At 38.5% G+C, this 133,965-nt stretch overlaps 11 protein-coding genes, 2 long non-coding RNA genes and 1 pseudogene across 17 annotated transcripts; 10 read left to right on the top strand and 4 right to left on the bottom strand.

Annotated features, from left to right (window-relative positions):
- Nucleotides 1–913: 913 nt before the first annotated feature.
- On the bottom strand, nucleotides 914–2,566 carry LOC146451396 (uncharacterized; annotated as a pseudogene).
- Nucleotides 2,567–10,866: 8,300 nt separating this feature from the next.
- Nucleotides 10,867–29,706, top strand: LOC146451394 (uncharacterized). Its single transcript, XM_085099226.1, has 6 exons — nucleotides 10,867–10,918; nucleotides 18,393–18,512; nucleotides 19,428–19,535; nucleotides 27,169–27,282; nucleotides 28,032–28,145; nucleotides 29,699–29,706. Exons 1-6 carry the CDS (start codon nucleotides 10,867–10,869, stop codon nucleotides 29,704–29,706), a joined length of 516 nt encoding a protein of 171 aa, XP_084955352.1.
- LOC146451395 (uncharacterized protein KIAA1958-like) lies at nucleotides 20,726–22,591 on the bottom strand. Its single transcript, XM_085099180.1, has 2 exons — nucleotides 22,339–22,591; nucleotides 20,726–22,201 (listed from the first exon to the last, which is right to left on the bottom strand). Exons 1-2 carry the CDS (start codon nucleotides 22,457–22,459, stop codon nucleotides 21,012–21,014), a joined length of 1,311 nt encoding a protein of 436 aa, XP_084955306.1. The 5' UTR covers nucleotides 22,460–22,591; the 3' UTR covers nucleotides 20,726–21,011.
- A 4,417-nt stretch (nucleotides 29,707–34,123) lies between the features above and the next one.
- Nucleotides 34,124–48,053, top strand: LOC146451392 (uncharacterized). Its single transcript, XM_085099225.1, has 6 exons — nucleotides 34,124–34,169; nucleotides 35,356–35,491; nucleotides 37,256–37,349; nucleotides 39,055–39,142; nucleotides 41,157–41,552; nucleotides 47,848–48,053. The coding sequence occupies exons 1-6, from the start codon at nucleotides 34,124–34,126 to the stop codon at nucleotides 48,051–48,053; spliced, it is 966 nt and encodes a 321-aa protein (XP_084955351.1).
- On the top strand, nucleotides 39,589–40,414 carry LOC146451393 (uncharacterized). The gene has a single exon (XM_085099217.1). It carries the CDS (start codon nucleotides 39,589–39,591, stop codon nucleotides 40,243–40,245), a length of 657 nt encoding a protein of 218 aa, XP_084955343.1. The 3' UTR covers nucleotides 40,246–40,414.
- Nucleotides 48,054–55,338: 7,285 nt separating the features above from the next.
- LOC146451391 (uncharacterized) lies at nucleotides 55,339–65,414 on the top strand. Its single transcript, XM_085099169.1, has 8 exons — nucleotides 55,339–56,611; nucleotides 58,083–58,324; nucleotides 58,784–58,916; nucleotides 59,364–59,605; nucleotides 60,537–60,691; nucleotides 61,473–61,527; nucleotides 62,705–62,792; nucleotides 63,478–65,414. Exons 1-8 carry the CDS (start codon nucleotides 56,269–56,271, stop codon nucleotides 64,032–64,034), a joined length of 1,815 nt encoding a protein of 604 aa, XP_084955295.1. The 5' UTR covers nucleotides 55,339–56,268; the 3' UTR covers nucleotides 64,035–65,414.
- LOC146451386 (uncharacterized) lies at nucleotides 65,016–106,586 on the bottom strand. 2 transcript variants are annotated; one of them, XR_014860045.1, is made up of 3 exons: nucleotides 106,077–106,586; nucleotides 92,197–92,374; nucleotides 65,016–65,158 (listed from the first exon to the last, which is right to left on the bottom strand). It is a non-coding gene; the product is annotated as an uncharacterized LOC146451386 (long non-coding RNA). The 2 variants fall into 2 exon arrangements; XR_014860044.1 differs by having other exon boundaries at nucleotides 106,073–106,585.
- Nucleotides 66,569–77,041, top strand: LOC146451390 (uncharacterized). 3 transcript variants are annotated; one of them, XM_085099172.1, is made up of 7 exons: nucleotides 66,569–67,029; nucleotides 68,114–68,346; nucleotides 69,239–69,350; nucleotides 70,277–70,395; nucleotides 70,828–71,003; nucleotides 71,759–71,898; nucleotides 73,142–77,041. In XM_085099172.1, the coding sequence occupies exons 1-7, from the start codon at nucleotides 66,720–66,722 to the stop codon at nucleotides 73,603–73,605; spliced, it is 1,554 nt and encodes a 517-aa protein (XP_084955298.1). In that variant the 5' UTR covers nucleotides 66,569–66,719; the 3' UTR covers nucleotides 73,606–77,041. The 3 variants fall into 3 exon arrangements, with proteins under 3 accessions (XP_084955298.1, XP_084955300.1, XP_084955299.1); XM_085099174.1 differs by having other exon boundaries at nucleotides 70,828–71,027; nucleotides 71,810–71,898; XM_085099173.1 differs by having other exon boundaries at nucleotides 66,571–67,029; nucleotides 71,762–71,898.
- Nucleotides 77,908–92,068, top strand: LOC146451389 (uncharacterized). The gene is made up of 12 exons (XM_085099168.1): nucleotides 77,908–78,458; nucleotides 80,514–80,755; nucleotides 82,525–82,666; nucleotides 83,586–83,740; nucleotides 84,428–84,466; nucleotides 85,154–85,299; nucleotides 86,281–86,312; nucleotides 86,713–86,738; nucleotides 87,292–87,373; nucleotides 88,163–88,459; nucleotides 88,565–88,795; nucleotides 90,350–92,068. Exons 1-12 carry the CDS (start codon nucleotides 78,167–78,169, stop codon nucleotides 90,520–90,522), a joined length of 1,857 nt encoding a protein of 618 aa, XP_084955294.1. The 5' UTR covers nucleotides 77,908–78,166; the 3' UTR covers nucleotides 90,523–92,068.
- On the top strand, nucleotides 93,515–111,978 carry LOC146451384 (facilitated trehalose transporter Tret1-like). Its single transcript, XM_085099177.1, has 4 exons — nucleotides 93,515–94,043; nucleotides 105,367–105,573; nucleotides 109,353–109,656; nucleotides 110,236–111,978. The coding sequence occupies exons 1-4, from the start codon at nucleotides 93,810–93,812 to the stop codon at nucleotides 110,895–110,897; spliced, it is 1,407 nt and encodes a 468-aa protein (XP_084955303.1). The 5' UTR covers nucleotides 93,515–93,809; the 3' UTR covers nucleotides 110,898–111,978.
- LOC146451388 (uncharacterized) lies at nucleotides 94,420–101,906 on the top strand. 2 transcript variants are annotated; one of them, XM_085099208.1, is made up of 11 exons: nucleotides 94,420–94,511; nucleotides 94,971–95,113; nucleotides 95,207–95,471; nucleotides 95,849–96,483; nucleotides 96,870–97,004; nucleotides 97,275–97,361; nucleotides 97,965–98,682; nucleotides 98,983–99,129; nucleotides 99,259–99,982; nucleotides 100,443–100,670; nucleotides 101,171–101,906. In XM_085099208.1, exons 2-11 carry the CDS (start codon nucleotides 94,973–94,975, stop codon nucleotides 101,517–101,519), a joined length of 3,429 nt encoding a protein of 1,142 aa, XP_084955334.1. In that variant the 5' UTR covers nucleotides 94,420–94,511; nucleotides 94,971–94,972; the 3' UTR covers nucleotides 101,520–101,906. The 2 variants fall into 2 exon arrangements, with proteins under 2 accessions (XP_084955334.1, XP_084955333.1); XM_085099207.1 differs by lacking the exon at nucleotides 94,420–94,511 and having other exon boundaries at nucleotides 94,833–95,113.
- Nucleotides 102,051–104,134, bottom strand: LOC146451387 (uncharacterized). Its single transcript, XM_085099209.1, has 2 exons — nucleotides 103,798–104,134; nucleotides 102,051–103,345 (listed from the first exon to the last, which is right to left on the bottom strand). The coding sequence occupies exons 1-2, from the start codon at nucleotides 104,071–104,073 to the stop codon at nucleotides 102,620–102,622; spliced, it is 1,002 nt and encodes a 333-aa protein (XP_084955335.1). The 5' UTR covers nucleotides 104,074–104,134; the 3' UTR covers nucleotides 102,051–102,619.
- Nucleotides 107,693–108,627, top strand: LOC146451385 (uncharacterized). Its single transcript, XR_014860047.1, has 2 exons — nucleotides 107,693–107,944; nucleotides 108,252–108,627. It is a non-coding gene; the product is annotated as an uncharacterized LOC146451385 (long non-coding RNA).
- Nucleotides 111,979–113,508: 1,530 nt separating the features above from the next.
- On the top strand, nucleotides 113,509–125,124 carry LOC146451383 (uncharacterized). Its single transcript, XM_085099203.1, has 9 exons — nucleotides 113,509–114,163; nucleotides 114,994–115,217; nucleotides 116,997–117,117; nucleotides 120,228–120,301; nucleotides 120,698–120,893; nucleotides 121,493–121,624; nucleotides 121,825–122,171; nucleotides 123,254–123,791; nucleotides 124,904–125,124. The coding sequence occupies exons 1-9, from the start codon at nucleotides 113,824–113,826 to the stop codon at nucleotides 124,924–124,926; spliced, it is 1,995 nt and encodes a 664-aa protein (XP_084955329.1). The 5' UTR covers nucleotides 113,509–113,823; the 3' UTR covers nucleotides 124,927–125,124.
- Nucleotides 125,125–133,965: the final 8,841 nt, after the last annotated feature.

Genomic DNA, 133,965 nt, shown 5'->3' with positions numbered 1-133,965 from the left:
CCAAGTTATGTTGAAAAGGCTGATTACGCCAGAGTTAATGACATCAACTTTTCCTCAGCAAGAAAACTGAAGGCAGCCTGGAGAAGTCTTTAAACGATCTTAGTTTGTGCGGCAAGAATGATAACAGTGATCAATCCTCTACAGGGATAAAAGAATCACCTACAGTACAGGGGTCAGTGCAGCAACCAACTAAGGATGAACTTGAACAGTTGTACAGTTCTCTCAATGAATGCAAAGTCAAACCTGTTTGTCTAAGTTTAGTAGAAACATATGCAGATGAATTTATTTCAAAACGAGAGGGATACCATCTATCCGAGATTTATTTGATGAGAAATACATAAACCTTAATTATACTGAGCTACTAGAACAGTGCTACAAAGTTGAAATAAGCCTCACAAATGAGCGAATAGAAATGATTGAGAAAGAAACCATAAACCAAGCAAAAAGCAGTGCTTTCTATCATCACAGGGCTGGACGAATTGGTGCATCTCAATGGCATGCAGCATGTCACACTGATCCTGCACAGCCATCACAATCTCTTATCAAAACAATTTGTTATCCCGACGTGTTTAACTTCCCTTCTGCAGCTACAAGGCATGGCTGCAAACATGAAGAGTTGGCAACAGTGGCAATCGCTGAATATGAAAAGCAGATGAAGGCAAAACATAACAACTTTAAAGCAGTCAAGTGTGGTACATTCATAAACAAAGATTACCCATTTTTGCATACCACTCCCGATTTCATTTGTTCCTATGACTGTTGTGGCCTTGGGTTGGGTGAGGTTAAGTGTCCCTACTGCATTGATGCGAAAGAGTTTGACTCTTATGTCAAACGTGGCAATGTTTACAGTGATCTTGAGAGTTTTAAAATTTTCAACATGAATCTAAGTTTGTTGAAATTAGAAGATGTTTAAAATACCTTACAGCAATATTTCTGATATCTGATAAAATAAGGGACAATGTCAATCAGGACATTATAGCATTGCATTAATGTTATGACCCTAGAATTATGAGCATTATCAATTATTTTTTCAATAAGTGTACCAAATTGAAATGCAAAGCCATGTTTAGTTCACTTACAAAGAGTGAGTTTTAGTCAAATGGTATGATTGGAGGGCACAGATTCACTAATGCAGAACATACCCTGATGATTCTATCAATCAAAGGGGTTTCCTTCTCTTCTTTTGTCCTGCATGTGAGGTAATCTGTAGGTAATGTACTTTGCAAAATAGTGTATTTTTGTCTCAAAACTCCAATCACCCTTTCCACGTGTATTCGTACGTTTGCAATTTTTCTTGTCTTCTCCACATCAATTGGATCTAAATGACTTTTCCCTTTGGTAAAAGCAGGGATATTTAAGCTTGCCTGGTAGTACCATACGCTTTCATGGACAGTGAACCCTCTGTCTGCAAGAACTAAGTCTCCAGGCAACAAGTTTGTAAGGAAACCAGAGTTTTCAGTTACAAACTTATCTGATGCCCTACCACCCCATGCTTTACTGACAAATGAAATTGATCCTTGGGGGGTAATGCCAATGAGCACCTTAACGGTGTTGTGGTGCTTATAATTAGAAAATGTTTGTGCCCTTGCCAGCAAATTGGTAGGCCTGTCAATGAAAATCTTAAAACAGTCGATAATCACAGTTGTTTTTAGACCAAATGCATCTATGAAACATTTCAGCATGGTTTCTGAAGGTCTTTGCGCTCAGGCCACACTATCAAAGGAGACAAGCGAATATTCATTACCTCGATCCATGAATTGAAGACTCTTGAAACAACAAATCGAGATACACCAAACCGATAGGCGAGATCCTGGTGAGGTACGTTTAGCCGTAATTTCATAAGGACCATAATAAATTCTTGAAACTTGCTTAAGCGAGCACGGGAGAATTGCCTAGTTGCGTGAGGAGCAATAAAGGAAAATGTTTTTATCAAAATCTCGTATGAAGGCAATCCAGTGTAAAATTTGACCTTGTCATCATCATTACAAAAATACTCTTCATCATAAACTTGTCCTGGCGCCCCCTGCCGACCAGCTAGACAGGCAGATTCGTCTGTATTTGTGGCAACATGTTTTAATTTTAACTCTCTCATATCAGCTGTAACATCTTCGATGTCATCAATTAACGCTTCAACTGGCTCGCTAGCCTCCTCCAGTTTCATAACTTTCACTTTTTCCTTTTCTTCTCTTTCGGCTTTACGTTTTCTGCGCTCCTTGATTCTGGTACTACGCTCCAGATTAGCTTGTGATTTTGCTGTTTCGTCGATTGATTTTTTCTCGTGACCAAGGTGCACAGTTGGGATCCAATCGGGATTGAATCTATCCCAAAGTTGGGCTGCTCTGCCACTGATAAAATGTTTCCCACAAACTCTGTCGTTTTCTAAAATCTTTTCTGTCAAGTAATCTCTGCTGATTGCCGCTAACCAAAGAGTACTTTTTTCTGATGACAATCTTTCCGTTTCAGGTTCTCCTTGGTTTGTTAAAACTTTCGGAACACGGCAAAACGCTACATTCGGACACTTGTCGCTTTTGTTCCCACAACCAACAATTAAACAAAACGACGGCATTATATCAACAAGACCAATTCACACTCTAGTTTGATCGTTCGAAGGCTGCTTGCACTGAAACGCGCGTGGATCAAGGCAATTTTTCTCATAGAAACCATTTAAATTCGAATAAAAAAATTCAGGCAGACAAATTGTAGCGTGCAATCAATGAACCGAGACAAATCGCGCAGAGAAACGCCGTGAGACTGGTAGATTTTACAATTTTTTGTCATGATTTCTTCACTCGTAGTCATGTCGAAAAAGAAAATGATCCCAATTTATAAGAAACTGTTGCACTAAAACCAATTTTTATTAGTTTCACCGATTTTCAACACCGGGATCATGTTTTCAAATTTAAAAGTAATCGGGCCGACAAAACAAAGTGAGCGGAATAATCGGTTTTAGAAATTGAAAAAAATAGGGCTCAAAAAATCGATATAAAGGGGCTTTGTGGTTGAAATATACCTTAAATGACAAAAGGGCACTGTAAATTAGCTACCTTTCCGATTTTAATTCACAAGGAAGGAAAGGAAAATGCGAGGTATATCTTGAAAGCACTTGCGAAGCCCGCACCCTGAATGGTAAACACAGGGAAAACCCATCAAAGTGGTCCTCCAACATGGCGGACGGTAAATCAAGGGTCACGTGTCCGCACACACACTATTAAAACCTGTTTACAATTGTGAAACGGATTACTAAGTAAAACTGAGTTTTTTCTTTGAAATGATACCGAAAAGCAAGCGTAAATCGGTTATTTGCAACTAAATGTTAACTTTTTGTTCACAAAAAGTGTTGGAAATTTCTTAGAGTCGAATCACATATAACGCGAGTTTGTAACTTTTCAACCATCCTGAAGTAGACGACTGATAAAAAAGTCACTATTTAAATTCTGGCTTGCGCAGTTTCTGATGTAATGTCAATGTCAGACATATTGGCTATTCTTCTCTTTCTCCTGGTTCCTCTGAGACACAGCAAGGCTGATCGTAGAATGGCAAAGGATACCTTCGCTCTTATCCAAGAGATGGTTGTAGCGTAGTCATCTCCTTTCATTAACGCAAGTAGCTCTGCAAGGCGGCTATGGAATCTCTTGCATTCGTCGGCCATTCCACCTGTGCTTGTAAAAACTAGTGGTGTGAATGACCCTTGCTCCACTTCCAAAACCCGGCTGCTGTATTGCCTCTTCTTCTCATTTTCATGTAGTTGGAATATCTGTTTCGGAGACAGTTCTCGATACGAATCTGCGTTTGGATGGCACACCCGAACATCGAAAAAAGCAGATTGCTGTCTGTCCCAAAACCCGCGAGCGTGAACATCTAGTCGGGCATCAGGCGCTTTGTTTGCGCCTCTATTTAACTCTTCCCCAGTGATCCCCTGAAGGACTGGCTCTATCTCTACGTCGGTGCAAACTGTGCGCAACATTTCCGCTTCTAAGTCCCTAATCTCATTGTGCCTCTGAATTATTATTATTACTATCATTATTATCATTATTATTATTATTATTATTATTATTATTATTATTATTATTATTATTATTATTATTATTATTGTTATTGTTATTGTTATTGTTATTGTTATTGTTATTGTTATTGTTATTGTTATTGTTATTGTTATTGTTATTGTTGTTATTAAAAATTTTTTTTTTTTTTTTAAATCCCCTCATGATTCGCTATTTATACTTTCGTTTCTTTTCAGCCCAACGAAGGAAATTCGATAAGAAACTCGTATTAACGTGTAGGGAGTAGGCAGATGTAGCTTTGGCGAAAATTAAAATTGCTCAAGTTTTATAATTGTCCACAAAAGCTGTGAATGATAAGATGATTCGGTCAATTCAACGAATACTAAGGAGTGAAAATCGATCGGTGATGGTCAAAATGCTGTGGTTAATTTGGTGGGGTGGAGGGTGGACAATTTTGTGCAATTTAATTGGTAAATGCGTTTTTTTAAACACTTAGCTCAAAACGAGCTGCTTTAAAAACTAAATGTTCCAGTACAATAAAAACCTGAATTAAATTCGTATTTTTCCAGGATCGATCAAAGCCACATATAACCGCACTGAGGAAACTGACATGATCATTATTCTAGATAATATATGCAAATGAAGTAAGGAGTAAGTTTCGGGTGGAAACAGACATCCATCCGTTGCAAAGCGCGGGAAACGTATGTTCGGTTTGCTATTAGCTCTGATTGGTTACAAAATCGGCTGCATGTTTTTAAACATGAGGACATGCTGTTCGGACAAACAAAGAAAAGAAAACCTACAACACTAACCCTAAGAGGACTAATTGATTAGGGCTCTGAGCTGTAATATAGTAATTCCAGATTGTGAGCGTTATTGTCAAAGGGATTTTTATTTTGTTAACTTGGTTCCATTTCATTTTTTTGGAATCATACAAACACGTGCAAACAGCTTTTCATGTTAATTCAAGGCATTATACTGTCAAATAAGACTTACTAGAGACTTGACTCACTGCTCTAGTTTTGCATATTATTGTCAACAGGAGTTCATAAGACACACACTTTTCCTCTTGAAAACAGCATTTCTTGGTCTAATAACTGATCTGTGATTGATAGTGAAGTTCCATGTCAGGTAATTTGTCTTTCGTCCATTTTCTTTATTCAGTTTCTATGAGAAATCATGACTACACTAAGAGGCACCTATAGCTCAAACAATAGCTGTTAAACGTCATAAGTTTTTGTGTATTTTTTTCTTCTTAGTTTGCTACCGTTTACCATAAAATGAGGGTTTTATTACAATTTTGTTCACTTTCTGTAGTTACCGGTATAATGGCAATTGCAATTTAAAACGTTTTCCACGGAATATGATACCAGCGCAATTTTGTTCCTTTAAGAATTAGTCCGTCGCAGAATTTTCCAAAATAAAGGCGCGTTGTACCGACTGCTATCATTCGCAAGACATTTCGCAGTTATTCATGACTGTCACGATGTTGAGTCTAACTACAGTATGATGTTATTGATAAATAAAAAAGGCTGCAAGGAAAATTTCATTATTTCCGATTCTGATCATGACAGTGAATATATTAAATAATTTAAAGCCAAGCTTTGCAGTGGGTATAGATCCTCGGAACAAGCAATTATGAATGATTTAGAATTTTGGTTACGTGATAAAATCAGCTTCCTCCTACCTGAAATGAAGCGAAATCCCTTCAAAAATCCCACAAGAATAAGTGGAGAACAACGCCGAACTCGCTAAAAATTACTATTGAAATTAAACGCGCCACATGATTTGGGCATCGCATTAACTTCTGAGACAGACAAAAACAAATGGCTGACACTCTGAATTAGTTCTTGAGATAGTGGAGCTTTGCTTAAAACTGCTCTTGTCTCTGATAAACTCTTTCTACCTACTTTGCGAATTCAAATCAGTTTTATCAATCAACAATAAAACGTATAACATTTGAACTCAACAAAGAACAATCAGTTAACATAAGCAATTGTATAGCCTCTGGAAAATGTGGCTGAACACTGCAGTGTTACCAAGCTCAGTGGACTTTCAGAGAAATAATATTTAAATTCTCTTCGAAAGACGCAGACCTTCCATTGATTTTTAAAAGCAGTCCACTCAAAATGTTTTGAATAATACTGGTATAGGCAGGTAGAGCTGAATCCAACGAGATGTTTTGGGAAAATTAGTGTGAATTAAGCGGTAAATTATATATTATTTGTAAACAGCAAAGTCGCTGGCTGCTGGGAGAGGAAGTGCTAAATTTCCATAACATTCAAATTGATTTTTTTTGTCACGAACTCACAATATGACCAGCTCCCAGTTGGCTTGATAGCTCAGTTGGTAGAGCATTGCATCGGCATCGCAGAGGTCTGTGACGTGGATCTCTCCCTCGTGAGGCACGATTTAAAAGGGGACTGTTCAAAACCCTTCCCGCAAACCCACTAAGTAATACAAGACTAAGTAATAGAACAAATTTAATTAATTTAGTATACATAAACGCTTAGTAAACACAATAAACGGTAACGTAAAAAAAACTTTCTTAACCTAATTAATTATCTTAAACTAAATTACTTATTTCAGTTCAGTTCAGTCCTTCCTTATTCTTGAAGTCTTCTCCAGGCACAAACAAATTGCTACTTCAACCACTCGCATAAACAAACCGCACCAACAACCGTTTACACAAACCTCTGCTTCTTCTCTTCTGGCGCCTTTTCTCTTCTTTGTTCCCGTCTTGTTTGACTCCGCCGCACTCAGTTTTAATTTCTATGCACACGCCTTGAAATCTTGTTCACTCGCCGCCGCTGACAAAAGGGTTTATGTCAAGGAAAACACGGCCGGCTCCTGCCAATGGCTCTTGACAGTGACTTGAACAATTTCGCCTTCGACCTTGCAATACAAACTTTTTTGCTTCTCCTTACTTCTTCTTACTTCTCTGTCCTTTTTCTCCTTCCAAGAATAACAACCAACTGCACAACAACAACCTTGACCTCTATTTAAATACTGTACACAATTACGACATTACAAAGAAGATTCCAGAAAACGCTAACTACAAGGTATACAATAAATGCTGATTACACAATAAGATACAAAATATACGGTAACGGGAATAATAATAGTTAGTTAGATTACATTGAAATTTACAATACTACACACCATTTTCTAAGACAATAACTACTAATATACTAGTGACATTTTTTGACTGATAAAAATACGACGAATTAAGACTACAAATAATTAACAATAAACCTAACGAATTTAGATAATGAAAAAGAAACGACTAAATTTCTACATGCAAACACGAAACATGAAAATGCAAACATGAAATGAAAACAACAAAAACATGAGTAATATGAATTTTGTGACAAGGTCATGGGTTCGAATCCCGTCCAAGCATGAATTTGTTTCAGGCTTTCTTTTCGCAACTACTTAACCGGTTGCGTACTAACTGCGAGGATCTTTCTTCTGCCTAATAAAATAAACCACTTGTAAACAGATTTCGAGGCCTATTGATTGTGTTAAGCCGGGGCCCTAAGTAAGACTCTGTTTAAATAACTGGCCCTTTGTTTCCAGAGGACACTTTTCGATGAAACCTTATCAGCAAGCAAATTGTTCTTAAATTTAAAATTGCGTTTTTAATCTTATTAACAGAATAAATCTACAACTTCCCCTCTTTTCAACGTATTGTCGTTAAATAAGTATTTGGAGCCTCCTTTCCATTAGGTCAAAAAATTTGTATGTAGCTGATAACGGAGTTTAAACTCTTCATAACTAAGGAAATCTAGATGCGGGTCGAGAAGGTCTTTTAAGGTGTAAACTCTTTTATCAAGCCAAGTACGGAAAAAAATCATCTTGTTATCAATTTCAATATCTTGGTTATTCCATATAATCGTTTTCTTTGTGCATGGCATTTTATTATTCTTCACATCCTTAAACTCATACCAGCATTGTAAAATTCTCTCATAAAAGAGTGGCAGCTCTTTGTTGTTAAGATCCTTACTGTTACAGTTACAGGTTGAGAGGAAGGTTAAGCCTCCCAGGTGTAATGTGGCTTCATTTGGAATGACCGTCCATGTTGAATTCTCGCTCAGGTGAAGTCACTTTATCCAAATGGACTTTAGGGCTTTGTTCATTAAGGTAAAATCAATCATATTCAGACCCCCATTCTTGCGTTCGCCAATAATTGTGTTTTTTTTTTTTAATTTTGGCTATTTTGTTGTCCCAGATGAAATTAAAGGTGATTTTGTTTACCTGCTCACAGAAGTTTTTAGGGACTGGCAGTACGGATGAATTGTAAAGAAGCTTTGAGAGGCCCACAGATTTAACAATGTTGATCTTGTCTAACAGAGTTAGTTTCCGTCTCTTCCAATTGTTTAAGGTCTTTTCCAAAACATCTAATTTTTCATAGAAACTAAGTTTATTACTAACCTTTTCTGAGTTTGAGAAGTATATACCTAAAGCATAAACAGAGTCTTTCGGCCACTTAACATTGAACGGGGTATCTTCTCTGTTTTTCCAATTTCCCAGCCACATTGCTTCTGACTTCGTGTGGTTAATTTTTAATCCCGAGCATCTTTCAAACTTTTCTAGGAGGTCAAGCAAGTGACTCATTGATTCAGGGTTTTTTAGAAAAACTGTTGTGTCATCCGCATACTGTGTGATTTTTATCTCGCGTGCTCCAACTCTAATGCATTCAATTTTCGGGTTTTTCTTAATCGCAAGTACAAGAATTTCAATACCAAGGACGAAGAGTGTGCCTGATAGTGGGCAACCCTGCCTGACGCCTCGCTCCAGCTTGAAGAAATCAGAGGCATAACCATTGTTTGTGACACAGCTAATTGTGTTGCAATAGAAAGTTTGTATCCATTGCGCTTTACTGCGCAATATTGTACCTTTAATTTTTCTGTTTGATAGTTTTTCTAATTTTGCTTCCAGTTGAATAATACTCGTTCAGCGCATTAGGGTCATTTCTCGAGGAACATAGGTTTTCTTGCAGATCATTTAGTTTTTTTAGTAGTTGTTTTTCTTGGTCTTTTTCTGATCTAGCTCTTCTCTTGGAGTACTGCACTGTGAAGCCTCTGATTTCCATCTTGATGACATCCCATTTCAGGCCAAGATCTGTGACAACCTTATACTTTTCTATGAGAGCCGGAATGTTTACACACATTTTTTCTACATATTCTTTATCTTCTAACAAGCTTGCGTTAAATTTCCAGAAACCAGGGCCTGATTTTTGGCGTTGGTCGGCCGATTGTATATTCAACATAATAGCAGAGTGATCTGAGAAAGGAGTATGCAAAATTTTAGTCTCTTTTGTTAGATAAACTTAATCAGCTGTGATTAGGAAAAAATCTAGTCGGCTTTGAGACTTGAATGCTTGGTCATGCCACGTAAACGACAGAGCTTGGGGATTTAATTCACGCCAAATATCTGTGAGAACGAAGTTAGAGCATAGATTTTCAATTTCGTTTATGACAGTATGTTTGTTCGAACGTTGTTTCACACTTTTTCTGTCTTTTGGCGTTAGCGCGCAGTTGAAATCCCCTCCAATTATCAAGTTGCAATCTGAAAATCCACTAAGAGTTTGATTTAAATCTTGATAAAACTTGATTTGTTGTGAAATGTCATTCGGAGCGTATACATTGGCAAGGACAAGGTTTTGATTATCTAGCTTGATTTCCAAAATTATTGATCGTCCGTTTTTGTCTTTGATACTTCTTATCACCTCTAATTGGTATCTTGGGTTTTCAAGAATCATCACACCTTTGCTATGATTTGATCCATGGCTGTAGAAGATATTTCCACCCCATTCCGATCGCCAGATGTTTATAGATTGTTCGGTACTAAAGGTTTCTTGGAGAAAATAGCAGTGAGCGGTCTGCCTATGAAGCCACTTAAAGACTTTTCTACGTTTGATAGAATTATTGAAACCTCTTACGTTTATCGAAACGATTTTGAAGTTAATTGATGAAATTTCGTTATCCATCCTGCATTAATGTATTAAAGCAGTTACTAACTGACCTGAATTTCAGTTGTTGGACTTATCTTAAACCTAGGCTGTCGTATTTGACTAGCTTGCTGTAAAGCATACCTGTATCTAAAAAAGTAGAATGTAAACATGGAATATATGCAATTGCCAAACAAAGTGTTTTTGTTACTTCTAAACATAAAAGGAAAGCACGTACGAGACAATAACAAAAAGACGACACTTATTATGTAAGACGCTCCTGAGGGAGTGTTGAGGTTAGCCGGTGTATGCAAATTCAGCTTTGTTCAGGTTGTTTAGAGTTATATATGAAACTGTACAATGCACTTTTTGTTGATAAAGGTAATTGCAGAAAAACAGGGAATAAAGCTTTTGGGTAAAAGCATAGTTCTAAGAGGCAGAAATTGACTTATGTTGTGGTTTCAGTCTCCATTGGGCTCTCTTTTAAGTGCTCCGGTATGGTTTCGCAGGTAAATCTTTCTTCGCCTACAAGATGTCGATCAATAACTTTGGAATCAAATCTGAGTGCTCTGGCTTTTTTCATTGCTTTGATCAAAAAGCGACGTTCCTGCTGAATGGCTTTAGCATAGTCCTGAGTAATGTAAGCATCCTGATATGTTGTTGAATTTCAAGTTTTCGCGACGCGTGTAGTTCTCTAAAGCAATGTTATTTTCTTTTTCCACATTTAGAAGCAGCGACTCACCGATATGTCCACCTGTGCTACAAGGGCGCAGGCTATCTGTTTAGTTTAAAGTTTCCAAAACTATTTACTAAGAAGAAAGGGCATTAATAATTGTTTATAAATGAAGATTGTAGTAGATTCTTTTCTTATGCTGGCAAGTTTTTAAAATAAAGCTTTATTTACACAGGAAAATGAAGAACTTGCTTTTCCTTCTCACCCTGTTACCAGCAGTAGGAGGTTTAGGTAAGTATATTTAAGTTGAGAGAAGATACTAATTTAAGCCCTCACTCCCCTCTTACTTACCTAGTCTGATCTTCTGCTGATCACATAAAAATAACAAAATGTCATTACAGCAGACGTCCACAGGCATATTCTAGGTTTGCTTTTTACGCAGTGAGTCTGTTGTTAAGATACAATGGCCGTTTTCACACTAGAGACGGACAAATCTTCTGGACGGACAAGTCGGCTCAGCGGGATAACGGGACGACAAAAATTTTGAATGTAAAAGTCGTCTAAATCTGTCCGTCTATTTGTCCGTCCGTTAAGACGATTTTTCAAGGTCGATTTGTTCGTCTAGACGGACAAGTCGTAGAAAGTCCGACTTAAATTCAAACCAGGCGAACAAATGGTTGCATCTCGTTCGCCGTACTCTGTAAGGGGAATGGAACTAGCAAAAGGGGTGATGGCTTATTGGAAAATCAAAATGGCGGGTGGAGATACCGCTGTTGAGAGAAAGAGCGGACAAACGGAAGAACAAATCATGATCTGAGCAAGAATTAAAGGCGTTTGCCAGTGTTTTGGCTTCGAATGAGAATAGAGATCGACCATGGACTATTTCTTTGGAATTTCAAACCATGGCACTGAATAAAAGTTCAAACTGGAGTGTGTTACTGAATCACTTCGGCCTAAGAGTTCGTAATTTGGTGTCAAAGACTTGACTTGGCCGTCCAGATGATTTGCTGTCTTCTTGTGTGAAAACAGCCAATGCGGTTAAGAATCATGGTTGAACGATGAGAGGACATTCCTGCTATGCAGGGTAGCCACTAGTCTCCTTCGCAGCCGTCGTTTGGACTCGTCACTCAACGCTCTCCCTCCGCCATGGGGGCTAAGGCTTCCCCCTCAGAATTTTTGGAATTTTAAAAAAGTGTGTCAAAAAGGTTTATAATTAAAAACAGTAATGTGCAACAAACAGTCTCGAATTGTCACGCTGCATGCAAGTGCCTTTTCACAACCTCTAAAAGCGATGGTCCTGGCGCGCGCGCGGAGCGCCATGTCGATGCGAGAAATTTTGGTTTCGTTTATGACGTCACTGTCCGTCCGACCGTACGTCCGTATGCAACACTTCATGACAACCAATGCAAATGGCACACTCAAGTATGTGAAGCCTGTTCTGCCGCCCTTGGATTTTTTGGTGAGAAGTTGCATGGACAACTGTGTTTTAGAAAAACAAGGACACAGTCTTAATACAACAAATTACAAAGTCAATTTATGTATTGAATATGTCGACAAACGTGGAAAGAAGAGAAAAAAAGAAAAAAATCTGATCATTTAAAAAATGAACCTAATCAAGTCCAGGTTTCTTAGCTATTTGGTTCCCATTTTCATCTATTTTAACATACTTTTCCTCCGCCTCGTCTAAGAAGGCTTGTTTTTATATACTAAAAAGATACGTTTTTTAATGCATTGTTTTAAAGGCTTTCGAGTTTACTAAATTTGTGTGATGGACAGAAACTTGGGATTCCTATTTACACATATTGGGCCAATTTTCTAGTACCGTATTTTCACGATTAAACGCCGGCCTCTAAAATACGCCGGGTCAAAACTGCCGAATTTTAAATAATAAACGCCGGGGACGTTTAATCGAGAAAATACGGGTATAAGGGTATAACGTCCATACCTCAGTTCCGGGTCAAGCATGCTCTCACCTGAGGTATGGATGTTATACCTCAAATCAGAAGTATAACATCTATACCTCATATATGACTCGACTATGAAGTATAAGGGACCTGCCATTTATTAGAGGGGAGGGCTGGTGCAAATGGGGGGAGGGTCATTACATTTAATGAAACCAAAAAGGGGAGGGTCACCAAAAATTTAAGGAAGGCTTTGGGGAGGGCCATATCTCTTTTCGTAGACATTGCTGTTCACTTAAAATAAGCAATAGGCCTTTTCCGAGTTGCTTTGAAACTCATTATGAAAGCGAGGCTAAGTGCAAAGTTTTTGTCATGAAAATTAGTTTTCATTGTTATGCAAAGAAAACTAATTTTCATACGTAAAGCTCTGCACTTAGCCTCGTTTTCATAAACAGGTTAACAGCAACTTGGAAATGGTCTATTTTTAACTTTAATAATGATCAACCTGAATAACCCAACAAGCCTACATGTATGTCAACTGTTGCTATGAGAATGAGAAACTTGCGTGCATTAAGAATCAACTTGACGAAGTCATGGGTATTTGGACAGAGAATAAAGAAAGGGCCAAGGAGCTGAAGAAACATTAGTCAATCAGTTGTTAGAAAAAGTTATCAGCATTAAAGAAAGCTCAGTTTTGGTCCAAAGAAACGTGCTTTTCTATGTAAAACAAGCAAAGCTGTGGGACATAATGGAGGAACGTTTAAGTGAATGCTCCCAGTATCTAAGCAAGATAGACCGTTTGAACCCCTTATAATGTGCTGTAGCAACCCGAAGACTACGGATGCAGGCCCTGGAGAGGGAATAACCAATAGAGAGGTTCGCTTAAGGGACTCAGAAGTTGCCTGCATCCATTCCTCTGATCGGGTAACCAAATCCATCATGCTCCTGGGGACTTTGCTCAAAATAAAGCAGAGAGAACAAATGCAGCCATAGTTGATGCCCTTGTAGATGGATAAACATTGAGTTGGGAATATATATTTTAAATCATTTGATGACCTGATAATTGAGAAGATTGATGCACTATCAGCGAGTGAAGTAAAGCAAAAAGAGAGAGACTGCATGGAAAGGAATGTATGGCAAGTAGCCCAGGAGGTACAACCAATGGTGGATGATGAGCCAGGGCCTGATGGAGACCTTGTTGAATGTTATGTTACAACTTGCCAAAAAGATCATTTTTTTTTTCAGTAAAAAGAGTCTGATGCAATACACAGCAGCCAAAACATAAGCCAAAAGAGGCCAGGTCGTGAGTTGCAGTTACTTCAAGAAGATATATCCATTTAAGGATATATTGGAGAGATGTTTCTTGAATACCAGAAGGGGGGCTTGTGAAATTTCCAGCAGCAAACTATCTGACTTTTGCAAGTCAAGCAAAAAGTGTTGTAGTCAGACCGAGCGCATTCCAAGGCCTTTCCCTGATTATCAAATCCCTGAACTTCACTACCTACTTGTGCACAGGACGCCAACAGTGTACAGAACCATTGACGATTATTTACCATGAGCCCAGTTAAGGGGAGCATATCAGTCTGGCGAATGCTCTCTGGAAGATCTCGAAAACATTGCAAAATTTGCACAGGATTTTTTTTTTTTGTATTAGACGAATGTGTGAAAACATATATTGAGCACTTTTGAAACTGTTGGAGCTCAAAAAGGAAGAGAAATATAAATGACTTACCAAGACTATGTATGTGCAATAATGGGACTCTATAGCTAAGTAAGCAAACAGTGGCCGTGTTGGACAAATACATACCATCACACGTACCATAATCTGATGCCAGGGAGAGTAGCGTGTTAAAGCAACATTTAAAATGGGGGACCTTGACATGTTTAATTCCCTAATTAAATCTGAATCATTAACACAAAAGCCAACTTCCACACTTTGAGTTCACCAGAAAGCGCGTACAATAACAAGCACTTCTGACGTACGAAAACTCTCAAATAATTAAAATCTCTTAAGCGCACTACTTCCCTGACAAGTAAACAATTTAAATATTCCCAGACGTATTAAACTTATCGATAACATGAATGTTGGTGTCACAAACCAAACCTCTGGGAATTGAACTCCTTTTTTTATGCAAATACTTTCTTTTGTTTCAGTAAACCAATATGGCTGGTAGTCACGTGAATGAAAACACTCCATATGGGAAACTTTTACACCGAGAGAAAAACTTATCAATTAGTCATCGATTACCCATCGATTATCGATAATAATCAATGACTAATCAGTTGATTACTCATTAATTACCCCATGATTACTCATTGATGTTATTGGTCATGGATCATTTAAGTCTAATTAAAACCAAAGTAATTACTTTGACCAATCACAAGGCACATACCTGTAACCGGTGCCAAGCGGGGAAAAACACGAGCGTACGAGGTATGATTGGCTTTGGTTTTGCTTCTCATTGGTTGAGAAAGTGGTACGAATTTTAGTGACCAATCACAGAGCGTACTAAAGCAAAATCAGTTAAAGCAAACACGATATTACTTTCGACCCAATTGAAAACCGCTCTATTCTGTAGACATTTGCGAGTTTGATTATTACATTTACTGTACGATTTTGGAGGAAATTTTACTGGAAGCCATTCTAATAGAGGACTTCTTAGCGTGTTGAAGAAAATTGAAGTGACAGAGGCCCTGTCCACAAGGAGGTTCTATAAAATGAAACGTCTTCTTTTTAATCATTCGTATATACAAATACAAGATGTCCTTCAAAGCGCTACAATAGTAGTTTTATCTGAAAAACTAATAACCAACGATTAGTCAATTTGCATTGAAAAACCTGAAAGGAACCTACTACAACACAGTTGTTTTTGTTTTGTTTTGTTTTGTTTTTTTTTTTTGACTGTCCAAATACAGTCAAATCCCTTTATTGCGAACACCCTCGGGACTGCGAGTTTTTAGTCCTTAATAGCTAGAGTCCGTAATAGCGGGAACTTATTTCAGTCAAATGTATGTAATTTATTGTTTTATTGTTAGCTGTTGTCCGTATTATCAGGGTGTCCGTAAAAGCAAGGTGTCCGCAATTCGAGAGTTGACTGTAATACCCAGTTGGGGTAGCCAAAATCATTCTGTACAAAACAATGAAATCATTCCATTTCAAGTTTTTATTCTTTCCAACATCACTTATTAGAGTGTGAATAAATTGTCCTTACTAATTATTCCAATCCACACAATGAATGAGACCGTCACTCGGAACAAATGCACAATTAAATTATTTTTCAAATAATTTTGACTTTTGCTCGTTTAATAGCAGGGTCCTTGTTGCTAAGGCCTTACTCACGAAAAAACAGAACAGCACTGCACATTTAAAAAACGTAAAAAAACCCATAGTGAGTTATGCGCATAGTGATCCTTACAGCTCCGCTATTGTCTTTGTCATCATCGTCATCATTATCCAGTCGGGGTCGTTTAGAGGATTCTCGCTAAAATGAATTACAAAACAAGACCCCAATTAACTCTTTACGTATGCAACACCACAGTTTAAAAATATGGAATTCTGACATCTTAAAACAGTTCTCATACTATCACTAAAGCCATTTATCTCAAATTAAAATTACAAGTTGTTTGCATTTTTTAAGAAAAGTGACTGTAATGTGGCTGGAAGGCTAGCTGGCACGAACCCACCATATTTAAGCTTACTATTCCAACCACACTTACAAGTTAAGAGGAGTGGGAAAATTTGCTATTCCTTTTTCGGTCTACAGTTTTTAGGATATCCTGCAGCTGCAATGTGAAATGGTTGGTCTGACAATGCAAGGACTGCCTTACTTACTTCTAAGCGGTACAGAGGGCCAGTCACTTCATAGATTATTCTTTGTGTTGATTTCAGTTTATTGTTTCTTTTAAATGACCGACCTTCTTTTGGAAAGCAAGGAGTCTCTTCTGTCGCGATTGTTTTTCCTCATTAAGCCTATTGTTTTGTGGCGTTCTCGTTGCTGTCACCGTCGTCGTTGTTTAAGCTCCCTATTTTTAGGGAGTTTTAGCAACGACGAAGGCGACGGTAACGAGAACGCAACCAAAAAAAAACAAACAAACAAACAATTGGCTTAATGACCTTAATAACCACTTTTTGATACATTTCTTTGCCGTTACTGCACAACTAGGACGTAAAATTTCCCAATGTGTCGTTATATGGAAGACGTAAACACACGACGACGAATTGTTCTTCTCTTTCTAAACTTGGGTGCGGTCTCCAAGAATCTAACTCCAGGAAATTTCACCTGCATTGAATATTTAGAGGGAATTGGAATAGCCGCGAGGATGTTTCAAAAAACGCGTATTCATTTTAGTGAATAGTAGTTTAATAGTGTATTTCATTTTAGTGAATTCAGTTTAACAGTGTAAGGTCGGTATGGCCGCTCCGAAAACCGTGGTGAAACCTCTGCTGAGATAAGCTGCTGTAAGTGTAACACAAATTAAATTTGTTTTTGCTTTCTTATTAAACAAAATGTACAATTCCAATACCAGATTTGCGTCATCGTAAAAATAACCTAACACATGCATATATAAATTGGCTGCTCACTAACCTTTATCACAATGTTGATGTGAGAAACATGAAGCCAAGAGCGGTGATCGTTAAGTTTTTATCGAACAAGACGAAGATGGCATTTCAGTTTCATGAGGACGAGAGGTCTTAAAGAAAAGGGAATCACTATAGTGAAGGATATGACACCAGAGCTTGCCAAAAGGTTGAAAGTACTAAAAGGAAAATAGTCTGTGGAAAGTGCATGGTTTGTCAATGGCAAGATTCGTTACAAACAATATGATGACAGCAGGTTGAAAGAGCTGCGTGACCCGAAGAGTACGTGAATATTGAATGAATGGAACTGAGTAAGTAACACAGCCTAATCAGGACGGCTATGGATTATTCATTACCCTTTGTACTTTGAAGATTTTGTAACTGATCACATTCACAGGCAAACTTAGAAGCGCGTGAAATCAATAAATTGCGTAAGTTAATAATTAACCCCTTTTCAACAAACAACAGCGGGAAAACATACCTAAGATGTATTTCTTGACAATCGTTTGTTATCATAACAATAAGCGTTTGTTAAGAAACAATTCTTGAACCGAATCCTAGGAGCATAGGGTGCCAACAGCCCCGTAGGGTTTGTTGAGAGCTCCTGCTCCTAAGTTATTAAAATAATGCTGCTGTAAGAAAACATTGTTATTCTAAATGTTTCTGTTGGCGCATTTACCAGCTAACTTTGAAATCACAGATCAGTAAAGCAGAGATTGCGTGGTTGAGGTAAAGAAAAGGGAAGAAGAAGGCAAACCCCAGGGAAATCGAAAAATTTATTCACTCACAAACGGGGTCTTGTCTTCTCCACTATTCTACTATCTTGGACAAATACGTTTGCCAGCCGATAGGGTTTTCTTGTCTTCCGCTCCTTTCACAATTTTTTGCTCGCGTCTCAACTTTCGCCGCCAGTGAGCAGAATAATCCTTTGAAAGCTTGCTATGGAGGGAAACCACTCGATTGAGCGAATTAATTTTTTTTTTATATAGGAGTGAACCTTTTATTTTTTTCTGAGCAAAGTGTTGGGAAATATTAAGAAGACAATTTTGTGAGGATTTTGAGAGGGAAACATGCCTTTTCCATTTCATGTCAGTAGTCGAAAATATAATACAATTGGTTCTCAACACCTTGAGTGCCCTTGAATATGAAATGCGCTAGTTTTTAAAATATAGATAATATCCTGACACTTGCAATTTAATGAAGGATGCACTTAAAACTACAGGAGTAAGATAAATGACAGTCATAGTGAAAACTTTAATAAGATTTGTTTTAAAATATATCCTAGGTCCTATGCTCCCACCACGCCCAGCACAGTTCACATGTGACAATAGCAGACGTATACCAGCCAGCTGGAGGTGTAACCTCAACAATGACTGTGGTGATAATTCTGACGAGAGAAACTGTGGTAAGTTTATACCATCTCTTCTTTGCTCCTTATGAGACAAGCCATAAAATATAAATGCTACTCTTCTACCGGCCAGGGGACAGATTCCCGAAGCCCTCCTCACTTAAGATGTATGTCTGGGCAATAGTCTATTATTACAACAATAGGCGTTTGTTAAGAAACAATTCTTTTAAACAATTCTTTTAAAGAAACGATGTATCTTAAAAGATACATCGTAACTCTAAAGGCCTTCGTGAACCGGGTCCCAGGAGCATGAGGTGTCAATTATCAGCAAACTGACCACTCACTAGCCAGCTTTGTAGTATGTGATTCTAATAACCAGCTAAATTTGAAATTAGAGATAAAGCAGAAATTGGGTGGTTGAAGTAGGGGAGGGAAGAAGAAGGCAAACCCCAGGGAAATCGAAAACTTCATTCACTTACAAACCGGGTGTTGGCTTCTCCCCTCTTCTACTATCTTGGGAAAATACGTTTGCCAGCCGAAAGCGTTTTCTTGTCTTCCGCTCTTTTCACAACATTTTGCTTGCGTCTCAGCTTTGGCCGCCAGTGAGTAGAATAGTTCTCTGAGTGCTTGCTATGGAGGGCAACCGCTCGATTGAGCGATTTAAAAATGTTTTTCTAGTTATAAGAGTGAACCATTTTATTTCTGAGCAAAGTGTTGTAAAATATCAAGGAGACAATTGTGCGAGGGTTTTCAGAAGGAAACATGTTTTCGTCATTTTCTGTCAGTAGTCGTAAATACAATTGGTTCTCAACACCTCGAGCGCCCAAGAATATGAAATGAGCTAGTTTTTAGAATATGGATATTTTCCTGGTAACTGCAATTAAATAAAGGATGCACTTCAAACTACAGGACTACGATAAATAACAGTCATAGTGAAAACTTCAATAAGATTTGTTTTAAATTATTTCCTAGGTTGTTCGTCATCACGGTTCGCATGTGACAATGGCAGATGCATGTCAGCCAGTTACAGGTGTAACGGCGACAATGACTGTGGTGATAATTCTGACGAGAGAAACTGCGGTAAGTTTGAACCATCTCTTCTTTGCTCCTTATGAGACAAGCCATAAATCATAAATGTTACTCTTCTACCAGCCAGGGGACAGATTCATGAGGCCCTCCTTACTAAAGATGTATTTCTGAACAGTACAGTCAAACCTCCCTTTTATGCGGTTACCCTCTATTAAACTTCCCCAAATCAGTCCCGATATTTACTGTAAATTTGAACTCTATTAAGCGGATGCAGTCACCATTTAGAATTCCCAATTGGCTAATGTTATTGTATTTCACTTAAGCGCTCACGTGGACAGGTGCAATGCGATATTTTGACACGACGACGGGCGAATCACAACATAATATACACTTTGTAATCAGACTTAGAATAACAAATAACCGATTTTTTTCACTACATGTTGAATGGCAAAACTGTACGTTACTAATGTGGTTTAAACCAAACAAGATTGCCTTACAAACAACATTAGAACTACAGGCTGAACTACCTTGACCATACAATTACTAGCTTGTTGTTTTTCTCATATTTCGAGTTACTGTTGTTGTTAACTGATACAATATATATGACATACTTAGGCTAGTTCCATTTTTACCATATTACATTCAATAGCGTACTACGGTTGGGAAAACCTCTTTTAAGCGGTCAACCTGTATTACGTGGTTAGTTGGCTATTTCCCGAGTTTGACCGCTTAATAGAGGTTTGACTGTAGTCTATTATTACAATAATAGGCGTTTGTTAAGAAACAATTCTTAAGATACATCTTAACTTTAAAGGTCTTCGTAAATCAGGTCCCAGGAGCATAAGTTGCCAATTATCAGCAAACTGACCACTCACTAGCCAGATGCGAAGATATAGTTTACGTCGTAGAAAGTGCGGCGTTCGGGGTTATATTCACGAGTTGTTTGTGTCAAAACCCGAACAAGCGAGGTACGAGCGAGTGAGGGCTTTTGACACAAGCAACGAGTAAATATAACCCGGTACAAAGCACTTTCTATGACGTAAGCTGTTTATTGCACATATCTCGACAATTTTCATTTTTCAATGTAATTAACAGTTAGATTATGAGCTCGAAATTTCTATCGCGTGATAGTTGATGAGGGCGAAGCCCGAATCAACTATCACGCATAGAAATTGAGAGCGAATAATCTAATTGTTTTAGTATAAATCTACTAGTCGTTCAAAACTTGACAACAAGACAGGTTCACGTGTTTACTGAATTGTAATATAAATATGTCACACCATGCGCGGATAATTGACAACTGCACGACATTGCATTGGTTTCTGTGTGTGCGCCTTTGCATTTCATTCAAGATTTTATAAACTGTCATGCGCTCGAAACTGAAACGAGGAGCGGAGTTTTTATTGTAAAATGACAAGCAAAGATAATCTGATATGCTGACGTAAATGTTCTCTTTGGAAGCCACCTTTTTAATCTACAAAACGTAAATGAGTAGAAAGTTATGGAAAGTTGAAAGTTGAACACAGTTTAGCGAAAAAAGTTGTTGTTTACAATGGAGACCGTGCAACCATGGAAGCTGAACGACTGTGGAAGATGGGCGTTTGACTGCTGATAACTGACTTGGGATTCAACGGCAGAAGAAGAGCTGGATGGTTTATTCTCGTTCTGAATTTGGAGCAGAACATTGGAGCGATTCTGAATAGCTAGTGGCTGGTGTGATGGCTCCTCTCCGGATACGAATCCACTCAAAATGTTTGACATGTTCTCCTTCTGGTGGAAGGATGCCCTTGCGTTGTACGATTCAATCGAGCTGTCTGATTTGTGGCCTGTCACTGCCTTGATGTGTCTTGCCTCAACATTGCTATCTGACAACACGGTCACTGCTGTAGCTCTCACACAGTGGTTGGTGAGATGTGGAGTAATTCCAGCTGCCTTACTCATGGTTTTCATCATATTGGCGAGTGTGGATTCACCGACTGGTGAATTACAATACCACACGGTTTCATTCTCAGGATTGAATTTCCCTGACAGTTCCCTCGGTCGCTGGAACAGGCAATCCAATTTGGGATTGAGATGCTTAATGAAATTCTCAATTGTTTTCACTGGGCAGCGACTGGAATTGATTGCTTCAAACATCTTTCCGTCGGATTCGTCCGTAGAATCGTTGAGTCCCCCTTGGTGGTGTTTGGTGGACATCAGAGCATCCCTTCGGAACTCATAGTACCGTCTTCCTTTGAGTGTAGACTGCAAAACCAGCATCTCTTTGGTAAGTTTTCGTTGATTTTCTCGTCCTCGTTTTCCAAAATAAAGGGTCAAGTAAAACCAAGCTGTTCGCAGTAGTTGCGAGGGATCTTTTGTGTTGGCGTCGCCAAGCTGACCGCTTGCGAACAATTCTTGCATTTGTTCGCTGGTTATTGGGTTTTTATGCACCACAGGACCTACTTTCCCTTCTTTCATTACGTTTTTGCAAATAGCGTTGAGTGTTTGGTTGGCCTTTGCAAATTCGGAATCACCGATAATTGACCAGGGCTTGTTGTGAGGCGGCTGCTTTAAATGCCGGTCAATGGCAGCGCGAATCGCTCGCAAGGAAGAAACTTTAAATTCGCTTCCATTTTTTTGCCTTACTGATGCATAAAAAACTTGCAAACATTTGTTCAGCTCTTCTTTTGACTGCTCTTCGATAGGTACGGTGAATTTCTGTTGGCTTGCGAACCATTCTAAAATTTATTTTGCAAAAAAAATGTGTCAGTATAAGACGCAACTTTGAATGTTTTCAAAATTATAAAATTGCCAACTTTTAAAAGCGAAATGAAGGATAAAATTATTTAACTCTTGTTTCAACTCCTTTTCTTACCGTGAAAAATCTTCATTCCATATTTGGTTGCAATTTTTGTTTTTTCTGGAATTGCCTCGACTAGTAAATTATCCAAATCCTCTTTACAGACACTTCGAAAACGCGAAGACGCGGACGCCATTTTGTTGACGATCGCACAGTTTTAAGCTACTCACTCTACTCGCTATCTATCACAGAATAGATAGTGAGTAGCGTAGCCAATAAGAGAGCAGCATTCGTGATAGAACGTTAGTAGATTTATACTAACACAAATTAGAAAGAGCAAATCACAGATAATAGAACTAAATGCAAATTTAATATCAATGGCAAATATCACAGTATCGCAGTACATCTTAAGTCGTCATCGAAATAAAGTGCTGAACAGAAAATGCACCAACAAAAGTTTAATCTCAGTACGATATCAGTACATAGGATTCAGTTTCATTTAGTCCCTGTCCGATTCATCGATAATGTGTCGTGACTTTTGGACCTTGGAGAATGCAATGACAAAGTGGGACTTTCGTTCAAGGCATTCACAAAAATGTTAAAAGTTCCTTCCTAAATTGAAGCGCCTTGGAAAGGAATCAAGGGCTGCCGTGTTGTGGAATCCTGTACTGTGCTTTGGATTCAGAGTCAAAGCATTGAAAATACCCCCTTGGCAGCCTGAAGGCCCTAACACTCTGAGGTATCCACCTAGAATAATGGAATGTTTCTTTGTTGTCGCTCCGACAGTGTCCTGTAGTTGGTCAGACTTTGTACGTTCTTGTGCCCAGAGATTTGCATAATATGCGTTGGAGGTATTCCTTGGTTATTCAGTTTCTGGATCATCCTTTTCCTCCCGCTATGATTAGTGAAGTTTCTAGCATCTAATCCAGCTTTTTCTGTCATTGTTTTCATAAGTGAGTTGAGCTTATTAACTTCCATGGGAGCAGACTTGAACCAAGGTTTTGTTTTTATGGCTTTTGTAGTGTGATTGATCGCTTAATAAAACGGACTATCCAGAGTCTTCATATCATCTGGGACGAGTCGCATAAAACTTACACGCGGGCGAAAACGCTATCGTCCGTTGTTAAAATACTGAATGTGACTGGGCTGAAGGTCTGGCGTTAGCAGTTACGCCCGACGTTAAATTTTGTGCAACTCCCCCCTGGTCTTTACGAAGCATAGAGGTCATAAGTTCTGACAGGATCTCTTTCACTGCCTTCGACACCAAAGACAGCTCGAGCGTCTTTTGGATCAGCGCCGGTCCTTGTCTTCGTCTGTCTTTTTATACTCCAGAAAAGCTGTTTCATCCGCTGTTGTTCTCTGGTAACATCACCCCATCTCATGTCCCTTTGCTCTTGGCACCCTCTTAATCCTAAGAATTGTGTGTTGTTTAACCACAGAGTGTTAATAAGGGCAGCGACAGCAAAGACAGCTCGAGCGTCTTTTGGATCAGCGCCGGTCCTTGTCTTCGTCTGTCTTTTTATACTCCAGAAAAGCTGTTTCATCCGCTGTTGTTCTCTGGTAACATCACCCCATCTCATGTCCCTTTGCTCTTGGCAACCTCTTAATCCTAAGAATTGTGTGTTGTTTAACCACAGAGAGTTAATAAGGGCCTCTGATGAAGAGCAACCGAGTAAACTTTGGCCAAACACTGAATATCAACTTCCTCGTCTGTTAGCATACGCGCAGCGTTTGGTTTGTTTCCTTTCCCTTTTTCTGGTTCCTTTTGCTTCGCACCTGACACATCTTTTGTTTTACGGAACTCTTTTCCTTCCATAACGGTTGATGAATGGTCTTTCTATCTTAAATAACGATCAAAGCTTGAAGCAACAGACTTCAGCGATGTGGGTTCGTATTGTTCTCCATCGTTCTTTCGAACTTGAAGTAGAAAATTGGCGATTAACACGTCGAGATCTGTTGCATCAATGGCTGTTGTCCATGGGGAAGCAACTTTTTGTGTGTAACCTATTTTCCCAGAGTGAAATTGCCTTCAGGAAATTTCAATGGATACGTCAAAAAGAACAAAAGAATTTCCCATGACAGTTCCCGAGGTAACTTGTATGGTTAATAAGAACCCAAAGAGGCTCAACCAATCATGAGAAAGTGAAATGTATAAAACACTAAAAATCACGTGTTGTTTACGTGTTGTGTTCATCGTAGGGTCAAATGGTACCCGCCACTGTATTTCAAGCTCGACAACTATCAAAACATGACTCACTCTTTCCACCAGTGGTCCAGTGCTCTGGAGGGCAGGCCAGTAGCATGGGGCTTGAGCTACCCCCCCGCCTCCCCTCCGAATTCTTTGGAAATTTTAAGAAAATAATCATGTGCAACAGTAAGTCAACGCCAACGAAAACGTCACCTGAAAATATCACTTTATTTCATTTGCCCTACTTGGGGAGCAGGGATGGCACAGTGGTGAAAGCACTGGCCCCCCACCAATGTGGCCCAGGTTCGATTCCCGGTCTCGACGTCATATCTGGGTTGAGTTTGTTGTTAGTTCTCGTCCTTGCTCCGAGGGTTTTTCTCCGGGTTCTCCGGTCTTCCTCCCTCCACAAAAACCAACATTTCCAAATTCCAATTAGTTCTGGAATTCGAGGGCCACAGGTTTGTCAGTCGTCAGACTGTTAAATGTCACCCTTGTTTAACAAAGTACTTCGCGATTATTTCCACTCGTTCAACTTCTACAGATTCGGCGAAGTATCAAGGGACTAAATTGGTAGGAGTAGCGTTCAGGTTAAGGAAGTTTTAACATCGCGTTTTCAAACTCTCCAATGAACTTGAATTTGGTCATTTTACGTTCTTGTTTAGCAGAGGACTGTAAAGACATGTAATCTGAAAAGACGTGCGATTGTTTTTCCTCTTTAAACCTATTGTTTTGCGGCGCTATCTTTGCCCTACCGCGTTTACATGACATCGGAATGAGTTTTTGTACCGGAATAAAAATCTCGCTCCAGTACAGTTACCGGGGCGAACTCGCACCGGTATGACTCGCCCCGGCGTGAGATCTTACTGCTGGTTTCATGGAAACGAAAACAGAGTATCATGTATCACGGTAGTATCACGGTATCATGTAAACATCCCCTAAAAAGGTTTACGTAAATCTGGTCCATGCAGGAGCAGCAGCTGCCAAGAATAATTATGGCCTATAGGAAAAATGGGTTTTGACCAAATAAAGATAAAATTTATCTCGAAAAAAGTTGAATTACTCTCACCAAACTATTATTTTGTCTTCTCTAGTCGTTTCATTCCATATATTTCTTGTTTTAGTCAGAACCATATCACCAGTGTTCGCGAAGTCTTAGTAACCGAGCATTCTCTTCGAATCCCGGGCGCAGGTGGTAAGCGGGTGAGCGTTAATTCATAATCCCGCCTGGGCAGGAACCAAACTCGATAAATTGTGCGAAGCTCGTAAGAAGTTACGATGCGCATCTCCATATAAGGAAACAAAAGGTGCCCACCCCTGGGGGTCTAAAAAGACGCTAGAGTTCTGGTAACGAAGAGCTGTCGTACAGAATTCGGAATCGAGAAACTGGGAACAGGATGGCCAAGAGTTGCTACGAGTTCGAAATATGTAGTTAGTTGGAAGCTGTTTTCATCCGGAATATTTTTGTTGTTTGTTTTGCATACCGTGCTATAGATTCAAAAACAGAGTCCTGAATGAAATGTTTTGAATGCAACCTTTTGCTTCGTTTCTCTGCCTCTTCCGTTTTATCTGACTAAGAACATTTGACATTGTTTTCAACATACAGATAGGCTAAAAGCAATTCAATAAAATAAGCATATTTAAAAGCCCAAGTATATCAGTCCAGCCACATATATGACTCGCCTCCTTACCCGTGGGGAAAGTCATATCGTTGTCACATCTTGCAACTAGCGAGAGTGGAAGGAGATTGCCGTGCTCTTACCAGCTGAAGACAAATTCGAGAAACAATGCTTATTTTATTTTCGGGCCAGTGATTGGCCAGTAGCTTAATTCTCCTAGCACGGGTAAATCGTTTCCCACCCAGTATTTTTTGACGATAATATCAAGCAATTACCCGCCGCACCTTGGCTTCGAAAAAAAAAAAAACGCTTTGTTACGTTTCGGAAATCCCAGTGAAACGTTTCCTACCAGGCTAGGCGCTCAATTTAGTGACTTTGAACAACTAGGGTGGGTGTTTGGTGAATGTCCAAAAATAATCAAGTAAAGCTATTTTAGAAAAAAACATCACGTGTAATGATTTAAGCCAGGTGAAAGTATGGCCGCACGGATAACTGTGGCAAAACGTCTGTTTAAATAGGCTACCGTCAGTGTAACACTATTTTTAGTTTTTTTTTTTTTTGTTAAACTAAACGTTCAACTCCAAAACCACTTTTGCACTACCATAAAGATAAGCTAAGAGATATTGCTAAATTAGTCGCTCACTGACCTATAGCGCAAGTGATTCTATTCTATTCTATGTGCTTTTCTGCGCGAAAATTCCTCTAAAATGCTTAAGAAAAGGAAGTTAAAATAAGACAAGAAAGCATTCTTCAGAGGTTTAAATGAGAAAGAAACATGTTTTTGCCGTTTTTGTTTTAAAATCATATCTTTATATTAATGGTTGAAAATTCGATCTTTCTTGCAAAGTTTTTCGCCAAGCAGACTGCATACATACATACATACATACATACATACATACATACATACATACATACATACATACATACATACATACATACATACATACATACATACATACATACATACATACATACATACATACATATAATTTTTGTTAAGGCAGGTCGGTTTTGGAGTACGCTCGAGTACAACACATTCGCAAGTAAACCACAGCTACAGCTCAACCTGCAACAGTAAGATTTGGTTTTAATGTTTTCTAGCTTACAGCTGCAGTTCGTCAGCGTTCAAATGTGACGATGGCAGATGTTTACCAGCCCACTGGAAGTGCAATGGCCGTAGTGAATGTCGTGATTCTTCTGACGAGAAAAACTGCGGTAAGTTTAAAACAACTGCCGTTTACTGTCTTACTACACTAAACATTAAATGCAAATGTCATTCTTGACGGCTTACCCATAAGAACATGCTTATATATATGAGTAAATTAGCCTCTCACTAACTGAATAGAAGGAATTTCTGTATGCTTTCTCGTCGTTAAAAACATGTTTATGCATCATAGATGAGCGAAGCGGATTAAGATAAGCCCACCTTCGACCCCCCCCCCCCCCCCCCCAAAAAAAAAAAAAGAAAAAAAGTGGAATAAACAAGGAAGAGAGAAGAGCAGAGAGAAAAAAGAGCCTGTCACCGAGATTAATTGTAGGGTTTTTAAAAAAGCCGTTCACTCACGAACAAAATTTTGCTGTCGTTCCAACTTTCTTGCAGCCAATAAGCACAAACATTCTCAGAAATGCCTGCTCTACAGGGAAGCCTCTTGATTGAGAGACTGTAGAGTGTGTGTAGTTGGGAATAAACCGTTCGATTTGTGAATTATGTTTTAGAAAATGGCGAAAGAAAAAGTTCTGCAACGATTTTACGAAAAACAAAGAAATATGCTTTTGCCGTTTTTGTGTTAAAATCGTGTCCTTCGGTAAATAGTCAAATACAAAACTTTATCTCAATCTCGAGCTCCCAAAATGATGCAAAATACACCATTTGTTGAATTACGCATGAGTTCAAAACAGTTGAAAATAAACAACAGCCGTGATTCAAACTGTAGAAGTAACATTTGTACTAAATGGTTTTGTAGTTTACAAGTGCAGCTCATCAGCGTTCACATGTGACAATGGCAAGTGCATATATCCCCTCGGGAGGTGTGACAACATCAATCACTGTGGTGATTTTTCTGACGAGAGAAACTGTGGTAAGTTTCAGAAAACTCTACTTTCCATGGTGATGAGACTAGACATAAATTATAAATAGTACTCTTGTACCAGCCTCAGGACAAAGAACATTTTATTACAGAACTGTTGGACTTTGGAACAATTTAGACCCCTTTTAAAATCAAGCCGTTCAGTTCAAGTTTTTAAACGTGTCTTTAAGAATAAGCTTTTAGACAATTTTGTAAATACTTACTGAACTTTATTTATTTTTAGTATTTTTCTCGATTATAATGTTTAGATAATGTTGTAAATGTTTCTTGAATTTGATTAATTTTAATTGTGTAGTTATTAGTAACTTTAGTATTTAAATAATTGTTCCTAAAAAACCCAATTGAGGAGGTAACAATAAAGTATGTATGTATGTATGTATGTATGTATGTATGTATGGAGCTGACTCGAACCAAGGTTTTGTATTTACCGCTTTTGTAGTGTGATTTAGTGACCGCTAAGTAATTAGCAATTATTTACCGAAGTGGAGGTGAATAGTGGTGGATATTTACCGTGGCGCAAAGCGGTGAGGTAAATATCCACCACTTTCACCGACACTGAGGTGAATAATTGTTTTAGTGTGTACCACACAAGTTGAATAACTAGCGAACCAAACAGTTACCTTATTTTCGACAATGATTATTATACTGACATATGGTCAGAAATTAAACTGGTGAAAATTTCTCCGTACGATGCTCATTCGCGGTAAGCGATTTTTAATTACAAAAAATCACGTCACTCTTTCCTGCGAATAGAGTGTGTGCACGACGGCCATGTTGGAGGACCGAAACAATACAATGATTTTCCTTTGGGAAATATATTCTATTTTTATGCAAATATCTTGTTTTGTTTTAGTCCTCCAACATGGCCGCCGTGCACACACTCTATAGGTAGAACTTCTGGGGGCACTTGTATAACTACCCGAGTGTTACTTCTTCAATTGGTATTTTTACTCGTCTTGAAACAATGCTGCAAAATATTAGATGTTTCATCTCTTACTTTTGAAGTGCTCGAAAGTTTACGGTAACTTAGATTATAAAGTTGGAAAGATTAAATAACTTGCCACTGTTATGCCGTCAAACCAAACTTTGTTGCCATTTTTGTATATTTTGTAACAGCCGCCTCGCTTATCGAAATATTTTTCTCTCAAATGACCGTGGCGAAGCGGAAAGCCATCTTGTTTCTCTTCGGCTGCTCGGAGGCGAATAGTACTTGGCTATTCACCTCCGAGCTAGACAATCAGCGCGCGCGAAAAGCACTATTCACTAAAACGGACTATACATAGTCTTCATATCATCTGGTCTTTAAAAGCATAGAGGTCATAAGCCCTGACAGGATCTCTTTCACTGCCTTCGAAAGCAATGATATTTGGTCTTACAGCTCGAGCGTCTTTTGGATCAGCGCCGGTCCTTGTCTTCGTCTGTCTTTTTATACTCCAGAAAAGCTGTTCTGTCCGCTGTTCTTTTTCTCTCAACATCACCCCATCTCATGTCCCTGTGCTCTTGGCAACCTCTTAATCTTAAAAATGTGTGTTGTTTAACCACAGAGTGTTAACGATGGCCTCAGACGAAGAGCAACCGAGTAAACGTTGGCCGAACACTGAATATCAACTTCCTTGTCTGTTAGCTTACGCGCAGCGTTTGGTTTGTTTCCTTTCCCTTCAATTTTTAGGTCCTTTCGCTTCGCGACAAACACATCAGTTTTACGGAACTCCTTTCCTTCCATAACGGTTGACGGATGGTTTTTTCTTTCTTAGATACCGATCAAAGCGTTAAACAAAAGACCTCAGCGATGTGGATTCGTATAGTTCTCCGTCTTTGTTTCGAACTTGAAGAAGAAAATTGGCGAAACCACTTCGGGACCTCTTGCATCAATATTTTTTAACTCTCTCGGCTCATTCCCTGAAACTAAATATTTTTCAGCAACGGAACATCTCTCTGTGTTTTATTTAATGTGTTCTTGTTTTCTTGATGCTGTACAAACTCTTCTAGGGAGCAACCAACCGACACAAACCTATAGCTTTCCTTTGTCTTCGCCATTTTCTCAAGAAAAAATTGGAGGAGGCGCCGCTAAAAAGCCGCCAAATCTGGAAAGCCATTTGAATGCAAACGATGCCCGACTCTGATTGGCTCAGAAAGGCGTTTACGCTGTCTTTTATTGGTTATACTTCAACAAGTGAAAACAAATGTAAACCATTTTGATTGGCTGTGTAAGCTTTTCTCGCATTTGAAAATAAAGCGTATAGATCTGTAGAAATGAGCTTTACGGAATAAAAGTCTCGTAATACATGTAACATTTTATGTGACGTTTTTGTTGACGTATTTTCCAGCTAAATTTGAAAGTACCCGGATAAAGCAGAAATTGGGTTGGTTGAGGTAGGGAAACGAAGAAGAAGGCAAACGAAAAAATTATTCACTCACAAACGGGGTCTTGTCTTCTCCCCTTCTTCTACTATCTTGGACAAGTACGTTTGCCAACCGACAAGGTTTTCTTGTCTTCCACTCTTTTCACAATATTTTGCTTGCGTCTCAACTTTCGCTGCCAGTGAGCACAAAAATGCTTTTTTGTAAATTGAAAAACAAGTGTGCCAAAAATTATATAATTTAAGAAAACTGAAGTAGTAATGTGCAACAATCAGTCTTGAATTGTGACGCTGTAAAGTGCCTTTTCACAACCCCGCTACACGCACCGAAGGCACGCACGCGCGGGGAACCATGTCTAAAACATATGGAAACATATCGAAGAGAGAAATCATTTTTCATAAAAAACAAAAGTTTTGTTTTTGTATGACGTCACTGTCCGTCCGACCATACGCAGTACCACTGGACAACCAATGCAAATGGCACACTCAAGCATAGTTCAAAAAAATTATATTTCTTGGCAAGTTTTTCGCCAAGACTGCAAACTACACAATGTTTTGAAGTACGTGCGAGTTTAAAACATTGGCAAGTAAACCACAGCTGCAGCTGAACCTGGTTTTAATGTTTTCTAGCTTACAACTGCAGTTCGTCAGCGTTCAGATGTGAGGATGGCAGATGTTTACCAGCCCACTGGAAGTGTAATGGCCGTAGTGAATGTCGTGATTCTTCTGACGAGAAAAACTGCTGTAAGTTTAAAACAAATGCTATTTACTTTCTTACGACACTAAACATTGAATGCAAATGTTATTCTTGTCGGCCTACACATAACAACACACTGATACATATGAGTAAATTAGCCACTCACTAACTAAATAGAAGGCAATTCTGTATGCTTTTCAAGTCCTTTAAAACGTGTTCATGCATCACAGCTGAGCAAAGATTGGAATAAGCCCCACACCCCCCTCCCCCTTCCCCCCAAAAAATAAATAATAATAATAATAATAATAATAATTATAATAATAATAATAATAATAATAATAATAATAATAATAATAATAATAATAATAATAATAAGTAAATAAACAATGAAGAGAGAAGGGCCGAGACAAAAAATGCTTGCCATGCACCGCGACCAGTTGTAGGGTTTTTTAAAAGGCCGTTCACTTACGAACAATATTTCGCTGTCGTTCCAACTTTCTTGCAGCCAATGAACACAAACATCCTCAAAAATGCCTTTTATAACGATAAGCCTCTTGATTGAGAGACTGTAGAGTGTGTGTAGTTGGGAATGAACCGTTCGATTTCTGAAATGTGTCTTCGAAAAAGCCGGGAGAAAAAATTCTGCAACGATTTTACCAAAAAACAAACAAACATGCTTTTAATTTGCCATTTTTGTGTTGAAGTCGTTTCTTTCTGCAAATAATCAAATACAAATGTTTCTCTCAATCTCGAGCTCCCAAAATGCTACAAAGTACACCATTTGCTAAATTACGCATGAGTTCTAAACAGTTGTAAGTGAACAACACCCGTGATTCAAACTGTAGAAGTGACGTTTGTATTAAATGGTTTTGTAGTTTACAACTGCAGCTCATCAGCGTTCACATGTGACAATGGCAAGTGCATATTTCTCCTCCGGAGGTGTGACAACTTCAATCACTGTGGTGATTTGTCTGACGAGAAAAACTGCGGTAAGTTTCAAATAATTCTTCTTTCCATTGTCATGAGACTAAACATAAATAATAAATAGTACTCTCGTACCAATTGTGAGCATCATCTGAAAAGTAACGGTTATCTGAACACTCATATGCCAGCCGCGTAGTAAGTGACTTTGTATGTTTATATTTAAACATTTTCCAGCTAAATTTAAAAGCAGACATATAGAAAAAAATCGAGGGCTTGAGATAGGCGAGGGAAGAAAAAGACAAACCCCAGGATTCTGAAAAATCTATTCGTTTGGAAACAGAATTCTGTGCTCTCCCCTAACCTCTGTTCTCCTTTCTTCCTATCTGCTCTAATTCTCCATAGTCAACAAATAGGAATTCCCAGTGTAATGCTTGCTATGCAGGTTATCCGCCACACTTTAGGGACAGTAGAATGTAGTAAGGGATAAATCTTTTCATTTCTTGACGGAAAAAAGAGAGAATATCACGTACACTCCGCATTGATTTAAGCCAGCTTGAGGTATGACCGCCCCAATAACTGTGGTAAAACGTCTGACGAAAGAAGTTGTCGTAGATACAAAATAACTCTTCGTTGCCGTCTTACTGGACTAAACCAAATATACCAATAAGTCTTTTGCAGTACGGTGAAAATAAGCTAACAGATATAAGAGAATTGGTGTCTAACAAACCTGTGTAGCAAGCGATTCTGCATGTTTTTTAGAGTCTTTTTTCCTGTTTGGCCCCATTTTTTGTCGCTTCTCAACTTTTGCGCTGCCAATGAAGAGAAAGCCCTGCGAAAAGTTTGCTTTCTAGGGTAGCCTCACTTAATTAAGAAAATTTCAAGAGCGTGTTGTTTGGAATAAACTGTTTTATTTTCGAGGGAAGTGTTGGAAAACAAAAAGAAAGAAGAGAGAATTCTACGAAGGTTTGAAAGAGAAAGAATCGTGTTTTTTGCCGATTTAGTACTTGTTATGCTTTTTAAATCGTAGCTTTTTAATAATTATAAAATTAATATACAATGGTAACAAGAAACTTCCAAAAAACCTTTGCACCTAAAAAATGGCAAATGCCAAATAACTTTGTCAATTTGAAGTCAAGGAGGATGCCACACCACATGGAAATAACACTTGCCATAAAATATCACTGAATTCAAATTTAATGTGGTAACGCCATCAGTCACGTGACCACACACAATCCGCCTTTCAACTCATTGGGACATCTATCAATTCGAAAATAATCGATGTAGTCAAGAAAAGATTTTTTTTTTTCATGAAGAGATTGGTGCGAGGTATATAAAGTGGCCAATACCTTACATGTACATGTATGTACTGACTGTCAAAGTTTAAAGTGAACATGGCAAATTTGTTTAAATTTTTTTTGATCAATCTTCATGTTGTTCTCGTATGAAAATAGAACGAAGAATGACTTATCAATTTTTTCTTCCCTGCGTTTGAGGCGTAATAATAATAATAATAATAATAATAATAATAATAATAATAATAATAATAATAATAATAATAATAATTTATAAAGATACCGCAGAAATTATAATCAATCTGTTTGTGTTTGAATATCTTCCTTCTACATTGCATTTCAGCATTATGCCCAACTGGCTGGTTTCCAGGTATCAACAGCTCTTGCTACCGGATCTTGCAGAACAACCTGACGTGGAATTCAGCAAAATCTGACTGCGAAGCGTCAGGATCAAGGCTTGCAGTGTTAAGTACAGAAGCTGAACAACAAGCACTTGCCCAAGTACTTTCATTTCACAATGTAGGGGTGACTTGGATTGGTTTGCACAGGGATCCAAAGAACAAGTCACGATGGCTGTGGGTCGATGGGTCAAGCGCTGATTACACTTACTGGGCTAAAGGAGAGCCTGACAATGAAGGAAGCACGGAGGATTGCGCAGGAATACTATCTTATCTTTCTCCAGCGAAATGGAGCGACATGCCCTGTAATACTTTTCTCTCTTACGTGTGTGAACTGTCCACTGGTAAGTAAAAAAAATTCATGTTATCACATAGGAGTAAATTGTAATTTAACCTTGCACAATATCTAAAGCTTAAAATTCAAAAACTTTAATCTACGCCTCAACGTGTGCGATACGCCAAAAGTTCAAGTTGTATGCTGTATTTTATAAGATAATGCGACGATAAATTAGAACCTTAAACATCCCAACCTCCCGCCCCCCCCCCCCCCCTCCCCCAACCATCCCCGGGCATAACCGAAGCATTTGACCATTTTGCGGGGGATTGCCAGAGGGGAAAGTGAAGTCCCGAATATTATATGGAGAAAAAACTATTGATACCTTTCGGCGACCAGAAGTTGTTTTCTTAGACTTTGCGAATACAAACTTCATTATACTAGCGAGGTAGTTGTAGTAGTAGAATTGGTAACCTCGTCACTTGTTCCCTACATATCCTTCCAAGATGGTGTCGTTTTCCGTTGACCATTTTTCGGGAGGTTGGCAAGGGAGGGGGATGTCAAAGTATCCAATTTTCCATGAATAAAAAACGATTGCTACCTTTCAGCTACCAGAAGTCGTTTTCTTAGACTTTGCGAATAAACTCGATTAGATCCTAGTGAAGTTGTTAGAGTAGAATTGGTAATCTCGCCATTAATTCCCTTCATTTTCTTCTAAGATGGCGATGATTAAGATGGCGACGAAAAATGCGTGGTTGCCCCAAAAATTCGACTTGCATTCAGATAACCCTAGCTCAGGTCATGTTTTGTCTCGGCAACCATTAAAAGTACTCATTTTAGACATGAATATTCTTTCACTCTTTAATTATTTTTTACTCGGCTTCCATGAAAACCATTTTTTTAAATTAATGGGATTCCGAGGATAAAAAAAATTCAGTTCATTTTAATTTACCCTGAAAACGTGATTTAATGTTAATCGTATAGGTTTATATTACAACCTTTTTTTCTGCTGCATAAGCTGTTTATCAAAGCATATTATAACATAAATAACTGTTAACGGAACAAGTGGTATAGCTTGCATAACTTGGGCCCTAATTCAAACCTCCCACTACCATCCCCTCAACCCCATTCCCCCACCACCCAGACCCGGACTCGGCATTTTTTCTGATTAAAAAAACAAAATAGGAAAGAAAGAAAGATTCCTTCCTGGGATGATACTTTGCTGTCATGTAAAACATACTTATTTTTCATTCCAGTATATCGAGTGCGCGTGGACACCTCCAATATTGATGGTGCTGGAACGGACGCAACTGTGGATATAAAAATATATGGCGACAAAGGCTTTGGGACAAGGAGACTGAATGATGTAAATGAAAACTTTGAAAAAGGAAGGTAACTGTACTGACAAATGGTTCTTTGAAGAACAATTCTAAATTCCTACAGGGTTGTTAAAACTCTAATACTAAAGTTTCTTTTCGCGTCATTAATCCTGCGAAAACCACCGAAAGCTGAGAATTTCAAGTGCAAGTATTCAAAGATGACAAAGTTAAACAATTATTTCTTTAACAATACCTAACATGGTGTGGCAAAAATATATTTTAAGCATGCTCCTCAACCTTTCTCGCCAAGTGGTGTCACTAATAACATAACATAATATCATTTGTTTTCAATCATCCTTCACTAATCATTGTTGGTAGTTGATTGTCGTCTTACATGAGGTTCAGTAGCATCATCAAATAACGGCGCCAGTACACGTAAAGGCTTCGATTGTTTGATTCTAACGACAAAATGATTTGCACGTTACTTCCAACGAGTAGTGGCTACCATTCCAAGGTCAATGACTTGAGGGGGAAACGCTTATGCTGGGTAACATGAAACACGGTTATTTTCCGCCCAATTTTCGCAGAGCCAGCAAGATTGATGTAAACCCTATCTAGACCGGGCTTCTTTTTTGTCTTCTGTGGCCAGGAGCGGGGGGGAGGGGGAGGGGGGGAGATTCCCCAAAGCCCCGAAACTGAACCTTGGAAGTATAAAATATATGTTTCTTTTGAGGTCCGTAACGCAAATTAATGACGTCATGTAAGGTGGCAATTGCGTCATTGTTTTGAGTTTCTCAAAACTTCAGGAAAGCGCCGAGATTGAACAAAAAGTAATCAAAACCAGAAAAGGAAAACTCTACGAGCTTAAGGTTACGGTGAGAAACTTCTATTTTCTGGAAAAATTACAGACCGAGCACATCAAATTTTTCCCAGATACATTTTGGAAAAAAATCTGAAGTTTCATAACGTTCCCTCAAAATATTAAAAACGTTATTCTGGTTCAAAGTTGCCGCAGGGGCAGAATCCCCCCCCCCCCCCCCCCTCCCGCGCCTAGATAGGGTTAAGTTACCTTCAAGAACTTGTAACCTAATAGAAAATTAGGAAATTGCGTTAAAAATCGCCATTTAGTCAATATTACAAAGCATCAACTTTTCGTGCAATATTTTTGTGCTTTAATCGCTAGGAGTCGTCACGTATAGCACACTTAAAAAGTGACATGATATTGCACGAAAAGTAGTTGTTAGGTTAACCTCTTGTTTTAATTTGTCGTATACTTGCATTGGCCTGATTAATCGTCATTTGCAACAATTAATTCAAACTGGTACCTTAATAAACAATTAATCTTTAAAGGGGAAGTATTACGAAAATTTGCTGTAATTTCAAAACCCAAAAATGTTTGACTGTCTGCAAAAACAACGAAATAATTGTCAAGTTTGTTAAAAATTATCACCCCAGTGCAATAAAACTGTCGATTAGTGCCTCTGGCCAAAGACATGAGTAGGTTGGTTTGGATTGAAACTTGAAAAATATTAGGCTAATGTTTTTCAAGTTCTCGCATTTTTGTTTCCAAAATGCGCTAGAACAGATCACGAGTTGTTTCTTTCAAGAATTGAGTTGATTTCGTTCCTCTCGTCATTCTTTCATGATACTTCCCCTTTAACTACGGTTCATAGTGTCTTGTAAAACTTTGCAAAAAACCCGCATGGCCTCTACGCGTTTCTAGATTCTTCTTATGTCATTCCACGGCAGAAAACCACAGCAGACAGTAAGCATAATTTCTGAGTTGATTAAATGACAAAAAAAATGTTGTCATTCCAGTTTAGTGTGTTTGTTTTAGAACTGACATATTTGACTTCACTTCCAACGACTACGGACAAGTGAAAGGAGTGGAGGTTACTCGTGGATCTGGTTCAAGCTGGCATCTTAAACAAGTGAGGAGCTACTAAATCATAAGAATAGATTTTCGACCACTCAGGTGTTTTTATGTGTTCTTATGATCTTTTTGTTCAGAAAGAAAACTAAAACCTGGCTCAACCTGTTTTTTCTGCCACCAAAGAATCTCTAAAAAATGGAAAAATCATAAGAACCAGGCGTATTACACAACTTCTTTGTAATAAATCAGTGGAAAGAGAGACCGTTAGTGAGCGCCCTTTGTTTAGACAAAGCTAACCTTCAACACGAGCCAGGAAGGCTGAGTGAAATTAAATCACACAGTTTCGCTATTTGTAAACAGGGTCTATTCATGAAATTAGCCAATGAGGGCTCAGAGGGCCCCCTTCTGTAATTTTAGGTGACCCTTTTTCAAGAAAGTGGGACCAAAGATATTTAACGTTCCACTTTGCTCGACTAAGATGGTCTGGACTCGATTAACTACAGATCCCGGATGGTTGTTTCGTATTCTAATGTCTCTCGTCGCTTGCAAACAGTGACGTGCCCTGTTCATTATCATTATTTATGAATGGAAGGAAAAAGAATAACTCAGAAGCACCTCAAGAAAGTGCTGAGTACGAACACAGAGACAGCTTGAATTGAGACAGCCTGAAAAGGCAATAGATTTTTGGAATACTTTATTTCAGAAGAAAAGTACTTACCCTGGGCACAATTTCGTGCGCCCCATTTGACGCGCCAGCGTAAATTTTATACGTTTTTTTTTTGTTTGTTTCGAATTGCGGAAATTCTGCAAAACAGTGCTGTAAAATAAACCCTGTGCAAATAGGTGACAAAAAATGCTAAAACAAAAAGAGCATTCGCTAACACAGACAAGAAAGGGCTGGACGATAACTGGCGACAAAAACAGACATTATATACATTTCCCTGGCTTACGCCTTAAGTCTTTATCAGTTGAATTTGACCCCTCTTGTTCTGTCTGTTTTGCGACTATCCTTCTTATGCCGTTTGGGTCATGTAAGCTTTTGGTTTAGCTCATTTAAAAGCGCTTCATTTCTCATAGCCTTTCCTTTTTGAGTTCTACGTCAACTTTCTGCAACCACCGACTTTGAAAATCAGTTGTTAGTAGATATACGGTACATCTCATTATTAAAACTGTGGTCATTGGATGATACAATTCCAGAGTTTTGATTGGCTAAACGGCCATTGTATATCAGCCATTATACCATGCTTGAGAAAGAACGACCACTAAATTATTATCTGGTCATCAAGATTTAGCAATTTTTCTTTTTTGTTTTCACAAAACAATTATTCCACTGGAATAATTGTTAACTGCAACGCCCACACAAAAATTCTGGGAACTATCACCAACTATATCTAAAACAGTTTTAATCAACTAAAGCGCATACAAGAAATGCTAGCCCGTTATCCACATCATCTAAAAAGAATATTCAATCTCATTAGGACATAATAAAAACACCGCTCATACCTGGCTTCTTACCCAGAAAGACAGCTGGCTAGGCGTTTCTCAGTTTTTAATCGCGTTGCCTTGTTCTTCTTTCTTAAACAGCGGCCAATTACACATCAAAGATTCAACTTATTTTGTTTCATATGATAGTTTTGGAGCTCCTCTAGACGACCTCTCGTCATTTTATCGCCGCATTTGTCTCTCAGACGTACCTTGTGTCACGTCTTGTCATAGTTATATCTGACAGACTAGTTACTCACGACCGCTCTTTGCTATTCTAGGTTGGTGTAAAGGTTGAAAATCAATCAGGATACACAGAATTTAACTTTAACACCTGGATTGAGGAAAATGAACCCTATATGTTATTCCGTGAGTAATCATGATACCTTCAATATTATAACTGAAATGATATACAACCTATTAATGTTACAAGGTCCACATTGGTTGTTTGCGGACGACTTTATTTTATATATTATGGTAAAGGGAAGGCATGAGTGTGACCCCCAATAAGTAGAAAGCATTCTTAGTTGGACTGAAGACAACCTGGCGACTATTAACCTGACAAAGATCAAAGTGATGGTTGTCCAGGGCAAAGTGGAGAGACCTCTCCCCACAAACTGGGACCAGCAGTTCGATAATCTCCTTAGTAAATCAAGGAGGCGTATGCACATGTTAAGAGTGTGCAAGAAGTATGGTTATGGTTTAGACTACCTACATTACCTCTTTCATATCCCGATTACATCTCATATTATTATTATTATTATTATTATTATTATTATTATTATTATTATTATTATTATTATTATTACTATGATATGCCCTCTGTTTGTGTTTGCGGGGACCGCTTCAATGTGGATCACGCTATGATATGCAAAAGGGGCGGTTTTTTCATCCAACGCCATAATGAACTGAGGGGTCTGAAGGCGGAAATGCTTCGCATGGTGTGTAATGGCGTTGAAACTGAACCAGTTTTGCAAGACATCACAGGAGAAGAGCTCAATAGGGGAGCCAACACCGCTCCTGATGCGCGGCGCGATATTATGGCAAGGGGGTTCTGGGAGAGACAGAGGTCGGCTTTCTTTGACGTTAGAATTTGCCACCCAAATGCTGACTCCTACAGGGATATGGATCTTAACCAGATTTACAGGCAACATGAAACGGAAAAGATGCGCCAGTATGCTAGCCGAATTTTAGAAGTGGAGCACGCCACATTCACGCCATTAGTTTTTAGCACGACAGGTGGAATGGCGGTGGAATGCAAGCGATACCATAGTAGGCTGGCTGAGTTAGTTGCTACAAAGAAGGGCGAGAGCTATGCGACTACTAAGTCATGGATCAGGGCAAGGGTGTCCTTTGCGTTGCTGAGATCAGCATTACTATGCTTAAGAGGTTCGCGAGCTACAAGGAGGATCCATCTAGAATTGACGGACATTGACTTTGACATCGAGAAAGGACATGCAAACATTCGTTAAAAACATTGAGAACATAATTTTATTTCTTAGTTTTTCTTATTTTTCTTGGTAGCCTTCCATTTGATGTTGGTTTTTATTCCCTTTTTTTTAAGATTTTTAACTTTGTATATATGATTGATTTTTTTAATAAGAGTAGCATAGTAACTTTATCAGAAAAAAATCGGCTTGAAAGTTGTCTCTTTTCTCATCGAAATTAATTGTAAATAGTTTTTTAATAGTTCTTTTTTCTACTTTTAACTTGTGAATAGCAATTTGCTTGAAACATGTTAATAAATAGTTCTCATTTTTTATAAAAATTAAAAATATATATTATTATTATTATTATTATTATTTATTCTAATTATTATATAAAAATATCATAATACTTGTCTTACATAACAGATACTACTACTGCTACTACTATTACTACTTCTGCTACTGCTGTTATTTCAACCCAGACAGATGCACAAGTTGTAGATTAATCCACGGGAGCCTGCCACTAAGAAACCAAATAGTAGCTTGACAAACTAACAAAATATGTTGACAAAACAAGTTTATGTCTCTTTTTACAATTTATATTGTCGTTTTAGTTGGATCTGAGTCAGTAAGGTTGATCCGGGCTGATATTTTCTGATTCAGCGAGTAGATTCAATACCTTCCTCTTATAAATTTTGTATCTACCTGTATAAATTTGGAAATGAGCTCGCTTTTCTTTTGGATCACGAATTTCCAAAAACTCTCAATTTTATTTCCTAATTTGTTTGTTTATTAATTGATTTTTTTATATTATTTTATTGGCACTATTGGTCTCTCTTTAAATCCTGCATTTTTAATATAGGTATAATATCAAAGATAAAATTCGAAATCGTATGACTGAAATTAAAATTTAGCAGTCAAAATATTTCTGCAAACCTAATTTTCTTTTTTTCTAGCAACATGCCCGAGGGGCTGGTTACGATTTATCAACAGTTCTTGCTACGGTTTTTCGGACAACAAACTACCGTGGGATTCAGCGAAATCTACCTGTGAACAATTAGGAGCAAAGCTTGTTGTGTTGAATACAGAAGATGAACAACAAGCACTTGCCCCTTTAGTAGCACAGCATATATGGATTGGTTTGCACAGGGATCACAGGAACAGGTCACGGTGGCTGTGGGTCGATGAATCAAACACTGACTACACTAACTGGAACAAAGGAGAACCTAACGACGCCGGAGGCAGGGAGGATTGTGTATTTGTATATCAGTATGCTGCTTCTAGTAGTTTGTCAGGAAAATGGAACGACGCGCCCTGTACCTTTTCTGTTAATTACGTTTGCGAAATCAGTGGTAAGTAAGATTTTTTAAAGCAATCAGACTACGAGCTTTCTACCAGCGAATTGTGCTGAGTTGAATTCCCTGAGTTGAAAACAAACTATCAGACTGCTCGGCAGACCCTCTTTCATCTTGCTATACACTCATGGAAAATAAAGACGGCTAGTCTGTTTGACTCAATAGGCAACTTAATGATTTCGATCGAAAAAAGGGTAATATTGACAAAAAATTCATTTTTGAAATATCTTGATTTGTAGAAATTATGGCTACTTCCGCATTTTCGTTATAATTTCAAGGGAAATAAAAATTCAAATTCTCATGTTCTCTTTTCTTTCCAAATTTAATTTTTTTAAATTCGCAGCCACCTAAGAAGTTCAATGAGCATTTAGAATGTTTAAGAGCGGCTGACTGAGAATATCGAGAACTCGCGGTCAAAACTGAAATTTCGGATTTCCTCATGTTTTGTCAGAAGAATCCCTTTAGAGAACTATTTACGAAAATAACATTAAAACTTTCCAAAGATTTTTCGTTTTCGAGAATTCCGGCATAATGTGAAATGCCGTGATCGCGGCGCAGCCGGCGTTAAATTTTGACGAGATTTAATTTGGTGCATTTTCAAATCGCTCGGGAAGGAAGACGGCTTAGCGTATTAAAACGAGCTTTTGAAATTAAGTTAGGCATCCTTCTGAGAATACGGTCTTAAGAAAATATTGCTGGAGGATTCTTATTTACATGCAGTTTTCAAAGTCCGAAGAATCCTATTTTCAGCATTTTTGTTGACACTTGAAATTGTGGAAACTTTGCGGACAAATATCGTGTCCTGGTACATCGAAATTTGAAGCAAGTATTATACTTTAGAAAAGCTCTATACATGTAGTGCAATATATAAAAAATCCAGCTTGGGTAATTTAAAATCCAAGCGTTGACGGAAGTAAACACATAGGGAATTTTAATTTTTTTTTTTTCAAAAATGGCAGTGGTCACGCAAGGACAAGTTTTAAAATACGTTTAAAATAAATTTATTGTTTATGTTTCAGTTCTGTTGGAATAAAACTAAGTTGTTATTCGGAAACAAAATCTCATGTGTTGATGGGTTTATCCCTATAAAAAATAATTTCTTTCCTAGTAGGTGATCACCTATCGCAAACAAAAAAATGAAACGTTCAGGTGTTATGTCACGCTTTCCTCGGTACGCCAGCGTCAACAATGCGAAGGATACGAAACGAAATCAGTAAATATTTCATATCAAAATGTATCTGAAACCCCCAACAGGCGATAATGTTTCATTAAATTACTAATCGACTTGCGTAAAAACGCCTTTGGTTCTGAAAAGTTGCGCAAAAGTCGCAGTTTTTATAAATCCTAGGTTCGTCAAAGCTGCATCTCATCCTCACTGTCAATAAAATGTCGTGACATGCACTTACATTGAGCTGGACAAGCGAAGACGAGAATTCTAAAAGCTGAAGAACAAGGTATCTGTGTTTTCAATTTGCAGGCCCTAGACTATATATCATAAACAGAACTGAGATATCAGAGCCGGTAGAGAAAATCATGCTTTCACTTTAGTGCAAGGCTGGCCATAATATTATCTTTAACGGCTACACTGCGGCTATAATATATTTGAATGAGCACTTACCGTTCCAATGCCTGCAAAATAGGCATTTAATGAACCATCCCCATTAATGCGAGCAATAGTCCACCCTTCTCAGTCCGATCCGGATAGAACAGCACCAGAAAATAACCAAGGTTGTTTGCATATTATGGCCATCACTGTGTACATAGCTATTTTAAACTTGCTATTTATAAACAATGACGCAAAATGGTTATAAATAGCAATGTGCGTTCTTGGTTTGGAGTGGTTTGCTCGATACTAGAAACTGTATTTCTTCTTCCGCGATGTCATATTTTGCAGTTTCTATATATTTTCGGTTGCATTTATGGCTCCGTGCTCATTTTCGTCCTTGATAGACGACGAGTCCGGTTGCGGTCAAAGTTCGTACTATTACAGCAACCTGCGTTTCTTTGGGTGAATGCCAAAAAGATATCTCCAGTCATCCAGGTCCCAACGCCAGGAAGCTGTTTGCTGACGACAAAACTGACAGTGAAATGTAATGAATCCTCGCGCGCGCATGTTAGTAAAGTTATCGATCATCTGATGTTGTTGATTGAACATATGAAGTTAAGTTTACTGACTTTACATTGATGGAATACAAACAGCGGTGATATTTCTGATCAACCTACGATGACCCAAGAACAACAGTCTTTACATTGATGGAATTTGATATTCTGAAAGAATGAGTCGAATAACAATCAGACCATCTGCCCGCGCCGTCGAGATGTCTACGATCTTCGTTGGCGGTAGCCTCCCACGCAGTCGTTTTAAGGGGACTCGTATTAACTCCTCCCCGAGTCCCCTCAAAACGACTGCGTGGGAGGCTACCGCCAACGAAGACCGTACACATCTAGTTAAGACGTCTAGTTTAGTCGGAAGGGGCCGAGAGGGAGAAATCTGCGTGACTAGCATTCCGCAAGCGTTGCTCGTCCTCGCGCTCGCGAAACTCATATATGCCTGAATAACCCTAAAATCATCATCATCATTATCATCATCATCATTATCACCATCACCATTATCGTCATCATCATCATCACCATCATCATCATCATCATCATTGATGAATCGAATAAAGGCCTTAGAGGTGCGGCATATTCCTTTGCTTTTCTTGTGAGCATGAGAAACCTGCAGTTACTATTAAATGACATCTGTAGTGCGGAAATACTTCGGATTATTGTTGAATACCTTTTTCGTGCAAGGGTATGTGTGTACTGAAGGAGATTCAAAATTCGTTCAAATTAAAGTAGCCACAGCGATAGAATGATTGCTGAGACCATAGCGGTTTTTGAATATTATTTTCTCTCTTTTTTTTAAAGTTTTATCAGTCACCTTTCCTTCTAAGACCAGAGTATTGTCTCCCTATACCACATGGTACCCTCCTCTTAGATAGAACAATAGTTTCCCCACTCCCTCTTCTCCCCGCATTAACTTCATTCATTGTCCTCTTTTTTAAATGTCATATTCACTCAAGATTGTTTGAGGGCCGGTTGGAAAAAGCAAGCGCCTGGGATCTAGGGATGATTTTCAGCAAACTTATATATCTATTAACAAGTTGAATGCGTTGTAACCAGCTTTAAATCAATGTTATTTTCTTTACTATGGAAGAAAATACTCAAAAAGACTTAGAAAATGCTGTTTAATTAGCTACGATAAAGGTCGTTTATTGACAGGCAAACAGACAAACAGACTACACGGGTTAGTTGAACTCCTCAGTGCGAAAAAGATGAAAATACCGCAACGTTTGTTTTGATGGAAGTTTCGTCTTCAGTGAGCAATACCACGTGTAGGTGATCTACCTTCTACTCGAACATATGCCAAAGCACCGGGCAAAATGGAATTTTATCTCATATCAGCGGTATCGAAGCGGCAGGCAAATACAACTCGGATACTACACTGTGGTTATAAAAACGTAAACATGTCATTAACCCTAGCTATTGACTGTGAGGTAGAAAATGTCGCTGTTTCGTACAGATTCATTTAAGAACTGAGCAGATTGTCACCCTTCTGTTTAGTGAAAAACGTACTAGTTGCGTGAAGTACAATAATGAAATTTGTCGATCATTCTGGCCTTGCGTTTTATGCCACGGCAATCGGCCTTTACGAATTTTGCTGTAGTATTAGTTATCACTCACTCTAACTGTGAATAATTTTTTGTATAGGAATATTCAGCAACGAAAAACTGTTTAGAGTATTACATTTTGTATTGTAGCGATAACTTTGTCATTCTCTCGGGAAAATATATTATACAAACTATAAAATGTATTTCAAATGTGTTAACTAGTACTTGCGTGACTGACCACTGACTGACCATTCTGTTAACACTTGACTATAAATGTTATACCCAAACTAGATTTCTTACATGTTGCAGTAAAATAACAGATCGTACCTCAAGCATACATGTTATTGTAAGTTTCGATGTACCAGGGCAAGATTTTGCCTCGAAATATTTCCTCATTTTCAAGTGTTCACATGCGAGGAGTTCAACAGTCAGCATGTTGTTTATAGGCTGTGATCTAGAAAACATGCCTGCTTTGCACAGCTTCACAAACCCAAAAGTGATTTTAACGCCTGCTATTAGCTTTATTATTGAAACAAGTTCTTATTTAGTAAGATATATCATAAATACTTGGTTCTAGAAGTACTTCTAGATGCACCATGTGACAATGAAAAACAATTGGTTGAGATCTGGACGAGCAGAAAGGTGACATGACACTTTGACCTTTTCAAATTTGGGGTTACATCTCACTCCCTAGTTAGACTTATTTTATTTAAGGTATATAAAGCAATTCAAAACTTATTAGATCATTAGATTTAGTGTTGGAACAAGAATTATATAATTCTCCGGTAAAAATAACATACAAACAATAATTTATTGAAACATGTCATCTTGTCCTTGCGTGACCACAGGAATTTTTTGAAAAAATATGTCAAAAATTCCCTATGTGTTTTATTTCGTCAAAGACTGGCTTTTAAATTACCCAAGCTGAATTTTTGATATGTTGCAGCACAAGAATAGAGCTTTGCTCTACTGTAACTTTCATTGTAAATTTCGATGTACCAGGACAAGAATTTTGTCCGCAAAGTTTCCACAATTTCAAGTGTCAACAAAAATGCTGAAAATAGGATTCTTCGGACTTTGAAAACTGCATGTTAATAAGAATCTTCCAGCAATATTTTCGAAAGACCGTATTCTCAGAAGGATGCCTAACTTAACTTCAAAAGCTCGTTTTAATACGCTAAGCCGTCTTCCTTCCCGAGCGATTTGAAAATGCACCAAATCTTGTCAAAATTTAACGCCGGCTGCGCCGCGATCACGGCATTTCACATTATGCCGGAATTCTCGAAAACGAAAAATCTTTGGAAAGTTTTAATGTCATTTTCGTAAATAGTTCTCTAAAGGGATTCTTCTGACAAAATATGAGGAAATCCGAAATTTCAGTTTTGACCGCGAGTTCTCGATATTCTCAGTCAGCCGCTCTTAATTTTTGCTACGGTAGAAGACCCTTGGAAAGAAAAGAGAACATGACAATTTAAAGTTTTATTTCCCTTGAAATTATAACGAAAATGCGGGAGTAGCCAAACTCGGCTTTCTTTTTGTCCTTGAAACTGCTCTCACAGTTGTTTTAAAGTGTCTGACTAGAACTCGAGATAATCGACCTTATTTGAAATGAATGGCTATGAGATAACGTTGCTTTGGTAAAATCTTTTGTTTAGAAACAAACAAAATATATATCAAGGTACAGATCCATGGCAAAATGGAATCTATTTGTTTTATGTAATGACCAAGCCATTTCGAAAGCGAACATTACGTTGACTGAGCCGAGTCAAAAACTTTGACCCCAATTTCTAGACTACTGCAAACATGCAATTGTGATCCTCTAAATTAGAACACAATCCAAAAGAATTTTACCAACAATGTTTTCAAAGAGCGCATTAATAATAACGTTATTACACGTTTCGATGTATCCAACATCATTATCAAGAATGGAGAAAACGCTTGATGTCAGAGTTGCTAAAAGATTTGAATTTGAATAATTGAATCTAATTCGATGGCATTCCCATGTGCTTTATTACCAGTTGTGTAGCGGACAATGTACAAACTGGCATTAACGAAGATACAAGCTCAAGATCTTCGATTGGGAAACACACGAAACAATATAGGCTCGAGAAATCAACCGTCATCGCCAACAATTTTTTTCCCTTAAAAGCACCGGAATAAATTTTGACTGCCTTGTTTATAAAATGTTGTTTATACAATAGCTCAAACCATCGTTAAACGTGCAATCTGACTCGATTCGTGTGAAGATATTCTGTTAGCGTATTTGCATAAAATCAAGCGCGCAGGAATGCCATCGAATTATATTGTATAATATGAAGCAAATTGTAACATGCCTCTCAATGTAAATTTTGATCTCAAAAGATCCATTTCAAGTACAAAGGCTTCCTGCCTAAAGTCGATCTCTAGTGGGGTTGTGAAAATGTCTCTTAACTCACCTAATGATACCAAAACCAGACCTGATAAATCCCTTCTACCGACGAATAATGGACCTTTCACTCTAACGTTATCCTACTGTAAAAATTTGTAATCTCGATATTTTTAAGTTTGTCATTTCACAGCTTTAATTTACCTACTAACCTTACCTTTTATTTTCTTTCATGACTGTTTGAATTTTTATTACAACCACAACTCAATAATAGAACTCAAGTGTGAAAAACTTTCTCTGGGGAGTGGCTTGCGTGTTTCTCCTTTACACTGTAACTCGTCCAATCAAGATTATGGCTCAATTTGTTCCTTTTCCTGCGCTCATGACCATCAACTTAGCGGTCCTTCGTCTACTCTGTGCGGAATCGAGGGAGCCTGGAGCGAGGATGTTAACACAGTCTACTGTATTGGTTTGTATTAGAAGTTTGATCTGTATTGTTGGACAAGTTTATCATATGTAGTGTCGTCAGTCATTGGGGGGTTTTGGTTTTCCAATAAGTCTTTTGGGGTACAAAAATAGTACTTGCTGTTAATCCGTAGAACAGCCAACAAGAAACAACTCGAAACTGAGGCTTTCGAATGTGTTATAGTGAAAAATTATAAAAGTGTATGACCACTCATTTATAAGTGGCAATCGTTTTTATGCCTTTGTTTATTGAGGCATCACGTTACATAAAAATCTGTTATCTGATTACAAGTCAAGAAAGAATTGGTTACAATGATAAAACAAAGACATAGAACACTAAATTAAACACGTAAAACAAATAAATAAAAAAAAACACTGCTTTATGGTTTTAAAGCATCGAGGGAGTTAACAGCTGGAGGAACGGTGTCGAGATCCTTATGGAGTTCTCTAAGTTACTTTAAAACAAGTAGAAAGTAAAGATACATTTGTTTGTGAAAGAGGCTTGTGGTAACTCATTGAATTCCAAGTGGAACGGAATTTCAGAGGGTGTGATTTATGACTCAGTTGAAGCTGCCAACATCTCTTCTTCGACCACTGTCTTGTTCATCAAACTTTCTCAGGTTTCTCCTGTCGCCCTTCGTTCTATTTTCGATAGGATATCTCAGTCAAAGCGTTGGAAGGAAAACATTGAATCATGTTTACACCGTGTGTCTTGTAAAATAGATGAGCTGTGCAAAGATAGGACCTCTCTTCCTTACGATATGGTAGTTCTGGTATAGTCAGAAATCAACACTTTTGCGTGCTTCATACAAATCTGCCTTTTATATCTTTGGAACAAAATTAATTAATCAAAAAGAGTCTGTGTATATCCAAGTGTTTTTCGATTTGAGTGCTATGGACGTTTCAGAGAATCTAATCTCTGAAGGCAAAAAAAAAAATCATGATTTGGTGAGTGACGCAGGCGCGAGCTTCTTATAGTGGGGTTCAGCATTATTTCATTTTTTGCATTTTCAGTTCTTGTATTTGAAGTCATTTCTGAGTGATTGTAAAGGATTTTATTTCAACAACGTTGTAGGCTTTTGTTCGCTGTTATATTATAATAATTTCATCGGGCATTGCGGCGTATTTTGCGGGCTAAAATATATTTTAGCCCGCTTCTCGGAGCCAATAAGAAAGAAGTAAATAACGTAGCCAGCCAATCAGAACTGGAAGCCATTCAACTGTTCGCGCCGTTTTCTTGCTTGTTTGACTGGAAGCGCTGCCATCTGCAAAGAAATTGTTTTGAACTACAAAATCGATGGAAAACCTAACGAAGAAGCAAATTCTCAGTCGTCTAAGCTAGATAAAGAGGACTTTACAATACAGAAACTCGCGGGCGATGGTGGAAATTATGCCTGTAGTAGCTCCACGGCTGGAGGCGAGCTGAATGTAATTTGTCTTCTTTGAGCGAAACCCGCTCAGTTTAAGTAGTTTTAACAGTCGTAGGTGACTATTTCTTCGCTGTTTACAAAATTCTGTTATTTTCCTTTTGAAAACTTAGAAGCAAAGATTCTTTTGACAAATTTTGCGGTGTTCTGCCAAAGTTTTAAGTTTTTGTGACAACGAAAGCTTTTCTACAATAAAATAAACGCCGACGCGATCCGGCAGCGTTGACAGAAGATATCGCGATCGCTTACTGTACTGTCTTTGATTCCTTTGGTGAATGCCCTCTGAAATTATTATAATAGTAATAGAGTTGATGTTTTCTTGGGCGTAAACATGTTTTTGGCCCTTCTCAGAACTCAAAATGAGCCTGAGTCGGGCCAAAAACATGTTTACGCCCGCGAACATCAACTCTATTGTTATAATAAATACATGTTTTCAGACTCTAGCAAAAGCTTTCATGTGTCACATAAGCTTAAAACGTTGGCAGAACACCGCAAAATTTGTCAAAAGAAGCTTTGATTCTATGTTTTCAAAAGGAAATTTATATATATATATATATATATATATATATATATATATATATATATAGATTCTCAGAGTTGGATTATTTGGTTGAAGACATTTATTGCTACTCAGAGTTTCATGCTTCTTGCGAAGCAATCATCAGGCAACTGTCAAAAATAACGGATACATGTGAAGATATACAAAATTTGAAAATACAGAACAATGCCTACTGGCGTGACATAGACGGATATGATAGGTCTAAGCGAGCACGGTCTTTAACAGGAATTTTTTAGAATGTCTACACGTGGATATAAGTTCGCTTCTATTGTTCAGTGTTGACATTTCAGGTCGACATATAATAAAATATTTCTCCCATAGACACAAATTGCATTTCTTGCTCACATTTGAATACGATCGGGCCTGTTTTATCTTGCGCCATTTGATGTTGTACATAATATTTCTATCCTTTAGGTTCCAAATATATTTACTTAATTCGGTTGCGTGCTTATACCGTTCGTTCCTAAATGAGCATACATGGTTTCTGTATCTTAACTTAAAAGCCGTGTCACAAAGACCGATGTATGTCTCTTTTGAGGTGGATGTTGTGACCTCGGCTTGGTAGATGATGCTTTGATCGTTGCATTTTCCGTCCATGGGGCACGTGCTTGAATTCCGGCAGTTACAATTACTATCATTGATGGCATCAGATTTATTAATTTGGGCTTTGTTGTGGCTGGAAATAATGGTTTTGATATTACTCATGCAGCTATAGCTCAATTTAAGCGTGTTACGGTTGAAAATTTTGTGAAGTGGATTTGATTTAGGGAAGTGCTGATCAATCAGGGAAAGGAAGCATTTTCCTACGTTCGTTTTAACATTCTTGCTGTAGGGTGGGTTGTACCAAAGAATGTTCCTTGGACGGTTTCTCCGTGATTGCTGCGTAGCGTTGTGTGACTCTTTGTAACACAGGTTGTAATTGTAGCCACTTTTGTTGAGTGCCTCTTGGTACACGGTTTTGGCGTTGTCAAAGCATTCTTGGTCTGAGGATATTTCAGAAAGCCGTTTGTTGATGGAATCTGGGATGTTTTTCAGGATAGAGGGTGGATGATTGGATTTCTTGTGTACGTACAATGGGACGTTACCTTCCTTTGTGAATGGGTAGTGTTTGCCACTTTGCAGGTCAAGCGTGACGTCTAGGAAATTCACTTTGGTTTTGTTTGCTTCTATTGTTATCTTTAAATCATTTTCGCGAAAAATTTTGCACAGTTCCTTTTTGATCCTTTCAATTTCTTGTGGCGTTTTGTCGAAGGCCGCAAGACCGTCGTCGCGGTAAAGACCGATGTTTTGGCCATACTTTTCGGTGAGAAGGGATAACAGGTAGCAGCCAACTAATTCGCACGTTTCACCACCGTCGAAAGAACCCATGGTAACATCGAAAAGATTGTTTGAAGATTTTTTCTCCAATGTGGAATCGTTGCTGAACAACAGCGAGCGTTTTGCGTGTACGATGATGTCCCGCTCATGTCTGCTGATGGGTCGGTACTTACTGGCAAAGTCGAGAGCCTTTGAGAGCAGCTTCTCATTGATTGAAGGATAGAAGTCACATACGTCGAAACATATGAATGAAAGTGAATTTCCTTTCTCTAAGCTGTTGAACCATGATAAGACGCTGGAAGTATATATATATATATATATATCTGAGCTGATTTTCCAAAAGGTGGCCACAAACTCAAAGGGCCACTTCTAGCAGTTACCCCTCCCCTAACACCCACCGCTGGCTGGACTTCTGCTTGAGCTACCCCAGAATACACTGGACAGTGAAAGGCTGCCTGACATTGATCTTTCACCCTAAAAGAAACCGACATGTTCTTTAGAGACCACAAAAAGAAGTCTCCTTGACTGGAGAATGGCAAATCAAAAAAATTCGGTAAAGTCAACACAACAAGCCAATTCATACCCACCCCTCCCCCCCTCCAGCTTTGCACTCCTGACCCCTCTAATGCCATTGGTTTTCAAGGCCAGACCCTGGCCTGTTTGATGGCATAGCAGGTGACGCGGCCCCCCCTCAAATTTATTCCAGCGCAAGGCGTCGAAGTTTCTTGGCTGTTTTCAGCTCACAGGAAGACTTCGTCTGCCTGTGAGCTGAAAACTACAGCCACCTTTTGCAAAATCAGCTCAGATATATATATATATATATATATATATATATATATTTATATATATATACATGTTATTCGATCGTTTTACATAAAATACGAGCGGATATTTTGCGAAGAATACGAGCAATGAGCAAAATGTCTGCTCGTATTATATGTAAGACCATCGAATAGGAGATTTATTATTCCACTACGAAAATATTTTTGTTGAAATACAACCAGCATTATCTGTCCATCCAGCTGTCTATCAGTGTATGGCCAGTGAAATGTTGTTTCCCGTTTTCGCTCTCTTGGAAACCGGTCTAACCGGGACACTACGGTGTATTACGGTCTGGTATTGTGCGCGTTCTCTTGACCTTATTTGGTGAAATGACATAATAGTGGAATAATAAAACGCGTTACTTTATGGTTTCACGATTGCAAATTCTTATTGCTCGTTGGTGGTCGTATTAACGGGGTTAGCGTATTTTCGTAGCAGCAGAATGCAGATGCAGATGCAAGACATTTCAAAAGTACGATACAACATTTGAGTTTGGAAGACACGTTTCGGGTACTTCAGCATCCATCGTCAGTTAATTTGACAGCTCTTCAAAAAGTTGACACCGAGTTGAGCTTTCTTCCTTTGGTATAGAGTTTCTCTAACTTCTGGAAAACACTTAACATAAGCTTTCCATTAAACTTAGCTGCTAGGTTGAAGATATCGTAGTAACAGAAACTGACGATGGATACAGAAGTATCCGAAACATGTCTTCCAAACTCAAATGTTGTGACGTATTTTTGAATTAACGGGATTCCGCAGTACTAAAAAGCGCCGACACTGATGTATCCACCTCACTTTAGGGATAATTAATAATCGATTAACAGCTACCACAAATGAATTCCATGTACATAAAAGTAATGATCAATTGACAAAAGAGCACTTGGGCTGAGTACTATTCTGAGAGGATTTCACTTAGGAGTGAGAACTTAACACAAAATCAGGTACTACTGCAATTAAGCAAAATATCACTAACGTATGTCCCATGTTTGTCTCGTGAACCTAGTTTAATGGCCTTAGCTCCCACGAGTCTCCTGTAGCTCAGTGGTAGAGCATCCGAATTAGTAATCGGAAGGTCAGGTTAGTCTAGGTAAGGTTAGACTCCTAATAGGAGCACTCGGATTTCTTTTTCCCAATTATGCCTGAGTCACTTACTGAATAACACATCATGCTCATTACCAATGCAGTTTAACATGAGGGTCTTGGCTTTGTCTCGATATGCGATAAATTAACAACAGCGTTTACAGGTAGAGTTCAACGCTACGGATAAGACCACGCTAAAGCTGAATGCTGTTGAACCTTATGTCAATGTTTTATAATTTTTTTTTGTTGTGGGCCTTTTTAAAAAGCGCACTGTAAAGTCTAGCATGCGCATTTGTGCGCTTCTGACATTGCTCAAATTGTTTCCAAATAAAATTGCAGGTGTGTGTACTTTCCTACGACTCTATGCTTATTACTTTAGCTTTGGTCAAACAAAGAGGACATATATATAACGTTAAAAATTAATAGCTAGCGTCTAGCGTCCCTTTCAAATAGCTTGGGCGCGCATGTGCGTTGAATTTGATAGAGTTCCAAATCGCACACAAGTCAACTTTTAGGTCACCCAATCCAAGCCGAAGCAAGTTCGTCTCACTATTCCTTTGTTTGGCATGGGAGCATATGCCTAACCCATTACCTTACATTGTAAGCTAGCATGTAAAGCCGACATTAAGCCATAGTTTCGACTCGCAACGACGATTGTTAGCGCTGAGTGATATTGCGCGAAAAGTTGACGCCGTGTAAAATGGACGAACACATGAGGCATTTTTTTCACTGCCAAAACGTTACGTATTTCTGAATCAGTTTATCGAACCAACACGTACAATAGCTGAACATTGCGCTTCACATTGAGACAACTCACAACTTCGCTTTGGCTACGACCATCCCGTGCGCGGAAGCACAGGCAAGTTGATCTCTGATTACAAAGTTTGAACAAATGCGCGCGCCATAATACACGCGCCCTACGTCACACGCGTGCGTTGTGGAGTTATATAATAATGCACGCCCATTACGTCACTAGTGTGTACGGGTGCGCAAAGCTTAAGAAATGTTATAAATGAAGAAATATAAACGATGAGGAATAAACTTAGTGGATTCTTAATAAAATTATGTTAGAAATGAATGGGAAATATGGGCGTAAAGGGACTTTGGCAGAGATTAAGTTTTTGAGTCTTGAGACAGTCTGTTTTAGTTGCTTGCCAACGTTAGCTTTTCTTGCCAAAGTTAGTTTTGCTAATTTTGCGATGACTGGAAAGTTCGTTTCGAAAGGTCTTTATATTGATATTATAAACTTCAAGAGGTTTTATTTGTTGTTGGTAATTGCTTCAACACCGCTTATTAATCTATCAATAAACTTGGTGTTTACAGTGGGAAGAAGGTTTACCTCTCTGAAAATAAATGTCATTCAATAACTGACTAACTTAAGCAATCCTGCAATTTCTCTCGCGGGGTGAAATAATTAGAAATAGATTGTGGTTTTAATGATTAATTATATGGATGAACTTATCATTAGCGTGACCTTTTCAGTCAAGGCCATTTATTTTAGGGCATGAATATTCCCTGCTGTCTGTTTCATATTTTTCCTATGACGTTCAACTACTCTTGTTTCATGAGTTTTACTTCAAATACTTTGAGCTACATTACTACATTATTGTCTGATTTTTTGTCATCTCAAACTTGGTTTGTTTAGTTTCAGAAAGTATTGAGATTATTGCCTCGAAATTGTCGACTTACATTCTCGTCAACTACTTCACTTCATCAGGAACAGGATATCTGCATGCAGCTTATATTGTACAACCATTAGTGAAGTTAGTAGCGAGGGACATTAAAAATAGTGAACATCTTTGAGCTTTTAAATATTGTGTTATCATTGTTTTTCCAATATGACGCAGTTTTCAGAGCTGTTATATGTTGCAATATTTTTCGATGGTTGTCATCTCGGGTCGACTCGATGCGATGATTTAATTCTAAGTTTGGTAGTCTTTAAGATTTTTTCTAAGCCTTAATTTTAAGTCTTACAGTCTATATATTTATGTCGTTAAAACCTAGGACGGCTATTTAGATATGTTTCGTTGACATCAGGTAAACGTACCCATGCATGGAATTAAGATATTGGTTCAGAGCATTGTTCAGTGCACTTTGACTAGCCCGACTAACGCTAGAAAAAGAAAACTAATATATAGTGATGTATTATAAGCTCAGTGATAGCTTTTCCATTCCTTGGTACAGAAAATCCAACAAATCGTTCACATGCCATGTTCTGTTTTCTCAGATACTTCTTGGGCCTTTGCATGGGATATTTGAACGAGATAAGAAAATTTGATCTGATCGAAATATTTTAGCTGAATTTTCAAATCGCAGAAAATTTAACGAATGTAATCTTACCTTCCCAGTTTCCTAGGCGCTGGTGGCGTTCTGAAAATCGTGACTGGTCTTTCTGAGTGCCATTTTCCCCCTCCGAAAACAAAAGAGATGAATACTTTGCATGTTACGAAACTTTGAAGTGATATTTCCTAAAAATGAAACTTTTTCACCACAATTAAATTCGAAAATCTGAGGCGATTTAGGCTCCCCAGAAACAAACCATTGTTTGTCCCTGCCTTTTGATACAATGTGCTCCAGTTTCCATACCGTAGTCGTGCATTTGTTGGTTAGACAACAAGTGGCATTTTATAGACAAATATTCTAGTTTTCTACAAACTTAAAATTTGGTAATTAGCAAACAATGAAAATCACTTTTATTTAATTTAAGTCAATTTAATTTAAGTTTATTGCCTCGAAGACTGAGCAATTAGTTTTGACGCAATTCACATTATTGCGTTTTCATACACCGGCCTTCCAAAAAAGAAGTAAATGCAAAATTGAAAAGTAGCGTGTGATAGTTATTTCTGAGTGAACAATATTTAAGAGGAGTGATATATAGCTTTCAATTCACAAAAGGTTTGTTTTCGTGAGCCATACAGCAGTGGAAGACTGAGTGCTAAGTATCCGGAGCGACGCCAATTTGGTTGTTCTGGTTGCTGTGCGAAACTTTTCGAAAGGATCTCTGTCCTGGTCATAGCTCTTTATAATGAAGACCAAGGCAATCTTAATCTGGATACTGTTGATAGCATATTTTAGTATTGACTACACAACAGCAGAGTTTTACATGATTTCAAGAACAAGGCCACAGGGAGAAAACGGATGGACAAACGGCGTTGATCACTTCACAGTCCCTTCTTCACAGTGTTCAGATGACAGCTGCGGTCTTTACAATGGAATTGATCTCGGTTCTTCCAATTGCAATTGCGTGTGCCTACCAACGAAGACAACGTTTGCTTTTACCGACGGTCAGTTGCATTGTGTCGATCTCGAGAACAGCGAATTGCGAACAAATCTGCAGTCTGTTCAATATAGCAAGCCCGGCGAAAAAGGTAACTGGATATAACACTGAAGTAAATAATATCCATAACTAAATAATGTTTACTTGTATAGCAAAGAAATAGTAAGCAAGGTCCATTAAAGACATAGTTTTGAAGAGTAAATATATTTTTATGCTCACAACATTGCAAACGTTTGCAGGAAAATATAGATTTAATGGCCATGGATAACATCCATAGAAACTCTAAATACTGCGAGGCTCTGCGATAGTAAATAATTTTGTTTTCTGGAATTTAGGACATGAAGTATTGTCAAATTCAGTTGGCCAGGTCGGAACAAAGGCGTCAGCTTATACCAGTCTATTATACCAGTCTGCTGCCTTTTATCTGTAAAAATACAGTGTGTGGTCCCAAAGACATGTATTTTTTAAGCAGCAACTTTGGATATAAGAGAATTTGGCAAACACAACGGCAATGCAGAAACAAAAACGATCAAATTTAGCCATCTTTACAACTTCATAATTGTATAATATGGCTCACGCAACGAGACCCCATCTGACGTAATAAGAAAGCTCTCTCCTTCTTAGACAGAAAATTCTAGAGCTCAAATCTAGAAAGGAATATCAACTATCGTGTATTCACATTCAGTAATTTTCAAGGAGTTATTATTAATTATAATTTATTATATGTTCACACGCCTGAAAATTTTGTAATCCTTTTCCTCTCCATGGCGAACGTAATTAAAAAATGAATATGATTTATCTTCACGTTGCTGCTTTGCATTGATTGGAAAGCAGAGAATTTACGTATTACTGAAACAAACACCTACCACACCCATAAATGCCGCCATCGTGGCTGTTAAAATCTTCTGATCTTATCATTTGAGTATGTGTCATCCACATGTCACACTTCTTAGCCATTATCCTCTTAAAGATCAGACGACAACTGAATTATCTTGAACCCTCACCTATCTCGTTCGTCTTAATTAAGAGAAACATAAACCCGCTTCATTGTTCTGAAATTGCGAAAAGATATAGTAAATTTTACCCTGTTTTTTGTGACCATTGTAAACGGTATTATAAGCAAAGGACGTTTTAGTGGAAGTAATAGAGATTGATAGGAACCTGCGGAAATTTGATTGGACATTTTCTTAAGACCAATATTACACCGAAACGCGAAGCCGTTTCGGCTCGTATGAGTTTCAGGTGGAGTTTTTTTTTTTTTTTTTTTTTAAAGAAATTCAGATTTCCTGAGGAAAACCATAAGACCAATCATTCCGAGGCAGAAATACTCTACCCTTATTTAACCTTATGATAGTATCTTAAACTAAATACACATCGACAAGCACTTTGTAGCAATGAAACTAAAAGGAGATAAGGTGATGTTGAGTAGAGCTCCAAAGTATTGTTTTTACAAATGCTTGCCGGCTCTCTCTGATATTATACTTCCTACTTGAGGATATATAATAATATAGACGCATTGTCAAGAGAAAGCGATAAAATTGTTTAATTTTGTTTGCTTCCAGGTTGTTCACAGGAAATGCAAACGTTGTTTATCAACGAGTATGCTAATTCTAGTCTACCAGTGTTAAACGTTGGCGATGCGAAAGCGATTTCGATATCTAGTAGTTTGAACAGCTGTGACGTGGACACGAACTACTCTTGGTATTTTGAATGCAGAGATTCGCGACTTTCTTCTAATGCAAATCTCAATGCATTGAGGAACCTATTTAAGTTGGATAAAGGGAGCAATTATTATATACTAAAGGTAAGAAGCTGCTGTGTTCATATCACTTCACTTTTGTACAGTATTTGGCAAATATAAAGTTAGTCCTTCATACAATATATGAAAACCGGCTGTAAGAACAAAGACGCCTAAAAAATTAAAGAAGAGGGATGAAGTTTCATCCGAAACACGTTCACAACGAAGAAAAGTCGCACCCTTCATAAAACTAACTAAATAAATAAATTTCAATCAATCAAGAAATAAGGTATCACAAATCAAAGCCCTCGGTTTAAGATAATGTCAAATTTTTAACCAAGAATTCTCACTTTTCGAATCTTGAAACTGTGTGAGGATGGGTTCACTAACTGTAATACCATTTGAAAATGCATGACAACTAAGGGTCGTGATGGAACAAAATTTGTATTTTGGACTGGAACTATGGACATTGCAGAAACGCGTGGGGCTGAAGCTCAACTTATTTTGGCATATTATTTCGAACAGGTTGGCATGAATGCGTTTGATGCAAACTTAATGCAAGGAAGGATTATCAACTTGGGCATCTCATGTAAAAACGCAACATCTACTGTGCCTCAACATCATTGTCTTTTGTTTAAATTTCAAGGCTACATTACCTGTAAGTGTCTGTTATTTTGTCATAAGGGAATGTAACACTTAGAAAGGACATTATCAGACCTCCGACATCCGTCCACATGGATCAATCCATTTATCCAACCAGCCACCTATCCAATCCTTGTTTCTTCCGTCCTTCCTTCGTCCGTCCGTCCGTTCGTCCGTCCATCCAATCCATCCATCCATCCATCCATCCATCCGTCCGTCCGTCCGTCCGTCCGTCCGTCCGTCCGTCCGTCCGTCCGTCCGTCCGTCCGTCCATCCATCCATCCATCCATACATCCATCCATCCTTCCATCCATCCACGCATCCACCCATTCCTTCCTCCTTCGGTCCATCCGCCCAACCAGATGTCCGTTCTACAGTTCTTTTGTCTGACGTTTCATTCGTTCGTCAGTTCATCTGCAATCTTGCAGTGTCATCAGCGTTTTCTTTGTGTTTTCTTGTTCAGGCTCAACTGCAAATCCAGAGTTGACAACTCCCTCTACAACAGAGGTTTCTTCACAAAGACCTAAACCAACAGCCAATCAACGAAGCTCATTGTTTAGCGTCAATCCATCGCCAACAATGTCTCCACAAAGACCGAAACCAACAGCCAATCAAAGGAGCTCATTGTTCAGCATCAATCCATCGCCAACAATGGTTATAACACCACCATTTGCCTCAGTTGTAAAAGGAAACAACTTGTCAAGTGTAAGTGTGATTATAGACAATGCTGCCATAAGCAAAGAGGGGCATGCAACGAAAACATTGAATAACACTGAATAACGAAAATTTCGTTTCCTCTGTCCCTAAACCGTTCCATGGCTTTTAAAGGCACATTTGTGAAAGCTCGCACGGTTTGGTCTTTTCGGATTTCATATCTGAATATAAATTTAATTCACAGAAAATGTTAGGGAATGAAATCATTTTTGTCGAATTTCCTAGATGTTGTCGGCTTGCAGAAAATGCTAGCTGGCCTTATTTGCTACTTTAAACGACATATTTTGCCCTTCCAAAAAATAAAAGGAATTACGTTTTCAGTATTGAGGAATAATGAGGTGCCATTTCGCGTACGAAAACTAGAGTTTCTCGTCACAATTAAATCCGAATTTCAAAGGCGATTAATGCCTTCAGAATACATATTCAACTGAAATAAATTACGGGGAGCTCTTGATTTCGGAACCATATGGCTAATGCATGTAATGATTTGAAACGGTAGCAAAGCACACTTATTTACCTTCCTTCCTGCACGGGTCCTCTTGTAACTACTTAGAACATGAAGAATTAGAATATAGTGGGCTAGTTCAGCGCTATAGCCGCCATCTTGGATTTTAAAAGTACACGAATACATGGAGAGTAGAAAGTGCGTCAAAGGGGTGGGTATTAGGCTGAAAGCTAGAGTCCTACTTATTTTTGCGCCAATGGTCTTTGTCATAGCTACTGTTTTGTGAGTATGGCATTTTTAAGAATGCGTACCATTGAGTGAACAAGTAAAAGATGGCAAAAATAGGCTGCCATAAACTAAAGATAGGTATCATTGAACATGAAAAGCCATTGGGTTTCAAATTAAAAGTCTTTTATAAAGGCATACCCGGATATTCACTTCCTGCTTTCTGTTAAACTACTTTACCTATGTTTTTAGGTTCCCAGTTCTCAGCCCGGCCCGAACGACCGCGAGCAAGTTAGTCATGACAACATGAATATTAGTTCTATGGGTTTCATAGCAGCCGTCACGTTCTCCATGCTGCTTTTTGTGCTTTTTGTTGCCTTGATTTTTACTCGATGCAGTCTTTCAAGGTCAGTATTCTGAGAAGATATTGAGACAGAAAGTGACATAAATTGCTATCTATGGGGTTCAGGGAGGGGAGGGGGTATTCATAAGAGTTTTATACAGGGAAGCTCCACACCGAGGTTAACCCATTACCCCCCACGTAATAAGAACGTTCAAGAGGTTTGTTTATCTTTACTGAATAAAATTACATTCAACGATTTGAGAACCGCTATCGAGCTATTCGAGGCGGGCTCAGGGAAAGGAAGAAAAAAATTACAAAGCATTGACCCTAAGACTTCCAGTCGCACTCTAGTGATTAGAATAACTATATTTATATTTAAATGGAATATGGCGTAGAGGATGCATTGTTTCATTTGGGAGACTTCAATAAAATCATCTTCAGTTTCAGGGATTTTGAGAACTACTTTCTTTAACTCGGATTTAAATTGGGTTTTGCTTCGTACCGTTAAGGAAGCTACCTCAAATTGGTTTAAAACTTTGTACATGGTGCACTTCAGTGCCTGTACTCGATGAAGAGGTTCTCTTACGCTCTGTGATTCGGGGGGCTGAATATCAATTGGGACATCGTCCTGTTTTCTGCTCTAGTTGCTGACGCATAGGATATTCTTATCTTATTATTTCAAATTTCCACGTATTAGTTGCAACGAATTCAATAAAGTAAGGTAAAAGTGAAGGTTGTTGAATTAACAAAACAACAACAACAACAACAACAACAACAACAAAACAAACAAGAACAATATTTACACATACACTACTTATGTTTACCTGTATGTTTTATGTGTTCAGGATTTTTTCCCAGAGTGATATTTCTCAAAGGAGTTCCACACAAGAGGAAACACAGGTACTGTGAAATCAAAGAAACTTAACATTACACTTTTTTATCTTAATATCGGAACAAGAATTGAAAGCAGCTCCTTGGCTTCTTCTCCCACTATACATCATTATTAAAGGGGCAGTGTCACAAATTTGTAGTGTCTCTTTGAACAGCCATTAAACATGTGCGAATGGAAACGTTAAAATAATAGTCTAGTTTTGTTAACAGTTACTTTGTTAGTGCAAAGGAAGTAGTACCAGTTAGCTTTGGCTGCACGTGGTCAGGATGGATTTGGATTGCAACTTGAAAAAAACTGGCAGATCTTCTCAAGTAATTTCCCCATTAACTGGAAAAAAAAATCATTAGAAACTTAGTTTGTTCTTCCTTCGAGAAATCAATTGATATTTTCTTCTTGGTGCTCTAATGTCATTTTTGAACATAGGTTCTTTGTCAAACATTCGTGCAGTTTTGACATGGTAAAATCGCCGTGACGTTGCCCCTTTTACAATTGCTCGAGACCTGAGCGCTTTCATAATTAAACCTTCGGCTTCACAAGTTGTAAGTTGAGACCAAATAATAACATTTTTGGACACACCGTATACATATGGGATTGGTCGGTCGGAAGATTGGATGATGGGTGGTTAGAGCTCTTCATTGCTGTGCTGTTACTTTAGACAAGAAACTTAAAAATGGGTACCGGGGACATGCTGTAGGGAGGAACCCAGCGATGGGCTAGCACCCCTTGCAGGGGGGGAGTAGCAATACTCCAAGTTGCTTCTTGCTACCAAAACCGGGTTAAGCTCTGGCCGTGTTGGGAACGAAGCTCGAAGCTCGTGTGCGACTTTACCTCATGTAGCATATTTTCCGAATGGGGTCACCTTTTATTCGCAATCTTACTGTAACAAACAAACAAAAGACAAAAGTGAACAGACGCACAATACACTAAAGAAAAGCTTACTCCTGGAGATAAAAATTGTAATTGGCTGCAAAATTGATACCTTGCGAGGGCCAAACAGATCTAAATTATTAATATACTTTCAGAACTTAAATGCAAAAGCAAAAACGGAACAAAATCTACTGGTCGAATCGCTGCGTCATTGTTCTTGACTACCTCCTCATTGAAACAGGATTAACATTACTATTTTGTGCATGCATTCTACTGATCATCTAATAATTTACTGATATCTGCTTGTATCTATCTTAGGGTGCTGTAGTAGCCAATACAATGTCGAACTTAGCTTTCCAATCGGATGAACCCGCTGGTTACTTTACACTGAGTTTCAGACAACCGGGTAAGCATACAGCAAGATCGGATGGGATTTGCCTATTTGTAATTTACAGGAAAATGGCGGGCGCTTTAGTTTGTCAAAGCCATGGCTCAGAATGAATGGAACCCAGTTTAATCCAGCAAATGAGGTTGGGTATTTTTGTGTTTCATCATCCTTATCCTTATCCTAATCATCATCATCATCATCATCATCATCATCATCATCATCATCATCATCATCATCATCATCATCATCATCATCAAGAACAACAACGACATCACAATCCTCTTAATTCCACCTGGATTTAAAGCCTCATTGTAGTATGTATATACAAAAAAATGCTTATTAGTAATTGTTATATTTTCCATCATCATTAAGAACAACAACAACAACAACATCACAATCCTCTTAATTCCACCTGGACTTAAAGCCTCATTGTAGTATGTATATACAAAAAAATGCTTATTAGTAATTGTTATATTTTCATACGAGACCTAAGGAAAAAGCTCAACAACTGTTCCTACAAATTAACGCTCCAATTGATTATAACATCGCGTTGAATGAGTAAATGTGGAAAATTAGTTTCAGCTGGCGTTCCTTTCTGATCGGAGGAAAAAAAAAAGGAAAAATGATCGACCTTTCTATGTACGTAATTCAATGTAATTTCTATGTAATTTCTAGCTCTTCACTCTTCACTATTTTTTTACAGCCCTATACGCGTCAACTTATCAAGTTCCTCAAGGAGCCAGAAAAGCATCGTTTCACGAGATGTTTAATCCCATGGACACGGATTTTACCACAGATGACGAGTACGAACCTCTTGACTTCCCTTGGGGAAATAGCAACGGGCCCTCGAGCACAAATGTAGACAACAACCATAACGTATTCACTGCAAATGGCGCATTCAGGTTCCAAAATAATGGTCCCATCAATATAGAACAGCTTGTGTACAACCTTGTGGAGGACTTATCGGCAGTGGGCAGTGGAGAAGCCGTCAATGATGGCAACAGTCACAGGCCTAATGACGGCGCCAATAGTGGTCTCAACTATGGTAACAATGGTGGTCTCCGTGGTGATACTGAAAAACCCGAGCCAATATACTATGTTATAGAGGAGCTTTCTGATGAGGCCACAGGGAGAGCAGAGGATTATAATGATCTTCCCACAGTTGACCCAGTTTATTACGCAATGGAGGAACTTTATTCAGAAGTATCAACACAACGACTCAATGTCCAGTATCCTGTTCTTTTGTCAACAAATCTTTAAAAAAGTAATGAAAAAAAATAGTCGTACAGTGTGCGAAATCACCAGTGACGTTGGAAACAATCAAACAAACAAACAGACTACTAAGTAAATATGAGGCCGGCAGGTATGCGAAAAGTTAAATTGACACCGCTTGCGGTTGCCTTGTTTTGTTGCTGGGGTACTGTCATCTTCAAGACTTTTTTTTTTTTCAGTTCACTTAGTCTCTATTTACCCCACGGGTTGCTTGGTAAAATCTGAAATTGTAATTGAAATACTGGAAATCTTTGCCAACGTTTGATGTATAATACAACTACGTAGCTAACTGAGGCGGATTAAATGACTTTATCGGAAGGCTTACCAAGCACTTTTCATACGTTTCGAACAGTTATGACGTGATATGTTTACACCTTACAAGCCAAATGTTATCACGACCTCCGGAGAAAGGGTTGAACCACTTTTGAAAATTGACGGAGGTAGACATCCAGCCGTTTTTGACATGGGTTAAAGTTGGTGGTTTGGTACAGTTTAAAAGGGCACTGTGACGGTGATTTCGCTGTATTTTGGCCAAAACGGCTCAGACATTTGATGTAAAACGTCTTTGCTAACATGAAAATTGCTCTCAGAACACCGGGACGAAGATATTAAGGGATTTCTCCAAGGAAGAACAAACTATAATTCGTTTTTAGCGACTTCTCTAAAAAACACAAGAATCACTTGAAAAATTTGGCCAATTTTTTAAAGTTGTAATCCATTTCTATCCTAGCCATCCGCAGACAAAAATGATTGACACTAGTTTCTGTACACTAGAAGAGTTATTGTTGACAAAACTGAACCAGCATTTTAACGATTCTATCGATTGAAGTGTGTATTTTGGCTATTCAAAGTAACACTAAAATATGTGACACTGCCCCTTTAAGGTTTTGAAAGCTATATAAACCACCGTTTCAATTATCCATGTTCCCCATAACTTATAGAAGGCAGTGGATTAACGAGACAGGAAAGTTAACGTCTTCTCACAAATGTCACCTCTTATGGGTGGAAACAATTCTGACCAATACTGAACCAAGCTCTCGTACCTTTTCGGGTGAAACCCCGCCACTTTTACAAGGTATTCGTCATTTCCTCGCATGAGTCACGATCCTGCCCTATGAGAAAATAAAATTTCTAGTTAATCCAAGAATGAAAAAGGACAAAAATAACTACACAATAAAATAACACAGAATCAGAAAATGAAAGTTTTCTTGTCCTCGCGTGATAAAGGCGAGGAAATGAAAAGTTTCAGTTTTAATTTCTTGTAGAAACTGACATTCAAAACACGAAATGCAAGATTGTAAATAGTTAACACTTAAATAAAAAATTTCTAACACAAAGAAGATAATTAAAGATAATTGAAGGACGACTTGAAAATTGCGTTGTGTGGTTCTTGCTTGATCGCGTGATAACGTGATGAAAAATAAAACGAAACAGAGATGGTCACGAAACTGGGAAAGCTTAAATGAAACTGAAATGCCTACAATACACAGATTAGATATAAATACGAGTTTCCCTCACCACGAGTGCGTCTCTAGAGGCTCTTTTTTAAATCCTTATAAAGAAACTTGTGTGTGGGTATGACCATCTTAATGATTCCTGATTCCAACAGGATTTCCTTTTCTTTCACAGCAATTTCCAATTCGCATGACCAGTGTATGTAATACGTTCTTTATCCTTTATAATTTTGAGGAAGTAGGATGAAGCCAAACTGGATTAAGGCCAAAGGAAGTCTCTAAATGAAATTTTACCCTTAAAACCTTAGTGGTCTGTATCATATTTCTCCCTACAAAATTAATACATTGACAAACATACAGGTTACGAGAATAAAGTAGATGATCACCTAAGACAACTGTGTCTTTACGTGCACAAGTTTCTTGAAACAAAAGTAAACTCAAAGAAATCTGTGTAGGCCAGTAAAGGGAATAAAATTCAAGGTGATCTTACTTAATTAGGAGTTATGCAAACAAAACACAGAAGAAAATGATCAAATAAATGTTGACACCTGAAAAGTGAAATGAAATGTACGGCACAAACATGTATGTGAAATGCGGTTGACACATTTTATGAATGCAATTAGTAGTAATCAGAGATTTAGAGGAGCACATTCGACGACACAAACAACTTGTTGACACAAATGCAAGCGTGATACGAGTCAAAGCTCTGGCGAATGCGTGACGGACGATAACTGCGAAACACAAAAGAATATTCGGGTGGGGAGAAGGGGCATTTTCTTTTGAGGGAGTTTTTTTACCAAAATTTTTAATTTTTTTTCTGCGTGAAAGACACAAAGCAAACAACACACGATTAAGATTTTGTTATTAAGGTTCAGAACCTTAGCTGTTGCAAAACCCTGCTTGAGAAATAGTTCTTGTTTGGTATTCTTTGTAATGTGAGTTGCAGACGTAACGGCAATTTGTCTTCCAAAATCAAAGACAACTAAATGTCACAAATCTCCTTCTTTTGCGGTTTCATTCTCTGAACTGAGACTATCGCTGTCTCAATGCTAATTATAGAATTGTCATTTTCTAAAGCCCTCAAATGAGAGGCGCGGTTCCGTCTCAGTTGTGAGAAAATACGATTATTAAAGCGAAGCACGCAAACGTAAATTTCAATCAGTTTGATTTCGAGTAAATACGGATTCAATAGTAGGTTTGCAAACTAACAAAATCAGAAATGTTTTTAGTGTTACTGTGCTTGTTATATCAGCTGTCTTTTATTCACGGCGAAATATTGGGGACGTACGCATACACTATTCAGAGATTTCATTCAACATCTGACAAAACGGATACACTTCAGTTGCCAAGTTCCAAATGCCCACACGAGGAAGATGTTTGCACCCTATTCTCCGCTAAGGTAGATGAGTCAGCCGAAGACAGACACAGTTGTAAGTGTTCTTGCTTGCCTGAGGCAGCAACGTTTGGTTTTATCAATGGCTCTTGGCAGTGCGTCGATAACAAGGAATTTCGTGAAAACGAACTGCAAGGTAAATCTATTCAAGTTACTTAATGTTTGAATATTTTTCCTTTAACGGTAAAAGGAAATCGCACAGTGACTGCTGCAGTCACGGCCAAAATTACCGGACCTATTGTTTTCGTTCTTGAACGGTACGTCTATTCAGCTTTCTGGTAGATAAAAGCAATGAAAGCATTGGAAGTATTCCCTATGTTCAGCATTTTATAAGAAGCCAAAAGAGAGTCTAACCGATATTTTTCCTTTTATCATAAGGTTGTGAGTAGAGCATATGTGTAAGTCCCCAAGATGAGCCCATTGAGATCTCGGGGTAAACAAGTAATTAATAAACCGCTCACAAAATTCATACGAAACTATACCCGGGACCTGAGTGGCTATTTTCCATATCCTCGCTAGTGAGCATATTGACGACGTCATCAGTTCCTGTTTTTTCACGGTTATTCGAAGATAAGATTTTTTCTTTCTCGTGTTAAAAACAATATTTTACCACTCGAAAATAAATAGAGGATATTACACGGCGGCGCGACGATATGCATTTTATTTTCGAGTGGTAAAATATTGTTTTTAACACGAGAAAATAAAAATCATATCTTCAAGCCACAATGTAATTTTCTTTCCATTTTTCACCGACAGTTTGAAAAACAATGGTGACAAAACGGAAAATCCATGTCATCAATATTCTAACTAGTGAGGAAATAGAAAATACGCCACTCGGGTCCCGGATGTAGTTTCGTATGAATTTTATGAGTGGTGTATTTTCCAGTAAAACACTCCATATCTTCGCGCCGCCTTCGCTGCGCAAAGATATAAGATTTGAATAAAAAAAGATGCGTATTTAATGGTAACATTAATAATCGCAACACTGATGCTTCACATCAGATTTTGTCCATTTCCATTGATCGGCATCTACCTTCCCTTATCCGTTTTAGGGTTATCTCTGTTTCTATTTGAATGCCCCTAGATATTTTACACACCAAAACATTTTGTGTTGAAACCGTATAAAAGTTTAAGAGTTACTAATTATACAAAGGTCATCATGGGCCTAAAGTAATACTCATTGTCAGGAGCCCATTACCCATTGTCCTTTTTTTACTTAGATTGCAGAATAATTTATTTCATTGACGAACAAGATACAAGTCCACTAAAAACATTGCAAGTAGCCAATAAGGAGATTCTGAAATTTAACTCCAAGTCAACGTGCTCGGAAAAAAAGGCTCGCCTCTACCTCCAGGCATGCGATGGCAGGTGGACACCGCATAGCAACACCGCAGTATGGGGGCTCGAAGTAACAAAAACTTGGGCAGATGAAGCCCAAAATTACATGCTTGAGGTAGGGCACTAGCGTATGACATTCAAGACATTTTTGAGGATACTGAAGGTTAAGCCAACTATTAGATTATGTTCGTTTCTTTCATAGTTACTACTAAAGCATCAGTTATTTGTTTTCTCGCGATTGCCATCGGTAACGCATGTTCCAGCACGTGCAAGCGATGACATTTTGTCGGTTCGGGCAGCGGTTACATTTTTTCCCACACTTGACACCGTTGGTAGTTACGTGGAGTTAATAGTAACACCGAAACACAACTTGCAATTGAAGGGTTTCACCAGATAATTATTGCCCGTTTTCTTGGATTCATTCTAATCCTCAGGGTGCCCTCAACAAACAATGGATCACGTGATCTCTCACTAGCGTATCGGCTGAGAAGTTATACAAGAACAACAAGAATTTCGCTAGAAAATAGTCAGTAAGCAGAGAACAGTTGAATATCACGTTAATCTTTTAAGCAAGCCCGTCCCTACCTGAAGGACTCTGACTTTAAAATCCTAAAGGAACTTCGGTCTATACAATAGAAGGACACGAATTTCGACTATGCGTGACTTAGAACCTTTAAGATGAAAATCACTCTGTAGACACACCTTGCAGCTAAAGTCAACGGTTTAGCTGTGTATATACCTTTAACCACAACCCAAGCAGCCATAAACTGATAAACTATATCAGGTAGCTTTGTGCATCAACAGCGACACATTTTAGTTTACACTGTAAGAAGTACGAACCTTTTTCTGGACTTTATCCATTTAAATAACTAAGTATATCTCCTTGTTTCTCCTTTGTGTAATTACCAAAAATGGCATGGCATTTTGGGTTATTTTGAGCAACACAGGTCACTCTTCTTGCAAACCATGTTACTTATTATAATCAAATTATCTTCTTTTCTTTTCAGATTAACAAAGCTAACAAGTCCAATGAACTGCGAGGAAAAGTAGTTAAACTTGTTATTCCGTGTGGTACTACGGAGTTTTGGCTACTTTTCAAAATTGCTGGATCTATGGAATGTAGGTGACAAACGTTCACTTTACGCCAACCTGCTTTAAGCAATCAGAGCAGGCATGCAGTTTTAAAGCACATGTTGTATATCTTTCCACGCACTTTGTACCGGTTAAGTTTTCCCGCGCTTGGCACCGGTTATTTGATTTCCCGCGCAATCCAGAACAGAGGTTACGTTGTTTGCTCAATAGAGATCGAGATTGAGAATTGCGTTTATGTCAAACGGCAAACGTAAGATTTGCGTTTATGTTTTCTTAAAAAAAATTGAGTACATAGATGAGAATAGTGCAAACTAATTCTGGCCTTTGATGCTAACGCAAAACTACTCAATTTTAACGGTAAAAAGCGAGCGGTGAATGTGGGATAACATGGTCACGTGGTCATTTCTGCCGCTTGCCGTAACTCTAAATACTAATAATGGCTGCATTATATACCACTGTAGTTACCTTGAATAATAATAATAATAATAATAATAATAATAATAATAATAATAATAATAATAACAATAACAATAATAATAATAATAATAATAATAATAATAATAATAATAATAATAATAACTTTATTAACGTGTCAAGAAATGTAGCTGAGGGGAGAAGTCCCCTCTACTAATAGTGGACACCTAACCATATTAATAAAATTTCATACATCAATCGCAAAAATCATGTAAACCCAAGTCATTCTCGGCATAGGTTGCAGCCTCGACAGTTACTGACATTTGCAGCTAGGGCAGTAAGGTCCTGAATTTGTTATCTTAGGTTTCTATAACAAAGGATCCGCCAGTAAAAATAGTTCAGAACAGTTTATTTGTTTGGTGGGTTGTCCTCTGTATTCGTCTACCTTACCAGCTTTTTTAGGATTATCATACTTTCATTACATTTTGAAATCTTCTCATCAAGACGTTGACTCTTGTTTTAACTTTTTACACTGGTAGGTCCAGACTTAGACAGCAGGCATAAGTTGACACCCATTACTTTCTCGACGACAAAACCATCAACACGGCCTTTATCAAGCCAGATGAGGTCTACTATTGGTCACTCTGTCACCACCAAGGTTTGTCAACACATTTTGCCGGTTCTCTTTCCAATGCAGTTTAAAATAGACTTTGTTCCAACAATTGAAATTAAAAGTATTTCTATCATGCATTGAGTAATTAAACCTCAGTGAGCATAATTTGTTCTCAATAATTACCACAAACTTATTTGATGTTAGATTAAGAAATATTCCAATAAATATACTTCAAAATAACATGTCCTTATGGTTTTTTAGAACGAATTTAAGAAAATAAAAAATAATAACAAACAATATGTAAGAAATTGTGTGCGAGTGTGTATAACATTAATGTATGATTAAGAAGACTAGTACCTCTTACAACCCTCTACCTCAAGATGAACTGCAAACTATTCGCAAAGGTTTAAGAGTGTATCTATTTAATATTTTTAGGAAATTTCACCCCAAAATCTAAGAGTGTATTTTTTCACCCAGGCAAAATTATGGACAACTTACTCCACACGAGCCACTGATAGTGACATCGAGACAATTCATGACGCCTTAAATGAATTACCAGTTGCGCTGATCGCTGGAAGCGTGGGCTCGGGAGTGTTCATGTTCATCGTCGTTACGCTGATTGGTTGTTGGATTTGTCGAAAGCGAAATAAAAGGTGGGAAGCAAAAAAGCTTAACATGTCAACATAGTTAAGTGCTGCACAGTTATGAGGAGGATGGACGATGTCCCCACCGCTTTCTTGCCCCATCACAATAGACCTTTATCACACGGCGGCCATGTTGAATCTGAGGAGAATACAAAGCTTTGTTTTTGCACGGCAAGCCTCGCACTGAATTTGCGTCTGGCCGAGGCTTGCCGTACGAAAACAAAGCTTTTTGTTCCCCCGGGACTCAACATGGCCGCCGAGTGATAAGGGTCTATCGTTAATCGTTTGGAGAGGATGCGATTTTATATTTACCGCGGGTCATATTTGTACCAATCAAAGCAAAACTATAGATATATACCAGATCCTCTACTTAAAGTTGAACCTTCTGGCCGTTTGTGAAAAGTTAACCACACCACCTCAGTTTACATTCCAACCAATACGCCTTCCACGATGTTGCATCATTTGTCAGGAATTGAGTCACGGTCCCTTTTACTATGATCTTGGTCACGATGAGAAGTTATTAAAGTTTAAGTTTCCTATTGAAGAATAAATGAAAACAAAAGAAGAAAATGTCACGTTTCTTTTCATACATTTCGACAAAAATCTGAAAATTAAAAAATTATTGGTTATTAAATACAACCTAGCAAGCATGACCACCTGAACTGACCTACACGAATGTCTTCAGTTACCATTTCCGGGTAATCTAAACATTTGAAATAACAAGTGAGTAGATGTTGTGGTAGTGAATATGTTTTTTTTAACAGCAGGAATTCTAGGAAGCCTCCGAAATTTCCAAAAGGGACCACATCAAAGAGTACAGTAACCTCTGATGAGTACTCAGTTGTCGAACAGACTGGAGATTATCAAAGTCTCATCCCCACACAAGAAGGTCTCACGGAAAGAGGTATCTAGAAATTCGAACTTAATTATTATTATTATTATTATTATTATTATTATTATTATTATTATTATTATTATTATTATTATTATTATTATTATTATTGTTAAGTGCTGCAACGCTTAGCTGTTGTTAGCTGCTGTTATACTTCATTGTTGGTTGGAGGCCTAACCGTCGTGTTGTTACCTTGGTAAAAAAAGCTTTTCTCCACAATACCTCTCTTCACCATAGGGTACAAAGTATATTATAACACAGTGCGCGTGCTTCCCTATCAAATTCCTATTGGCGTCACCATGGTACATTTCTCAACATACGCACGGCCGTGCCTCCATAAAATGACGTGTGCCACTTGCAGACAGACTACGGCTACACCTCGAGCAACTCTCACGCTTCTCTCGTGTTCTCCCAACTTCCCGCGTGCATCCATAACTCGATATACGCACGCTAAGCATGAACCAATTCTTAAGCATTCCAAGGGGTCTAATCAACCGTCAGCCGTAATGACTAACTCAACAAAGCGTCTTGGAAAAAAAGAGCAAATGGTTTTAGGGTTGAGTTGCCAACATACGTTAAAAGGCCCCTCGTTGAAAGCATTACCACTCTCAACCCATTCAGAAAGTATTACCTGCATTTATGGAAACATATGTCAAGAAACACGTCCAAGAAATCGTTACAATTTTTTTAAGGAGTGCAAAGAGGAATGGCCATGATAATGGTAGCGAAGTGAAGCATAAAAAATAATAAAGACTAATGACAATTGTAATGATTTTCAAAGACTCATTAACAATTCTTAAGCCCATTGACCTATCAAATAGTCGATGATACATCACGGGCAGTGACTTTATATCGATAAAACTTCCCCTTATTAGTATGCGGTGTTTTATCACCTGACAAAACACTCCTTATTAGTATGCGGTGTTTTTCTCGTATGCTGATTTCCAACGTTCACAAAAGCATAATTATGAACTCTATCGACACACGCTTTTCCAGGAATGCTTTTGAAGCCGTTCAAAAACTTGCAGCACGTGTTTTATCGGGTCTAAAACCACTCGGCTGCGCCTCGTGGTTTTAACCCCCCCCTCCCCCCCCCCCCCCCCGCCCAAAAAAAAAATACACCTGCTCGTTTTTTAAACATTACATAAATGATAGTAAGATTACAAGGATGACAATAATCACAATAGTAACATCGATGATAGTGATAATTTAATCGCATTGATATAAATTAACTTTAAACTTTTGCTCACTGCAGGAGTGTACGTATCTAGATACAAGGTCCCAAACAAAACTAGCGTCTTTTTGGCACTACATCATACACCCGCGGTTTTGGAGCCGCGCAGTCCAGCGGCAGAGGAAATGGAGAGACCCGAGTACGATTATGCGTCATCTGATGTGTTGCTCAATAACTTGCTAAAATTGTCGGAGCCAAGACAAAAGGATCTTAATACCCCACAGAAGAATCTGCCTTATCATCATGTTCTTGAAGGAACTGAAGATAATATTCCACGCAAAGAATTTAAACAAGAAGCTTGCGTAATACTCCAGGAAAACGCCCCTAACTATCACGTGTTGGAGAGAACCGATGATTCGGATCCACAAGGGAACCAGGAGGAGTATGAGGGTCCTCCCGACGTAATCGTGGAGGCAGTTTCTATCGATCCAAAAGGTGATAAGCAAAAAGGGGCCATCGATGAAGCCCCTGCTACAGATGCCTAGTATCACGTAATTGAACAAGTCGATAATTCCGAGAGTCTACAGAGATCTTAAATCAAATGAACGAGTATGCAACGGGGGATCAACCACTCCACAAATATACCTCTGAGGATTCTGAAGCCATTTAATATAAATAGACAACATGTAGTATCTTAAGGACCAAGTGAGGTGGAACTTGTAATCAATTTAACCCAGAAATAGAAAGATATTTTGCCCGTAAGTCTAAAAATAGATATTTTTTGTAAGGTTGTGATATTGAATCAACTTTGAATACTTTTTGTGACAACTCTCTCTTGACATTTATACTTATAGCAACAAATTATAATAAATTTAAGCAAAAACTGATAATTCTCTGCGCTTGGAGTCGACTGTATTCCAAGAGTAATATGCAACAGTAGTACGTTCTACTATCAAGTATGTTGTTTGTGGTTGTAGTTAAATATATAGCCCATTTCTTATTTTTAGTAGTAAAATTGTGAAGTTCTTGTACTCGAGTGTTTGGATTAGACAGCCAGGTTTCCATGGAATAAATGCAAGCCCTTTTCGTTTGTTTGGGCATTAGAAAGTCATCAAAATGTAATGGAAATTCGTAATAGAAGTGATAGGGATCTGACGTACATATTACTAATTCTGTTAATAACCCAAGTAGATTTATCAGTTTACATATATACACAATTTAGAACTATTACTTGCCTTATCAATCTTTAAATTGGCAAATTAAGTGTATTACACATTTTGTACTGAAGGAAGGCCCGTGAGATGTCGACTATATAAAGTCTGTCTCCATCCAATTTCGTACTTAATAAATACATGCAAAGTCACTGACGACTAAACTAGCTATCTTCGATCTTGGCTAGAACCGCCAGCCAGTCAACCGTAAGAAATGACTATTTTTATTTCTGTGAACATCCTCAAGGGGTCATTGATCATTACTCTGATTTTAGTTCACAAAGTACAGCACAAATTGAACGACATGTCTTTACCTGTGCTTCGAGTTTTTTTTCTTTTTTCTTTTATAACTAATTTAATGCCTGGTTTTAGAGCTGCAGTTCCGTTGCGCCGGATACAAATCAAATTTCTGATAAGCATTTAATTAGTGCTTGTGTACTCGACTTACAGGTTATTCATCTCTCAAAATTAGCCAGCATACTGCTTGTTATATTTGAGTGCAAGGTTACTCGGGTGATGTACTCTGATTTTTGCCGGAACTTGTTTTTCTAGGAATTGGATGAAATCCGACTCTACTATACTGAAAAGCAATACTGATATATTAGGTATAAGTTTACGCAAGCAATCTTATCTGAAATCGTAAGAGTCAATCCCTTCAGAAATATAAAGATGTTTCTAAAAAATAGAAAGAATTTGATTCCACGAACAAAAATGTGAACTGAAAGTCGCAAAACTGGGCAAAACAATCTTTCATTCACTTCAGTTAGCTGTGAGTGAAGATATGCTAATTCCTGTTAAAATAGCACGACAACTGAACTCTGGCGCCTATAAAAATCCAATGGAGAAACTCAATGCCAAGGCCGTTTCATCAAATAACTACATTCTCCTAACTTTTACAGAGAACAACTCTGAACAGTGGTAATGAGAGTATGAGAGTATATCAGGAATTAAAGAACAGTAGTCTGTTTTCCGTTAAGCAAACCCAAACGCGCTTTGTTGTTCGAATTTTCTTGTTTTGTGAACTAAAAATTGCTAGATACTGAACGTGGCGAAATTCACCGCAAGGCCAATATGTAACAATACAAAATAGGATGTTTGATCGCTGAATAAATGTTTCCACTGGATTTCTTCCAGGGACACCCAACGAAAGTATCCTCTCAGATCCTTTGAAACGCTATTTTAGGCTATCTGGCGTGACTTTAAAGCTCTGTAAGTTCATTTTACGGCGCGCTATAATATTTTTATCTGTTCGGTCATTCTAGGGCAACCTGAGTCTTTTCGAAATTACTAGGGCATCTTTGTCCATTTTCCGAAAACCTTAGCTCTTATTTCCTTTCCGAAAATCCTAGCTGACCTTTCTTCGGCACCCGAAACGACATTTTTTATTAATCCGAAAACACTAGGCCTTAAATTTCCCATATCACGAAAGTTCGAGGTGAAAATTCCCTTCAGAAAATTCTAGGGGATTAAGGGCCTTCCGAACAGATAATTTACCGAAACAATCTGCTGGGTGCCCCTGTTCTTTTGGTTAAGTCATATGACGTGATTTCTACGGTCTGCAGAGCTGACTATCCCAAAATTTCGGAAGGAAAACGATATAGAGCGGTTGGTGGTTGTCTGCGGAAAACTTGTAAAGAAGTAAAAGGAAAACTGAATATACATGCGTCTGTACATGTTGGGCTTTTATTTTCAACCCCAATCACATTACATTGTGCACGATAACTCTTCCACACAGAACGTAAAAACTTCAGGAATTAGATTTTATTTCAGTCTCTATTTCAATGTCATCACTATCAAAATGCTGTTTTTCGGAACAATGAATCGACGAAATATTCAATTTGGCGGAATTAGTCTCGAAGCATTGGTTTTGAATACATCAAAGACTAATGACAATATAGCTTTCAATGACGTTGGAAGATGAAAATGTTGTATTGTCACGTACAAGAACTCAAGGAAGATTTTGGGAGCTTTCTACAAATTCAAAACACTACCTGTAAAATTTTATATAAGCTGAATTAAAAATCTTTGGATTGAGACTTAAGTACTCTTTCCTTCGTCGTCTATCTGCGTTAAGGTGTTTATTAACTCTGTTATAAGTTCGATTATTTAGTAGACAAAGGAATTATCATCTAAGATCCGGATTTAATTAGATGGCAATTACTCCGCAGTTAAGCAATATAGGTGAGCCCACAAAAACAAATGTGAATTCATTATGAAATCTTAAAAGCTACTTGCTATCCTCTGAGAAATCTTAATTATAATAGCTACTGAAAACCCGCTTACACGATTATATTAATGCAAAAAGACGACATTGCTAAATTTCCTTAAAAGTCTTTTCATTCATTTATTTCACCTTTGCTATCGTGTCGAATTGTGATTCACTGACGTAATGTCTTCCTCGTTCAAAGACGAGGTTACGATTTCACACATCTGCTTTAAGTGCCAATAAAAAGGCGAAAAAAAAACAATTTGTATAATACAACAGAGTACCAGAAAAGCGAGATACAATTTTCAACCAAAATATTGTATTACAAGAAGAGACTTTAGACTAGGAAATGATTTGTGGGCCACTCAATGTCGGGTGAAGCATATGCTTCTAACGGCCCGGAAACTTCAACCACGAAAAAAAAAAACAGTCATTGTTATGATAAAATCGCCTAATCATGGTTAATTAGCCAAATAAAAAGTATTAAAACCCCATTAATTTCTTAATTTAGTTTTACGTCTACAAGCTAAAAATATAATACTTTCATGTTCAGAAAGTTGAATCTTTTACCTCTCATGATATTCGCAAAGTGATGGATTTCAAAGCTGTCCAATCCAGGCATTTGAACAGAACAGTAATCGAACATGATGAAGACACCTCCATGGGAGAACAAATAACAATCACGATTGCGCTTTTCAATTACCAAGATTTACAGATATACATCTAGTTTTTCCGTACCTAAAAGCATGCGCGTGCTTGTCAGTATTGAAGTAGGTCCAAGCACAAAAGTTAAACAACCGGCTTTTAGCTTAAAGACTAAGTATTTGTTCTCGTACTGTTTGTTGCTCTAATTTGGCGCGGTGTTCCGGTCGGTTAGCGTTTATTCATCTGGATAATCTTTACAATTGTGGCATCTTAAATTGAATTTCGTGCGAACAAGGCATTTATTTTGGTGATCAATATCTTGCTCACCACCATAAAGCGGATCGCTCCTCGGAAACTGTTTTGATGCGCGAGGTACTTCAAGAACGGGGAATTGTTCTCTTGTATAATTTTAAAACATGATTCCAAATTCCCACGGTGTAATTTCAAGTGGATATTGACTTCAATTTCGACAAGTAAAAACGTCCGCAATTTTCTGGTCACCCTTTCCTTAAGATTCAGCATATTTTTTTCATCCCAAGGATTAAAAGGCAATGACGTGTGGGAACATTTTGCTATTCAAAGCAGCCTGTGCACTCACGTCACAGAGAGGCTTCTTTTGATCGATCGAATGATAAAATAAATTACGATATATGCCCCGGTAATGTATGACCGCGTCAGGGCTCATACCTGACCAATAGCGAATAGGACACAGTAATTGTATCCTTTTGAGTCAATATTTGCAGCTTATATTGTCATGGGCGGTCCTGCCCCGGTGACATGAAGATGCCTTAGAACCCATTGCATCATTGACGTGCACTATACTGGATTCAACGAGTGAAAACTGAACTTCGCTATTCTGACGAAGTTTAAGCCGTGTTTCAGGGTTAAATCGACAAGAACTTGAGCTTCAGTGAATACAACATCAACTATTTTTCAACAAAAGAACGGTGCTGTGATTCAACTGGCATATTGAACAAGCGTGGTGGACGAAATTATTGCTTTCGTTGTTTGGCACTGAGGATACTGGAATCTGAATTCCTAGCAATGGCTTCTATTTTTACTTTTATGTTGTTCCTCTCTTACACGAATTTGGTGGTACAGGCAGCAGACATGGAAATCGCTCGAGAAACAGGCCATCCCGATGATGACTTTCTCCTGCAGAGAAACACCCCCGAGTGTCCTAGACAGGGAGTTGGGTTCACTCCTGCATGTGGAAAATATAGTGCTGCGTTGCTCGGGGGTTGTTGGTGTCAATGTGGAAGACCTGAAGGAAAATACACTTTCTTTGAACCCAGCAATGCTTGTGTTAAAGTTGCCGACGCACGCCGGTTGTCAGGTATGGTGATCATTTGTCTATAAACTGTAAGAATGTCCCTTGTTTTTCGGTCTGGATCAGGAAACGCTTTTAGAAAATTTCGATCATGTGCTGGAAGCTATAAGGGAAAACGCTTTAGTGCTGTTTCTTGACTATTATTGCTCCAAAACTAAATTTATGACCTTTGTTTGTTTCCCAATTTTGTAACATGAACATGTTGAAAGTACAGTCATGTACTACAATTATTCCTTTAATTATTCCTCGTTGTGTCATTAGAATATCTACGCAAATCTCCTTTAGAAGGATAATATATTAATACATTTATTTGTTAAAGAAAAAAGTTATCAGTATATTAACTAGCAACCTTTATGGTATTGTAGGAGTTGCTTTATTTCATCGTAAACAGTGGTAGCCACAATCAGAAACGAGATACCCGTCAAAATAGGGAAATATCAGATGGTCTCCCTTGGCTTAATGCTGTGACTACACTGCAGAACGTTCTGTAAGAGTGTCGTAAATTTGAAGTTGCGACACCCTTGGCTATAGAAGATGGCAATCCAAAGCTTACATTAAAATCGTCTCTCATAAGAGTTTTACCCAGACTTTAAAACAAGAACAGTCTTATACAACATAACAATGACACCAAGGAGAATTGTTCATTAGCTTTCTTTTGAATGGTCACACGGAAGAACCACCTTTTGCAGAATAATCAACCGCAACACAAGAAAATACTATAAAGTAGATTTCATGTGAATAGGCACACTTTTGGATTTCCTTCACAGACTCAAAAGTTAGAATCCACCTTGCATAGCATATATAATAAAAAGGAACACAGGAAAGTACTGTTCAGTATAGCTTTCATTTGAATGGTCACACTTTAGGATTTCCTCCACAGACTCAAAAGTTAGAACCACCTTGTATAGCATAATAAACAGCACCACCAGAAAGCTGCTCAGTAGCTTTCATTTGAATGGTCACTCTTTAGAATTTCTATCACAGGCGCAAAAGTTAGAACCATCTTGTACAGCATAATGAACGGCACCACAGGAAAGTACTGCTCAGTAGCTTTCATTTGGATGATTAACCTTTACGATGTTCTTCTCAGATACAAAAGTTAAACCCCATTGTACGTGACAGTATTATAAAAACATTCTCCAATTTACATTTCATGCACAGACTTTAATTACGTTTTCACAAACAACCTCCTCTTCGAACATTATATTGTTACCCTGTGGTCATATCTAGTTTTAAGAAATTTGTTTTTCTCATTCCCCATAAAATTTAAGGATGATTTTTTACATAGTTTCTCTGAAATTAAACCTTAATACTTCATTCCTAGGTAATCATGTTTCTGTAGTTTGTTTTTTATTTATATTATTCGCATTTTTGTACGTAATTGTAATTATGTACTAATGAAAAGGAATTGTCTTTTTTCCTAAATAAATTCTACAATTACTCGCACTTTTATACGCTATTGTAATTATGTACTAACGACAAGGAATTGTCTTGTTCCTTAATAAATTCTACAAGAACTGGAAATGGATGCCCACTGAAAATGGACCAAGTACTTTGAATAAGGACAATTTGGTCGCATTCGATAATTCTGGGTACAGAATATTCTAAATTTTAATAATATTTTTATATAATGGTCCAGGTTTTTGAACAATTACCCTTCTAGTGCACAGAAATAAGTATATCAATAATCGTTGCCTGTGTATCGCTACGATGGAAATGGGTTGCAACTTGAAACAATGGCATATCCTTTTGTGTATTTGGGGCGGGGGTGGAGTGGTTGTGATTTGTTCTTGTAAAAATTAGCTATATTTTATTGCCGGTGCTCTAAGAGTAATTTCATATTTTGCCAAATATTTTGTGCAGTTTTCGAAACCGAAACACAACAAAATTTCTATGACATGGCACAATGTAAAGGGAACAAAAGTCATCGTATCGCAAGCTCTGAGCAACCGAAGCCTCAAGTTATCAAAAGTTTGTGAACTTTCCATAGTTTGGCGCACCATATGCCTAGAGCGTTACAATAAAAAAAACTAAAAATACTGTGATTTTTTTGTTCATCAGGATGCGATTCACTTTTCACCGACGAGACAGTAGACAACCTATTAAGATTTTTTCCACCGTCTGGAATACACCAAAAAACAGTCAACGTCCCCGCCAATAAGACCTGCAGCTTATACTATGAGGGCAAAATTTACGTTCAGTACCTTGCTTGCGACGGCTCCTGGAAAGAGATACCATCACAATTCGCGATTGACAGTTTGGAGGCTACTCCGGGTTGGTCAACAAACCGTCTTCATATAAGGGTAGGTTTTAGGTATAGAATGGGAATTCAAACTGAAGAGCAAGAACAAAAACTACAATTGTGATATTTGAAATCTTCATTGGGACTTAACACTCTTTGTATCTTATAGGAAAGTCTAAATTTTGAGGGCTGAGGCTGACTTGTATTTCTCGACAATTTCTGCCTGTTAAGATGTTCTTATGGTGTTCTTTAAGTTACAGTATGTCCATAAATCAGTGTGCGCATGAAACATTCCGAATGAGCATTATTCGCTGTAATGTGTTATTAGAGGTACCTGAGACAAGCTTGCCCATCTTATTCTAGTCAGTGCTGCGTACAAGATATCGTGCCAGCCTACTCTCAGCATTTGAGTTATAGACTAAAGGTTTTACATTTTATATTACCCATATTCACGCTGCTCATTTTAGAAAACAAATTTTCAAAATAAAAACGTCCTTTCGGAACTGACTCTTAGCCTGGGGTATGTTCTTAAACTTTAGGTCAATCTCAGCCTGAACGTTCTTGTAAAAAAGGCCATTTTTACGTCTTAAAACTAGCTTGAGCGACACAAGTTTGAGCGTAAAGTCCCAGCTAAAGTTGTAAACATTGTTGTACAACATTGTAGTGTTGTTTAACAATGTTGAACGCGCGACGCAACATAATTTAACATGACGCCAATGTTCATCCAACAAACAATGTTGGTCACTGAACATCAACTAATTAGCATGGGATGCTTAAAGTTCAAGTTAACATTGTTGAACCAACAGATATTGTTTAACAAAGTTAGAAGGTTCAACATTGCTATATAACATTTGTTGGCTCAACAATGTTGGAACATTTAGCAACCCAGCGTGTTACGTTCAACCAACATTTTTTGTTTGATTGTTGGCGCGATGCGAAACGACTTCAGTCGCACGTTCAACATGGTTGTACATCAAATGTTATTGAACATTGCTGGGAAGTTTCGTTTCACTGAAATGTTAAGTCGTGGCTAAAAAGTCCAGAGTATAATCGGCGAGAACAATTGGGAAAATCGAATAAAATGGGGACAACCTTGCTCGGAGATGAATTATCTGTCAGTGATTGCGCCTTTTTTGCGTTTGTTAAGAACTTTATCAAACACGAAGAAGAGTGTCTCATCCAATTTCCAAACTCTGAGAAGTAGTTTAAAAAAAACGAGTCGCAGCCGAGTTTTAAAACCAACTTTGAGATGTTGGAGATCGGATGAACCACTATTTTGAGTGTTTGATATAGCTTCTCAAACCATTAATCATCTTTGCACAGAAATTCAAAGAAAAAGTTCACCAAGTTTTATGACAGTTAAGATCACTTTTCCAAACCTCCTTCACGATAGTAATTTCCTTTGTTTTCACTTCCTGGGTTGTTAATGAGTTTGAGAAGTATATCAAACACGAGAAGGTGTGTTTCATCAGATATCCAAACACTGAGAAGTAGGTTGAAAAAACGAGGCGCAGCCGAGTTTTCTTTTAAACGACTTGGAGGTGTTTGGATATCTGATACAACACCCTTTCGAGTGTTAGATATGGATTCTCAAATGATCAATAATTCTTGGAGAAATTCAAGGCTGAAGTTGGCAAAATCTTATGGTAATTAGGAACACATATCAAAACCATGATCACAGAAGTGATTTTCTTTGTTTTCTTTTGATGAATTAATGATAAGTTTGAGAAGTAATCTTGCCTTTCCCAAAGAAGTAAAATTGAACTATTCTACTAGTTTCCAATATCTCTTCCTTATCACGTTGCCTTTTTGTCCTGTTCTCTCTTTCAGTCCAAACTTGGTGCAACATTTTTAGCAAACAACACAGGTCGTATTTTTAGAATAGCCGTGCAATGTCGCAGCCAGCAAGAAATAAACGTTTCCGCCAACAGTTCGTCGTGTGTGATGTTCAAAGTCGAAGGGAGAAAAGAATGTAAGTATATTTAATGGATATTTCTTTTCTTTTTTTAAGATATCACTATCAACAATTTAACTATAAAAAATTGCGATAATGTTGAAAACTTTAAGAAATTTAAAAACATCTTGGTTTAAAAGTTTAAAAAGCGACGACGTTTCGACGTTTGCTCAACGTCATCATCAAGTCAGTGATGAGCGAAATGAAAATGAATATAAATGTATAAGAATTCCTTAGAGACAAATAAAAGCGAAAATATGTGATCATTATGAAGTATTCGCACGCAGAGTCAGGTAAAGAGTTTGGCGCGAATAGAGTCTTTCTGAGTATTTAATTCAGGGTTCAATTCCTTAATGAACAACATCTCAAAGATCAGGCAGTCGAACTTTGATCTGCATTTCTTTAGAACAGAGGATTGCTTGTCGGCTAAATCAGCCTTCGATAGATCCTTTTGTTCAAGGTGCCTCCCGATTGCAAAATATTTGTGTTCATTAATGCGCTGGCTTAAATGACGAGTGGTGTACCCGACATAATCTGCTATAAAGCGATGAGAAATCACTCCATTCTGATTTGATTAGAGCAGTTATAAGCCTACTCAGCACTGAATTTTATATCTTTTGCTCATTATCTTTTTCTATTTATTCAAAGTCTTATTAAGATGTTCAATGCAAAGGTAAATATACTTTAACAGCATAAATGTAGCATATAAACAATATGTTGTCACGGAATGGCCCATCATTATACACTTGCCAAGAATAGTGTAGCCTCTGGCGTGACAAGCGTAGTTCAGCATAACACTGAATAGTGCGTTTCCCGCGTGAGAACATGACAAAACTGTCTAAAAAGCTTGTCTTTTTGGGACGGAATCATTCCAAATTACAAACACCCTTAATATGGAGCAGCTATCATTTATAACCCTCTCTTGTCTCTTTTCAAGGTCCGGTTCCTCAGCAGAATCCTTCAGAACCTTCAGCAACTTTGCCGCAACCATCTGTAGGTGCCATCGTCTCAACAACGGGAACTCTTCCTCCACTGCCGTCCACCACCGCAGAACCAGCAACAACGGGAACGCCTTCTGAAGTTACTAGCGAGGTAACTGAAACGACTGGTGTCGACATGCAGTTTCCTTATACTATGCGGTAGCCAATAAGTTCAGTACAATTATTTTGTTGTGTTGCAGTCAAGAGAAATCAAAAGATAACTAACAACTATAGCGCTTTCTGACAAAAAGTGAAGTGCTACGAGTGCTGCGAGCAGATGCTCTGGCAGTGAAGAGTGGCTGACACATTTGTCGGTGATTTGTTTGACTCAGGAGACACTTTAATTCAATAAACAAGCGTGATATAGCGTGGCTGAACTTGTACGGATTACATTTCCGAAGCGTAGGATTTCTGAACAGTGGGGGATTCTCGCCGAATTTTGTGAATTCGTGTTTGATTTTCGGTGTCATTCTGTGTGGTGCAATGAAGAGAAATAAAAAAAAATAAATAAATAACAACCACAACAACAACAAAAATAGACTCAGGATATCCCTTCTAGTCTAGTACTGACATAAGATTAATATCCACCATTATGAATTTGAGGGCGTTTGCCTCACATTACACCATCCAAGACAGGATTAGTCACTAAACAGAACAACAGCCCGTTGCAGGCGTTCAGATGCAGAAAACCGGCGAAATGGAAACAAACTATGATAAGGGAAACACCACATATCATAATAATCTGATTGACAAATTTATTCTTGAAATCGATTTATATTTACTTTGTATCTTCTCACAGGCAATCCAGACAACTGTGCAAACAGAAACGACTGAAGAGGTAGACCCCTTTAGTTAACTAACTTGAAAACTTGATCTCAAGAGCGCAATCGCACAGTTAACTACTGACCTTGAGGAAAAGATAATTATGCCCTAGCAAAAATACTCGCGCTCAAATCTAGGCCAAAAAAGATTCATTTGTTTAGATGTGTTTATTATCCTTCAAATAACTTCTCTGAAAGTCCGCGTAGGATAGTGGGTCGAGACGGGTACGACCTGCACAGGTCTATCGATAACAAGGCGATGTCTTCGTCTGTTATAGAGCAAAAGGTCTACTATCTTTAGTTTTCAAATAATTTTCTTTCATGATTTACTATTGTATCGACACGAGGTCTGAAAATAGAAGATAACACTTCCTGAATATTTAACAGTTATTCCACGAATGCACATTGGATAACAACCAGGCGCATAGTGCCGAGTTGGCTATCATCGCTTATTAAAAACAAGCAGGGAATATCGTTGTATCTTACTGATTTCATTTTGTAAGAATTAGCAGAATACGCGCCATGATTTCTTGCCCGTTATTTCTCGGGCATGGTATAACGGCTAATATTTGGTGACCGCTAAGCCAATTAAAACTCTGGAATTACAGTTACAGTTTTTGTAACATCACAGTGTACAGTTTTAGTTGGGGCACACAAAGGAAAGTTTTCATGGATCATTACACTTAATATCTTTTCTTTTCTAGGCTACTGATGGTCAAGGCGTGAAGGGTGATCAAGGAACCAGAAAAGTAAACAAGAAAAACACGTTTATTATCGCTGGAGCCGTGGCTGGAGGCATTCTGCTAGTCGCTTTGGTTCTTCTTATCTTGTGGCGATGCAACAACCCCAAGTAAGAATTTATAAAAGCAATATACGTAGAAAAGATAAAATATGAATCTTATGACGATTGTGGGACAACGGTCTCGTGGCAAGCACGTGCTATGCCATTCATTTGGGCTGATTTAGCAACAGAACGGGAACGTCATTTGAGGACGCGAGAGCACGAGGAATAGTGTGGAGGCGAGTATATTTCGACTATCTATTTTCTTGATGCGCGCGCCGTTGTTAACTGACCCTTACATCCTGCCACGTGTCAGAACTGAACGTCATAAACGCTGTTTTGTGAATAGATACCTTTTCAATTTTATCTAACTGTCTTTGCACATTTGTCAATAGTTTGTGATAAGTTCTTTTCATAGTAGTCAGTTATATGAAATTGTAAGTCCAGACGTATGACTCTGGTCATGTTTCTTTTGGCATTTGTTAATAAAGAATTCATTCGTTCCCGTTCTGTTGCTAAATCAGCCTAATTAGGTACATTTGTGGCAAGCGTCCTGCGTACTGTAAGGATCCGTAATATCGAAAGCGCCGTGTGATCTCAAGGATAGCTTAGCTTAGTCTCTTCTGCCCCGCTGGGATAGAGAGCCGGCTTAAAGATAAAAAAGATGGTAAATTTTTAGCTTGGTAAATGAAATAAAAAAGATCCAATTTTCACAATGTCGCGAACATGGACCACGAAGGGAATCGAAGCCTTGACCTTTCATACATTGGACGGGTGCTCTTAACCACTGAGAAGTCGTAGCGAACTAGGTCAGTTATTAGGTTCATATGGGACATGCGCAGTGCTAGGACCACCAACCTCGAAAGCACCGTGTGGTGGTGAAAGAAAGAAAGAAAGATGGTTTATTGTAAGCTCGGTAGATAATTAATAGGGGGAAGGTTGAGGAGAGGGGGAGAGTTTGTCATGCACTAACTCTTACTTCTCCTTGGGAAACAAACAAGCAAACAAAAACCGTGCATCAAACTCAACTGATTTTTGTTTCATTTTCAGAAAGCGACACAATCCACATCATCGCTTTTCGGGTAAGTTATTTTGTACTCAATCACTGTTGTAATCACCAAATTAAACTGCTGATCGGTAATAATGAACGTTTAAACAACTGAACATTTAAAAGTTTGATTACAGGAGAGGAGGTGCTTTAGGAGAATCTGTGCGCGTTTGCCTGCTTCCTTACTTCTGATTGGTTCTTTGCAAAGTTTGTCTCCGTGGTAACGTTTGGAGTCATTTTGGATTACAGTTAGCAGAAAACTGTTGTACCTCCATTGGCACCTGCATATCTAGGTCATATAACATTGTGAACGAAAGCTAGGGTACATATAGGGGGCCGACAGCTTAAATCAGAGCGGTGGTAAAGTTAAACCTTCAAAGAAGGATGTTAATGTTTGAAAATATTCGGTCTAACAAAGTCTGTTTGCTTTGTAGGCTCGATTTCCAGCCCAATCTCACAGGTAAGTTATTATGAAACGATAAACCCATCACGTTTTGCTTACACTTAAACTGCAAAGACAAGATTTAGTTATTCTTACTAGTGAGGGCTATAATGGCCGGATTGATCAGGTCTTCTAACCTCTACACCTCTTTAGTAATCATTAATCGGTTTGATTAAGTCATTTTACTTTCTAGTTAATTAGTTAATTAATTTATTTGTATATAGTATTAATTACCTCTTTATTCTGGAAAGCCCATTTGGGAGGAATAAAGTATTTATGTATGTATTTGCCGTGAAAAGTAATAGTCCAGCTGTTAAGACAAAAAATTAAGGGAATCATGCGTTTTGTGATGAAAGCATGAAACTTTCCACAAATGTTAACCATAAGATACTGAACAATCTGGGGTTATAGAGGCATCGCTGAAAAATGTTCTGAAAGGAGTGATCGGAGGTCAAGGAAAAACGCGGACTCAGCAGTTTTTGTTTGATTTTTTCAGCGTATATTGTCAGTAGGGTTCCTTATCAATTTATAAGGATAAATGTGGAAAAACAATCTGTTCATATTTTTACAGATGAGTCGCAACTCCATACCAGTCTACACGGACGCAGGTCATCTGAGCCCAATGGCGACATACATGCGGACAAATAGCATGGGTTAGTATCCAAGCTGTACACAAGATGGAGTAAAAGATACAAGAGAGATGAAGAACGTCAAAAATCTTTCAGAGGGCATTAGTTGATGGAAGTACCTGAGTGTTTAATAAGGGCCAAATCAAACTTATCAGGGCACCCATTTCGATCTCCATCGATCGTGCGCTTTTTTTGCACTGCACGGGATTCAGCGAGATAGAGAAAGCTCTCTGACTGAATGATAGATGAAGAAAGTTGAACATTTGTGAGAGGGTGTTAGTTGATGGGAGCACATGAAAGTTTAATTTAGGCCAAATCAGAGCATGACTTTGAACCTCCATCGATCGTCCGCTCTTTTTGCGTTCGCGAGTCAGGGAGATGGAATAAAAGCTCAAACTGGATAAGAGAGAAAGTTTGAACTGTCATGGCAAACCCGCACGAAAACCAATGGTCAGTAGTGTTGCTCTACACGTGCGTTATACATGATGTTTCTTAGTTGCGTCTTCTTCAGCAAAACAAGGCATTGAACTATCTATACCTTTGGATATACCTACGCAAAACCAAGAGATAAACCTTATACTGGATATTAACTTTGACGCTTAAGTTTCCTTTTCTCTTTTAAATTTTAATAAGAACTTTGGCGTTTCCAAAGTTGAACTTAAAAAAGTAAAAGAACTCATTAGAAGGCGATGACCTCGTTGAAGGGATTACGTTATTATGTTCTCTTCAGTACCTCGCCGTGACCGCAATCCATAACATAGTATAGAAGTGTAGTCTCTCAAACGTATTTTTCGTTTGTTTCCGTGTTTTCAGACAACCCAACCTACCGCAGAGGCTCAGATGGAATCATTCTCGGTCCAGACTTCAAAAGAGGATCTCTATACTCCGATGGCTATCCAACCAGTGCTCCCCCCAGGCCTCCTATGAGTAAGCGCAGCAGTATGAACGGTCACGTGAACCCAGCTATGACTCTAAGGGAGGATATTGTGACCATGAATCCCCTGTATGAAGGACAAGTGATTGAGCACAAGGATCTGGACGCTTTGAACTGCAGCGATTTTGCAGTCCACCCAGATCAGATTGTCTTGGAGGAACGAAAGAATCCACATGGTAAGCACACAAAATAGAGAGATTTTTGTTTGGCATCTGTTAGTATCCATTAAACCTCAAGTTATTAACAAGATGGTCAAGACGTATGTCCATGGTTTTCCACAGAGTTCCAAGAAGAAACCTATGACTGCCCTGAAGAAATCCTTAAAGGTAAACCTATGACGTCTACACCAGTACCAGTACCAGTGTACTACGTGGTGGACGATCCCTACCCAGACAGCATTTCGAACACTTTTAGAAGTGGACCGTACGGCAGAGGCCGCCCAGATGGGCACGTTTATGATGAGCCTGAGACAGACATCTCAAGACGTTCCTATGTTGTCAGTAATCCCCATGGTAAGCACCTTTAGAAAGTCATTTGAGGCCGTATTGGCCAAAATCTCCTTCGCAGCCGTTGTTTGAGCTCGTCACGCAACGTGCTCCCTCCCCGGGAAGGGAGCGCGTTGGGTGACGAGCCCAAACAACTGCTGCAAAGGAGACTATATTGGCCATGCAAGACTGCAGACTGCTTATTTTAAAACGGAAGTTAAAAAACAACACTCGTGGCGCTAAAATGCCTTCGTGATTAATCACGTACTAAAAGGACTAACTGACAATTAAAAATCGCGAAGATCAACAATGACATATTGACAGCTCCAAATTAGTTACGACTCACAAAATTATAACTAACGTTACTGTTATTTCCCGATACAGTAATTAACAACCGGGCCGGGTTTGGGCGTGAAGTTGGAAAGCTTTGAATGCACCGTTCATTATATAAAAATACAAGCCTGCTAGACTTCATCACATGATTGATTTCTTAAAGGGGAAGTATCACGAAAATTTGATGTCATTTCAATACCCAGAAATGTTTGTCTGAGAACAGAAACAAAAAATTATTGTCTAGTTTTGTTATAAATCATCACCCCAGTGCAATAAAACTGTCGATTAGTGCCTCTGGCCAGAGACAGAGTAGGCCGGTATGGATTGAAACTTGAAAAATATTAGGCTAATGTTTTTCAAGTTTTCGTATTTTTGTTTCCAAAATGCGCTAGAACAGAGTACGTGTTGTTCCTGTCAGGAATTGAGTTGATTACTCTCCTCTCGTTGTTCTAGAATTATTTTGTAGCAAAGTGAAGGTGTTATTTCACCATTTTTAACAAAAGAGGTCAAAAACCCCATGATACTTCCCCTTTAAGAAGCTTGCTTTAGAGGTTTCTGAGCCATAGAAATCAGTTTAGGGTGAGAGGTTACAGGAGCAGCAAAAGGTTTGAAGGGAGGGCATGTGTGAGACAACGTATTCATCTGTAGCATGTAGACGTCTAACAGAATCAGCGGCAACAAGACCGTGCAAAATAGACCCGATGCAAGAGAGACTATTTCACAAAAGAGAAACGGACATTTGCTACTTTTTAAATCCCTTGGAATTCCTTTGAGTCGCTCGAGAAAGACGCCTTTAAAGTGACAATTACATCGTATTAGCTATATTTTTAGTTCTACTTTTTTACTCGAAGGGTATGAGCAGATTTATAGGGCTAGTATTTTAAACAAAGTCTAACTTAGGCCGTGGCTTAAGACAATCAGTAGGCCTCCAAAGTGTTTTATATTAAGAAGATAAATGGTTTTCTAGTCTGGGATGCAAGCCTTCTTGCTACAATCAACAACAGCCGATGTTTAGATATGATTAGTGGCAAAATTGAAAACGGCTTAGAATGTTCAGTTCAGTTCCGTTTATTGTTTTGTACATACGTTTTGTTAAACATACGTTTTGTTAAACACCGTCTAAACCATCTTTCAATAACTGACCCATACAGTCAGTAGCGACCAAATAAGAGCTCGCGATTGCTCATTTCCAGGTATAGTTAACAAGCTGTACGCATTGTTATCATCATTATCTTTTGTTTGTTTCAGCCGGAGCCTTTTCTCACGAGTACGACGAACCACCACGTGATGACGAACGGATGACCATACGCAGGCAAAGCAGTCCTAATCACGGCATCTTGAAAGTTGCATCAATGGCACCTAGCAACCAGCGATATCCCTCACAGTCAGACTATGACGACGGGCATATGCAAGTGATTTAATTACGGAGAGCGAGAACATTTCACCAAGAGAGAGAGAGAGCTTGTAAAACTGGGAAAAAGTAGTGTGAAGATGTTTGTAAAGAATAGCTTTGTATTTGATTGTCGTGAAACTAAACCGCTATCGACAACTGCAATCGCTAGCATGCCACGAAGCACATAAAATCCAGTCAATCAAATAGTCCAGTTTTAGCTTTCTATTCGACCCACTTAATAAAATACAATCTTAGTGCGTTCTGATTGGTTAGAGTACATTGCCAGCCAAAAGCCATCGAAAAGATGTTACATACGGATGGTCAAATCAACTCGATTTTACAAAAGACCGCGCGAATATTTTTTTAGGGAAATGAAGTGGCTGCAATAACAATATAGTCATTTTTGAGCATTTAGCGGGTTATAAGATGGGTAATATTTTAACATTAACATGAGCAGTGTTAACAAAATTTAGGAAGTTGACCTCGCCACATATTTTTACAGTAGAGGAACAACCCCCTCACCATTATCCCCTTAAAAGTGCCATGATTGGTAAATTTTTTGTGTTAGTTACAAAATATAGTTTATGAAAATTTAGGCCATCTGGGACTCAATGCGAGCGACATTCAAACAAACCGGGTACATCCTATTGGCAGTCTTCGTTGCATGAGCCACGGATTCGGAAAATTGGGTGACCGCTCGCTACGTTATCGAGGCCAAAAAAAAAAACAGATTTTTGCGATCGAGTATTTTATTATCGTACAGAATACGTCAAACGCGACAAACGGATATAGAGAGCTTTAGCAACGAAAATTAAAATTAATTCGCGTTTTTTAAATCGTCGTCGCGATTATTCCAAATCGCTTTAAATGTCAAATGTAGGTGAAATTTCCTGGAGTTGAATTTTTGAAGACCGCACCCAAGTTTAGAAAGAGACAGAAAAATTCGTCGTTGTGTATTTACGTCCATTATAAAACGTCTCATCACGATATTTCACGTCCTAGTCGTACAGTGACGGCAACGAAATGCACCAAAAGGTTTAATGGTCTTTAATGCACGTGTTGTTTTGGTTATTAAGGCTAATGCTGTTTTGACATTCTCGTTGCCGTGGCCGTCGTCGTTGCTAAAGCTTCCTATGATCTTACAGCACTTGTCGTATTGAAAGTTGTTATATTATCAATTGCATTCAAGAGTTAACTTTTTAATAAACTTTTATTAAATACATTATTAATAATTACCAAGTATGTATGTAACTAAGCAAAGAAAGTACAGCACAGTGAAGGTGAGCGTACAGAGATGCCAGCGCGCCATTTGAGTGATTTTGGATTGGACGGACTTTTTACGCGTTGAAGATTGATATCAAATAATTATGAGTAATGTACATAAATTAAAGCTATCAGTTCTGTTGAATTAGATTTATGGTAATTTTGGTGAAAGAAATGACAAGATTGTAAGTGGTATTTTTGATAATATGATGTGACCTTAGTATCTCGTCTTTAATAATGAGATACTTGAAAAAGGATGTATGTGACAAATAATGACTGGTTAAAAGGCTAATTAAAACCCTTTATCGATAGCCAGGTCTGATTTTGTCGTGCTCTGTCGGACACAGCTACGGGTATAACCCAATGACCAGCCATTTGATAAAATTTTAAGTAATAGCTACCTGGAATAAAGTTCTAATTTTCGTTATAATAGACTTACCACGTGATATCACATGGGTGATTTTCAGCAATTTGATTGGTTCCTCCAAAGCTCCAGGTATACGACTCAATGCAAATTAGGGAGGTCTTCTTGGGGTCAACGGCATTTTATTCTGTGTTTGCGTACATTTAACGGCACCCAATCAGGCAATTAGTCAGAATTCATCAGAAGGTATTGGCTACAACATAAACAAATAATCACCCTTAAAACATAATTCCCAGTTGCTGGCCAAAATGCATCTCAGTACTCTCAAGAGAAACATGTACGAAGTTTCGTTCCCCAGCAAGGACTCAGAAAGAAGGCAACCCAACTATACATCACACAAATGGTATAGCGGGCGTGGTGGAAGGTCAAAATTTGCATGGGCAAGGGGGAAGGGGGTGGAAGGAGCAGTAGAAGAGGAGCTGATGGAGGGAGAGTGCATAAGCAGAAGTTGACTGCCTCCCAATTTACAGAACGTATTTTGTTTCCAAGCATTAAAACATCTCTTCCAGCCATCAGTATAGCTATCCCTAATAATTCATCTTTCCCAGCCAGCTAAAAAGCCCTCGTGGAACACTTCTGTTCGGTGCCTCAGTACATTACCAAAACAATTATTTCACGAAATGAATTGAACAAAATGCCAACTGAGTGCGCCTTCCACTCAACTTCTCAATGTCGTAAAATAAGCGTGGATGGACTGCCTTGAGAAAGGCTGCGCGGAAAATTGCGGAAATTAAGAACACCGCAAAATTTCAAATAGTTACCCAAGTAGCTCCTACAGGTGTTTTTGGTTTGCATCCTTTCGTGACGCGTGGCCCTTTGCTAAGTAGTGCCCGGTTTTGGTTTTCTGTTAAACGTTTTGCAGAAGTTCTCTTATTTTTTGTATTCAGTGTCCAACTCTATGCGTAGAATATTCATGCTTAAGTTGTACAGTCAAATCCCTTTGTTGCGGCCCCCCTCGGCCTCGGGATCGCGAATTAGTGTCCTTAATAGGGAGACTCCTTAAAAATTTATTTCAGTGAAACATCTGCAATATATTTTTGCCGGGAATTTATCTGCTGTCCGTATTATCGGAGTCTCCGTAAGAGCGAGGTGTCCGCAAGGCGACAGTTGTTTGTACTAGGTTTACAGCACGATTTCGTGACCGGAACCGGAAAGAACTGTTTTACTGCTTTAGTCATCGCCGACATCGCCGTACTGTCGCTAACATCGCTTGCATTTTTGTCATTTTTTGAAATATCAGTTTAGAATTTTAATTAAATACTATTCAACTCCGTAGAAATTGCTTTAGAGCCGCTATTTTCCAATCAAGTCGCCGCAAGATTTTATTTCATGATAGTCACGCAAAGCAAACATACCGTTGAAGCGTCACTGATGCACATCCTTGAATAATGTCAATAATTACCTGAATTTAACAGAGAAGCTCAGTTGATGACCTATTCAGAACTAGACTCAGTGTTGCCATCGTAAATTGGAAAGTGCAAACGTACAAATATTTTCGTGTAGCATTCGGTTTGTTTTCGCCTAGCAAAGGTACTTGTAGTCAATCGGTGTAGTCAATTTATATTAGGCGGCATTGGCTTAAATCCGAGCAAGATTTGTTTAGATTCTTCGCAATTCGTTGACACAAAATGGACACAGGAGAGACTGAAGACAACTCGGCGTCCCTGTACACAGAACGAGTAAGGCTTCTTCCACATAGAAGCAGTGCTCGGGGGTCTGTGCTAGCTACTTGCGTTGCTGTTCTTGGAACTCTCAGCTTCGGATATTGCCTTGGTTATTCGTCACCAGCATCGTATGATTTAAAGACAGCCTCGAACAATTCTACGATTCGTTTGAGCAATTCTCAAGAATCTTGGTTTTCGGTATGTTCACAAGTAATATTATATAAGTAAGTTGTAATTTTCTTTATTTTGACTTAATTGCCACCGGGATACAAGTTTCAGTTCCGATGTTTCGACCTTACCGGCGGAACATCATTTCGTTGTCATATTCTATATCCCGTTACAAATTATTTCTAATTGAAACTGGTCATGTGTATTAAAAGTATGCAACTTGGGGGGAAGTGAAATGGTGTAAAATGCCGAAATTAGACTGCGTGGCAAGCGTTTCGTGGGTTTTTGTTTGCGTTTTTCACTCGGTCAAAAGGCGAAAACCGCACAAAACCCCAACGGAAACGCCAAGGAGGATTGGAACCCAGGTCCAGGCTGCTTTGCGCGTAGCATTTTAGAAAATTTTCAAGTCTTCGATCACGCTTTAGGAAGAAGTCGAGTTTTGTGGATTTTTCACGTCGTTCTTCTGTCGTTTTATTTGGACATATGGAGCGCAAAAAGGTAAGTTTCGATTGCTTATGATCTCCTCTTTTCTATTATTTAAATTTTGGGGCCAGAAAAAGTTTCGGAATAGTTGAATATTCCGGATAAATACAGTCCGTGTATTCGACATGATTGGCGCGTAAATTTTTATGGAAAAAGCCTCTTGAAAAAAACGTTATATCACAAGTTTGATTGGAGTTTTTGACATAAAAGCAACAGTACGTTACAGAAGAATAAATTATGGATTAAATGAATGCAAAGGTCGCAAAAGGTCGCGTTGTATTGTCTTTGGTCGAAGCCATTGAAAATCCCTTTGTTTTTGCCCCATGAACTGTGTAATGTATTGTAATGTATTCAATATGGGATGGCGCGCTTGTAGCGTGATTGCTAATTGACGCATTCCTTGAGTAGTATTATCGGAATTTTTGGCTATTGCTGTTTCAATTTACGTAGAAATGGGTCTTCTTTGTTTTTCAGTGATGTCTACTCCCACAAAACAAAATAAGAGATGCCACGTCGCGAGTGGTCGGACGCCAAATGAGAAAAAGAAGAATCGGCCAGAGCGGAATGCTGGTTCACGGAAATCGCTCGCTTACGATTCAGTTGAACGGAATAAAGAGGTTTGTGATTTACCTATTCTTGACCCTTGAATCCTGAGCGATGGTTATGTGCTTGATTCGAAATTTCACCTTTTTATTCCTATGTCTTTCTAGTCGCAGTCACCTTCACCTTCTCCATGTATCAGGGGAGTTTTGCAGAGGACGATGGTAGTTACTTCTCCTCGAACTCGAAAGAGTCCTGCAAAGAGAATTGCTTGGACTGAAGTAGAAGACCGTGCAGCTGTCCAATTTATTGCCCTTCATAAAGACGAACAGGCCTCTGAAAGTGAGTGGCCAGCCATGAGAGCTGAAACTGACTACTGGTCTTTGGCTGCAAGATTTATTAAATCGGCTTCTGGGAGTAAATACCTTCGCAAAGGTAAATTAAACCTTTCTTTCATTCTCTTTCTCTCTCTCTCTTTTGTCTGTAAAAATTCCATTTAAATGTCAATTAAGATTGATGTTAAAATTCTTAATGTTGTTGTTGTTGTTGTTGATTGCCTTCGAAGTACAGGTTGCCTTAGTCTGTAATAATATTTGATATTCTTTGTATATTTACTCACTAGGTTCACTGTTATTTGATTTTTATAAACTGTGCATTCCTCTCAGATCACTTGACTCTACCTTAGTCAAACAGGAGAAAACCCACATGAGATTTTGAATAGCACTCACTTATTTCCTCACTTATTTCTGTTTCATTAGACTCATAAATGGAAAGCAATGGCAATAATTAAATTAATGTTATTATCTTCACAGCACAATCAATTCGACAAAGAGTGGTCAATGTTTTGCGTACCAAATTCAAGACTGTTGATGAGGCAGAGGATGCATATGGAATTTCAGTGAATTCGTACTTGGCAAGCCCTTCTGGTAAGGAAAGTGTCCCTGCAGCAGACAAAGAAAACGAAGTTCCCTTTTCTGCTATTCCAGAGAAAGCAATGGATACTGTAAACAAGTTAACTGGTAATCAGCAGTCAATGCTCGTTATTAACATTGTGCAAAATCTACCTGTGCCACTTCTTCAGTCTACACTACAGAAAATGTTGGCTAATGTTATTGAACGTATGTGCGTGTCAACTGTAAAGGATCTACTGTCCTCATTGGCCAAGATAGCTTCTCGTGAAGCACTGCTCACTGTTGCAGACAGTCTTGTGTGCAGTGTCGCATCAAAGACTGGGCTTTCTTGGAATGTGAGAGGGTTCCTGGACATTGCCTGTAGAGCCATGCGTGAATTGGAGGCCCATGATAAGCCCAATGTGGTGTATTTCTTGTGCCATTGCATTGCTGACAAGAAAGAGGATGGCAAAACACCTATCATGCCTCTGGATCGCATGCCTTTTGGATTGATCCAATATCAGCTACAATTCTTCAGTGCAACACACATTTGCCAGGTGATATGTTAATCTTGAGTGTCTTTTAAGATATGCCTTTGGTCTGTTTCAAACTGCAATTCCTTTTAGGTAAACCTTGCAGACCATTGTTGTCTCTCATGTGTTTTTTTTTTTTTTTTTTTTTTTTTTTTTTCACTTGAAAATAATTTCAATTGGTGATTTTCTTTATACAATATTCCTAATCTGATAAATCGCAGGGTTGTCATTAGAAGTTGGGACCCGGGTACCAGTACCAGGATTCACAAGAGTCAGTACCTACCTACTATCAAACTGAACACAAAGAAACCCACTTCAAGTGTAATTTTCTGCCCAGCTACTCTCCTATAGGTGCCACCCACTTCAAAACTTAGTGAAACCATTCTATTTTACTTTTGTGTTTTCAACAGATTAGAGAACCAGACGACTATAGGATGTGGCGTGAGACCATGGAGTCAGAGTTTGGAGGTGGCAAGTTTAAGCGCCTTTTCCGGGGGCCAATGTGGAGCTCATGTGAAGAAAAAGATATTGGTGTTCCTCAAAAGGTGTGAAACAGAAATAAAAACTGAAAATTATTGTAATGATTCATTTCTCTCTAGTTGACATAACAATAACAATAACAATTATTTCAATAACACAGTAATTTATGAATGTGTATTTTTATCATTGTTATTTTCTATGTTGATGATTTAATATTGTGAACAATGTACAATAATTATTAAGTAATTTGAACTTTTTGTTTTATGTATAGCTGTTGATTTAATTTTCTATTGGGCATGAAGTTTAATTCTGTTTTATTGTCATTTCCTTTTAAGGCGAAGGTCAATGTAGCTTGTATTAGTACAAGGACCCAGAATAGAAGGAACCAAAGTTCGCAATTCACCGGAAAGCCTGAAATTCAGGTACTAATAGAATCATTATTTGGTAATAATTAATATTGTAGTCTGATGATGAGTATTAGTTGGTGGTTGTATATTGACTCTCTTGCAAGGATGTACTTACTGCGTAATGCTAATATGCATAATGCTTATCCTGTACAGATAAATATTATTATTATACATCAGACTCACTATGAAAAATCTGATTTGTTGAGAGCATTCAATCAATTTACAATAGCTTTTGAACGTGTTATGATAAAGGCAACATCTGCTGCAGATATTGCATTTTTCATGTCAAGTTTAAAGTCTGTCGGGTTACCTAGCCCTTGAAGTGTTCTCTTCAGAACTGACAAAATGGGTTTAGCTGTTTAAAAAATGTGTAATAAAACAATTATTGAATTCGGTTTTGCATGATATCAAAAATTATCAAAATTGAGGCCTGTTTTGGTAATACATGATATGCTCAACCTCATTGTTTATTATCAGCATGTTAATATTTCTGGAAATAAATGTTTCTAAAATTAATTTTTTAATATTAAAATTGGTTAACATGTAGTTGTTTTTCAGCATAGCTTGTCATCATTCATTGCCTAGAGTATACTTAGTTTAAATAATTTTCCTTCTCAGGTTGCAGCTTTAAAGGAACTAAAAACTGCTAATCCAGAAGGGCGTTTCTGGATCAAACTAGATGGAACCGATACGAAGGCTGCGCTTCTTGAATCCATGAGAAAAGAATGGAATGGTGACGTGGACCTTGGCGATGGGAAGTTGCAAGCTCTACGACAGGAGTATGATGCAAGAAATGCACTTTTCAAAGAGGCACCAAAAGCTGACAGTCTTCATGGTCTCCAGCAGAGTATTACAACAGTGATTGATAGCATTGAAACAGACATAGAATTTTTAACCATTGGTCTAGAAAAAGCTATCAAACAGTTTCAAGATAAAATGCAAAAGGCAACAACTTCAGAGGAAACTCTTAGATGTTTAAACTGGGAGGTCGTCGAGTTTCAGGTTCTTCTGGAACAGAGTAACAACTGGCTGCAACTTCTTTCAGGTCTTCTTGGAGAGTTGGACCCAAATAATCCAGATCTTGCACCTGTAGTGGCAACTTTGAAAGACTCTCAGAGTGACATGTCTTTGTATCTGAGAAACATTTTTAAGAAAAAAAGGCAGCCAGCAGCGACCCATGTGCTAGTGTTGATGGTATCGGACGAGAGGAGACACTCGAAGCCATATGCTCTTCCTGTGCAGTACATCCCATACTACAGCTTAAAAGACCAGTACATTCGTGATTTTACTAAGGTTGTTAAGGAAAATATGGTCCAGTTAGGGCTTCGGGTTGTTGGTAAGTTATAATCAGAATGATTGGAAATGGTTTGCCTTTGGTTTTACTGCAGTCAGTTGTACTCACAACAGTTGTCAGACCTTTTACCTTGGATGGCAGTTCCTGGATTTCCACAATTGTTTCATTGTTTTGAACAACACTGGTTACAATATTGTACATATAAGTACCCATCAAATTGTAACACTTGTAAAGTTTTCTATGGGCAAATGTTGTAAATATTTCTCTTGCGATAGTTGCTATTACTTGGTAATGCTTGTATTACTTTGCTGTCAGTTGTCAACCACTTCCTTTAATTCCTAGGTACAGTGTCTGATGGTGAATTTTTGACATTGCGAACTCGTGGTGAAACCAGGTCTGTCCATATATGGCAGCTGATACATGATTCAAGGATTAGCGTGTCCAAACTTGGAAAGCAGAAACTACTGGAAATGCTGCTACTTCAGGGAGGTAAATGTAAACAACAGTTATACCAACTTTTATTGAAATGTTTACTTGTATGATAATATAAGCCAAGGGTATGTTGTTGAAAGTAGTTTTGGTTACAAGAGTAATAATTTAATTTATTATAAATTGCAGTAAACCCTGATGGGACACCAATTGTGAGAAGACCCAATAATGCCATTCCAAGAGAAATCATAATTGACTTATTCAACCTGCAAGTAAGGGATGGATTGAGTCTCCCAGATGCCATTGCACACATTCGTGGGTCCTTGATTCCTCCTGGTTACACCCCTTGGCCATTTCGACGGGATACTCCTGAGAGTATGCTTGATATGCTGAGATCCATTGTGGCAACCTACCAGTTCAGGCATACTGTGAAATCATTGAAAGAAGAATTTGGTGCTGACTTCTCACAACATTTGTATGTACCAGAAATTGATCCGGTCACAGGCACCCCACACCATGAACGTGGTGACCACAATCATGTACTCAAGAGAGTAGCAGGATGTACCAGGAATGGGAACTACCCTGAACTCAATTTCGAGGCATTTGTGGAGGCTATGCGTTCTCCCAACACAGGCCTTACGTACACCGCACTTGCAGGGAAAAGAAAGCAATCGGTGGTTGATGCTGAAAGACTCCTTTCTTATCACGTAGCAAAGTTCTTCAGAGAGAAGGGCTATGAAAAGGAGTACCAGTATGTGAATGTGATCGCTCAGTGGCATGAGGCATCTGATGGAAGGGGCATATCACAGTTGACAAGAAGCCATTACAACTATGAGATGTTGAACTACATTCTGGATGATTGGATGCCCTGGCATAAAGACGATTATGACTTCTCGAAGATTGACATCAACAGGTATTTTTATTACTGTACATAACAAGTGCAATATCAGTGATTGTTAACAAAATATTGTAATTTTGTAGTGGCTGCAGATCAATAAGCAAATAAAAAATTGGAGAGACACTGACAAATCATGTTTTCGATCTACTCATTGAATTTGTTTGCACACCTTTACTGATTTTAAGTACACAAGACAATACCTTTTTTTTGATGCTTGAATGTGGTGTTAGTCAAGTTCTCTTTTTGCCCACACATTTAATTTTTGTTGTTTTTTTCAAAGTATTTGTAAATATTATAATACAATTTGGTATTATACATGTATGTGCTGTCAAAAGTGTATGCACACGGGCAAACCATTATTTGTAGGCATTTGGAAATTGACCAATAAAAAGGAGGTCAAAATGTATTGAATGCTCATCATAATAGTTATTTACATTGCCTGCTGTTGTGCTATTTGTTTTATTTTGTATTTTAGACCAGTGGAATACATCAGAGGATTCACAAGAGAAGTAGTTATTGAAATTACTGGAAACATTGAAAGCCAGGAGCTGCGGAGATGCCAGAATAATGAAATTGGTTATCCTGAAAACCCTCGTGCAGGATCAACAGAGGACCTTGAGTGCTTTTTTGGTGTGGCACATTGCCGTTTGGGTAATGTTTTCACAGTGAAGGAGTTCAAAGACGATTGGCCCAAACTTGTGAGGTACATTATATTGCCTTAGTCAATAATGTTATGCACCCAAAGTTGGGGGAGGGGTAGTGGCCTAATGACTGCACTGGACTCTAGATTAAGTGGTCCAGGTTGAGTCCCAGCAGGGGAACTGAATGGTATTCTTGGATGAGACACATTACACGCATAGTGTCTCTCTCTACGCAGGTGTGTAAATGGGTACGGACAAATTTAATGCTGGGGGGGGAGGTAACCCTGCAATAGGGTAACATTCCATCAGGGGGGAGGGGTAGAAATGTAAAGTTCCAATAGCTCCCCCACTGGACTCACCCCTCTGGAAATTGCAAATGAACCCCTTCCCTTTTTTTTTTTTAATATTTTGATCTTCGAAAGCACCCCCCCCCCCCCCCCCTTGCCCTAGGAAATTTCTGTGGGAGGAGTACAAATAATTTTGGGAACTGCACCATACTCCCATTTATTTTTTGTGCAAATTTTACGAATTATTAATTATTTTTCTCTGTTATTTATTTCAGAGAAAACTCCAAACGCCTGAGTAGTGAAACCCTCCCATTTTACTATTGGACTGAAAATGATCGATTCAAAGAAGGTTCGCTGGATTCTTTTGATGTAATCCCTGGACAGGCAGATAGTGACAATGAACAGAATGATGAACACGATGGACAGGGGCCAGCACAGAATCCTCTGCGTCTTCACAGGATCCTGAGAAACCAAAGGGAAAGTGTTGCACACTTTGTCCCCAGTAGAGGCTTTCTCCCAGCAAGAAATGATCGTTCATGTAGACAACAACATCACCGCCCGAGGTCGGGTGTCCCTCCCCCTTCTGGATTTTTGTTTTCAATAGAGGAGGAAAATGAAACCTAATTCACTATAAGATTGAAACATTGGCCAAAACAATTATTGTTTTGGCCAATGTTTCAAGAAATTGTATACATTTGGAGAGAAAAATGTTTAACTATAACAAAGCTGTAATTTGATATTGGCTGTGTGCTTGCAAGTGTCAAAGAAGCATGTGTGTGAAAAAACAGTGCTATGTCACTATTGTCGACCTAAGCCTCTCAGAGGCATAGTTCAATGTCTTGAAGCATGATGTGGGAATGGACCTATGTTTTGGACGCATCTCACTGAAGCTGTGTACTATAATTATAAATGAGCTACTTTCATTGCATATAATGAGGCTTGGAATCTCTTAGAGAAAGAAGAAAAAGATGTATTTCTTCATTGTTATATATGTAAAAAAAGGTAGATCAAGTGTTAAAATTTCCCAGCTGGCAATGTAATTCTTGCCACTTACCAAGGAACTTACAGAGCTGCATTTCCTTGCGAGTGAAAGGTTTTCCATTTTTCAGAATCATTTTATTGTCTTGTTTGGAAGCAAACAAGTTGTACAAGAGATCATTTATGTAGACAAGTTTATTATAATTAAATATATGTATATGGTACATGTATACAAAGATACATCTATACAAAAACACTTAACCATTAAGCTATATAGCCCGCTTTCAACAAGAGTCAAAACCTGGGGTGACAGTGGGCGTACGTTCACATATGGGATCATTTTGGGGGGTGGGGGGAGGGAACAATTGCATTTGTTTAAAACCACATGCACTCATATCTGAGCAAGCACCCATTCTTGTCCCAGGTTACCACTCTTTTTGAAAGTGGGTTGTTTGAAGACATTATCCCTTAAGCCTGCCAATATACACTCTCTTTTGGTAAATACCCCTCCCTCCCCAGGCATGTATGATATACTTTATGGTAATCTTAAAGCTTGGGTGTGGATTGAGTTTCAGTGAAGAGAGTAAATACCGAAATAATTATTAATAAACATATTAAAGAAATGTGAAAACTAAGAACACTGATACATTTGAAAATCGTTGTCTTTTTCAATTTTAAGATTAAACAAGGCCTTAGTTGAGGAGGTAAAACCTGGCTTCACATAATTATCAGATACACATAAACAGTTAGTTGATGAGGTCGTTGTATTTGTAGCTGGCATCCGAGGGAAGCCAATTACCAATTTTTGAAATTAGCACACGGGGATGGTATAGCCAGTCATTCAGATCTGGAACAAACATAAATCCAATAAACTTGAATTCTACTTTTTGAATTTCATTGTTCCTAATTGCAACAACAACTTTCTTTAACTTTTCTTTAGGGATGTAGCCAATACGGGACCACTCATTGTCTGTGAACCCCTCCACTATAACAGCATTCTTATCCCTGATGTTGGTAGGCTCTGGGGTCACCCTCAGTTCAACACTTTCATTTTTCAGCTGAAGTTGTTTACATTTTCTTAAGGCCTTTTGGCAGTCTTCATGATAGCTGCTCCCTTTCAATGCAAAGTACTCAGTAAATTGCTCTGTTTCATCATAATCGCCCTGGGATTCTCCACCTGGTTGCTCAAATTGTTCGTTGTCACTTTCATCTGTCCCAGACAGCTTGGTCGCGTCGGTACTCAATTGACTTGCTTCTTGCGTGGTACAGTCATTTTCACTGAGCATGTCAACGATCACATTTCCGGTAGATGGGTAGCTTGAACAGTTACATTTACAAACTAACACATCTAGCCAAGGTATGTGAGGCAGTGGATCATCCTCCTCGTAATCCATCTTTGGTGAAACTTTAACAGGGTATGAACTGGGGACTAATCTTAAGTCCACAACAACAGATAATGTTCTATTTCTCACCTGTATAACAAGAAGGCATAAATAATAAGCAGAATACACATCATCCACATTATTGTAGTTGAGTTAATGTCTACTTGAATTATAAACATGATGAGTGTTCACTGAAATGCACATTTCAAAGGCATTTTGTATCACTGAGACAATAAATCTACACAAATAAATGGTGAATTGTTACACTTGAAATCTAAATATTTCACTTTATTCTATTCTTTAATCAAGACTAAGCTAATCCAAGAAACGAACCGACGAAAATGTAAACTAAATTTCAGCGTTTGAGCGTTTAAGCACTCAGATAAAGCTAGCTTTACTCTTTAGAAACAAGTGCGGACATGCGAAGTTACGAAAATTTTCGATCGCAAATTGATAAATATACAAAGATTGAGAGCTTCGCTAGCGCTGACTATAACTGCAAATGCCAAGAAAATCAATAAATTATTCACCAGGAAGCCTACCTTGATATCACAACTGTTTATCACTTCGACAAGGACTGGAGATGGCCGATCTTTGAGAAGGTTTATCGCTTTCTGCTGAAACAAGAAGCCACACATTCTTCTCTCGGCGATTTTGCCAGGGAAACTGACATGACCAAGAACCAAATTAATTTTTAAACAAGGAAACTGTTCCAACTGAACGCTTTCCTGAGCTCCAAGATCAATGCAATGAACATATATGAGGTTTTGATCACGAAAAGAAGGAGCGATCTGCGACGTGACTTCGATGAAATCCATAGCGAAATGAATTGATCACGTGATTGAAAAAAATGATAATATAGTTCAATTGCAATGCATCATGGGAACAGGGTCCAATCCTCCTTGGGAAACGCTATCGGCACAAGGGAACAGACGCATAAATTATTACTAATTATGCAATCATGGTCTCGCAGGAGGCTCTATATTTTAATATTTTAATATGAAAGATGAGAACAATGTCACCTGAGGTCACGCTTTCACTAGTCTCCTTCGCAGCCGCTCGTGACTCCGGTCTGCGCTGCTGCGAAGGAGACCATGCTTTCACAAACTCATTATTAGAACTAATTTTATTTGGCACTGTTAGGGAGGCATTAGGTCGTTCTCTTTCTCGATCATTCCCTTAATTCTCATAATCTGTACATGACTAATTGTAGCAACACTGCTTACGCATGGAGAAATTAGGACTAAGGTGTCGATCGCTTGCGGGGCTTTAAAGAGTGCAAGCCGAAATTGTGTCATGTGGGCATATTGTAAATGGAGGAGTTGTTTTGCACTGGACTGGACTGGACTGGATTTGTAAAAAATATTGACTGGATTTGTAGTCAAAACAAATAATTTTTTTTTGCTTGTCTTTTTTCTTACCAGTCCATATTTTACAAATCCATGTTTTACCAGTGCACGTTTTACAAATCGGCATTTTACAAATCCACGTTTTACAAATCCAACTTTTGCGAATCCAGTCCATATTTTACATATCGTTCTTTTACGAATCCATGTTTTACCTGTACTCGTTTTACAAATCGACATTTTACAAATACATACATTACAAATCCATGTTTTACAATTCCAGTCCAGGCCAGTCCAAATCAGTCCAGTTTTTGTTCTACAATGCCTGCCAGGTGTGCTAATGTTTTCTTATTCAGTGCCACTATTTTAATTGACTCATTTTAGTTGCATGTTATAACCTGAAAAGTACCCACCCCTTGGCCTTGCAAACAGCAATAGCAAAAGGCCGCGAAATCTCAATGTAATGTGGACCGAATGCATTGTTGTCTGGTAGATTATTACTTATTAGGTTTATTAAATCCGTTTTCCTTCGTGGTTTGGCTTGAGTGAAGTGAAATTGCTCTGGAATATTACATGGAACGATGACAACGGAACACATGTTGGCCGAGACCGCAGAAAATTTGTTAAAAGGCATCCATGAAAATTGCGACCAAACCTCGCACATTTGATAGCAAAAAAGTCGACAAGCCGTTTGAGGTTCTATTTTTTCATGGCACTCTGTCTTCTATCGATGTACTCCGCTGACTCGCATGATTTTTGTTGCAGTCTGTGATAGCGCTTGGCGCCTTGTTAGGATGTTTGATTGCCGGCCGCGCCGTAGATGTGCTGGGTCGAAAAGTCGCCATCATCGCCGGAGCGATACCCTTAGAACTTGGCTGGCTTCTGTTGTTCTTCGCTAAGAACCGTTTGATGCTCTATGCTGGAAGGGTTGTCACTGGTGTCGGCTGTGGCATAGAGACACTGGCAGTTGCGGTAAGTAGTAACGATCAATCCAGACTGCGAGCAGTCGTTTTGTTTTGTTTTTGTATTTTTTGTTTTTTCCCTCAGATCTCGCACGCAAAGTGACGGTGAAATTTAATATGCAAATTAGAAAAGATCCATCGCGCGCTACTGAACTTAGGAGAAGAAAAGGACTCCTCGCAGTCGACGACCAGTCAAGCAAATTGTAGTATTTGATAGTTCATCTTAATCTTATATCTAAATGTTTCAATTTAAACATTTCAACGTATTTTTAAGGTATCCATAATTTATTCTAATGTATTTTTATTTTAACACAACAAAAAAAGCAAGTCGTGCATAAAATGAAAGGCCATTGTTATTGCTGTTGTTCATTGTTGTTGTGGAATTCGATCTCACTAACCGGAAAAATTAACGTCGTTCTCCTTTTCTCAAATGGCCAGGAATTGCGACTTACACAAGCACAAAAATGTATGGGCTTATAAATATTACTGTAAACAGTAAATTTCTGAACTCACCTAAAGCATTCTGCTGAGAAGCCGTTTCCACTCAAAGTAAACATAATGAATGCACACTGAAAATATTGCTGCCAAATCACGACAAGTTCTTCCATTTGTAAAATGATTTCAGCTTGTTTTGGGGCCCCGCGATCCTTGCAATATCTTGCAAAAATGTCCAAATTGGCCAGCTTTTGCCGTGGCTATATCTAACTAGCTGAAGTAGAACCGAATGGGACGAGTTCTTTCCTCGAGGTCTGGTGTATAGTTCTATACAAAGCAATTCTCGAGAAGATTCAAGGCGGTTAACACAATGAAAATAATCCAAACACAAGACAGCCATTACCACATTAAATTACCGGACATTTAACGTCTTCAATCCGCTATATCTCCGCTTAAAATCATCCAAACGAGCCGCAAAAAGCTGGCCTCCTTGCAGCTCACTCCAAACACTGCAGCGAGTTTTAGGTCAGCGGCTTCCATTTAGGCAAGAGTCCGTTATGTTTTACTCCTCCATTTGTCGTGTGAACGTGATCCCCGGATCCTCTCGGTGGAACAGCGAAATAGCGGAAAGAAAAATACGGAGAGCATTTCCTCTCGCCTCTATAACTCAAAACAGTACTTTAGGTCAACAAATTTCATTTTGGCATAACATCTGTTGTGTTTTACCCCATCCATGATATGTAAGCCGTACGGGCGTGAATATAAAGGGTTCCCAGTGTCAAATATGTATGAAGGAATCCATGCATCTAAATTTGATTCATGAATCGGGCGCCATAAAGCCTCTAGAAATTCTCAAGGTAAAGCTATTCGTTTTATGACACGAGGATAAAGATTCCAGGGTTACAAGATACAAGATATTAGCCGGTCCAGGACCCAGCATTTTCCCGCACTCTGAGAATACTGCAGTATCGGTAATTTCGTCTGAAAATTTTAGGATGGAATCAATTAATTTTGTTCCCTTCAAATCTCATATCTTCTCACTTTCCCCGACATTCATTACCCCCTTTCTTTTAATCTATAAACATTCCAAAAGTCTAAAAGCCTATGTACTTATATTTGGGCTAATTATCGGAAAAATATTCGCGGGAGGAGTTATTTTTGGGTGGGCTTATTTCCTGAGGGGTTTATGATCGCTGGAATGTGACTGCATTTGAGATATCTTGAATTGCCGGGAAAGGCCGTGGTCAAACTTTAAAATTTTCACTTGACTTCGCGCAGGAGCTTATCCCAAATTTCTTCTTCGGAAAGTACTTCACTAGTCATATAGGTACTATAATGCTCAGAAATTTTCAAGTCTAAACGTTTACAATGTTCAAAGAATTTTAGTGCCAACGAGTCACCCTCGCGAGGACGCGAGGGTGACGAGGCGGCAGCATTATAAAGCCGACGCGCGAGTTAGTTTTGGTACAGGCAGAAAAAATCTCGAATGAAAATGTAAGCATAAGGTAAGGATAAGGTAATGTAAGAGTGACATCATCGGTGATTGTTTTCGGGCTATCCAATGGCATCGCGGTATTTTTTATCTAAACCAATCACATCAGGAGTATCACGGTCGGTGAGCGCTAGTACCCAGATTCTTCTTACACACGCGCGAACTTAAATTTTGTAAACAATATGGCGGCCGAAGTGGCGAAGTTAGTTGTCTTCGAGAATAGCAGCGTTTATACGTCTTATTGTATAAGGATGGTGTATAAAAATAGCAAAGATCTTTTTAAGCGCTAGGAAACTTTGCAGAAGTTTTCACGTTTAGGAGCAATCGAGTTTTTCCTTCGCACCATCTTATTTTTCGATCCTGCGCTACAGTGTGGAAATGTTAAGCTCTAATAGCAGATTTGTTGCTCCGTTGGTGGACGGCGAAAGTTCCGACGGCTCTGTCAATCGAGGAGGTAAGAGAATTCAAATCTTAACTGTTTGTAGTGTGTTTTGTTTTCTGAAGAGGGAGCAATTTTCTTAAAGTAACCTTTCGGTCTTTAATCATGATAATATTCAAATTGCAAGCTAAAACGGACAATAATAGGTCAGTGTCGTTATGTGAATTCATGTGGTCGGTAACATAATATGCACAACGAAGATATCATTCCAAACTGATACAGTGCGGACCAAAACGAATCCCTAATTATAGGGATCTACAAAAGATTTTAGATTTCATTGTTTTCTAGTCAAATTGAGTGGGTTTTTTTTGTTGATTTTTAGGTTCTGTTTGAGGGAGATGCACATTGGAGCTGTTTGAATGCAGGAGAAATATTTCAAGTCAATTGCAACTTAGCTTTGTGCCATTCTTCTTTTTTCTTTTAAATACCATACTTGCGGCTCATTAATTCAATAAATTGGATTTGAAAAGCTCATATTTATTGTAAAATTCTGTTATTCCCAGGTTGATAGCTAATCTTGTACACATTAAAGTTGTTTATTTTGGTTTTTGTATAAACTCAAACAGGTAATGCAAGGGCCGCAGATGTTTCACCTCTAATCTACCTCACAAGTTTAGATCTTATAGACATTCTAAACAACAAAGAATAGCATGAGAGTTTTGCAATGCTTTATTAAACAATGATTCAGTTTGAAAAATGTTTTGTAGTCTGGTTACTTCTTAATTTTCATTCGCAAAGCAACTGTGACAGTTTTTACTCGTTGGCACTCTACCGGCAGGTATCGCTAGTAATATTCACAGACAGAAAAGTAAGAGAATCGGATTACATGACTCAAGTGGTATTTTAGAACACGATTTGAATAGGATAAAACATTTAACACATAATTATATTGGGAGTCCCGAATCATTCAGTTTGGATTGGAGTTCTAGTTCGAGTTCCAGTTGGAGTTCGAGTTAAACTTCGAGTTGGACTTCGAGTTCGACTACTACAAAATCGAAACAACAAAAAATAATATAATAATTCCGGCTTATTCTCTAGAGCGAGAGTGCGCTCTCGAAGGACTTCCATGTGAAATGATGCTCGAAATTAAATTAAACGCTCGAACTCGAATCGAAACTTGATGATTACTTACTCCCAATTATAATTCCAATGATAACTCAATTATCATTCTCATTCATTCAACAGGCCTGAAATATACCATCACATTTATTTAATGTACTACACAAACCCTAGCATGAACCTAGTTTAATGGCCTCAACTCCCACGAGTCTCCTGTAGCTCAGTGGTAGAGCATCCAAACTAAAAATGGGAAGGTCTTAGGTTCGACTCCTGAAAGGAGCGCTCGGATTTATTTTTTCCGAGTATACCTGTGCCGCTTTCTAGACTGATAACACATCATTCTCATATAATACTCTCGTTTCAGGTGTACGTGACTGAAATTTCCCCGGCTCACCTTCGCGGCAGGCTTGGTTCAATGAATATGTTAGCTGTGACAACAGGCATGATATTGGCCTTCTGTGCAGGGTATCTGTTTGACTACAGCTGTCTTTCCTTACTCGGATGCATTCCTCCAGCTCTTGTACTCTTCCTCATGCTTTGGATGCCGGAGAGCCCGCGATGGTACCTGGAGAAAAAGCGAAAAAGCGACGCTTTGAGATCGTTACTTTGGTTACGAGGGACGCAGTTTGGTCTCCAGGAAGAATGTTGCGCGATTGAAGCGTCACTAGGTAATGACCATAAATTAGGGGAGCGGTGGGTAGGGGAAGGCAAGTTAAATTTCACTGCCTTACTTATGAAATGTGATAAAAGGGGAGACAGAGGGAAAATGAAATAGCGCCCTACTTCAATTGCAACCAAAGGTCCCGGGCTACGTCACACAGGCAAAAATAATCAACAAAAGCCCCAACAATATTAGAATACAATGCATTAGAACATCCTCTCTTGATTAGCAATATACAAAACTTGGTATATGGTGGCCCAGTACTCCATAATCAGTTAATTTTAATCTTAAAATACTGATTTACAAGGTAGCCGTATGTGTGCCTCAGTGCTTGAATATTGTTATAAATCAATCTATTTCCCGATTTCCTGTAACCTATCGCCTTTTTTTTTTGATTATCATTATGCAAACAATACAGACAAAAGTAACAGCTGTACTTACTTAGCAAAATACGCACGCACACACCACACGCACACGCACGTGCATACTCTTATAATCCACACCAATTATTGTAGTTATTGCAACTTACAAGTAAGTAACCTATCGCTAATCATTATTTTGCCTTGTTTCTGTTTTAACATTTCAGAACACCACAAACAAATGTCATGCCGCGAATTCTTCACTGCCCCAATCATCAAGCCCGTCATGCTTAGCGTGAGCCTTTTATCCTTCCAACAATTCTGCGGAATCAATGCAGTGCTCTTCAATGCTGCTGATATTTTCTACAAAGCAGGACTCAGTGACGCCAAGCTCACTTCATTGCCCCTCACTGCGGTACAGCTCATCGGTAATTTAATAACTTGTTTTCTCGTGGATAGAATCGGAAGGTGTATTCCCCTTTGGACTTCCGCGCTGGGAATGGCGACATCTCTCATAGGACTGGGCGTTTATTTTGCAATTTACGACACAGTTGGTGATATTTCTTGGCTTTCTATATTGTGTTCTGTTTTATTTTGTTTTTTCTACTCCCTGGCCTGGGGTCCAATTCCCTGGATAGTTGTGTCCGAGATCATTCCTCTTAGAGCTCGTGGACTGGGGACAGGTCTTTCCACTGTTGCATGCTGGGTGGCGCTCTTTCTTGTTACAAAGACTTACGTCAACCTTGATGATGCGATTGGGAATCAAGGCGTGTGCTGGTTTTATGCGGGATTGTGTTGTTGTGCTTGCGGTTTTGTCATCTTTCTTGTGCCTGAAACGAAGGGACGATCCCTGGAAGAAATAGAATCCAGCTTCCATGTTCTGCCATAAATTGATGGTACCGGATCACTAGCTAGTTGCATTATAGGTATTTGTACTGGGAATTCTGTGAAAACTTAGAGGAGTACGTATGGCATGCAAACGAACTGTCTCTTCCCCTCTAGACAAGGGGATGTCTAAAGCGAAATACTGACGGTAGACTGATCCCAACGGCGGAGATGACGAGCTTGATAGAATAACAACAAAGGCTAGAATAACTGAAGTATATTTGTTAAAAAAAAAAAAAAAAAAAATTTTGCCCGATATTTCGGTTTGCAATACAAACGTTCCTCGGGGGCTGAACGAAAAAGAAAAGTGAGAAACATAGAAGGATCGTTACAAATGAAGATTTAAAATATAAAATGCGTGACAATGATTGGTAGTTGTTTATTCTATCAAGCTTGTCACCTCCGCCGTTATGATCAGTCTGCCGTTAATATTTTGTATTTTAAATAATTTGTTGATCCAGGTCTACAAATGATTCGGCACCACCGCATTATTAAATTGTATTTTTTCCAAGGCGAACATTATCTGAAACACTAATATGAGCACAGTTTCCAATATAATCCAGACTAGAACGAGACAACAAGTCTTTCCTTTTGCGCAGGATACAGGAACTCGCGAGCGCGTTACGCTACCGCGTGATTGACGGTTTTCACCCCCGCATCCGGGCCCCGCGCATGTGTTCTTTCCCATGCCTGTCTCTTAGGTTGAAAACTGACTGAGATTGTTCGTAGTCTCGGCAGAGTTGTATTGTTAACACCCTTTTGCTGTTCACGGACCATAAAGAATAAAGTAATTTTCTGAAGTCGAGTAACGGGATTCTGATGAAAGAGGAACGCTGTAGGCAGATTAAAGGAACTTTTTTTCTGGACCAAAAAAAGAACGAAAATGTATATTATACCTCGCTGGGAAAATGACCTTGGAATTTACGTTCACAGTAAAAATTCTGTCATCTTTTTGTGTAAACAGTTTTTATTTCTTGTAAATTTTTCGAATTAATATACTATTTATATCTTCATTAAGGAATTAGTCTACAAAAAAATAGAAAAATCAACTGAAAATGCGAATAAACTTAACACAGCAAAATCTACAGATGGCGTTCTACTTTTAGTTGGACAAAAAAGAGCGAATTAAATAATAGTGAGTTATTTTTCTCTCTAGAGTAACTTCAAATTGAGGTGAAAATGATCCCAATCAGCTTAATCCTCGTGTCTTTCATTTAGCTTGTTTAACCTTAATGCAAAAGTAATTGAGTCGTTTCTGGAATTTAAATACCTCCGAACTCCCAATGACTGATCTTAATTCCGGAGTAATATTGCCGTGTAGTCTCCCAAGATGCCCAGAGGATATAACCTTGATTGAACCTTTTTACTCGGTATTTCCTGTTGAGCTCAGAGTTCTGTCGACAAAGTTAATGGCTTGCGGAAGAGGGGAATGTTCTCGATAGAACAAAGAACCTTGCACTTGAAAGGCCGTCTTGTACAACATAGTTTGTCTTGAGCTTTGCTAAAAGCCGTAGTTCGATTCATGCTCGGCTTCACCCAGACAGCCAAGTACATCGTCGCACAACAAAGGTCAGAAGCGAATGAGAATCGAAGGCGTAGAGCCTCGAGGCTAATTCTCGTAGTTTCCTGCAAAGTCGAAACCATTCCGTTCGAGTTTATATTAGTACGCGTGGAAAAGAGTGGGAGCGAGGAAAAATGTCTCGCCCCATTTATCATACTAACCCCGTTTAGGTTACCAGGTCAACGGGGCCAGACGCTGGTAGCCGGTCTTATGTCTGTTCAGAGTTGCTTTATGTATGTATTAAAGAAAGCTGTAGCTCCAAAGGGCGCAAATACTAAAATGGTAGGCATAAATTAGAATTGCAATCTTAGAACTAACGTAACCCAACATACCGTCGTTTCCTTATAATTTAATTGTCAGTCCGTCGGCAACTGATTTGCACTGTGACAGTAGGGACCTCAAGCTGAAACGACCACAACACCAAGCAAGAAGAACGTCAGAAAACAATAGTTTTTTATTTTATTTTTAATTAGCACTGCCTCTGAAAGTGCGTTGTATATGTTCGTACATTTCTTTGACGTCTCTGCATGCTAACAGCGTGAAATGGCCAAATTCAAGATTTTGTGGAGAACGAGAACGGGACTGACGGTGAATTATTCTTTCTCTTTCTTAACTTGAATGCTGTCCCTACGAATTTAGCTCCAGGATAGTTCAGCCACAATTCGCCAATTGAACCCCTGAGCTGGAATAATCGCGAAACAGTGGGCATCACGTAGGTTTTCGATGACGACTCGTCGTCGAGGGCCATCGAGGTCCATAGCATTTCACGCCATGGATAAATATAATAACTTCTCGAATCTGGCTCACTCCACACAATTGTGAGTTTCATGCAACTATATTAGAGACATGTAGAGATTGCGGTATATCTCTAAACTGTCCATGTCAACTCTTCCGTTAGCATTAAAAGTCAGGATATCGATATCCCAGAGTAATTATAGCAAATTATCCGCCCACGATAAGAAGGAACTACGTCACATCGAACAGTGTGAATTACGAAAGAGGAAACATTGCTTATATCTTTAGAAATAAAATTGATTTATGAAACTATTTCTTTCTATGTTACTGCTGTTGCTTTTTTTCATAGTCTTTTTATTTTGAAAAAGAGAGATTTTCTAGCATTTTGATCCTGATTGTCATATCACGTAAATATAGTCATTTGTTATCTTTTTATAAGCAAATTGAGGTCGGAAGGTCGTAGACAATGGTGTGGTTTGGGCGTAAAATTCGATTTACCTCTCGACTTCCTGTCGTCATAGTTCGCATAGAAAAGGAATTAGTAATGAAAAATGTTTATTCACTAAAACGAAACAAAGACCGCTTAAGCAAGGTCTGGCTTGACTGAGGGGCCTAACTTGATGTAGTCGAAAATATGGCCTTGAAATGTTCGTCTTTTACCCTAAGCTGTTTGGGTTTGTTATATTTAGTTTGTATCACGAGAGTGGATGGCTCAACGCCTAAACTTTTAAGCGTAACACGCTCAAGAAACAATGGAGATTCCTTTGAAGTGCACTCGCACAACGACTCAATTTGTGATGCTTCAAGCTGTGGCCAATATGGCGGTATACTTCGCCGTGAAGAGAGTGGAAAAAGTAGAAATGGAAAATGTACTTGCTACTGCAGTGGCGCTGCAAAACCTACTTTTTACAGCACTACGTTGGGTCAGCAGGGTTGTTTTAAGGATGTAGAGGTATTGAAGGATACAAATGGCGGTAGGCAATATATTTTTAGTGCTTCTAATTTAAGGATGTCTGATTTTAAATCGCACGTGTTCATTCAGCCACACCACAGCACGAAACAACTTTTAGATCGTGCCTCCTGTTTTATCGCTACTCCTGTTTTATCGCTACTTAAGCGTCTTCACCTCTGGGTTTTAGGGTAAACAAAAGACGGTAATAGTTTTTTTGTGACTTTCTTTGTTGTTGTTTGACGAACCGTCACAGAATACAAAGACACTTCAGGTAGTCAAGAAAAGTTCATTTTATTGTCACGGTTCATTTTATTGTTCAGCCCCATGTAGAATACATTGAAAACATATCAAAGCCTATGTCAAATTAATATTTATGTACTAACTGACCATTTTCATAACGAACTGGCAAACTTTCCGCGACGCCCTATCGTGAACGGCAGAATCGCTTTTCGAAAGCTTGCTGTCAGGGTACAAAAAACTATTTTCACAATGGCATTGATATTAGCGAGAGAATTATGTAAACAACGCGCGCTGTCGTCCCTTAATCAATGACCTCAAGCGTTCTTCCTGCTTTAAGCCACAGTTAATTACAATTCCTTGACCATAAAATCCTGTGTTTGTGTTCAAATGTTTGGCCGAAAAATGAGAGATGAGGTGAACGAAAATGGGTGGAAAACATTTATGGAACGCCGGGGAGAGGGCCTGACATAAACCAACTACGTGAAATACGGCCGGACACGCGAACGACTTCGTACATGCTAAAAAATCTTGCCAGAAAACAGGGTAGGCTTAGAAACACGTATGTTAATGTATTCAGTGGTTTTTTTTAACACATTTTTTGTATCTTGGCAGATATTTGCGACTTTTACACTGCCGATGCTCAGCAGTTGGAGGTTTTAGACCTTCACGCCGGAGGAAAAACAAAAATGAGACCAGACGGCTTCTGTGAGCAAGTTCAAATCTCTGGGTGGAAATTCTATTTTAATACGTCGTGGATTTTGTCGTTACATGATACGTTCTCTGCTATTTCTGGAGGAAATGGAGATGGATTTGGAAAAGGGAGATTCTTGATATCTGTGAGTACCCTTAAATGTTAATAAGACCAAATGAAGTACGTCGTAGATAAATAAAGGATAAACGTCCCTATCTTAGGGACCGATCGTTTATTACGTCTTAGGGGGGGGGGGGGGGGGGGCGGTGGTTTTCTAAAAAATCGAGTGTATGAAAATTTTACCTCCCAAAAAAACTTTCAGACAAAAGTTTTACCCCCCACTGCAATGACAGTTTGAAAATTTTAAGTACTATAAAACGTACACTAAATGAATGATAAAAACTGTAGATCGACGGGATCTCTGAATAGATTGAGTCAAATCATCGTGAAGCAGATCTAGGGCCAGTAATCTGAAACGAATATCCGATTGATATTTCAGTACTTCGAAAAAACTCGCGTTACTTGTAGCACTATCTCGGCTACTTTTAAACCGCTTTCAATCAGTGAACAAGCCAAATATAAAACTTTATCTGCTGTAAACACTTGGGCATTGTCAGGCAGATAACAGTGACTGGGCACTTATTTATCTACTGATTAAAGTGACCCACTTATAAACTGATGACATACTAATTGACTCGTGAGCTCATCCAAAAGTCACAGCACCTATCGTCGGACAATGGCTACGCAGGCTATATTAAGAATAGGCTGCGTTTACTATGCCGTACCGATGCTGTACTTTTGAGTCTGTTGATGAAATCCTAACATGTGACCATTCAAATGAAAGCTACTGAGCAGTACTTTCCTGTGGTGCTGTTTGTTATGCTGTACAAGGTGGTTCTATTTTTTGAGTCTGTTGATGAAATCCTAACGTGTGAGCATTCAAATGAAAGCAACTGAGCATTACTTTCCTGTGGCGCTGTTTATTTTACCGTACAAGGTGGTTCTAACTTTGGAGTCTGTGGGTGAACTCCTAAAGTTTGACCATTCAAATGAAAGCTACTGAGCAGTACTTTCCTGTGGTGCTGTTTGTTATGCTGTACAAGGTGGTTCTATTTTTTGAGTCTGTTGATGAAATCCTAACGTGTGAGCATTCAAATGAAAGCAACTGAGCATTACTTTCCTGTGGCGCTGTTTATTTTACCGTACAAGGTGGTTCTAACTTTGGAGTCTGTGGGTGAAATCCTAAAGTTTGACCATTCAAATGAAAGCTACTGAGCAGTACTTCCCTATGGTGCTGTTTATTATGCTGTCAAGGTGGCTCTACCTTTTGAGTCAGTGGATGAAATCCTAAAGTTTGACCATTCAAATGAAAGCTACTGAGCAGTACTTTCCTGTGGTGCTGTTTGTTATGCTGTACAAGGTGGTTCTATTTTTTGAGTCTGTTGATGAAATCCTAACGTGTGAGCATTCAAATGAAAGCAACTGAGCATTACTTTCCTGTGACGCTGTTTATTTTACCGTACAAGGTGGTTCTAACTTTGGAGTCTGTGGGTGAAATCCTAAAGTTTGACCATTCAAATGAAAGCTACTGAGCAGTACTTCCCTATGGTGCTGTTTATTATGCTGTCAAGGTGGCTCTACCTTTTGAGTCAGTGGATGAAATCCTAAAGTTTGACCATTCAAATGAAAGCTACTGAGCAGTACTTTCCTATGGTGCTGTTTATCATGCTGTACAAGGTGGCTCTACCTTAATTCGAGTCTTTGGATGAAATTCTTAAGTGTGACCATTCAAATGAAAGCTACTGAGCAGTACTTTCCTGTGTGTGCTGTACATTTTTTTAATATTTTGTCAAATGAATTTTCAGAATATTTTTGTTTTTAGCTTTTCCCTTGTCGTTTACATTTTTCTACTTTTTTCCTACAGTGGGATGGTGATCTCGAGCCGTTTTTTAAAGGACTTTTGATCAAGGTGATGGTCCGTTGCACTTATCGCGGGAAAACCGACGATCGCTGCGTTATGGTCAAAGCCAAAGGAACCCACATTTGTAAGTACTCTAAGTAATCTAAATAAAAGTGATACTCGAAAGACAATAACGGTGGAAGACCCATTTGTACAGGAACTTCTGGAAATTTGGTCAGAAGTCAATTTCTGTAAACATATAAAAACGAAGCAACAATTCCTTGAGCAACCTATATGGCACAATTCGCTAATTAGGATTGAAGACAAACCGGCTTTCAATAAACAACTCTCTCTTCATGGAATTACCAAGATAGCTCATCTAATGAAGGACTCGTACAACTTTCTCTCTTTCGACGAGTTTATTAACATTCACAAAATACAAGTAAAGCCATTGAAGTACTTTTGCCTTGTATCAGCCCTTCGTTACCATTACAATGCTCATTTTCCTAAGGAAACTAGTGACACAATAACACCCGACTCTTTCCTCCATACATTTCTTAAAAGTGACAAGGGTAACAGGTTAGTGTATAAGAAACTTCTTTCCACCAAAAGCACCTCACCAGTGAAAAGCCAACTGAGATGGAACAACAGTTTTCCCTCTGACGAAAGTTGGACTCCTGATTGGAAAGCCGCTTATGGGCTAGCAGCTAAATGTACCAAAAGCACAAAACTCGTAAACTTCCAGTACAGGTTTCTTCATTCCTACCCACAAACGTTTTTCTAACCAAAATTGGTATTAAAGAAGACCAGAATTGCTCTTTCTGTAGCGGCTCCTCAGAAAACCTAGCCCACCTATTTTGGCTCTGTCCGAAGGTCTCTCTTTTTTGGGATAATTTGGTTGAAAGGCTAGAGCAGTTTAAGTTAATACCAAGAAACTATTCAAAAGATGTAGCCATTTTTTTAGGTCTGAGGTCTGACAACTCCGTTTCCGCCGTTCAACTGAATTTGTGCTTTCTTTTAGCAAGGTACTTCATATGGTGTTGCAGGGTAAACAAGAAGATCCCACTTTTAAAAAGCTTCCTACTGGTCCTCAAATCACAATTTCACATTGAGTCTTATAAATCAAGAGCAAATCAAAAGAAATGGGAGCCTCTCTTCCCTTTCCTCAATATTAATTAGAAATCAAGAAAAAAAAAAATTAGGGTCACACCTTTTTTAGCTTAGTCCCCATTCCCTAGTACATTGAGGTAGCTACCAAACTGTCCTTATTATTATCTGACGTGAATGTTATTATACGCCGCTGCCACCAAACTATGTAAAGAAAACGGCTGTAGAAAACTGTTTAGCTACTGATAATTTCTTTTTGACTTTATTTTATTTTATTTGTCCTGTAAACGCCTCTTTTGCCTGTAAGGCTTTTGTTGTATGTGTCAATTTTCTGTAATTATTTGTAATAAAAAAAAAAATTAAAAAAAAAAAAACATTTGTAAGTACTAAAAAGATGCTTGTGATAAAACTAGCGAGACATAGACTCTGCGTTATTGAAAAAATTAAAAGTCTTAGAATCTCTTCCATTTTCTGTACGTCGGCAAGATTTGAGTTTTCCGCACAACCCTATACATTAATCATGTATAATTATCTTTGGACTTTCCGACTCCCCCAACTCTACCATTCATACTCGCTGACAGTTGTGCAGTTAGTTTAGTTAAATGAATTTGCCACGTAATGAATACAAATTAAGATAAGATAGATAAAATTGCAATGAAACGAGAACGTTATCGGAATAGGGAACAGAACTTCCGATCCACTTGACACCCAACTCCCTTTTAAGATAAAAGTTAGGAACTACAAGAATACACGCATTATTTAGATAAGATAAGTATAAGGTTAAGAATACAAGTAATAAGTAAATTTTACAAAGAACGAAAATAAATTAAATAAAAAAGAGAAAGATTTCTTTACAGCCCCATACATTAATTTTTTTTTTACATGCATCACTGCCATACTAACCCTCTTGCACAAAAAAAACGAGCATGAATGAATTCTGAAGTCGGAAGAGTGAGAAATCTTGCCAAATATTACTTGTGTATACCAGCTTTGAACTGGGAAGGAGTTCCACAGCTTAGCTCACCTAATAAAATACGATTTCCTACAGCGTTCCTGTTTGTGTATTAAGATAAGGTTATAACTATTCGGATCGAAGTTGCGCGATGAGATAGTACGAGGTTGTATTCCTTCAGAATCATTAATTGTTTGACTTTGATTGCGGTGCACCGTAAAATAACAAAGTTTTGAAGACAATATCTCATTGATAGAGCCCTACCTTCGGGAAATTCCGGCTTAGTCTTGCAGATTTATACGTCTCGGTTTTCCTTGTTCCATCAGTTTCCTTTTCCCTTCATCTCCATGGAAAATCAGTACACTGTTCACCAGAAGCACATCTAACAATAAGTTCTTCGAGTAGTAACGGCTTGTTTAAGCCCCAAGCTTAGTCCATCCGTGTAACTTTCGGCTCCGCAAAATATAACGTCCTTCCTCTAGCAAAGTGAAGCGCAAATTAAAATTCTAAATGAAGCAACTGAAACATGTTTTAAAAATGCAAATGAATTTCTGAAAATCAATTGTTTTTTCGCCATCATTGTGTCACATAGTTATGGATCGCGGAAACGATTCATTTAATTTAAAGCTACCATTTCACACTACGATGACTAACACCTTTTCTCGGTATCTTTATCTCATTGTTCTGTGTGTAAACATGAATTTTTAAAAGACAATTCTTCACTGGCTGTGAAAAAACAATATTTTCTATACTCTTTTTCTTCGTTTGAAAAACTATTTGTTCCTTTCTCTACCTAAAGCCCATGGGATTATGAGCTACTGTGGAATACCTCTTGGATAAGGGCTTAACTCTTTTCGGAATGCCGACGCCCGCGGGATTTAACTCAAATATTCACGCAGCCAAAAAATTAGCATCGAGTTTCAATTCTGCCGATCCCGAACTCCCTCAAACGTTGACGTATGTCATGAATCGTTCTCCCTGACGTTCGGCAAGGGGTACAGCTTAATACGGAGATTTAATTTAGTTCTTCAGATCTTTGTTGTAACCCGTTTGAAGTTTTTCTTCTTCGATATATAAAGTTGTTATTAATATATTTATGTTTGTAAATAATACCTTAATGAAAAACGGAAGCGATTTTATTGTGTCTTAAATATAAAATTATTTCGCTTCACGTTTTGTTACTTTTCTTCATTCAGATCATGAGCTCCCTCCAATCTATGACGAACCCTTGCCAACAACCATAACAAAAGAGAAAAACAAGAAATCTCAGGTTTGGCCATTCTTTACATTATATTTTTTAACATGATAATTTCCGATCCACTCTTTTTCCTTTTTTGTTTCATCACTCTTGCCGTCCACAGTGATTAGGCTAGTCCTCGTGTAGTTATAGTGATTACAGTCAATTCCCTTTATTGCGGACACCCTCGGGACCGCGAGTTAGTGTCCTCAATAGCGAGAGTCCGTAATAGCGGAAATTTATTTCAGTCAAACATCTGTAATTCATTTTTGCCGGGGATTTAGCTGCTGTCCGTATCGTTGGGGTGTCCGTAATAGCGAGGTGTCCGCAAGGCGAGAATTGGCTGTACGCTAGTACGATGATTATTATGAAATACGAAGTCAAAAACAAAACAATTGTTGAATGTTTTTTCACTATCGTTTTCCACAGTCAAAAACAGCAGCCCTACAAGAATCAACAGATTTTACCCCACCCCCGACAGGAAGCAATCCTAAAGCAAGAACCAGGCAGATCTGGATTACCGTGTGTCTGAGCCTCTCTGGCGTAGTCTTTCTCATTGTTATTATCATCACTTGCTGTCTTGTCGCAAAATGCCGAAGGAATTGTCGCAAGCGTGAAAGAACAGGTAGCTGTTAAATCTCAGCTGACAGTGAGCTCTCTCTGTAGCTTTCGCATGCGTACGGCTAGAGGGGTTTTAAGCGAAAGTGAAAGCTGGGTGAAAAAGCTCCGAGCGCCGTTCGTTCACTCTGCTTGAGCCCTTCAGAGCGACTCCGCAACCAAAACTTTATATTCGCCGAGTGAACAATGTCGTCCAATTACGAAGGCTTCTCTCTCTGAGGCAGCCGGACACCCCTAGAAGATTGGTCCTATCTGTTAGCCTCAGAGAGGTGTCCGTTGGAGCTGATAAATCAATTCCAGGGGCCAATTCAGTAAAAGGTTTACAATTGTCAATATTCGTCTGGGCCCCTGTTGTTACACGCTCGTGCAGAGAACGAGTCCAACGAACATTATAAATTAAGTCTTTAACGGTGTTTATTGAACTCGTTCATTAACTTAACATTGAATTTATTGGGTGCGAATGTTAAACCACCGAATATAGAGTTCAGTAGGTCTTCGAACTGATCAGTGACCTTGTCAATTTGCTGGAAAACAACCAAACAATAATATTTCCCATAGTTTCAGTCTAAGGAAACCGATGAACTGAACTATCTCGTAACATTTCAGGATCACGCCATCACCTTGCTGTAGAGAGTTCACAATCCAGATCAGACGATTGCCCTGCTTTGCATGACTATGAGTACGTTCACTATCCTTGTCTCGTTGATGGAGTAAGGTCACCCCCTGTTACGCCTATAGGTGAGTTACATTGTCCCCTGCCACGCCCTTAGGTTGTTCAAACAACCCTCCCTCCTCCCTTCCACTCCTTGCAAACGACTTGCACAATAACAGTGACACACCCACAGGCGAGTCACAAAACTACTTGCTTAACGTTATACGGTTAACGTAGCACAAGTATCTTAGCCATTTAATGAAAAGTACACTTCTCTTTGTTCCAGGTAATATCAAGTGTGAAAGAGGTGAGGATGACAAACTTATTATCTGGTCGCCTGGCGTCACCACCCCTCCAAACAGCCAATCAGCAGAAGCGACAGCCCCACGCCTTCCTTACCAGCGACTTCTCACGCGAACGAAATCGTTACCACCTGACTGTAATGCAAGTATCACACCGACCAGCTCGACTACTGTGGAGGGAGGGTCTCCTTACCAGAAGCTGGTGAGGTCGGCGACAGCCGCACCGTGTCGTCGTGGCAAGGAGTCGACAGCTGGTGTCAATAAAGAAGGCGAATCCGATGAGGCACAACAAAGAGAATATCAGTCGCTGTCCTTGAAGAGAAACCCACAGGTAAGAGGCTGTACTTTAATTTATTACTGATGTTGCTGAACTGGTCCGCGCTGAAAAGGAGCATTCTGGTTGGCAGTTCGAATTTTCCTATACGGACCGCTAAGACGGACCACTTGATTAAAACGTACGATTGAAAGGAGCAGAGTGTTTCGAGTTTGAAAGCCCCCTCCCCTTTTAAACGCCTGGAGTTTTTTATTATTGTTTTTTTCTTTAAGGAACTTCACAAAACTCACGTTGGCGCTGATTTGAGAGCCTAGCATACAAATCGGACAAAGTATTCAATTAATTTAAACGGAATTAATTGTTTTTAATTAAGTAATCAAAGTAAATACTCTAAACAATCACGACGTCGACAGACGTAAGCAGCACAAAAAAACAATCAGAAAACGAAGCAGATATTTCTAACCGGTGCAAAGCGCGAGAGAATATTAACCAGTCAGAGAGCGTAATAAAGCAAAATCGAAACAAACGCAAAGCCACTTTAAAATACAATTGAAAACCCGTCTATCTTGTTTAAGTTTTCTTTCTCCTCGCTGTAAAGATTACTAGTCTCCCTCGTTTATATATAGTTGTGGAATCTTGTTATTTCCCCTTGAATGACGTTTTAAGGACGGTTCCTACTATTGTTAATACGCATACGTTCTGCACATCTCGTGATACTCGGATTTCCTATGGATAGTGGCTACTAATACAAGGATATTTTTGCGCGGTTTAAAATTATTCGGGGAAAACAGAACTTAGCAAGTGCTTTCGGTATCCTGGTATCCAAAAAGAAAATGGGGGGGGGGGGGGGGGGGTTGCCATGCATTTTTCAGAGTCAAGAAAGCTTCAATTAAAATATATATAATAAAATAAACGCCATACATTGCTTTGCATTTTACTGCTTTCAGAATAATTGTTGCTTCATTATCTTTAAAAAAATACGTGGTTACCCCCAATTTTCTTTTCGGATTGCAATAGCCCTTGCTAAGATCTGCTTTTCCCACATAGTCATAAGCCACGCAAAAATACTTCGGTATCAGTAGACACCATCCTTAATGATGTCTCATCACCTCACTCCAGCATATACTCTTTTTTTACAGTTTTGTCCTAAGGAGTCTGACGCCGGATATATGAGGATGGAAGGAATTCCTATGCCACAGAGCACTGCTGAATATGATTATGCGGACCCTATAGAACTCAAGAAATTTTTCCGAATCTCGCGCAGTGAATCAAAACAGACGACTGTGGAAATCTCTATTGGAGACTTGGGCAAAGAGGCTTCGAACCAACAAATACAGCAACGACAGGATAATTGTGTTAGAGTTCCAGACTCCGTGTCCTATGAAAATGTTGAGAACAGTGATATGGGAGAGAATTTCTCCGTTGCTATTACAAGCGACAATGGTCTGAAAGCAGATTGTTTATCGTCAGTGACTTCTTACGAGGACTTGCCGAAGGGTTGCTTGGGTGATTTGCCAGAGGAGCCATGTTTGGATCCTGAGGAATACATTGAGATGGGAAAGAGGAGAAGCGTGTTAATCGTGGAGGATTCTGGTCCATCTGGTTGCCATGGCTTCGATAAGATTGAAGAAGAAGATCCTGAGTACTATGTTTTGGAAGGCATGGAAACTAGTGAAGGTGAGTCTCTATTAATCGACGTTGATAACTCACCCTGGATGTAATATATCAAACACGAGAAAGCGTGTTTCATCAGATATCCAAACACTGAGAAGTAGGTTGAAAAAACGAGGCGCAGCCGAGTTTTTTAAACGACTTCGAGGTGTTTGGATGTCTGGTGAAACACACTTTCGAGTGTTTGATATGGCTTGATCAATAATTCATGGAGAAATTCAAGGTTAAAGTTGGCAAAATGTTATGGTAATTAGGATCACATATCCAAACCACGGTCACGGTAGTGATTTTCTTTATTTTCTTTTGATGAATTATTAATGAGTTTGAGAAGCCTGAGGTCAATAATGTTTCGATGCCTACCCAAGTACGAGTGGCGAAGTCGAGACAGCGAGGCGAAACCTACCGAGAAAAACAAATAAAATGTAGTGCAGAACAGTAGAGTGGGTTGGAACTTTCGAATGTTACATACTAAAAATGGCGACTCCCAGTTTGTAGAGCTTGATCGTATTGTTCTGGAATACCCTTGGTACCACTTGTCCTCACATCTTTACCCGGCCTTATTTTCATGAAGAAAGAACGTTCCAGCTACGAAGGCCTTTCACCCGGCAGATGGACCGTCGTAACGCTGCGGGGCGTGAGCCAGGGGAGATTGCTTTTCTCAGTGCCCAAACAACTATGCAAACAGCAGCCAGTTCCTCCAAACTGTTTAGATGTTTCGTCTAAGGACAGTCTTTCTCAATTCCATTCTTGCTTAGATCGTGTCCAAAGAATGTCAACTTGGGAAGTCTAAACTGGCACTTGCTTGCATTGAAAGTTGGTCCGCGCTCTCTCAGGCGACAGGACACCTAATAGATTCTTGTCGTGCTCTTCAATTCCACATCCATGGACCATTAGGTCGTCTGCAATGCTTGCAATCATAATCTGACCCATTCCCTTAAACGCGGACCTGAAAGATGGTGGACACTAGAGTTGAACTGGCCATAGGCATTCAGGGCGCAAAAAATTCATAATGAGGATTGAGCGTGTCAATACGTCTTTACAGATGGCTAACTGGCGTGGAATTGACAGGAAGATATTGATTGTATTATCAATTATTATACTTTTATTTCATTTTACAGGCAACACTGAAGAGGATCCTTAAATATCGCAAATTGGTGAAGGGATGCTGTTTAGAAGTCAATCAACAAACAAAGTGCAGAAGAGCAACGCTATAAAGCCAGAGTAGTTGGAGACACAAAAGAACGTCATTGAAACTGAGAAGATGATGCCGGGAAATAGTCGCGGTATTCTGCAGTTTAAGCATTTGGTGATGCATTCATAGCCAAACGGGACGATAACGAAACCAGAGGACAAAGCGTAACCGGCGATAGAAATTATTTCGCCCAAACCTCTGTCGCCAATGCTAATTTTTTAGGACTCCAAGTGATCTTCCAGTGACAAATTGATACTGTCCACTTCCTTTCATTTTTTAATAAGAAAGAAATCGAATGGTCGAGTAGCCTCTTGCATAGCTAGGAAACAGTAAAATCAAGTGTTTCCTAGTCAACCTGGTCAGTAAATCGCCTCTCCCACGCCCCCCCCCCCCCCCCCTCCCCCTCCCCGCACCCCTCACTCGTGCCTTGCAGCTTTTGTTCAATTGTTATTTGAGTAACAAAGAAGTAATATAATTTTGTAATATACGTAGTTTTTGGCTGTCTGATTGGGTCGCTGACCAAGACATACGCCGCCGCAATGCTGTATATACAACAATACCTTGTTTGGAAAGCCCGTGTTTTTTAACTTAAGTAAATAATAAAAAGAAATTGTACATAATTCCGTTCGTTTCATTTTAAATTCTTTAGTTAGAATTTGTATACAGTCAAGTTGTCGAGTACGAGTCATGCAATTTACTCTTATCTTCCATTTTTCTTTGTGCCCGAAAATGGAACTCTTTGTCTGCGAAAATACCAAAATCGAATTCCATTGACTATTTTTTCCGCTTAACTAGATGATTTTTAAACCTTAGACTGATTCAGACAATGTTTTCTTTATTGTTTTTTAAATCATCAGTTTAATCCTTTAACCCATAATATCAAATAAAGAATTCTCCTATCTCGTTGCCATACTTTTCTTATAAAAGTACTGGGGAGAAGTTATTAAATATCAAGAAAATTTACCTTGGGTGATCATATCCTTAATTCTCATAACCTCAGGGGTTGAATAAGAATTGATATTACAAGGAGAAATTTGATACTGATCACTGTTAGGGATTAAAGGGAGGACGGTGCGTGCTTCTTGTTGCTACTGCGTATAAGTTCTTTTCAACTAAGGATGGTCCTAGAAAACCTGGTTTTTTGAGAACGGTGCCTACTAATTTAATTTTCCGCGGTTTATGACTATACGGGAAAAGAAGATCCAGAAAGAAGATTGAGGGTAAACACGTATACTTCAGATATATCAAGCTTCAATTTAGGAAAAAATTCCACATATTGTTTAGTATCTTGAAGCTTTTCTTAGCATTGTGATTGCCTAACTGATTTTATTATTCAACACATTGTAACACTGCCCAAATATGGTCATGGTGAGCTCAATATACGTCGTCGGCACATGACAGATATCCTGCGATATACGTAATTTCGTTTATCAGGAAGAAACAAACACAATAAATCCTTCGTAACTTCGCCTGATTTTAGCCAACTCGGCCTACGGCCTCGTCGGCTAAGTACCAGGCGATGTTCCGCGCGATTTCGCAGAATAATTGTTAATGTCTGAAAAATGCTTGGTTACTCCCAATTTTCTTATTAGATTTTATTAGCCCTTACCAAGGGACCGATCGTTTATTACGTCCTGGGGGGGGGGGGGGTTAATTTTTTTAAACGAGCTCTTTTTAGGGGGGGGGGGGGTAATTTTTTTCCTCGTACGAAAAGTGAGGGGGGTAAAATTTTAAGACATACAAAAGTTACCAACTACATGCATTTAGCAATTATTCTTGTCATCAATCATAGAGTTGGTAAAATCGACTAGAAACTTCTCCATATCGCTACTATTCTTCAGAACGACAAAGATCTTGCACGTAATAGGTTGAGTAATGACATAGAGAGGCAAACGGTGTATTCCATCAAGCGGTTTATCTCTTTAGGCTTGTTTACCTGGGCCAAAAAAATGACTAAAAGACGAATAGAGATGGTAGGCTTGTTCAAAATCTATATATCCACATCCATACATCAAATGCTCCTGTACTGCTCTGAAACCTCGAGCTGCGTTGACCTTCTGTGTACCTTCTTTTGACGACTGAAGAATAGACTCCAGCAATAACAAGACATCGTTATTATCAAGACATTGAAGAGATGATCTAAGGTACGTTCCCTTACTTGAATTTTGCCTAACTTCTAATCGTTTCTCTTGCCAGTTCAGAGCTAGCGACTTGCGCACATATTTTGGTAGCCTTGTATTGAATACAACGTAACCAAGAGTTGTGCGCAGGACCTTCTCAACAATTCAACCACCAGGCCAACCATTGCAGTGGGGGGTAAAACTTTTGTTTGAAAATTTTTTTTTTTTTTGGGGGGGGGGGGGGGGGGTAAAATTTTCATACACTCGATTTTTTAGAAAACCACGCCCTCCCCCCCCCCCCCCCCCTTAGGACGTAATAAACGATCGGTCCCCAAGGACTGCTTTTCCCGCATGGTCAAATACTGCATAAATATACATCTGCATTAGGAGTCACCTTTAACGCATTCCATCAGTAACGCACTGTTTGTAAGACTAACATCTAAAAGTCCAACCAATTAATTCGAGGAATAGACTACAACTAGATCACTCACATGATCACATGACACAAGAGCAAACTACATGAAAAGGACGCTGACGTACGAATGAGGCTCTGCGAATACACCACCGTTTAGAACTTTTAATTTTTTTTTTGTTTGTTTACAGTTTTTACGGTTGGTGCAATATCATAACGGATTTTTCCAACTCAGTTTACATACGCAGATGTAAATAGTCACCTAGGCGCCGCGAGCGGTGGTTGCTATGAATCAATATAGGACTCCGATTGCATTGATAAAGAAATTATTAAAAATCACTCATTAATCGATTCGATAAGGGTGGCAGGAGAAGTAAGTAAAATGAAAATATGAAAGAATAAATATTTCAACTGGTTCGTTTGAAGTTGTAATTAAGTATTTGAAGCCAAAGTGGATTCACTTGCGTTCTTTCCTTATTTGGTAATCAGCATTTTTGGTATAATTATCATTGTAATCATTGGATTCACATCGATAAAACGTTAAAAGGGCTTATCTCTTGCAGTCTCCTTCCGGCGGTGTAGATAATGTTATCAACTGCAATAGTCCTCTTGTAATATTACTACCGTGATTTCCTAGCTAGATAAGTAGCAAGATTCAAGGATTAAAGCATTGCATTTAATAGATTATTCCATGAGCTGTGATTCTGATGTCTTGTTTCCTAAATACGTAGCAAGATTAAAGAATTAAAGCATTGCATTTAATAGATTATTCCATGAGCTGTGATTTTGATGTCGTGTTTCCTAGATAAGTAGCAAGATTAAAGAATTAATGTATTGCATTTAATAGACTGTTCCATGAGATTTTGATGTTGCACCATCAAAATGATTTTAGGCAACTTCATGAACCAAAAATGCTCCAATAACAAATTAGAAATCTGAGATAAAACTAACGAACAAAAATTACTATTAGTTTTTTTGCGTTTTTAAGACAGTAACGCTTGGAAACATTAGCTTTTTTTTTTTGTCACGTTTATCTCATTTCCATCAAAACTATTATTGGCCAAAGAAACTAGTATTAATAGTACAAGAACACTTAAACTACTACCAAAACTTTTGATAAAACTAAACCTATATTTTAATAAATTAATTTTCAGTATTGATCGGTATTTATCATGCTGCCTAAATTCTCACCAGAAACGGCTAAAATAGCGCATAGTATTAAAATAAGAAGCATTTCAATCATTTTTGGGAATCAGTATTTCGTGGCAGTGGACAAATAGGTAAAGGGTTGTCTTCACGAGCTAAAGCCCTCACTGTTACTAGCTTAACGTAGAGACTGTAACATAAGACAGCTACGGCTTTTACAGAAATTTAGAATCGCGTTTACGGAAAACAGGGTAAACGTGAGATTGGCATTTATGTTTTCTTGAAATATTGAGGAGAACGTTGAGTAGTGCAAAAGATTTCTGGCCTTTCACGTTAACGCAAAAATATTCAATTTTACTGATAAACTGAAATCAGCGAGCGGCAAATAAAGGATAAACATAGTCACGTGGTCATTTCTTCCGTTTGCCGTTTGCCCGTAAATGTAATTCTAAATAAGGACTTTAAGAAACCGCAACGGCAACGCCAACGAAAACGTGGCTAGAAAATATAAGTTCGCGTTACTCGTACTACTTCGCGATTATCCCAATTCGTTCAACTTGTACAGTATGGCCGAACTATCCAGTAACAGAACAGGTGGAAATTGAGACAGAGATTGAAAAATTTACCGTTATGTGCTTACGTTTTCCACAAAGCCTTGAATTTAGTCATTTCACGTTGTGGTTTGGCCGAGCACGGTGGAGAAATGTACCGAAATTCATTACGCACGTGCAGGGCCTTTGTTATTCTCATTATATCCTATTGTTTTGTGACGTTCTCGTTGCCGTCGCCGTAGTAGCTTCTTAAACTCCGTAATCTCTCCAATGCTACTGCCCCACCCAGGTGATGCAATACTCCAGGCCATTACAGAGGTAACTAAGTGGCAAAGGACCGCAAACGAAAATGCTGTAGGTTCACACAGGATCTGTAAAAGACCTAATTCAGCCAAAAATAAACATACAAAAAAATGAAGCAAGGCTGATACTGCGTGGAAAACTTAACACGACAGCAACATGATGAGATTAACATGACATTGCAGAGTTGCTTTCACGATTTCTCTAGCGCTTCACTGGTATTCATTTCTAACACCTGGCTAAAGAGAGATGGAGGATGTTAATTCCGGTCTGTCGACGAAAGAAAGTGCTCTCGACGAGTGCTTGGGGCCTTAAGCAGAGACGAAGAAGACGCCAACGGAAACGGGACTTAAAAATCACATTTGCGTTTTCTGAATAAATTCGCGATGATTTCTATTCATTTAGTCTGAGTAATGTGGCCGAACTATCCTGGAGCTAACGTTGTAGGGGTGGTTTGAAAGTTCAGAAAAATAAAATCTTGAATGTGGCTATTTCGGTTTGTTATTTTGCAGAAGACGACAAAGAAATAGAATAAAGTGTATAAAGCATGTACAGTGCCAGTGTTTTGCAAATTAGCTATTGTTTTCTGACGTTGTCGACTCTTTGCCTTTGTCGTCGTCGCTGCTTAAGGTCCCTATTAGTTCAATACAACACCGAGAGACCAGGGGTGCATTCCAAGTTTAACCAAAATTACCTCTCCGTGTCAAATGGAAAGGCTTTTTCCATATGGTCGAAGAACCTCGTTTTCAGTTTCAACCTTAAAATGTCATTGGTAGATCAAAAACTTTAAAGGTGATCGCGCAATGATGGCGCAAGAAGACAAAAAAATAGAAAATTAAATTTTGTACAAATGGAACGGTTATTTCAGTTCTAACTGGTTGTAATGGGAAAAGTGAAGTACCTCAGAAAATTGTTCGGTTGTTCAGGAAAATTTCCACTTGATACGCGCTGATTTGCATTTTAACTGACTGAACCAAAACTTTTGGCTAAACAGAAAGCGCTCTGCTCTTAGCCACCGGCTCTTCAATTTTTCGATCGAAAGTCCAACTGACCACTAAATCACCACCCTTCCAAAAGGTGGGAAATAGTATCTAAAGAGAATTAAGTGAGAATTAATATAGTTAGTTAATAAATAAATTGTACTTTTATCTGCGCATGTTTCATAGGAAGAAGCTCACATGCGCATACCAATATCCACAGTAAAAATAACAAAAATTAATTAAAGAACCGTAAAACCTTAAAATACTCATAAGTGAAAGCCTAGATGTAGTTGAATGATTAAAAAAAATACGATCACTATGGGAACGCCTTGTAAAAAGTTAAGTCTTCAAGAAGAGGAGAATTAGCAACTGTAACGCTTTACTTTTTCTTGACGTTTGCTGTTGTTAAAATGTTTGGCCATTGCTGGGGGTCGTTTTGAAGATTTGGGTGGGTGAACCTTCTCGAATTTCGGACAGGTACCGGACAGACCAAAATGAATGCTTTCTTATATCATATTTTATACCTAATGACCATTAAGGGCCAAAATCTCTACCAAATTCAAACCGACTAAGTAGCAAAAGGAAAAAAAACAGACCCTCGAGGTCTCTCAGAACAACGTCACATCTTATGTGATCTTATGTAATACTCATCCCCTTCATGAACTGCTTCCACCCCAGAGATAAAGAAGCCTTAGGAAAAGGGGAAACCCTTACATCCTGCCACGTGTTAGGACTGAACGTCATAAACGCTGTTTTGTGAATAGATGCCTTTTCAATTTTATCTAACTGTCTTTGTACATTTGACAATAGTTTGCGATTAGTTCTTTTTTATAGTAGTTAGTTATAAGAAATTGTCCAGACGCATGACTCTGAACATGTTTCTTTTGGTATTTGTTAATAACGAATTCATTTATCTTATGACCAAAACAGCTGTAATTCCGGTCACGTTTACTTTGTATAGTTCACATAAGTAAATAAGTACCCTCTTCCTGAACGTTGGTAGAGATTGGGGAGTAATAAAGTTCAGACACGTGTACCATAGTTGATATTATTAGGGGGCAATGTGCTCATCATATGTATTGAGCAGGGTGTACGACACTTTTCAGACAATATGTCATTGTGCATTGCAATAACACTTAACGTTGACATATTAAGACATGCTCTTTGTTAAACTGATCAATACGACTACCGTTCACTCCCCGATGCAGACCAGATAAACACATAATATTGCAGCCGTGTTTCCGTCAAGAACGCAAGGAGCTCAATAAGTGTTTTTTGATGACCGCTCTCGAATATTTCTGCATATCTCAAGAGTCCCAAAACCGTGACGAAGCCAGCGTTGTTGTTTTGCACATTGAGAAAATTATTTTGCCATACAGAATGGTACCTGACTAGACAGTAGCCTGTGCGAAGATGTCTTCGTTTCCTTAATCAACTGGATAACGCCTATAAACAAACTATTTAGACGTCTGAATATACCTTTTTTTTGGGGGGGGGGGGGGGTATGACAGCGAAGAGAGACTGAATAACTCGGAGCAACACCCTCTGAGCAGGAACGAGAATAAACGACAAACTCAACCCACGGCATCAACTCCAGGAATAGAACCCGGGCCACATTGGTGGAAGGCGATTGCTCTCACCACTGCTGTATCCCCTCTTACTTGATTGAACTGTTGGTTTTTAAGGAGGGAGGGAAATTGGAGAACCAGGACAAAATCTTTGGAGCAGGGACGATCAGGAACCTATAACAAACTCAATCCGGGCCACAATGGTGGGAGGCGAGTGCCCTCACTAGTGCACCATTCCAGTTCTCCCAATTAGTTTGAGTAGTGAGTGTGTAGAACAACTTGTAGGTTCGGTCTCCCCCAAGTAGATTGAGTAGTGAGTGGCTAGAAGTATATCAGATTGTAGATTCAAGCTCCCCCAAGACGTTTGAGTAGTAAATGGCTTACAGTACAAAGTATCAACATTTGATTTTTATCTGTAATTAGAAAGGTGGTTTCGCCGCAACTGATAAAGCAACGTATAATGTGTATCTCAGAGTAAAAAAAGATGCTTGTACAGGCAAAGTTTATTGGTCTTTCAATCTGACTGAAACAGCCCCGGAGACCACTACATTTCACGAATATGCGGATAGTTGATAACAGTTGAAATAAGACAAATGAATTTTTGAAATCAAAGCACATGATTGAACGTCTTGTTTGTCTGACGGACAGAAGTACTAGCAATTGTAGGATTTTTTGTAAGAGTTTTTACACTCCTTCACTTAGCCAAGAAGGAATATAAACAACATCTAAGATTCACCTCAAAATAAAGTTATGTGATGCTGTATTTTAAAGAGAGCACGGCGGAAGGGTCCATAAGTATAGGATGATAAATCTTAAATACCAGAAATTATTTCATAACGGTTTATATTGTATTTTTCAGTAATGAAACATGGGCGGCAAATGTTCAAAAGCAATTATAAATATTTGTGCTCTGTTGAGTTTTCGAGCCAAACAAAGGAAAATGTCAATATGTAGTAATCCAATTTGATTTAAATACCAAATTGTTGTAAATTTGCAAAGTTTCCTTGATTCTTAAGACAAACTGACGACATAGGATCTTTCCTTCGATTAAATCTCTCAAACTGAATAACTCTATCGTTATGTGCAAAATTTATCAGGGCATTCAAACATTGAGTCGAAATGAATATGGGAAGAGTTGAAAACTTGTTGACTTTTCTGAGTTCAAGTGATCAAGGAGAACAATATTATTTTTGCGTAATTCTTCCACCGTATATCTCTCCCAAAAATTTATATAGCTAGGTAATGTCGTTGAGAATGGTTCCTTCAGAATGTGTGGTTGTCATTTTTACATTAATTATTATTTTGACTGCTGTTTCGAGTGCTCGACGAACTTCAGTTCATCTCCACTGCCTGGCATCTTCTTCAGGTCAGGTTTTCCCACTTAAAGTAAAACCCTAATGGCCACCAAAAACGACAGGGATAACGTCCAATTTTCTCCCCTTTCAAGTGTTGGATACTGAAGATAGAGTAAAATAATTGTCGACAATAATTTAATAGCTTGGGTCACATTACCCTCTTCAACTTATTAATTTAAATTGCTGTCAGAATTTTCGATATTCAATTTACTGTTATGATAGTGTTTTTCTTTCACTAGCTTTGACCTATTACACTTAAGCTTTCTGTTATTTAAGTAGAATTATTAATATTTCCTTCTTTCGATTGGCAATGCAAAGCTATTCATTATTGCCAGATCAACCAACAGTACGCAAGGCGAATAAAAGTCACATAATTTACAATCTCTAGTTATTTTTTCAAAATTGAAAGTTATTTCATTATAAAACCTATGAAGAAAACACGTTTCTCGAGCTTCGTTTACTTGAAGATCTAGGTTAAGTCTGCTTTTTTAATTCCAGTTAAATTTTTATTTAACTTTCATGGTATTCAGCAAAAACCTGGTACCACTTAAAGTAA

The sequence above is a fragment of the Pavona decussata genome, unplaced genomic scaffold (genome assembly GCF_977016875.1).
Source record: "Pavona decussata unplaced genomic scaffold, jaPavDecu1.1 SCAFFOLD_390, whole genome shotgun sequence".
In the NCBI taxonomy this organism is placed as follows: domain Eukaryota; kingdom Metazoa; phylum Cnidaria; class Anthozoa; order Scleractinia; family Agariciidae; genus Pavona; species Pavona decussata.
This window is presented reverse-complemented; position numbering and strand designations above follow the sequence as displayed.

Coding starts and splice junctions, on each gene's coding strand:
- LOC146451394 (XM_085099226.1), top strand. CDS start 10,867: ATGAAGAACTTGCTTTTCCTTCTCACCCTGTTACCAGCAGTAGGAGGT. Junction 10,919..18,392: donor ACCAGCAGTAGGAGGTTTAG/GTAAGTATATTT, acceptor AATATATCCTAG/GTCCTATGCTCCCACCACGC. Junction 27,283..28,031: donor TTCTGACGAGAAAAACTGCG/GTAAGTTTAAAA, acceptor ATGGTTTTGTAG/TTTACAAGTGCAGCTCATCA.
- LOC146451395 (XM_085099180.1), bottom strand. CDS start 22,459: ATGGCGTCCGCGTCTTCGCGTTTTCGAAGTGTCTGTAAAGAGGATTTG. Junction 22,202..22,338: donor TGGAATGAAGATTTTTCACG/GTAAGAAAAGGA, acceptor AATAAATTTTAG/AATGGTTCGCAAGCCAACAG.
- LOC146451392 (XM_085099225.1), top strand. CDS start 34,124: ATGCCCTGTAATACTTTTCTCTCTTACGTGTGTGAACTGTCCACTG. Junction 34,170..35,355: donor CGTGTGTGAACTGTCCACTG/GTAAGTAAAAAA, acceptor TTTTCATTCCAG/TATATCGAGTGCGCGTGGAC. Junction 41,553..47,847: donor TTACGTTTGCGAAATCAGTG/GTAAGTAAGATT, acceptor ACTCAATAATAG/AACTCAAGTGTGAAAAACTT.
- LOC146451393 (XM_085099217.1), top strand. CDS start 39,589: ATGCCCTCTGTTTGTGTTTGCGGGGACCGCTTCAATGTGGATCACGCT.
- LOC146451391 (XM_085099169.1), top strand. CDS start 56,269: ATGAAGACCAAGGCAATCTTAATCTGGATACTGTTGATAGCATATTTT. Junction 59,606..60,536: donor AAGGAAACAACTTGTCAAGT/GTAAGTGTGATT, acceptor CTATGTTTTTAG/GTTCCCAGTTCTCAGCCCGG. Junction 60,692..61,472: donor ACTCGATGCAGTCTTTCAAG/GTCAGTATTCTG, acceptor TTATGTGTTCAG/GATTTTTTCCCAGAGTGATA.
- LOC146451390 (XM_085099172.1), top strand. CDS start 66,720: ATGTTTTTAGTGTTACTGTGCTTGTTATATCAGCTGTCTTTTATTCAC. Junction 67,030..68,113: donor TCGTGAAAACGAACTGCAAG/GTAAATCTATTC, acceptor TTTTTTACTTAG/ATTGCAGAATAATTTATTTC. Junction 71,899..73,141: donor AGAAGGTCTCACGGAAAGAG/GTATCTAGAAAT, acceptor TGCTCACTGCAG/GAGTGTACGTATCTAGATAC.
- LOC146451389 (XM_085099168.1), top strand. CDS start 78,167: ATGGCTTCTATTTTTACTTTTATGTTGTTCCTCTCTTACACGAATTTG. Junction 82,667..83,585: donor AGTCGAAGGGAGAAAAGAAT/GTAAGTATATTT, acceptor TCTCTTTTCAAG/GTCCGGTTCCTCAGCAGAAT. Junction 86,313..86,712: donor TCCACATCATCGCTTTTCGG/GTAAGTTATTTT, acceptor TTTGCTTTGTAG/GCTCGATTTCCAGCCCAATC.
- LOC146451384 (XM_085099177.1), top strand. CDS start 93,810: ATGGACACAGGAGAGACTGAAGACAACTCGGCGTCCCTGTACACAGAA. Junction 94,044..105,366: donor CTCAAGAATCTTGGTTTTCG/GTATGTTCACAA, acceptor TTTTTGTTGCAG/TCTGTGATAGCGCTTGGCGC. Junction 105,574..109,352: donor TAGAGACACTGGCAGTTGCG/GTAAGTAGTAAC, acceptor CTCTCGTTTCAG/GTGTACGTGACTGAAATTTC.
- LOC146451388 (XM_085099207.1), top strand. CDS start 94,949: ATGGGTCTTCTTTGTTTTTCAGTGATGTCTACTCCCACAAAACAAAAT. Junction 95,114..95,206: donor CAGTTGAACGGAATAAAGAG/GTTTGTGATTTA, acceptor ATGTCTTTCTAG/TCGCAGTCACCTTCACCTTC. Junction 98,683..98,982: donor GTTAGGGCTTCGGGTTGTTG/GTAAGTTATAAT, acceptor TTTAATTCCTAG/GTACAGTGTCTGATGGTGAA.
- LOC146451387 (XM_085099209.1), bottom strand. CDS start 104,073: ATGGATTTCATCGAAGTCACGTCGCAGATCGCTCCTTCTTTTCGTGAT. Junction 103,346..103,797: donor TAAACAGTTGTGATATCAAG/GTAGGCTTCCTG, acceptor CTTGTTATACAG/GTGAGAAATAGAACATTATC.
- LOC146451383 (XM_085099203.1), top strand. CDS start 113,824: ATGGCCTTGAAATGTTCGTCTTTTACCCTAAGCTGTTTGGGTTTGTTA. Junction 115,218..116,996: donor AAGGGAGATTCTTGATATCT/GTGAGTACCCTT, acceptor TTTTTCCTACAG/TGGGATGGTGATCTCGAGCC. Junction 123,792..124,903: donor AGGCATGGAAACTAGTGAAG/GTGAGTCTCTAT, acceptor TTCATTTTACAG/GCAACACTGAAGAGGATCCT.